Raw genomic sequence first — 135,637 nt, forward strand, 5'->3', positions numbered from 1 at the left:
TTACCCAGGGAGAGAGTCTGCCCTGGGGATGGGTATGGGAAAGGGAAAGGGAAAGGGAAAGAAGGGAAAGAAGGGAAAGAAGGGAAAGAAGGGAAAGAAGGGAAAGGGAAAGGGGAAGGGAAAGGGAAAGGGAAAGGGAAAGAAGGGAAAGAAGGGAAAGGGAAAGGGAAAGGGAAAGGGAAAGGGAAAGGGAAAGGGAAAGGGAAAGGGAAAGGTGCTGTTTGATGAAGGCAGAGGTGTGGTGCACTTCCCACCTAGTCTCTAGAGACTAGAGACCCACATGGGTCTCTAGAAACCCCTGCAATGCCTGTATTGGAAATTGGAGGTTTTCCTTCCAACCAGTGCCACGTGACTCCTCTGCTGGGCATCCAGCTGCTGCTTCTGATTTTCCCCATTGGCATTTCTTGTCTTTCGCCACTCTGGAACTGTGGGGGTGCCTTCCCTCATGGACATAAGACAGTGGGGTGCCCAAGCCCAAAGCCCTTCCACTGCCCCAGTACTCTCCCAGGCTCACACCAAGGCTGAGGGGCAGCAGCCAGCAAATCTACTGCATTAATAAAATTATAATAATAATAGTGATAAAAATAATTAGAAATCAATCAAATATACACAAATATATGAGATTGTGCCAATCGCACCCCCATTCCACCTGTTTATGACTGTACATCATCACAAACGCTGCAGAGCAGACACAAGAGAATGGCTCCATGGCTACCAGCGAGCTGAGCTCAGGAAGACACAGATTGGGGATCAGGAGCAGCCAGACCGACACTGGACATCACTCATCACCGTAAAAGGGAAAGACCCTCATGATCTCTCAGTTTTATACTGAGTGCGACATGTATGGGATGGAATCCTCTGTTGGTCCGTTCAGGGTCACCTGCCCTATTTGCCCCTTCTCACAGGTGTGGCTCCTTTTCTTCCAGCTGGAGGGTGGCCTTGGTTAAGTACAAGCATTGGCCTTTCTCCATCTCAAAGCCCTGCGTTATCACTTTGGGAGAACAGTGTCTCAAAAACATGCAGTTAGCTTTCAGAGAATGAAGTTATTTGGAGGAACTGAGTTAAGAGTCAGAAACTGATCCTACTTTGACTCAAACCAAAACGAGGACCGAGCAGCTTTGCCTGAGCTTCTGCTCTCTGCTGCCCCAAGGAGACAGTGTTCCGAGGAAGTTACTCGTGTCTCACTTGTAGGCAGTTGGCCTGAGAAGAGTGTCCTCCCTGGAAGGAAGCTCTCCACCAGGACAATACATGGCCTGAAGCCAGTAGAGAAGGAGGAAGCTGCATTGGCAATCAATCCTCCAGCAAGGTGAGAAGTGTGGAGAAGAACACGGGGGCAGAGACCCTTGGGAGAGTTAGATAACTGTGTGGAACACATTGACTGTATCACCTCTGGAGGGCTCCTTGGACATGTCCCCAGGGTGGGAATTTTTATGGTGGAGGACACGCATGCAGCAGAGTTCAAGGAGGGTCTTGCGTTGGCTTCGTGTTTGACGCCTTCTGCTTTCCAGGTCTGAATTATTCCAGCTACCACATCTCACTCTAAGGCCTCCCAAGATGCGCCCACAACAGACATAAGTAAAGGGAGAAAGGAGATGAAGTACTAGATTGGTCCTTGCAGAGATTTGTAGGTTTTCCCTGTGCCCATCATGACAGGGAAAGAAAGCCTATCTTGGAGGGGATGCATGGGTCAGAAAAACGTGCGTCTTGTGGCCGCCTTTGCCCCAAAGAATCATTCTGCAGGGAGGCAGAAGAGCCTTGGACAGCACAACACTCCTGGTTGGGGTGGTTCTGCCGAAGTTCACAGCCCCAGTGCGTGCTGGTGCCTGGTACATCTTGCCAAGGTTTTTTTAATTGGAAGAGTGCTTTGTGTGAGGGAGACAAAAATGCCTCCAGTTTACCCTTCTCTTAACAGCAACTCCTGCTGTTAAGGGCAGGAAAGGAAGGGCTGCTCTATCCCGGGCTTTTAAAATGGTTTATTATCATTTCCTGAGCAAGGCTGTGGTGGGAATATTGCTAAAAGCCCCCAAGTGTGTGCTCCAAACCCACAGCAGCGTGGAAGGTGGGAGTTTGGTGCTTTCTTTTGTATTTGCTCACAAACTTCTGGGAAACAGCGTCTTTGGGCTGACGGTGCCCAGTGAGTGTGTCTACAAGAGCTGCGCACACAACCCAGGATCTCTTTCCTATGGGCCAACGTGTTGGCCCCAAGGAGGCTCTGTGGTGCCTCCAGCTTTTCCTGCAAGCCCCACTTTTCAGAAGGTTTCCTAGGGAAAGGGGATTCTAAGCAAGGAGTATCAAAGGTGAAAAAGTGAGGACCTGTGGAGATGGAGGAGATTGAGGGTTTGCAAACACCTGCAAAGTCCTCATAGGCTATGAGACTCCCAGGGAATCAGAGTGCTGGCACTGATGATTTCCCCATCGGAATGAGCAGCTCTGCCTGGGCTCCCTCGAGGTGCCCTTGTCCTGAAGAGGTGTTTTGTGTCTCATTTGTAGGGAGGCAGCCCGAGAAGACCCTCCCTCCTTGAAAGAAGATTTCCACCAGGACATTAACTAGTCTGAAGCCAGGAGAGGAGAAGTTGGAGGCTGCATTGTCAGTCAAGTCCCCTAGAAGGTGAGGAGTGTGGAGCAGCACACCAGAGCTGGGGTGTGCTTTTGTCCCTGGGGGAGTGAAATATTTATGTTGGATACATTGACTGTTTTGGCTCTTTGGGCATGTTTCCCAGGGTTGGGTTTTTTTCACTGGAGGACAATGCAGTGGGTTTTTTTCACTCTTATTTTGGCTGCCCTGTTACAGGGCTGGAGGATCTTCTGCTTTCTCCCTTTAGGAAGAAGTGAATCCATCCCTGGGTTTTGGGTGTCACCGTACTCTACTGGGTAGGAGAAGATGGAGATTTTCCTGCAGACAATAGCTTTTCTCTCCACATCACTGGCTCCTTTTACACTGTGCCCCAGCAATAAAGTTCCTTGCAGCCACAGGCCCCCCAGGCTGACCACCAGACAGTCCTTCAAGTCTTTACCATCTAGGAGCTCTGCAGGAGATGGGCATTTCAGATGACGCAAAGCAGGCCCAGTCCTGAGTACCCCAAGCACCTCTTTCTCTGTGTAGGAGAAGGCACAGAGCGGGTGACACAGTTCTGCTGTAGAGGCAGATGCCCACCTCGCAGGCTGTGCTTGCAAAGGAGATGCAGCTGTATCTGATGGAGTCCAAACTCTGCTTGATTTGTATTTTTAGTGTGACAGTGGTGATTGTGGGGAGGTCCCTGCATGGTGGAAAGAGCAAAGTAACTCGCCAAGACTCACAGAAAACTGATCTCCCTTCTTCCAAAGGCCATCGAAGAGCAGTACAGGTACGTGATCTTGCCCTACGCCACCACTGTCTCAGAGTGAACACTGGAGAAGTACCACTCTGTGGATTTTGGATCCCAAAAGATGCCGTTCTAGGTGTTCCTGTGGAGAGCCAATGGCCTTGTCTGGATCTCTCTTTAGAAGACACTAATTACTGCCCAGTCTGTCCTAAGACCACTCTCTTCTGGCTTCTTCAGGCAGCGCAGGCTCAGTCAGAACAAAATGCTTTTCAAAACCCTATACCTTTGACTCCTTCAGATTTTCCAGAAGCTTTGGTATCTCTGAGAACCAGGATGTTAACCCATCTGCCTGTTGAGCCAAGGAATACCTTCATGCCAAACTGAAGCAGGAACTGCTTGTCTCAAATCTTGTCCCTACTATCATGACTTTTACTACATTTACTACATTATTTTTACATTATTACTAATATTAAATAACCAAATGAACAATTAATAAAAACAAAAGCTTGTCAATCTGGTTTCTAAGATGTGGTAAGTAACTGGCAGAATCATACTATAGCAAACCTGTCCACCCCCAGCATCCTCCCAGAACAAAAACACAGTGTGAAAGAAATATTTTCTTCTCTTCAGACGCAGCTTGTCTGATTGGATGAAGGCATAGAGTGCACCCTCAGCAAGTTTGCAGATGACACTAAGCTGGGAGGAAGTGTGGATCTGCTGGAGGGTAGGGAGGCTCTGCAAAGGGATCTGAACAGGCTGGACCGCTGGGCTGAGATCAATGGCATGAGGTTCAACACGGCCAAATGCCGGGTCCTGCACTTGGGGCACAACAACCCTGTGCAGCTACAGACTGGGGGAAGAGTGGCTGGAGAGCTGCACGGAGAGAAGGACCTGGGGGTGCTGGTTGACAGCCGACTGACCATGAGCCAGCAGTGTGCCCAGGGGGCCAAGAAGGCCAACGGCATCTTGGCTTGGATCAGAAATGGGGTCACCAGCAGGTCCAGGGAGGGGATTCTCCCTCTGTACTCGGCACTGGGGAGACCCCACCTCGAATACTGTGTTCAGTTCTGGGCCCCTCACCACGAGAAGGATGTTGAGGCTCTGGAGCGTGTCCAGAGAAGAGCAACGAAGCTGGTGAGGGGCTGGAGAACGTCTGACGAGGAGCGGCTGAGAGAGCTGGGGTTGTTTAGCCTGGAGAAGAGGAGGCTGAGGGGAGACCTTATTACTCTCTACAACTCCCTGAAAGGAGGTTGTGGAGAGGAGGGAGCTGGGCTCTTCTCCCAAGTGACAAGGGACAGGACAAGAGGGAATGGCCTGAAGCTCCGCCAGGGGAGGGTCAGGTTGGATATCAGAAAAAAAATTCTTCACGGAAAGAGTCATTGGGCACTGGAACAGCTGCCCAGGGAGGGGGTTGAGTCGCCTTCCCTGGAGGTGTTTAAGGGACGGGTGGATGAAGTGCTGAGGGACATGGTTTAGGGAGTGTTAGGAATGGTTGGACTCCATGATCCAGTGGGTCCTTTCCAAGCTGGTGATTCTATGATTCTATGATTATGATGCTACAGCAAAGAGCACCCAATGGCCTGAGGAAAGTAAGCAAGTCGTGGATTTTACTTAGACATCACATCCTGAAATAAAATATTTGGACACAAAACCAAATCCTTTGGCATATATTGTAAAGTGATGCATTGGTAACCCCTCGCAGATCAGCTAGCTGTTGATGCCAAAACCAGACAAACTACTCGATGTGTTATTCAAAGGGTTCATTGATGAAGACAGCAGTAGACGGCTGCTTAACAGTAACCACTTATTCTGATGCTGCCAAATAGGAAATAAGTTAACACAGGGAATACATAGTCCATGCAACATAAACTCGAGTTGAATTTCAGCTTACTTTGCCCATCAATCTGGTGCCTCCACAGCATAGAATTATTGCTAATATCCAGTGGGTCCACCCAGTTACTCCAATGCTTCCTTGACTTCTACCCATTGCATTACTGGATGCCGTACAAAGAAATATTATTGAATGGTTTAGTTATAACTGCTGGGAAATATAATTTTGGCTGAAGGAAAACAAAACAATATTTCCACAGATTTCATTACTACACATCTATCGACCTACTTTAATAAATACTCCCCAGCAAAAAGGCTTTTTCATTCAAAACCTCCCCAACTGTGTTTGCTCAAGACTGTCAACTACTACAAAATGGAAGTAACTCGCTTTGAAAATGCTTGGTTTGGCATTCATACAGAGGTTCTGCACTTCACAAACCCCCCAGCTTCCAATCCAGCCAGGTTTAGGAGCTGTGAGTTTGGGTGGGTTTTGGTTTGCTTTGCTTTGCTGGGGGTTTTGGGTTTTTTCCCAAACTCATCTCACAAAGTTGAGTCTAAAGACAGAGCAATTAATGGAAAATTGCAACTCCTTTACCCTATCATAAAACTCCAACCAGTCTAAATAAGAGATTTTTACTGCTGAGGAAGAACATCTTGGATGACTGTACAGTGTGTCCTTAGCCCCTGAAATGCTTCCAGGAGATTTAGGAAACATTCCTATGACCTCACGAATGTTTTGTCCGATGAACTATCATGAAACGGTTTTGATGGAAGAGATGTCCTAGGGAGACAACGAGCAAGAAAAGACAGGGATTCACAGGAGCAAAGCGGAAATCGAACAAGCCTTGGGATATCATTTTCTAGTTGTATTTTGCCCAGAAATTCCCAAAGGAATGTTTCCCTACCCTCCAGCAGATTCACGCTTCCTCCCAGCTTAGTGTCATCTGCAAACTTGCTGAGGGTGCACTCTATGCCTTCATCCAGGTCATTGATAAAGACATTGAACAGAGTTGGACCCAGTACCGAGCCCTGAGGAACTCCACTTGTGACTGCCCTCCAGCTGGAGTTAACTCCATTGACCACCACTCTCTGGGCCATCCAACCAGTTTTCAACCCAGGAGAGTGTGCGCCTGTCCAGGCCAGAGGCTGACAGTTTCTGAAGCAGAATGCTGTGAGAAACTGTGTCAAAGGCTTTACTGAAGTCCAAGAAGACTCCATCCACAGCCTTTCCCCCATCCAGTAGTCGAGTGGTTTTGTCATAGAAGGTGATCAGGTTAGTTTGGCAAGATCTGCCTTTTGTAAACCCATGTTGACTGGGGCTGATCACCCAGGATGGGGGGCCCTGGGGGCACCCCGCCTGGCAGTGGGGCTGAGACCTGGGGCTGCACAAATTGGCAAATTGAACGGGAATTGGAAACCAAACGAGCAGCAGTTTTTGAAACTGCAGACAGGATCGGAATAAACACAATGATAAAATTACTGGCAGCACTGCCTTTTCCCAATGTTTCTTCAGCAAATTGCAACAACCTGAAAAAAATGCCCCTGGACCCCAATACTCAACAAAAACTCCGCCTGCAAACTCCATCCCTTTGCTCCAAACTGATGTGGCCGAACAGGTCCATGCCCTCCTCTCAGACTGCGCTGAGCCCCACACAGGACCCAGAGCTGCTGTCTGTCTTGCTCAGACAGGATTGAGCACGACAGAGACTGGCACAGAAACCAGAACCTCTCCCTGGTCCAGCACGGGAACCGAGCTGCCACCGCCACCTTCCCCGCTGGTTCCAGGCTGCTTCTGGGATCCCCAGAGACAAGCAAATTACATCGAGAAAACCCTGCATGGCAGTGTCCGGAATGCACAGTGAGGCTATTTGGGGTCTGTGGTGTGATCAAGAGAATGAATTCTGGTTTATATTTAACTTTTGCATGGAAGGAAAAAAAAATCCCAGCTCACAGCCCAGCAGATAATTTTCTATTATTGCTATTTCCTCCCCCACAGAGAGACTCTTAGAGAGTCTGAGGTCTCGTTATTTTATGGTCATTTTCCATACCAGACACTATCCACGCATCCAGGCGGGATTAAGGGCTCTATGGAAAACTAAATATATAAAAAGGAAAAAGTAAGGCAGGAAAATTGGATCTCTGGAAACCAGTGAGTGCCCAGTGGCAAGTACAGAGAACAAAATATTAAAGATGCTATGATAATATTCCCCATCTTTTATGTGACTGCAAAAACCCTCAGCTTATGGAAACTGTTCAGGCTATCAAAAAAGGCCAAGAACAGCTTTGGAGTCTCAGCATGAGGCTGAGACCCACAGAGGTCTCCATGGCACCCATGGCTTTAGAAAGGCCAAGGTTAAAATATTGCTATGAACAGAACGATCCTGTTTGGCTTTACCTCCAGTCAATAAATCTGCCCGGTCAGCAATATTTGATCCAACATCACCATATGAAACTGAAACAGCAGTGCCACTCTCAGAGTTCGGTGATCGGACTGAAGAGAAAGAATTGCATTCCTTAAGATACAAAGCTTGATCAGACAGAAGAATCAAAGTAACAGCTGAAATATGAACTGAAAAGAACAAACCTATTTCTGACCTGACCTGTTATTCCAATTCCAGTTTCCCAAGTCAGGACTCAGTTTCTTAAAGAGTGTAAATAGATGTAGTGGGTAGGGGGAAAGAGCAGTAAGAAAGAAAAGTAAAAGCCATCTTGGTAACTTCCCATCACTTCCCCACAAGAGATCCAAAGGTCTCATGTCTCTGCCAGCACCGAGGATTCCTCTTTTCCCGGCTCCGTGGCCATCCTTTCCCAGCCTGCACGGTGCAGCAGCTGCATCAGTACAGCGCAACTGAACGGAGCCCCAATCCTGGGAGCTGCATCCAACAGAACCGCTTTGCCATAGCCTTGGAGTGCCAGGCAGTACTGGTGGGAATTAAAACATCCCTTATGAGTTGGTTCTGTCCCTGGACAGGTATTTTTTCCTAAGAAAAACAGAAAGCCCAGCTGATTTCAATCGCAGCTTCTGTTGCCCGGTGCCAGGGAGCACACGCTGACCACACAGCTTGGGACTGACTGCTCAGCATTAACTCTTTGGTATTCCATTAAACATAGACCAGACGGAAACAGGAACGAGGGAACTGTGAGCACATGCAGTGCTGGAAGAATAGGAATGGCAACATGTAAAGCAGTGGCCTTTTATGTAGCTCAGCACTGAAGGAACGTATAAAAGTAACCGGAGCAGCAGGAAAAAAAAAGCCTTGCAGCGTCAGACAAAGATTCTCCCAAAGCCAACAGCTCCCATGGGCATTCCCACATGGCTGCTTCCCCTCCAGGGGAAGCCGTCAGGATGAGCACTGCTCCTCCAGCTCCAGTGCCTGTGCACCATCCACGGCTCCAGCTTACCTGGGGGTGATGGTTGACAGCGACTGACCATGAGCCAGCAGTGTGCCCAGGGGGCCAAGAAGCCCAACGGCATCTTGGCTTGGATCAGAAATGGGGTCACCAGCAGGTCCAGGGAGGGGATTCTCCCTCTGTACTCGGCACTGGTGAGACCCCACCTCGAATACTGTGTTCAGTTCTGGGCCCCTCACCACGAGAAGGATGTTGAGGCTCTGGAGTGTGTCCAGAGAAGAGCAACAAAGCTGGTGAGGGGCTGGAGAACGTCTGACGAGGAGCGGCTGAGAGAGCTGGGGTTGTTTAGCCTGGAGAAGAGGAGGCTGAGGGGAGACCTTATTACTCTCTACGACTACCTGAAAGGAGGTTGTGGAGAGGAGGGAGCTGGGCTCTTCTCCCAAGTGACAGAGGACAGGACAAGAGGGAATGGCCTGAAGCTCCGCCAGGGGAGGGTTGGATATCAGAAAAAAATTCTTCACGAAAAGAGTCATCGGCACTGGAACAGCTGCCCAGGGAGGTGGTTGAGTCACCTTCCCTGGAGGTGTTTAAGGAACGGGTGGATGAAGTGCTGAGGGACATGGTTTAGGGAGTGTTAGGAATGGTTGGACTCGATGATCCAATGGGTTTTTTCCAACCTGGTGATTCTGTGATTCTGTGATTCCCACTGCTCAATGCCTGGAGGACACAGCCTGGACTTCCCCTCTTTGCCATCCAGCTCCTCTTCTAGGTCTGCATCCATTGCCACTGCCACGCTCTCAACTCCAGAACTCAATTAAGATACCGAAACAAGAAATAGCTGCTTTCTGAGTCCGGCATGAGGCTTTCTATGGAGAAAGCTCTGAAGAGCACTGGCAGGTCAGATGCTCAGAGGAGTGGGGATGCCACCGGACTGGCACGTTTAGAAGGCACAGCAACACTTGGGAAGCCTCTCCGAGCACGGGCTGGGGGCTGAGGATGGGTTTCACAGCTTAGAGCGTGAGAGAACGTGCTGAATAGTGCTGAATAGAAATTCAGCACACAAGGAACAGGGCATTTCCTTGTCACGTATATTTTATATATTCCAGCCCAGCAAAGGGGAAGAGGTGGGGTTTTTTCCCCACCTTTCCTGAGGACCATTGGAAACATTGATCTGTGTGGAGAAAGTTGTAGACTTGCATTCCTGCCCTATTCGGGCAAACAACAGCCCCAAGGCTGAATGCAAAGGAAAGGGATACGCTTTTTTTCCTTACCAGGACTAACAGCACGGATCAAGGCAAGGAAGGATGAGGTTTGCTTTTATATTTTTGTTTTAAAGAAAAGCTTTTTCAGCAACAGAAGAAAAGTAATTGCAAATTTCTTTCCCATCCCTCAGTTCACCGGTGTGTGCAGAACTCAAACACCTGAAAGGTGGAGGGAAAACCTCCATGCCTGGAGTTTTGAAGGACATTGCACATACTTAAGCTTTAGTACTGGGTTTCTATTCTATAATAAAAAGCCTAGCTATGTTTTTACTCGTAACATTTTCCAGCGTACAAAACAAAAGGAAAAATCTTGGTCCCTCACCTTTTCCTCCCTGGCTCAAGGAACCTGTGCCTCGTCCTTTACTCTTTACGTTCAGCGCCCAAACTTCTCCATTCTTCTCTACCACCCAGGTGTGAGCTTTGACCAAGGAGATCGGAGTCATCAAACGGCCTTTCTGAGCTGTTCCTAAACCTTTAAGGCATCAAACAAAGGACGGGTGAGTATTACCTTCTGCCTGAGAAGGAACCTGCGGTGACAGCACAAAATCACTGGCAGGTGCTGACAATTTTTAAGTTCACGGCAAGGGAGAAAACCTGCAGAAACAAAGAAAAGTGCTGGGATAAGAAGCACCCAGAGAACTTGGCCTCAGCTGTTTGTCCTGCGGAGAAAGCAAAGCCTTAAACCAATCCAAACATGTCTTGAAATCACTTGTTCTGAGAAACCATTCTGCAGGAGTCAGAATGCCATGGGAGTTTCTTTCCTTCATATTTTATTTAAGCAGAGATGGATGAGATCCCCCGCAAGGACTGAATCCCCAAGCAGATGTCTCATGTGCAGAGAAACTCCTCAGCCTTTTTCCCTGGAACGCTGCGCCAGGATAACCGTCTCTCACGGCTGGGACTTTGCCCCGTCTGCTCTTCTGTGTCAGAACAATTCAGCCCAGGGGTTTGTCCCTGGGGGAAGCATTCGTTCGGGGATCTGTCAGCAGTGCTGCTCTGCGGTTCTTGTTCCAGAATTGAATGAAACGCTTTTCTCCTGCTGTCCTTGCGTCAGATTCAGCTGAGTCAGCAGAAATTAAGAAACTGATGAGTAGAGTAAGGAACACGCAAACATTATTTCCAGGGGCTAAAAACTTTCAGACTGATTTCAATTACTCCAGATGAGAAAACACTTGAAAGATCAACAGGAACTTCCTTGCACTGCCCGAGTAAATGGCATCTTTGCCAAACACGCAGAGCTCTCCAGCATTTGAAATGATGGGGCTGCTTCCATTATCACCTTCTGGTGAGAGGACCATCTTGCCTTCCTTTGGGATAAGTTTTTTCTGTCTGATATGGTTTGGACTACCACCTACTTTGAGCTTTTTTTATTTCTGTGGACCTTGTTTGATTCCAATGGACTTCTTTGACTTCAATGTATTTGTTTTGGTTTTGATGGACCTTCTTTGAATTCAATTGACCTTTATTGACGCTAATGGACTTCTTTTGACTGCAGTGGATTTGTTTTAAATTCAGTGCAATTTATTTGACTTCTCTGGAATTTTCCTGACTTCAATAAATTGGGCTTTTTTCATCGGACTTTTTTTTACCTAAATGAACTTATTTTGACTTGTTTTGACTGCAGTGGTCTTCAACAGACATAAATGGCCTTATTTTGACTTCAATAGTCTTTAGGGACCTTATTTTCACTCCAAGGGACTTGTGTTGACTTCAATGCACTTCTTTTGATTTCAATACTATAGTTTTGGTTTCAATATATCTGCTTTGACTTCAGTGGACTTGTTTTGACTTCTACGGAATTCTGAGAACTCCCAAAGAGGTAAAGAACAAATATATGTGGAGGCTATCATTAATGGGGGGCAACCAGATCTTATTAGACAAAAAAGAAGCCAAAGGGTACTGAGACCCCGGGGTCTTCCTCACAAAAGGTAATCACGCTGGCCCTTGACCCAGAGAGCCATTTACTGGATTGGAAGCTTGGACCCCTTGGTAAGGGGATCCACCTGCCGTTACCAGCACGATGAACCCATTGGTCAAAAGCATGCAGAAAGCAGCCTGTCTGTAGAAGATGCACAAGTGAAGGCTGGACCCTGTTCAGGAGTCCACGATGATGATAGTGATAGACCTGGAGAGAATGACCCCCTTAGTAAGGAGACTCCCGGATTCTTTCAGACCCATAGGAATCCACCTGCAGGGTAAGATCCAAGCTTTGTCACCAAGTGAGGGTATGTCCACCACGATGGATGGACTCACACCTGGTCAACACCGTCTATCGCCAAACAAGCAGCTGTGGACTTGGGGGGAGGTGGCCAAGGAATTGATTAGTTATGGGAGTAAATATGGTCCCATTAATCACCTGATCCCCAAAACAAAATCCAGAAGTTTGAGGTGGGCCGGGATAAAAGTAGTTCCACACCCTGCTGGTCTCGCCAGACTGCTTGGAGGGAGGTGTATCCCTAACAAGAGGAATGAGTTATGGAAAAGGGGTTGGCAGAAAGGAATCCCGCATGATTTGATGGATGGGTTAGTAACAGGAAAAAATAGAGGAGCAGATATCTGAGTGGCCCAAAAAGCAACTAAAGAGAGAGATGATCTTAAGTCTCTTAGCGCATCTTCTCTGACTGGTTTATCAGAGACAGGGATCCCTCAGCATATTCCTCCAGTCAATCCTTCCCTTCACTACGCTCGGGCTGTGGAAGAAGTCCATTTGAATCCAGAGGACATTGCCGGAGCTCAACAATATTGCAGCAATGCTGGCAGTGCTTTGCAATATGAAGATCTGAGCACAGCTGTGCAGAATCTACAGAAGGCGCTGACGTTACTGATCACAAGCAGAGAATGAAGCCTTTAATCAACAAACTCATGTCTTTTGCCTGAAGAACTCTCTTTCGGATAAAGATCCCAATGCCTGACTGCTGTGACTCTGCCAGCCGTCTGAGTAGTCCTGACCATGATCGCTGTCTTATTATTATAGGATGTGTAATCTATTATCACGTTCAGTGCTTTGGTCAGCCATGGTCATCTTCCTTGATACTTGGGGGAGTTGTATCAATGCCCTACTCGACCAATCCTGGCAAAACGACTTCCTCATGTTCAGTCATCAAATTGCCAAAACCTTTAAACTTACCAATGTTTGGGTGTGTGGTGGTCCCCTGGGCTTGGACAGCTGTCCCTGTGTTGCCGTACCTATCCACCGCAAGTGGCTACTGAGTTCCTACAGCAAAGTGAGTCCCTCCACCAAGAGGGAAGAGGAACGAGGAGAGCAACCCTGGCCGCTACGTTATCCTTCCATGGGTGAATACTGCTTAAGCCAATTCCAAACCAATGGGATGCAGGTGGGACACTGTATCTGCAAATGGACCTTCCAATACAGTCCGGCGTATAGTGCTTCCGATTGCACCGACAGGATCAGAGGGTATGGGGGAGCGTGGAAAGATCAAAAAGGATGCCATATAGGCTTCGATACCTATGGGACAAGTAAAAATTAAACCAAACACTATTCCTAGTCCAGGAATGGATGGTAATAATGTCTCCCAGATTTGTCAATCAGTCGAAGGGACATGGCAATGCCGTAAGCTTATTAATGGCAAAGTTGTCATACCTACTGATTTTCCTATAGGATTCCCTAACACCTATTTTTCCCATCTGATTGGAAGGATCCAAAAGCTCTGTACCCAGAAGGACATAGGGCTCTTAAAGGTCATTATTGGATTTGTGAGCATTATGCCTATAAACAATTACCTGCCAGCTGGTCGGAGGATTGTTACATCAGGGGGGTCTGCCCTCTATTCTTTCTGCTCCCAAATAATAACAGCAACCATTTGGGCATAAAATTATATGATGACTTGAGCCGAGACAAGTGATCTATAAACACTGCCTTAACGAGCAGGAGCTCCTAAGCTTGGAGAAAAGATGAATGGATCATAGAACACTATGGTCCTGCCACCTGGAACCATAACAAATTGGTCACTGGAGCACGGGAACCAATTTATAACCTAAGCCAAACTATTTGATTGCAAGCCATCCTGGAAATAATTACTGATGAAACAGCCTGAGCCTTGGATTTATTGGCTGACCAGGCTTCTGTGAGGTTCCCGAGCTGAAGCCAGAGGAGGGTTTAGTTTGAAACCCCTGATACAAGATAAAGACACGAACAAGGTCCAAGTGCCATAAATCAAAAGACTTTCTTTACTGTGAAAAAGGCAGCAATGAGAACTGCACCTGTGCATTGCCACCCTGAATCTCCAGTCTGCATATTCCCCCCATTTCTCCTGTGTGGTTCGGATTGGCTGTGGTCCCCAATAGAATCATAGAATCACCAGGTTGGAAAGGACCCACTGGATCATCGAGTCCAACCATTCCTAACACTCCCTAAACCATGTCCCTCAGCACTTCATCAACCCATTCCTTAAACACCTCCAGGGAAGGCGACTCAACCCCCTCCCTGGGCAGCCTCTGCCAGTGCCCAATGACTCTTTCTGTGAAGAATTTTTTTTCTGATATCCAACCTGAACCTCCCCTGGCGGAGCTTCAGGCCATTCCCTCTTGTCCTGTCCCTTGTCACTTGGGAGAAGAGCCCAGCTCCCTCCTCTCCACAACCTCCTTTTAGGTAGTTGTAGAGAGCAATAAGGTCTCCCCTCAGCCTCCTCTTCTCCAGGCTAAACAACCCCAGCTCTCTCAGCCGCTCCTCGTCAGACGTTCTCCAGCCCCTCACCAGCTTTGTTGCTCTTCTCTGGACACACTCCAGAGCCTCAACATCCTTCTTGTGGTGAGGGGCCCAGAACTGAATACAGTATTCGAGGTGCGGTCTCCCCAGTGCCGAGTACAGAGGGAGAATCCCCTCCCTGGACCTGCTGGTGACCCCATTTCTGATCCAAGCCAAGATGCCGTTGGCCTTCTTGGCCCCCTGGGCACACTGCTGGCTCATGGTCAGTCGCTGTCAACCATCACCCCCAGGTCCTTCTCCTCCGTGCAGCTCTCCAGCCACTCTTCCCCCAGTCTGTAGCTGCACAGGGTTGTTGTGCCCCAAGTGCAGGACCCGGCATTTGGCCTTGTTGAACCTCATGCCATTGGCCTCGGCCCAGCGGTCCAGCCTGTTCAGATCCCTTTGCAGAGCAATCTTTGAGGCAACGCTATTTCAATTTGGATTCTCACGCATTCCACACCGTGACTCAAAGATTACTCTTTAGAGACCCCTCGTGGCTTAGAAAAAGATGTGTCGAGATGGGAAAGATTGGGTGAGAGTGATTTATATAACAACTTTCTTCAATGTTCACTGCTGGTGGTGTGGAAGAACGCACAGCACGGATTTGTTTTGTGCCATGGGGCCAAACACCAGACACGAGTGGCGCCTCAGTTCAGGCGCGTGGGATCAATTCTATGAAACAGGGAATGACACAGAGTAAGAACATTAACATCGCAAAACCGCACAACAGATAAAACAAGATTCCCTTAACGCAGGGACGACCTGGAAGCCATGAGAACGAGTCAATGCCTTTCCAGGTCTGGGTGGGAATATGAGCCAATTTCCTTATGTGTTCTTATTCCTAATTTCTTTCACAATTTTGCCATTGTCATCATTTTTTAAACAACAGTTGGGGGTGATCACATTTTCTCCATGCCAATTGGGCAAGTGTTTCTTAAAATATGTTTTGGATATCCTGTAATGCCTGATCCACAAATATATGGTCAGTGCTCCATTAAAACATTGTCACTCCTCCATATTTTAATAAATTCTGTTTGAGTCTTCCACTATAATCACTGGGGTGCTCATTACTTTTATCCAAATTAAATTGTACATGGCATTAGGATTCAGCATTGCTTGCAAAGGTACAGGGCTCATCCCTGCAGTTTGCCACAAAAAAAGAAAAAACAGCAAAAAAAAAGAAAAACAAACAAAAAAAAAAAGAAAAAACATCCCTGCAGTTTGCCACAAAAAAAAGAAAAAACAGCAAAAAAAGAAAAAACAAAAAAAGAAGAAAAAACAGCAAAAAAAAGAAAAACAAACACAAAAAAAAAAGAAAAAACATCCCTGCAGTTTGCCACAAAAAAAAGAAAAAACAGCAAAAAAAGAAAAAACAAAGAAAAAACAGCAAAAAAAAAAAGACAAAACACAAAAAAAAAAAAAAAGGAAAAAAAGTAAGGAACGAAAAGAAAGAAAAACCGGCCGAGCCATGAAGGAAAGAGAAAAAAAGAGTTCCGTTTTGAACAGAAAGGACTGGCACTGCCGCACACACAGTGCCGTCTGTTGGCTGCACTCGAGGAAGATCACAGAGCACCAGAGAGAATGAATTCACTCGATTTGCTGTGACTTTCTTCTCAAAACTTTCATATTTGATTTATTCCAAACATTCTCGAGATTAGAAACCCTTTGCAGTGGCCACTGCCTTGTGCCAAAATTAGCTGAACTTCTTGACTTAACAGAACTGCTTTGTAACCTTATCTAACGCCCCGGGTGAGGACGGCCTTTCCTTACGTACCAGGCATTTTAAACTCTGGCTCTCTGCAGCCTTCCCGTCCAAAGTTCCCGGGTAAATTCACTTGTTTCCTTGGCTCAATGGATGTTTGAGGTGGAAAGATTCGGACACATGGCCTAAAGATTTCCATATATCAGGAAGAACTTTGCTCTACTGTCAACTAAAGTTCTTCAACATATTTTAAGCCCTTGTCTGTCATTCCATCCAGATTTATTTCACTGGACTATCTTCATAGCCTTTTTCCGTGGACATAAGTCAGAACACAGCTCCCAGTCACAGAATCACAGAATCACCAGGTTGGAAAGGACCCATTGGATCATCGAGTCCAACCATTCCTAACACTCCCTAAACCATGTCCCTCAGCACTTCATCCACCCGTTCCTTAAACACCTCCAGGGAAGGCGACTCAACCCCCTCCCTGGGCAGCCTCTGCCAGTGCCCAATGACTCTTTCTGTGAAGAACTTTTTTCTGATATCCAACCTGAACCTCCCCTGGCGGAGCTTCAGGCCATTCCCTCTTGTCCTGTCCTCTGTCACTTGGGAGAAGAGCCCAGCTCCCTCCTCTCCACAACCTCCTTTCAGGGAGTTGTAGAGAGTAATAAAGGTCTCCCCTCAGCCTCCTCTTCTCCAGGCTAAACAACCCCAGCTCTCTCAGCCGCTCCTCGTCAGACGTTCTCCAGCCCCTCACCAGCTTTGTTGCTCTTCTCTGGACACGCTCCAGAGCCTCAACATCCTTCTTGTGGTGAGGGGCCCAGAACTGAACACAGTATTCGAGGTGCGGTCTCACCAGTGCCGAGTACAGAGGGAGAATCCCCTCCCTGGACCTGCTGGTGACCCCATTTCTGATCCAAGCCAAGATGCCGTTGGCCTTCTTGGCCCCCTGGGCACACTGCTGGCTCATGGTCAGTCGCTGTCAACCATCACCCCCAGGTCCTTCTCTTCCGTGCAGCTCTCCAGCCACTCTTCCCCCAGTCTGTAGCTGCACAGGGTTGTTGTGCCCCAAGTGCAGGACCCGGCATTTGGCCTTGTTAAACCTCATCCCATTGGTCTCGGCCCAGCAGTCCAGCCTGTTCAGATCCCTTTGCAGAGCCTCCCTACCCTCCAGCAGATCCACACTTCCTCCCAGCTTAGTGTCATCTGCAAACTTGCTGAGGGTGCACTCTATGCCTTCATGCAGGTCATTGATAAAGACATTGAACAGAGCTGGACCCAGTACCGAGCCCTGAGGAACTCCACTTGTGACTGGCCTCCAGCTGGAGTTAACTCCATTGACCACCACTCTCTGGGCCATCCAACCAGTTTTCAACCCAGGAGAGTGTGCGCCTGTCCAGGCCAGAGGCTGACAGTTTCTGAAGCAGAATGCTGTGAGAAACTGTGTCAAAGGCTTTCCTGAAGTCCAAGAAGACTCCATCCACAGCCTTTCCCCCATCCAGTAGTCGAGTGGTTTTGTCATAGAAGGTGATCAGGTTAGTTTGGCAAGATCTGCCTTTTGTAAACCCATGTTGACTGGGCCTGATCACCCGGTTCTCTTGCATGTGCTTCATGATAGCACTCAACATTACCTGTTCCATGACTTTCCCTGGCACCGAGGTGAGACTGACAGGCCTGGAGTTCCTTTCCCCTCTAGAACAACTGATCCACCCACACGGGCAGAGAGGGGGTCCCGTTGAGGTTCAGCAGTAGGTGCCGCTTGCTGAGTTACCGCTGGATCTGTGGGTTTGGAAGGTTTGCACTTACCAATCATTTTCAGTGGGATACTTAGCATTGCACCCCTGAGCTTCTAAAGATTTGTGTTCCGAATGTCAGTTTGGAATGCATCCTGCAGAAAAGAATCGGAACTCAAAATTAAAACATTTCTGAGAGTTTCCATTGCCCAAGTCCACCCTCACCACCCCCTGACTTTGATGCACCATCCAAGAGAGCAAAGATCCCCTGGTTTCTGTTGAAACCTTGCAATTATCTCATTCACTTTGTGCCGACTAAAATCCTCTGCCACATCCTTCCTCACTTGCTAATTCTATCTTAATTCCATTTTTCATCTCCATACCGGTCTCACATTTACAACTTCATCCCAGATATCTCCCTCCTTCCTATCCGGACCCCACTGCAGTCACCAAATGCACTTTCTCATGATCCACTCATCCCCTTCTTTTCTTGTATTTATTCTGTGCAACCCGCGCTGCAGTTCTTTCGGCCTCGGGGTTGATAAGCTTCTAACTTATCATCGAGGAACTCATTCTTACACTGTAACACGACGATTTGATTCTGCAAATCAAACATCTGTCGCTCCCTGTGGGAACGCTCTAAGGACAAGCATTCTTCGCTGATGCCGTCTCCAATGTGCCATTAACAAGCTCCACACCTACACTATCTTTCCTTTTTCGTTACGCAGCCTCTGCGTGCATTTTAACACATTTAATGGTTAAACCTTCTGTACCTGTATCTGTTCTTTCCAATATTTGCAAGGTCCTCCCACTCAAGCATGAAGGAACTATCGGAGAGGGGAGGTCTTCTTGCCCGGTAATCTCAGAAGGGGCATCTCCCACTACCCCATTTATTCACTGACTTAGATTTAAAGAAAAATAGCATTTTATTCTGTCGCGTGTCCAACTACGACAATTGTTTTACCACACTGGACTCTTAGCACTAAGTACAGTCAGCACAGAAGCCCAAACTCTCAAATACTCTGTGAAATCAAGTTTTTTTCAAGGTCCTTTAGCAAGAAAGGTAACAAATGATTAGTAGCGATCAACACCAAGTTAACGGTATCAACAAACACGTGGAATCAATTCACTCTACAGGCATTCCAACCAGTTAGAAAGTAAAAACAGAGATTATCAAAACCAGGCAGACGTTGGGCAGTTTCGTGTCTGCAGTCAGCGGTTGGGATCTTTATCTGAAAGAGAGTTCTTCAGGCAAAAGAAATGATTTTGTTGGATAAAGGCTTCATTCTCTGCCCATAATCAGTAAATTCAGGGCCTTCTGTAGAGCAGCCATTTGATCAATGAGCGAAGAGCGGTCTCTCGGGAAGGTAGAAAGTCTGGAAACCACAAAATCCCACTCCTCTTTATGGTCCTGAGAGGTCTCGAGTAAATAACAAGCAGACAATCAACTTTCACTTTAAGGGATTCTGTTTGTGGGGAGAGGTCATCCCAGGAGGGCAACAAATAGGTTTCAAACACACACGAGCAACTCGCAGCCCTTCGTCTCCTCGGAGACTTCCCATGAACAGCAGTCTGGTATACTTCTAAAAATTAATACAATTGGAGCCAACGCCCCAGGAAGAAAATGCATAAATTTTATACAGTCCCACTCCATGCACTCCTCAAGGTTCTCATTCATCCAAGAAAAAAGAATAAACGTACAGCACTTCTTTTGTGTACCGGGATCCACTTCTGACACCAGGTGTGAGGTTCCCGAGCTGAAGCGAGTGAAGGGTTTCATTTCAAATCCCTGAGACAAGATAAAGACACAAACCAGATCAGGTGCCGTAAATCAAAAGGCTTTCTTTACTGCGAAAAATGCAGCAGATGAGAAGCAGCACCAGGAACGTGAGGAACGACGATGGAAAAGTTAAGCGAGAGGTCTCAATAGGACAGCAAGGATGAGTGCACTGAGGTCAGGGTCTCAGAGACCCCACGAAGAGTCAGAGGTGGGCAAAGGGCTTCTTGGGTGCTTTTTAAAGCTTCCTTCAGTTCAACTTGTGACATCATCCACGTCTTCATCCAACTGCACCTGCTCGTTGCCATCCTGAATCTCCAGTCTACATATGCCCCCCATTTCTCCTGTGGGGTGCGGATTGGCTGTGGTCCCCAATGTTTGAGGCGATGATATTTCAGTCTTCTTCCTCACAGTTCCCCAAAAGTGAAAGGCAATTTACCAACACCACCAGTGCTTGATTATTTAGTGACCGAAGAAGAAGTCGTCTGGCAAACTTAAGAGCTCCAACGGTTGTTTAAAAATGGCAGTGCCAGTCCTTTCTTTTCAAAACGGAACTCTTTTTTTCTCTTTCCTTCATGGCTCGGCCGGCTTTTCTTTCTTTTTCTTCCTTATTTTTTTTCCTTTTTTTTTTTTGTGTTTGTTTTTCTTTTTTTTTGCTGTTTTTTCTTTTTTTGTTGTTTTTTTCTTTTTTTGCTGTTTTTTCTTTTTTTGTGGCAAACTGCAGGGATGTTTTTTCTTTTTTTTTGTGTTTGTTTTTCTTTTTTTTGCTGTTTTTTCTTTTTTTGTGGCAAACTGCAGGGATGAGCCCTGTACCTTTGCAAGCAATGCTGAATCCTAATGCCACGTACAATTTAATTTGGATCAAAGTAACAAGCACCCCAGTGATTATAGTGGAAGACTCAAACAGAATTTATTAAAATATGGAGGAGTGACAATGTTTTAATGGAGCACTGACCATATATTTGTGGATCAGGCATTACAGGATATCCAAAATATATTTTAAGAAACACTTGCCCAATTGGCGTGGAGAAAATGTAATCACCCCCAACTGTTGTTTAAAAATTGATGACAATGGCAGAATTGTGAAAGAAATTAGGAATAAGAACACATAAGGAAATTGGCTCATATTCCCACCCAGACCTGGAAAGGCATTGACTCGTTCTCATGGCTTCCAGGTCGTCCCTGGGTTAAGGGAATCTTGTTTTATCTGTTGTGCGGTTTTGCGATGTTGATGTTCTTACTCTGTGTCATTCCCCGTTTCATAGAATTGATCCCACGCGCCTGAACTAAGGCGCCACTCGTGTCTGGTGTTCGGCCCCATGGCACGAAGCAAATCCGTGCTGTGCGTTCTTCCACACCACCAGCAGTGAACATTGAAGAAAGTTGTTATATAAATCACTCTCACCCAATCTTTCCCATCTCGACACATCTTTTTCTAAGCCACGAGGGGTCTCTAAAGAGTAATCTTTGAGTCACGGGCGATGTGAGAAGCCAAATTAAACCATCATGGCCTCAAAGATTGGTGCTGTCGCCAAGCTGACACACAGGAAGGTACTGGAACCAATACCTGGAATCAGCGGATCCGCACTCAGCAGAGCGGCGGAGGAGACCATGCGATCATCACAAGCAGACTGGAGCTGGAGACACCAGGTGGCAATGCACAGGCGCTGGTGGGATTTGTAAAACGTGTGATAGGTGACGGTTTGGACTAGGGACAAGATGTAGAAGCACCCAAAATACCCACAAATGCACCTCTGCCCTCCACTGGCTCTTCTTGGGACCCCTGGCACTTCACAGGACCTCTGAGACTCCCAACTGTTGAAGGTGTTGTGGACCCATGGTGGTGACCGTTGTTGAGATCCTATCCAAACTCTTGCTTAACTTGTTGTCTTTGTTCCTTGCTTTCCTGTCACTGCCCGGTTCATCTCACCTCTCATCTACTGCCTTTTGCGATAAAGAAAGCCTTTTTGATTTACAGCACTTAACTTCTTTTGCGTCTTTATTTCATCTGGGAGATTCCAAACAAAATGCTCCTGGCTTCAAATCGGGATCTTTATAAAGGCTCTTGGTCATGTGATTGTGCATTTGTCACGTGGTGAGGGCATTGCCATGTAATGAGTGTGTGGACACACGTTGGACACATGATTGGGCAGGGGTCGCACGATTGGGTCAGGGCCATGTGATTCATAGAATCATGAAATGGTTTGAGTTGGAAGGGGCGTTAAAGATCATCTAATTCCAACTCCCCTACCATGGGCAGGGACACCTCCCACTGGATCAGGCTGCCCAAGGCCCATCCAACCTGGCCTGGAACACCTCCAGGGATGGGGCAGCCACAACTTCCCTGGGCAACCTGGGCCAGGGCCTCCCCACCCTCATTGTGAAGAAATTCCTCTTTGTGTCCAGTCTAAATCTGCCCCTCTCCAATTTAAAGCCATTCCCCTCATCCTATCATGCCATGCCTTTGTAAACAGTTCCTCCCCAGCTTTCTTGTAGCCCCTTCAGGTGCTGGAAAGTCTCTATAAAATCTGCTTGGAGCTTTCTCTTCTCCAGGCTGAACAACCCCACCTCTCAGTCTGCCTTCATATGGGAGGTGCTCCAGCCCTCAGATCATCTTTGTAGCCTCCTCTGGACCCGTTCCAACAGCTCCATCTTCTTCTTACATTGAGGATTCCAGAACTGGACACAATTCTCCAGATGAGGTCTCACAAGAGAGGAATAGAGGGACAGAATCCCCTCCCTCGCCCTGCTGGCCACGCTGCTTTGGATGCAGCCCAGGCCACGGTTGGTTTCTGGGCTGCGAGCGCACGTTGCCGGCTCATGTTGAGTTTCTCATCGACCAACACCACAAGTCCTTCTCTGCAGCGCTGCTTTCAATCCCATCATCCCCCAGCCTGTATTGAAACCATGGATTGCCCCAACCCAGGTGCAGGACCTCGTGCTTGGCCTTTTTGAACCTCACAAGGTTCTCACAGGCTGTCCAGGTCCCTCTGGATTACATCCTGTCATTCCAGTGTGACAACTACACCAATTCAGCTTGATGTCATCTGCAAACCTGCTGAAGGTGCACTTGTTCTCACTGTCAATATCATTGATGAAGATATTAAACACCACTGGTCCCAGTATGGACCTCTGAGGGACACCACTTGTCATGGTCCATCTGGACTTCGAGCCATTGACAGCTGCTCTCTGAATACAACCATCCAATGAATTTCTTATCCGCCAAACAGTTCACCCATCAAATCCATATCTCTCTAATTTAGAGAAAAGAATGTTGGGAAGGACCATGTCAAAGCCTTTACAGAAGTCTAGACAGTTCATGTCCATTGGTTTTCCCATGTCCACTGCTGCGGTTACCCCATCATAGAAAGCCACCAAGTTGCTCAGACAGGATTTGCCTCTGGTGAAGCCGTGCTGGCTGCCATTAATCACCTCCCTGTCCTCCGTGTGCTTTAGCAGAGCTTCTAGGAGGATCTGTTCCATGATTTTCCCAGGCACAGAGGTGAGGCTGACAGGTCAGTAGCTCCCAGGGTCCTTCCTATCTTTTTTCAAAATGAGCACAACATTATCCTCCTTCCGGTCACCAGGGACTTCTCCTGACTGCCAGGACTTTTCAGATATCATGGAGAGTGGCTTGGGAACTGTATCAGACAATTCCCTCAGGACTCTGGGATGCATCTCGTCATGTCCAGTAGACTCATAAATGTTCAGGTTCCTCAGGTGGTCACAAACCTAATCCTCCTCTACTGGGGGAGGGGCTTTACCCCCCGTGTCACCATCTTGCTGTCCCATGACCCAGGAGGGGTGAGGAGAGCGGTCGGCAGTGAAGACTGAGGCAAAAATGTTGTTAAGTACCTCAGCCTTCTCCTTGTCTGTTGATACGAGGTCACCATTCCCAACCATCAGTGGGGGGATGTTCTCTTTAACCTTCCTCCTTTGATTGATGTACCTGTAGAAGTCCTTCTTGTTGGTCTTCACTTCCCTTGCCAAGTTCAGCTCCAGGTGTGCCTTGGCCTTCCTGAGCTCATCCCTACACAACCGGGCAGTGTCCCTGTAAGCTTCCCAGGTTCCCTGTCCCTGCTTGCACTGCCTGAGCAGTTCCCTCTTGGTTTTGAGTTTGAACAGCAGGTCTCAACTCAGCCATGCTGGTCTCTTTTCTTCCCTGTCTGATTTCCTGTATGTGGGGACTGAGTGCTGTTGTGCCTCATGGAAAGCATTCTTAAATATTTTCCAGCTCTGTTCCGCTCCCTTGTGCCGGAGAACCATGTCCCATGGGGTTCTACCAAGTAACTCCTTGAAGAGCTGGAAGTCTGCTTTCCTGAAATTTAGTGTCCTGACTATACTCCTCACCTGTCTCATATCCCTCAGGACCTTGAACTCCACCAGAGCACTATCACTGCAGCCCAGGCTGCCTCCGATGCGAATATCACTGATGAGCTCACTTGTATGAGTGACCATCAGGCCCAGTATTGTCTCCCCTCGCATGGGGATCTCTATTAGTTGGACTAAGAAATTCTCTTCAATGCAGTCCAGGAGTCTCCTGGATTGCCTACAGCTGCTGTGCTACTTTTCCAGCATATGTCGGGGTGGTTGAAGTCCCGGAGTAGGATCAGAGCTTGTGAGCATGAAGCCTCCCGTAGCTGGAGGAAGAAGGTTTCGTTGATAGGCTCTCCTTGATCGGGTGGCCTGTAGTGTACACCAACCACACCGTTGGTTCTTCCATCTTTAATTTTGACCCACAAGCTTTCAACCTGTTCACGGCTACTCTTCAACGACACCTCTCCACATTCTATCCCTTTCCTGAGAGAAAGGGCAATGCCTTCACCCCTCCTTCTGAAGTCGTACTAAGACGTGGTTATATAAGTGCCAATTATTCAGCCATCGAAATGCAATGACATTGAAGTGATAATCGTGATGTCATGGAAGACCCAGGTGATAGCAGCGCAAATTGTGAAGACGTATCAAGACTTGGTTATATAAGGGCCAATTGTGAAGTCATCCCTTCCGAACACCCTGTAGCCATTGATAGCCACATCCCAGTCATGGCATTCATCCCACCAATTTTCCATGATGGCCACTAGATCGCATCTTTCTAACAGCACGGTAGCTTCCAGCTCCTCCTGGTTGTTACCCGAGCTTTGTACGTTTGTGTAAAGGCACTTCAGCTGAGCTGCCGATCACACCACCTTCCCAGTGGACCCTTTCTTACCTATAAGGCGTTTTGGAGAAGTATCCTTCCCTAACACCTGACCCCTGACCCCCGTCCTTCCACCGCTTGGCACAGGTTAACCTGATGTTATCCCTCTTCTTCACGTCTAGTTTAAAGCCCTATCTGTGAGCCCTGAGAGCTCCTGAGCAAAGAGCCTCCTCCCGCTCCGAGAAAGGTGGTTCCCATGTGGTATTTGGTGCCGTGTAGGTCATCCTATTAGTCAAAAACCCCGGATTCGTTGCAGTGACCCCCAGTGAGGAGCCACGCGCTGATGGAATGGGCGGAGGTGGTGCCCCAGAGGTGAGTTTTGAAACATTGTGGCACTGAGGGGAAGCGCAACAGTGGAAGGGCAACATTGTACCCAGTTTGAAACCGGGTAGAAAGGACCGTGGGAACTGCTGAGCTGTCAGCGACACCTCTGCGCCTGGAAAGGTGGTGGAACAGACCCTAAAGCACAACGCGGGACAGAGAGGTGGTTCGAGGCAGCCGGCACGGCCTCACCAGGGGAAAGTCCTGCCTGACCAACCCAGAGGCTCTCTATGATGGGGTGATCGCATCAGTGGACAAGGGAAGAGCTGTGGATGTCTTTTGTCTGGACCCGTCTCCGACACAGTCCCCCACAACACCCTGCCCTCTAAATTGGAGAGAGGTGGTGGACTGTGGTGGAGGAGGAACTGGTTGGATGGTCACATCCAGAGGGTAGTGGTTAATGACTCTCAATGTCCAAATTGAGGTTGGTGGCTAGTGGTGTCTCTCAGAGGTCCAGTACTGTTTACTGTCATCAACAACAGTGAGATCGAGTACTGCAGCGGGTTTGCAGATGACACCCCAGAGGGACAGGACAGCACCCACAGGGACCGGGACAAGCTGGAGAAGTGGATCTGTGAACCTTCTTGAACCTCATGAGGTTCAACAAGGCAAAGTGCAAGGTCCTGCATGTGGTTTGCGGCATCCTCTGGCGTCACTACATGCTGGGGGATGAAGAGATGGAGAGCAGCCCCGCCGAGAAGCAATGAGGGCACAGGGAGAAGCTCAACACGAGCTGGCAAAGTGCACCCACAGCCCAGAAACCAACCCTGTCCTGGGTTCCATCCAAAGCAAAGGGTGAGGGAGGGGATTCTGTCCCTGGGCAGAATCTGGTCAGACCCCACCTGGGGCCATGTCCAGCTCAGAGGTCCTCAGCACAGATGCTCAGCCCCAGCCGGGGCACAGCTCCAGCACAGGAGATTCCCAGCAGGCAGCAAGGGCAGCGCTGCGGTTTCACCCCATGGGTGAGGCACAGCACCCAGCCCTGCCTTTCCGGGCCCGCAGGGCACTGGAGACTACACCCTGTCAGGCACCTTGGAAGCACTGGGATTGTCTTAGAGCTGAGCCCCCCTGGACCTGGGACCACCAATCTCCCCAGCCCAAACTGGGACCACCCCAAAGAGGGAGCACACAGGGATGCTCACAGACCTGAACTCCCCCTTATCGGGACCACTAAGATTCTCCCCATTCCCAGCACAGCCCAATGCTCAGTGCCACCTGGTGCCCCTGACAAGGCACCCAAAGCTGGTGGCATCCCCCATTCCCTGCCAGAGAAAGGCACTGCAGCTCCAGCTGGGCCCGTGGATGAACTTTTCCTGATTGACAGCACTGAGGACCGCAGAGATTGGCTACACCAGGACCTGCACCCGTTCACTCTGAACCCCACTGAGGGCCCAGTGTAGACACAGTGCAAGAGGCCTCCTCTCCCCCCACCAGCCCCACACACCACCCACCCAAGCGAGGGGTAGAGAAGGGGGCTACTGTGGTTTAACTCGTTTTATTTAGACTCATAAAGGTAACTGCGGCCCAGCTGGACCATGCAAGTGGGGCCGAGACCCAGTAGAAACGCAGCAGTAAGTCAGGAGCAGGGTGGGATGGGGTGAGCTGCAGCAGGGTGCGGCACCCAGGCTACCGAAGGAATGGTCAGTTGTCGAGAGAAGGGTTTACGAGAGCTGCCCGCAGTCGGTGATGGTGATCTTCTTGCTTGTTTTGCCATCTTTGGAGCCACAGCGTTCCATGGCCTCCACCACGTTCATCCCCTCCTTGACACAGCCAAAGACAACGTGCTTGCCATCCAACCTGGAGAAGAAGCACTGGTCACGGCTGGTATCTGCCAGCCCCACAGAGGGACCTCAGCACCAAGCCTGGAATATCCCTTCCCTGGCAGCGTGTGGGTTGGAAACCCACAAGACCACCTGCCTGCACCCCCACACTCACCACTCGGTCTTAGCAGTGCAGATGAAGAACTGGGAGCCGTTTGTGTTGGGGCCAGCATTGGCCATGGACAGGATGCCAGGGCCTGTGTGCTTCAGGATGAAGTTCTCATCAGGGAACTTCTCCCCATAGATGGACTTGCCACCGGTACCATTGTGGCGCGTGAAGTCGCCACCCTGTAAAAACACGGCATTTCAGGTCACGGGAGGACACTCGTGAAGCAGGTGCTGCAGAGGCTGTGGGCAGAAGACACAACCACCTTCCCACCCCAAATCTGCCAGCACCCAACTCCAAACCCTGTACAGGCGCCAGATCTTCCCACCTCCCTGCTGCGGCAGGAGTGCCACGCACCTGGCACATGAACCCGGGAATGATTCTGTGGAAGCAGGATCCCTTGTAGCCGAATCCCTTCTCACCGGTGCTCAGGGCACGGAAGTTTTCTGCAAAGAGGAAAAAAAAAAAAAAATAACAAACAAAACCACAGTGAGCAGTTGGGTTCTGCGCAGAATGAGGGAACGCCACCAGGGTTTGGCGCAGCCGCAGCGTGGACGGTGCCGTTACCAACCTGCTGTCTTGGGGACCTTGTCTGCGAAGAGCTGCAAAGAGATGAGACGAGAGGCGTCAGCTCATTTGGGGGGAGGAGCCCCGGTTTCCACCCTCGGGGGGGGATGGGGGCCCCGGTTTCCAGCCCCAGGGAGGGGATGGGGGGCCCCGGTTTCCAGCCTCGGGGCGGGGATGGGGTCCCGGTTTCGGGATGGGGCCCCGGTTTCCACCCTCAGGGGGCTATGGGGCCCCAGTTTCCACCCTCGGGGGGGGAGTGGGGCCCCGGTTTTCACCCTCAGGGGGAGTGGGGCCCCGGTTTCCACCCCCGGGGGTGGATGGGGCCCGTTTCCCGCCGCTGCCGCCGGGAGGCGGGCAGGAATCCGGCGCTAAGCGCCGCGCCATCCCAGCGAGCCGGGCAATGTGGCACCCGCGGGGCAGCTCGGGCGCGGCTCCAGCCCCGTTGGCTCCTGCAGCGCGCGCCGAGGGATGCGGAGCGGGATGCGGTGGCCCCCCGGGGGGGGGGGGGAGGTGGGGGGAACGGGCACAAAATGGCGGCCGCACTCGCGCTCCCCCGGGGCCGCCCCCGCCGGGGCCGGGAGAGAGGGGGGGGGGGTACGGCCCCCCCCCCCCCCCACGCCCCGAGCGCGGGAAACGCGGCCACGTGGAGGCGGCGCCCCCCCCTCCCCCCGCCGCGAAACGGCGCTCCCGCGCCCCCACCTCGAAGGTAACGCGGCCCAAGGGCTCGCCGTTAGCGGCGATGTCGAAGAAAACGACGGGGTTGGCCATGGCGGGGAGGAGGAAGCGGCGGCAGCGACGGCTCCGAGCGGCGGGCGCGGCGCAGCAGAAGGAAACTGGGTACGCGCCGCGCCTTATATAGTGCGGCGGAGGGCCCGCCCCCCTGCGCGGCAGCGGCCAATGGGAGCGCGCAGCCGGGCGGAGCGGCGGGACCCGCGGCCAATCGCAGCCGCCGCTTTCGCCATGGGGGGGAGGGGGCGCCGCGGCGGGGCTGGGCGCGGCGCGCATGCGCGGTGCGGGCGGCGCGGGGGAGGGGGTGCGCGCAGCCCGGAGCCGGCGGGGGGGGCGGAAAATGGGGGGAGAGGGCTCTGCCAGCCCCGAGCAGCTGCGGGGCCCGGGATGGGGGTCAGCGGGGGACCCTAACTCCCCCCCATCCCCCCGAGCTGCTGCAGAGCCCGGAGCTGCGAGATGGGGACTCCCGGGGGGGGGTGGTCTTCCCGCCCAGGAGCCGCCGCAGCGCCCACGGGTGCGGGATCGGGGGGTGAGATGGGGAGGGGATGCGGGGGAGCCCTTCCGTCCCCCCGTAGAGCCCCGGGGTGGGGGTGCAGAACGGGGTGGGGTCCCGCTCACCCCCCAGGAGCCGCCGCGGAGTCCGGGGTGCGGGATTGGGGGCGCCGAATAGGGATGCGGGAACCCCCCATCCCCCCCGGCCTGGACCGCCACACAGTGCGGGATGCGGACAGGCAAGATGGGGAGGGTGTGGGATGGAGGTTCCACGGCTCAGTCCTTCCTGAGCCCCCGCAGAGCCCGGGGTGCAGAACGGGATGCGAGGTGGGCACAGGATTGGGGTGCGGGGTGTGTGGGGGGGGGCCCTTCCTGCCCAGGAGCCACCGCAGAGCCCGCGGTGCGGGATGGGGACGTGCCTGGAGCTACCGCAGACCCCAGGGCTGCGGGATGGGAGGGAGGGAAGTGGAATGGGGGGGTGCACAGGGAAGGCCTTCCCACCTGGAAGCCTCCACCGAGCCTGGGGTGCGGGAGAGGTGTGCATTGGAGGTGCCCCAGAGCCCGGGGTGCAGGTGGCCTTCCCACCCCCGGGAGCCACCCAAGGCTGCGGGATGGGGATGCGAAATACGGGGTGTGGGATACGGGAGAATAGGGCTGCAAAGCAGCCCCGGCCCAGAGCCCCATTGGCAGACGCGGAGCCCGAGGACGATGCTTTAATAGCGGGGATGTGGGAGCAGGGGCTGGTACAGCGGGGGGGCAAGCGCACATTTACAGCCGGGCCCGATAAATAGGGGGTTCTGGGGGCAGCAGCGTGCGGGGAAAGCCTGTCTGTCCGTCTGTCCCACAACATCCCCCTGGGGAGCCCTGGGCAGGGGTCCAGATGCCCCGCCGCGGGCCAGGGCAGCTCAGTTGCTCTCGAAGAGGGAGAGGAGGTCATCGTTGCTGCTGCTGGGGAGGTCGGGGGGGCCCAGGTAGGAGAGCAGCTCGTCAGGGTTCGTCAACTCGGGCAGGAGCTGAGGGGCAGCAGGTGAACAACAGCCCCCCAGGCCCCCTGCACCCCTGTGGGGTCTGATATGGGTCCCCCAGCTCCGCACTGGGATCCCCAAATCCCCACACCCGTGGGTCCTGCACTGACACCACCCCCCCAGCTCTGCACTGGGACTCCCCCCAGATCCTCCACACCTGTGGGGTCCCATACCAGCCTCCCCATCTCCGCAGCAGGACCCCCAGCTCCCCTGCAACCCCTGGGGTCCTGCACTGGAACACCCCCAGCCTCCTGCACCCTGACACCAGCCCCCCCCCAGCACTGCACTGGGACCCCCAGCTCCACCCCACCCTGACCCCTGGAATCCTGCGCCAACACCAGGACCCCCAAACTCTCTGCACCCACTGAGTCCCACACCGACACCAGCCCCTCCGCTCTGCACCAGGAACCCCAGCCCCCACACACGTGGGGTCCTGCACCAGCCCCCATAGCTCCAGACTAGGACCCCCACCCACCCCCTACCCTGCACCCACAGGGTCCAACATGAACATCAGCCCCCCAGCTCCACACGTGGACCCCCAAACACCCCCCCCCCATGCACCCACAGGGTCCAACATGAACACCAACCCCCCAGCTCCACACGCGGACCCCCAAACACCCCCCCCATGCACCCACAGGGTCCAACATGAACACCAGCCCCCCAGCTCCACACCCGGACCCCCAAACACCCCCCCCATGCACCCACAGGGTCCAACATGAACACCAACCCCCCAGCTCCACACGCGGACCCCCAAACACCCCCCCCATGCACCCATGGCATCCCACACTGGCCCTGGGACCCCAACCATCGCCCCCCCGTACTCACATCCAGGGTTGGCTCAGACCCCTCGCCTGATACGGCGGGGAAGGCGAGATCAGTGGGGTGTGCAGAGCCGGGGGGTCCCAGTGGGTGCCGTGCCGGTGTGCTCCGGTGCGGCAGCGGCTGTGCCGAGTGTGACAGCTCCATCCGCCCCAGAAGGGGCAGCTGGGGGGACAGCGTGCTGTGAGCACCCTCCCCGCCACCTCCCCCCAGCACAGTCCCCTGCCCGCAGCCCAGCTGACCTGTGCAGGGAGAGGGGGTGCAGGGGGCTTCTCGGGAGGCAGGAGCCCCCCAGGGATGTCAGGCTGGTAGGAGATGGGGGGGGCTCCTGGTGCAAAGTCGCTCAGTGTCGGCGTGCCAGGGACACCGGGAGCTGGGAATGGCTCTGGGAAACCCCCAGATCCTGGAAAGCTGGAACCTGCTGGAAGAAAGGAGGCGATTGGTGGGGGTAGGGCAGGGTCTCAAGAACCCCATGGTCCCGGGATCCGGTGGGACCTCCATACCAGGGGTACCGTAGTCGGGGGCAGCAGCTGTGGGCAGCGGGGCGAAGGGCACAGAGCTGGGCCCCAGGGCTGCGATCATCTCCATGATGTTGGGCAGCACCATGTGTGCAGGGCTGAGCGTCCGGCACCGCTTCAGCACTGGCCCCTCCGGCTCCTCCTTGACATGGATGTCAGGTTTGACTGGGACGGGTTTCCAGCTGCAGGACGGGTCGATGGTGATCTCCTCGTGCTCCGAGCTGGGGGTGGCAGGAGGGCAAAGAGGAATTTAGGCTGCATGTCCACCCCAGGAACAGACAGATGGACAGATGGAGCAGGGACGCTTACTTCTGGATGTAGATCAGGATGCCCAGCATGTACTGGTCCACCTCCAGCCCCTCCAGCAGGGCGGTCTTACTGCAGGCAGGGAAAGGCAGGATCAGGGCAGGGACCACCCCTCCAGGCAGGGAAACACCTGCAAAAAGGGACACCCCCCACCCCAGTGCCCCCAGGCAGAGAACCCAGGGTTCAGCCCTCCTGGACCCCACTCACTTGCAGACAGGACACCGCCACGTCCCCCTCTCACAGTTGAGCTGCAGGTAGGACTCCAGGTCGAAGCACTGCAAGGGAGAGCAGCGGCTGAGCCAGCAGCATTCGGAGTGGGGGAAAACCCCACAGCCCCCCGCCCCCACTCCTACCTGTATGTGCCGGCAGTCGTGGCCCCTGGCTGGGAGCTGAATCCTCCGGAAAGTGATGGGGCACTTGAGGGACACCTTGATGGCCGTCTGCTCCACGCCATCCTCACCATTGGGCCCCGGCGTCCCAGGGATAGTCCCGCTGCTGAAGTTGCGCTTGACTGGGGCAGTGGGTAGGGGGCAACAAGGGTCAGGACTGGGATGCGGGTGACACCATGGTGGCATCTGGGCTTGATGCCTCGTCACCTCTGCTACACGGCATCCCTCAGACCTCTGGGGGGGTGGTTCTCCCCCGCTGCAGCCCCCAGACCGGGGTGTTCTGAGTCCCCCCCACTGCAGTCCCCAGATCAGGGTGTCCTGAGTCCCCCCATCTGCAGCCCCCAGACCGGGGTGTTCTGAGTCCCCCCCGCTGCAGCCCCCAGACCAGGGTGTCCCGAGTCCCCCCACTGCATCCCCCAGACCGAGGTGTCCTGAGTCCCCCCCGCTGCAGCCCCCAGACCGGGGTGTCCTGAGTCCCCCCATCTGCAGCCCCCAGACCGAGGTGTCCTGAGTCCCCCCATCTGCAGCCCCCAGACCGGGGTGTCCTGAGTCCCCCCATCTGCAGCCCCCAGACCAGGGTGTCCCGAGTCCCCCCACTGCATCCCCCAGACCGAGGTGTCCTGAGTCCCCCCACTGCAGCCCCCAGACGAGGGTGTTCTGAGTCCCCCCCACTGCAGCCCCCAGACCGAGGTGTCCTGAGTCCCCCCCGCTGCAGCCCCCAGACCGGGGTGTCCTGAGTCCCCCCGGGGATGCTGTCCCAGCTCACTTTTGGTGATGCAGTGCTCGGCGGGCAGCAGGCGCTTCTTGATGAGCCCCTGCAGCACGGAGCGCACTGAGGGCCTGTGCACCAGCTGCAGGACGAAGAGGTGGGACTGCGGAGAGAAGAGGGGGCTGAGCTGTGGCCCCAGCTGCTGTGTCCCCCCACCACCGTGCCAGGACCCCTCCCTGGGCAACTCACGCAGCAGCAGGCGGTGACGGTGATCTGGATGGTGTTCCTGCCGGGCTGGCAGACGTGCTTCAGGTAAAGCGGCTTGTGCGAGGTCTTGTTGTCGCCACGCTCAATGGTGAGCGGTGTGGCGTTCACGCTGACCTGGACGGAGGCCGGCCAGTTGGTGTTCATCTGCCGGTCCTCATGGTGGTAGCACTTGAACTGCAGCTCTAGATCAGGCCTGGCAAGGCGGGCAGAGGTATGGGCCACCATGAGGCATCGCGCAAGGGCAGGCTGTGTCACCAACCCCCACGCACACAGCACCACGACAGCCACACCAGTACCACTACAGCCACAGCACCGCAACAGCCATGCCGGTACCACCACACTTGTGTCCGCCCTGCTGCAACCATGGGACTGAGGTGTCTATGGGCCCCTGCTGCAGCCCCCAAACCGTGGCATTCTGTGTCCCCCACTGTGGTACCCGTGACAGCCACGCCAGTGCCACCACAAGCATGGCACCATGACAGCCACGCCAGTGCCACCATGCACAAAGCAACACGACAGCCACGCTGGTGCCACCACGCACACAGCGCTGTGACAGCCACACCGGTGCCATCACGCACACGGCACGGTGACAGCCACACCGGTGCCACCACACACACGGCACGGTGACAGCCACACCGGTGCCACCACACACACGGCACGGTGACAGCCACACCGGTGCCTCCACGCATACAGCACGGTGACAGCCACACCAGTGCCACCACACACACGGCATGGCAACAGCCACACCGGTGCCACCACACACACGGCACGGTGACAGCCACACCGGTGCCACCACACACACGGCACCGTGACAGCCACACCGGTGCCTCCACGCATACAGCACGGTGACAGCCACACCAGTGCCACCACACACACGGCATGGCAACAGCCACACCGGTGCCACCACACACACGGCACGGTGACAGCCACACCGGTGCCACCACACACACGGCACGGTGACAGCCACACCGGTGCCACCACACACACGGCACCGTGACAGCCACACCGGTGCCTCCACACACACGGCATGGTGACAGCCACGCTGGGCACCGCTGCTCCACACAGGAACACACGGTGCTGAACCACGCCGTGAACACACACCCCAGGACAGCACCGCGGGGCGCCCCACGGCCGCGCCATCACCCCCACCTCATCATGAGGGTCTTGTAGACGGAGTCGCGCAGCTGGAAGACGTGGTTGCTGACGGCCAGGTTGTGCTGCAGGCGGAAGGGCTCCAGCACCACGCCGTCCCGCACCGGGAAGGTCAGCCGCAGCTCCTCCCCGCCGGCCGGCCCTGCGCGACCCGTCAGCACCGCCCGCCCCGCCCCGCCCCCCGCGAGAGCCACGCCCCCTCGCCCCAGAGGCCACGCCCCGTCGCCCAGAGGCCACGCCCCCGTCAGGGATGGCCCCGGCCCACTTCATGAGCGCGCGCTCGCTGGCCACGCCCCGAAAATAAAACCCCGCCCCTTACTCACAGCCCCGCCCCTTTCCGCTAGAGCCCCGCCTGGACTTTAAGACGGTGGAGGGAAGAGGGAAAGGAGGGGGAAGGAAGGAGGGGGGGGAAGGAAGGAGGGGGGGGAAGGAAGGAGGGGGGGGAAGGAAGGAGGGGGGGGAAGGAAGGAGGGGGGGGAAGGAAGGAGGGGGGGGAAGGAAGGAGGGGGGGGGAAGGAAGGAGGGGGGGGAAGGGAGGAGGGGGGGGAAGGAAGGAGGGGGGGGAAGGAAGGAGGGGGGGGAAGGAAGGAGGGGGGGGAAGGAAGGAGGGGGGGGAAGGAAGGAGGGGGGGGAAGGAAGGAGGGGGGGGAAGGAAGGAGGGGGGGGAAGGAAGGAGGGGGGGGGAAGGAAGGAGGGGGGGGGAAGGAAGGAGGGGGGAAGGAAGGGGGGGGGAAGGAAGGAGGGGGGGAAGGAAGGAGGGGGGGGAAGGAAGGAAGGGGGGGGGAAGGAAGGAGGGGGGGGGAAGGAAGGAGGGGGGGGAAGGAAGGAGGGGGGGAAGGAAGGAGGGGGGGAAGGAAGGAGGGGGGAAGGAAGGAGGGGGGGAAGGAAGGAGGGGGGGAAGGAAGGAGGGGGGGAAGGAAGGAGGGGGGGAAGGAAGGAGGGGGGGAAGGAAGGAGGGGGGGAAGGACGGAGGGGGGGAAGGAGGGAGGGGGGGGAAGGAAGGAGGGGGGGAAGGAAGGAGGGGGGAAGGAAGGAGGGGGGGAAGGAAGGAGGGGGGGAAGGAAGGAGGGGGGGAAGGAAGGAGGGGGGGAAGGAAGGGGGGGGAAGGAAGGGGGGGGAAGGAAGGGGGGGGGAAGGAAGGGGGGGGGAAGGAAGGGGGGGGAAGGAAGGGGGGGGAAGGAAGGGGGGGGAAGGAAGGGGGGGGAAGGAAGGGGGGAAGGAAGGGGGGGGAAGGAAGGGGGGGGAAGGAAGGGGGGGGAAGGAAGGGGGGGGAAGGAAGGGGGGGAAGGAAGGGGGGGGAAGGAAGGGGGGGGAAGGAAGGGGGGGAAGGAAGGGGGGGAAGGAAGGGGGGGGAAGGAAGGGGGGGGAAGGAAGGGGGGGGAAGGAAGGGGGGGGAAGGAAGGGGGGGGAAGGAAGGGGGGGGAAGGAAGGGGGGGGAAGGAAGGGGGGGGAAGGAAGGGGGGGGAAGGAAGGGGGGGAAGGAAGGGGGGGGAAGGAAGGGGGGGGAAGGAAGGGGGGGGAAGGAAGGAGGGGGAAACGGGGGGGAAGGAAGGAGGGGGAAACGGGTGGGGGAAGGAGGGGGAAACGGGGGGGGAAGGAAGGAGGGGGAAATGGGTGGGGAAAGGAGGGCAGGAGCAGGAAAACATGGGGGGGAAAGGAAAGGGGGGGGAAAGGAAGGGGGGGAAAGGAAGGGGGGGGGAACGGAAAGGGGGGGAAACGGAAAGGGGGGGGGAAAGGAAAGGGGGGGGGGACAGGAACGGGGGGGGGACAGGACAGGGGGGGGGACGGCAAGGGGGGGGCACGGACAGGGGGGGGGCACGGAAAGGGAGGAGGTCTCTGCCATGCGCCCCACTGGGGGCTCCTACCCGAGGGGGACGAGTGCAGAGCGGCGACACTGTGCTTCACATCCTGCAGGAAGGGCGCCTTCCCGTCCTGGCCCGGGGAGGCGTACGGGGCGATGGCGCTGCCCGGCGTCATGGGGGGCGTGGGGTTCCCGGGCAGCGGGGAGCTGGGGTACCCCGGCAGCGAGCGGCCCGGCTGTGGAGGCACCGTGCACCCTCAGCACACGGCCAGGCCGGCATCGCCCACCCTGCACCCAGCGCTGGACTCACCCTGGTGACGCCCGCTTGGCCGTAGGCGCCGAAGCCCGTGCTCTGCCCACTGAACTGGTCAGCTGGCTGCGGGAGGAGGGGGAGCACTGGGGTGGCACTGGGGGACAGCAGAGCCCCCCCCGTGCCCGCTGTGCCACCCCTGGTACCTTGTAATAGGGTGTGGTGCTGCCGGAAGCGGAGAGGAGCTGCCCCATGCCCTGCTGCAGCCGGTGCCCAGGGTAAGAGGGGGACGGGGATGGAGTGGAGGGCTGGGGGGTGCTGGGAGCATACTGGGCGCCAGCCGCAGCATATGGCCCACCTGGCAGGTACTGCTGAGCCAGGTATCCCTGCGGGGCACAGGGTCAGTGCCGCGGACGATAGCAGCGCTCCGCGACCCAGCCGGCACAGATGCTCACCTCGCTGGAGAATGCCCGCTTGAGGCCGTGGCGCGGCAGCTGCTGGGTTGGGGGGGGAGCGGCGTAGGCGTGCAGGGGTGCCCGCTGCCCTCCGTACAGGGGGCTGGCACTGGGCGCCCGCGTGGGGCTCATGGTCACGGGCGAGATGCCAGACGGCCCCAGGACGCCCGCCATGCCAGCTGGGCTCAGGGCGGAGGGGCCGCGGGGCACGGCGTGGGGCAGGAACTGGCTGGCGAAGGGCTGCCCCGTGCCCATCTGTAGCAGAGAGAGAGAGGGGGTCACGGGGGGAGAAACTGGGGGATCTCGACAGTGCAAGAAGAGGTGGTCACAGGGCAGTCATGGCAGGGAGATCACAGAGGGGAGTGACGGGGAGAGAGAGACAGGGGGATCACAGCGGGGAGAGAGAGAGACAGGGGTTCACAGCGGGGAGAGAGAGAGACAGGGGGATCACAGTAGGGAGAGAGAGACGGGGATCACAGCAGGGAGAGAGAGAGACAGGGGGATCACAGCGGGGAGAGACAGGGGGATCACGGTGGGCAGGGGTGGCTGCCAGCCCCCCAGCTCTGCCACGGCCAGGCTCTTACCGCCCCATACTGGCTTAGCTCCTGGCTCTGCTTCTCCTGCAGCGCTGCCACAGTCGCGGTCGCCGTGGCCGTGGCTGTGGCAGCGGCGGCAGCCACGGCGGCAGCAGCGGCAGCCTGGGTGAAGTCGGCAGGGCCACGGCCAGCGTGTGACGGGAGCCCCATGGCGCCGGGGCCGCTGCTGTAGCTGAGGGACAGAGAAGTGGGGCAGGGGTGTGCGGTGACCCCGTGGCACGGTGCAGCCTGGATGAGGGGCGAGGGGCAGCCTCACCTGGCAGCAAAGCCCGGCGCCCCACCATAGGTGCTGCGGCCGTAGGCGCCCGGCTGTGTATACGCCTTCCCAGGTGCCCCCTCAGCGAAGGGCTGCGGCGGCAGGAACGCAGGCGAGCTCACGCCCGAGCCAGCGCCTGCCATGCTGGGCAGCAGCGGTGCGCTGGAGCTGCTCCCCCCGGGGCCCATGGGGCTGCCGAACACCTGGGGTGACACGGAGGGGGTGAGCAGGGGGTGCTGGGGCAATGGCGGCAGTGCTGGGGGCACCGGGGCAATGGGGGCAGTGCAGGGGACAATGGGGGCAGTGCTGGGGGCAATGGGGCAGTAGGGGCAGTGCTGGGGGCAATGGGGGCAGTGCGGGGGGGGCAATGGGGCAATGGGGGCAGTGCGGGGGGGCAATGGGGGCAGTGCTGGGGGCAATGGGGCAGTAGGGGCAGTGCTGGGGGCAATGGGGCAATGGGGGCAGTGCTGGGGGCAATGGGGCAGTGGGGGCAGTGCTGAGGGCACCGGGGCAATGGGGGCAGTGCTGGGGGCAATGGGGCAGTGGGGGCAGTGCTGGGGGTAATGGGGCAATGGGGGCAGTGCTGGGGACAATGGGGCAATGGGAGCAGTGCTGGGAGCAATGGAGGCAGTGCTGGGGGCAATGGGGGCAGTGCTGGGGGCAATGGGGGCAGTGCTGGGGGCACTGGGGCAGGTGGGGGTACCCGGGGAGGTTGGCAGCATTGGGTGATGTGGGGATTGCCCTGGGGGGCACTGGCCAAGGTGGAGGCACTGGTGAGAAGGGGGCAGCGCTGGGCAAGGCAGGGCCGCGGGCTGAGGAGAGGGCAGCGCTGGGGGGCAGTGGGCAATGGGGGGGCACTGGGCCCGGGGGGGGCCCGTACCTGGCTCTGGGAGGAGCTGCCGACGCCCCACACCGTGGTCACGACGGAGAGCGCCCCGGGGGTGGCGCCCGGCTGCCAGGGCGCGGCCTCGTACCCGAACGCATCCCTGGAACGAGACAGCGTGACGGGCGCGGGCGGGGGCGGCGGGGCCGGGGCGGGGGGCGGGCGCTCACCCGGGCGGCGGCGGCGGCGGCGCGGGCTTCAGCGGGTGCGCGGAGGCCATGGGCGGCGGGGGCTGCTCCGGGGCTGCGGGCGCGGCGGCGACGCTGAGCGGGCGGCGGGGACGAGCCGGGGTCGCTCCGGTTCCCCCGGTGTCACCGCCATCCCCTGCTCCCCCCTCCCCTCCGGTGCCGCCCCCCCTCTCCCCCGCGCCCATCCCGGTGTCACCGCCCCCTCCTCCCCGGTGCCTCCCCCATGCCCCCCCCCCCCCTACCGGTGCCCGCTCTCCGCGGCCCAAGATGGCCCTGGCTGCGCGGGGCGCGCGCGGCCCCGGCTGCGGGGGGGGGGGGGGGGGGGGCGGTGCACGGGGGGCGGGGCCAAGCGCCGCCTCGCACAATGGGGCCGCGCGCACCGCCCCCCCCGTCCTTCGCCGCCAGGCGCGGCCAGCCGAGCGCCGAGTGGCAGAGCGGGGCTGGGGGGGCAAGGAGAGCGCGGGGTCACGTGGGCGGCAGCAAGGAGAGGCGGGGCGAGGGCGGGGCCGCCCCAGGACGGCGCCAAACCCGTACAGCCCCCCCCCGGCATAGCCCCCCCGGCATAGCGACACCCCCGGCACAGGCTCCCCCCAGCATAGCCCCCCCTTCCCCCGTCGAACTCCCCCCCGGCATAGAGACCCCCGCCCCGACACAGCGCCCCCCCCAGCACAGCCCCTCCCGGCATAGCCACTGCCCCGGCACAGGCTCCCCCCAGCATAGCCCCCCCCCCCCCCCCCGCCTCGTCAAATTCTCCCCCGGCACAGCCCCCCCGGCATACCACACCCCCCCCCCCCCCCCCGGCACAGGCTCCCCCCAGCACAGCCCCCCCCGGCATAGGCCCCCCGGCACAACCCCCCCGGCACAGCCCCCCACCCCCCTGGCACAGCCCCCCCGGCATAGCCACTTCTCCGACATAGCCCCCCCGGTATAGCCCCCCCGCACCTCAAAGTACCGTCATCGTGCACCCCCCCATCACCGTGTCCCCCCCCCCACGCGATCCCCTCCAGCATCGCACCCCACGCCCCCCATCACCGTCGTCCCCCCCCCCATCCTCTCTCCCCGGCAGTGGCTCACGTGGAGCCCCCGGCGCGGGGGGGGCCGGTTCCATCCCCCCATCCAGCCGAACACCCCCGGTGCCGGGGCTCTCGTGTCCCTCCCGGTGCAGCCCCCGCCCCCGTTTCACTGTGTGGCGGCAGCAGGACAAGGACTCGGGCACAGCGTGGGGGGCACAAGGTCTGTAGTTATGGGGGGCAGCGAGCGGGGACGGGCAGACAGACAGACAGACAGATGGGTGGACGGACGGGGCGGCACGCGCTGGCGCTCAGGCCAAGTCCTTGAAGGCGTCCAGGTTGAAGGCCGTGTCCAGCAGCCGCTGCAGCTCCGTCAGGTGGGTCTTCTTGTTGCCTGTGGCAGGTGCAGCCGCCGGCTCCCGCCCCGCGTACCTGCGGGGGAGACGCTGCGGGTGAGGAAGGTCCTGTGCCCCCCCAAACCCACCCCCCAGGACGCCCCGCGTCCCTACCAGACGGGCTTGGCACGGTTGATGGTGGTGCGCAGGCGGGGTTTGACGTAGTCGTAGTAGCCCTGGTTCTTGTGCTCCTCCTGGCACCACACAAGCTCGGCCGCTGGGTACTTCTGGGCTTCCCGCTGGAGGAGGTCGAAGGGGAACGGGGAGAGCTGGAGGGGAAACGGAGCAGAGTCACAGGGACCACAGCACATACAGGCATGGAATCATGGAATACATTGGGTTGGAAGGGACCTCAAAGTCCAATCAGTTCCAACCCATCTGCAGGGACACCTCCCACTGGATCAGGGGCTCCAAGACCGATGGGGCAACCTGGTCTTGAACGCCTCCAGGGATGGGGCAGCCACCGCTGCTCTGGGCAGCCTGGGCCAGGGCCTCTCCACTCTCACAAGAGAACATTAAGATCTCATCTCAATCTCCCCTCTTTCAGATCAAAACCATTCCCTCTCATCCTGTCCCTGCACTATCTGATCAAGAGACCCTCCCCAGCTTTCCTGCAGCCCCTTTCCATACTGGAAGCTGCTCTGAGGTCTCCCCAGAGCCTTCTCTTCTCCGGGCTGAACAATCCCAACTCTCAGTCTATCCTTGTACAGGAGGCGCTCCACCCGTTGGGTCATCTCCGTGGCCTCCTCTGGACTAACTCCAACAGCTCCATGTCCTTCCTGTGCTCAGGACTCCAGAACTGGATGCAGGGCCCCAGGTAGGGTCTCATCAGAGCGAAGCAGAGGGGCAGAATCCCCTCCCTCACCTGCTGGCCCCACGGCTTTGGATGCAGCCCAGGACACAGGTCATTTCTGGGCTGTGAGTGCACTTTGTCAGCTTCTCATCCCCCAGCACCCCAAGTCCTTCTCCTCAGGGCTGCTCACCATCCATTCTCGTCCCAGCCTGGATTTGTGCTTAGGATGGCCCTGACCCAGGAGCAGGACCTTGCCCTTGGCCTTGTTGATCTTCATGAGGTTCTCACAGCCCCACCTCTCCAGCCTGTCCAGTCCCTTCGGATCCCTCCCTTCCGTCCAGCACCCCCAGCTCTCAGACACTGCTCACCTGTTCCACCCTGGTGATGGCCACATCCGCCTCCATCTGCCGAGCCTTGCGCTCGCGGGTCAGGTCATAGTAGACTTTCCCGGTGCAGAACAGCACCCGCTTCACCCGGTCGGGGTTCTGGGCTGCGGGGCCGTCATCAGGGATGACGCGGAGGAAGTGGGTGCCTGCCAAGAGAGAGGATGGCACTGTTACCGCAAAGCCCAGGGCACTGGACTGGCAGCCACCATCACCTGCATCCCATGCCTGACCCCGCCCTGGACCCCATCCTTGGCAGGAAAGCTGGGGAGGAAGGGTCGGACCAGCTGGTACTGCTCCCAGTACAAACCACTGGCTCCCAATACAAACCATCATGGCTCTATGGCATTCAAGTCTGCCTAACTCCAGCTGTGCTGCTTCAATGGCAAGTGGCTGCCAATGGAGGAAGCGCCATGGCAAAGCCTGGAAAGCCAGGGGGGCACTAATGAGAGGCAGCTCTAATTAGTTAGGTTATATGGCCAAACTTGGGGCACGCATGCTGCCTCAGCAGTGGGAGGCGTGTGAGGAGGGAAGAAAGCAGTGTGTGTGCCACGCCAGCACAGAGCGCCCTGCACGGGCTGCCTGTGATCATGAAATGGTTTGGGTTGGAAGGGACCTTAAAGCCCATCCAGATCCAAACCCCTGCCATGGGCAGGGACAACCCCCTACTGGGTCCGGGTGCACACAGCGATGCCCCAGTGCCCGTGGTGTTGGCTGCTCCCATCAGCTGTCCGGCACAGGGAGGCACTGCCAAGCTGTGGACTTTGCCCACGCAGCCGGCTCCTGCCCTTCACCCTTCCTCCCGCAGCAGCACGGGGTGGAACCGACGCTGCACGGCCCGTACCTGGAAGCATGTCATCAAAGCTGGAGCGGGCTTCGGGGTGGCGCAGCAAAGACTTTGGAGTGAAGATTATCAGCTGGAGGCGGGGAGAAGAGGCAGAGCGAGGGGGTCAGCCTCACTAAACCCCTGCCCTGGCTGTCCCATCCTGCCCTCCCCCTGCCTGAGGGCAGGAGCAGCCTCCAGAGTTTTGCTCCTCGCTCCACTGCCGTGCTCTGCCAGATTGGGCACCGGTTTCTGCCAGCACCAACTTTCCCAGCCTGGGCTTCCCCCGGGGCAGAGGCTGAGGTGGTGCTGGGGACCTGCCCACTCTGTGGCCAGAGCTGAAGGCAAGCGGCTGGCCCTGGGAATTTCCTGATGCCCGGCGCTGCCATCTGCAACATGGGAACGCAGGAAGCGGCTGCAGCCACCCCAGCCTGCATGAGCCAGGTGGCAGCGCGCCACGTGCCGAGCCAACCCGTGGCACCAAGAAGTCCTTGGCCTGGGAAGAGGCCAACCACCCGTGTTTGCTGCTGTGGTGCAAGAGCCAGCCCACCCCGTATCCCATCCCCATGCTCTGCCAGGACATGGCACAGCCCCGTCCTGCACCGAGACGGCTCCAGAGCCGCCGGCACTGACCGGTTTGCGGAAGGGCAGGAGGATCTGGCGCCGGAGGACGTGGAAGAAGTTGGCTGGAGTGGAGCAGTTGACAACGATCCAGTTGCACTCGTAGAGCTGGCGCACGTCAAAGTCATCCAGTTTCTGCCTCGGTGAGCACAGTGGAGGAGGTTTCAAGAAACATAATGTGCCTCGTGGCCTCGTGGCTCCAGCAGCAGGGAAAGAGTGGCACCCAACCCTTCCTCCTCCCTCCAGAGGGCATGGAGACCCACAGGGACCCGACAAGTCTGCAGCCAGCGGCTCCGTCCCTCCTCCAACCTCGCACTGTGCAGCAGCCCCTTCTCCCAGTCCCCACGGGTGTCCCACACCTCCCACTACCAGCTCCACACCAGCACCCCAAGCGCAGAGCTGCGTGGAGCCCATCCCTCCCCATTTGAAGGCAGCAGTCAGATCCAGGACACAGGAAGGCCAGGCTGAGCTCAGCACGACTGCCACTCACAGGGAAGACGTCAGGATCGTCGTTGCACATCTGCAGGAATCGCTCCGGGCGGGCAGAGGAGTGCTCGGGACCCTGCAGGGACCGAGCAGGCAGAACATGGGCGGGGCTGGCACACAGAGGTGATGCAGGGCACGGCCACGCTGTGGGCAGTGCTGCCTGCTGCCTGCAGCTCTGCCGCTGGCCCAGGACAGGCATCGGACACCCCTGGGCGCTGGTGAGCCAGGAGATTCCTTACCATTCCCTCCATGCCGTGGGGAAGCAGCAGGACAATGCCATTCTGTCTGACCCACTTGGCCTGCCCAGGACAGATGAACTGGTCAATGATGCACTGAGCGGTGTTGTGGAAGTCCCCGAACTGGGCTTCCCAAAGCACCAGGGCATTGGGGCTGGCCATGGCGAAGCCCAGCTCAAATCCTGAGGGATGAGAGAAATGAGACAGCGTTACCCTCCCAGAGCAGCCTGCCTGGCCCCAGGCAGAGGGCGCAGACCCCCTCACTCACCCAGGACGCCGTACTCCGACAGTGAGCTGTTGCAGACGGTGTAAGGAGCCTGGTTCGGCCAGAGGTGGTTCATGGGGATACAGGTCCTCTTGTCCACGTTCTGATCATGCAGAACATGGTGGCGATGGCTGGAAGAGTGGAAAGTGTTACTCCATCATCACCCTTTGGATCCCTTCTGGAAAGGCAAATCGCCTTCATGGCCACCAAAAGCACAGCTTCACCTGAATGTCCCCCTCTCAACATCCTGGCCACTCAGGCGGATGTGGATGCCCTCTTTGAGCAGGGAGCCAAACGCCATGTACTCTGCCAGAGCCCAGTCCACCGTCCGGTTCTTCACCATCTCCCCACGGGTTTTCAGAATCCGGCTCAAACCTGCCAGGATGGAGGGAGGGAGCTCCAGTGACACCATGTTTGTCCCACAGCCTGTCCACAGGCTGACAGACTGCAGATGCCCAGAGGCAGAGGAATGGATCCACTTCTGCCAGAGGGACAAGCCAGGAGTAAGGAATCGGGACTGCAGGGAAGGAGCAGCTCTGAAGAAGTGCTGTGCTTCAGCTCACTTCCCCTCAGTTCACTTCCCTCAATCACAGCTCCCTCATGAACTGATTCTCAGACTCACTGGATGGTTTGGGTTAGAAGTGACCTTCATGGGTCACCCAGTGCACGGGCAGGGACACCTCCCACTGGCTCAGGGGCTCCAAGCCCCATCCAACCTGGCCTTGAACACCTCCAGGGTTGGGGCACTCACAGCTTCTCTGGGCAACCTGGGCCAGGGCCTTCCTAACCTCCTGTCCAATCTAACCCTGACCTCTTCCAGTGTAACTCTTGCCTTGTGTCCTGTAACAGACCCTGGTAAAAACTCTCTGTGCCTTTCTTACCAGACCCCTTATTGTGCCGAGAAGCTGCAGCAGGGTCCGCCTGGAGCCTGCTCTTCTCCAGGCTGAACACCCCCAGCTCTCTCAGGCCTTTCACACAGCAGAGCTGCTCCAGCCCTCAGATCATCTCCGTGGCCGCCTCTGGCCCCGCTACAACAGCTCCACGTCCTTCCTGTGCTGAGGACCCCAGAGCTGGACACAGGACGCCAGGCAGGGTCTCAGGAGAAGGGAGCAGAGGGGCAGAATCCCCTCCCTCGCCCTGCTGGCCACACAGATCAAAACACTCTCTAACACATCCCTTCCTTCCAGGCCATGTTCTAGCCTTATCCTCCCCGGATCAAACACCCAGTCTGGTGTAGCTTCTGCAGATTCCTACCTCCGTGGATAGTGAAATCCTCCACCGGCACCGAGCTGGCCACTTGCCCGATGTGTGTCAAGTCCTCTTCGTTCAGGCCGGTGGAAGGGCAGGTCATGCTGCGGGGCTGACCATCCAGGGTGAAGAAACCTGCAGGAGGAGGGGCAGTCATAGAATGTCCTGAGTTGGAAGGGACCCACAAGGAACATGGAGTCTAGCACAGGACAACCCCAGCATTCACACTGTGGGGCTGAGCGTGTTGGCCAAATGCTTCTGGAATACTGTCAGGCTTGGGGCATGACTGCTTCCCTGGGAGCTGTTCCAGTGCTCCACAATCCTCTGTGTGAAGAGCCTTTTCCTAACGTCCAACCTAACCCTCCCTGGCACAGCTCCGAGTGAAGAGCTCAGGTTATGGACACTCTCAAGCAAGGGCAGGGATGCCAGGAGTGGGGAGCACCACCCCACAAGGGTGATTTTACTAGACATGAGCTGTCACAGCTCTCAAGAAGCCAGGCTCTTTGCTGAGGTTCTCCAAAACATTGCAAGCAATTTACCTGGCCAGGGTGAGTCCAGCCAGTGCTTGATGTGCAAGATCTTTTCATCCTTGGACCTCGCATGGGCCTCCTCGCAGATCTTGTCATACTTGGCAATTTCCTCCTGAAAGGCAGAATCAGGAGGCGGAAAAACATTAATGAGGTGTCTCCAAATAAGGGTGTCAGGCTGTCTGCTACTAAATCATATCCCTAAACATTTCATCCGCCCATCTTTTAAACCCCTCCAGGAATGGCGACTCCCGTGGGTCCCAGCTGTGCCGCAGTGGCCCAGCTCTGCATGGCCTGTGCCGCACTGATCACGGGGCAATCCTTGAACTCAGTGTTCCTGCACTGTTTGGAGCTGGCACAACCCAAGGACGAGCCTTGGCTCCTAACCCCACTGCTGCCAGGGCTGCAGCGCTTGCCCAGCCCTCACACAGCTCTGCCACCTTCAGGTGACACGCACAAGGAGAAACGTGTCCCGTCACATCGTTCACACCTAGGTCTGAACCAAACAAGTGGATTTCCCTGGATATGGAGCCTGTAGTTTTCTTCCCAGACCCCACGGGACAGTACCTCGTACTCCGGCTGATTTACCACCCCCTGGGAAATCAGCAGCTCTGCATATTTCTGCAGCACCGGCTTCTGTTTCCGGATCTGTTTGTACATCAGAGGTTGCGTGAACATGGGTTCGTCCATCTCGTTGTGACCGTTGCGCCTGTAACAAACCTGCCAGGAAAGGAAAACGCCTTTGAAAGCAGCTGCTTGCAACTCACGGCTCTCAAAGCAGTTGGAGGCACCTGGGGCTCTGTGCTAGGTAAGGTCCAGAACAGCCCAGAAGGGGCCTGAGTGCGTCCTCCCAAGACCCAGAGGCGAGAGCAGGCTCCGTACAGAGACAGTGCTGCCCCTCCAAGTGCTATTACAGCCTCGTTGCCTCACTTTATAGCACCTCCTCCCTCCTGTCACACCAAAAGAGTCAGACAAACCCTGAAGAGAACCTTGGCTTTCAGAAAATACACCCCAAGAGGCAGTGGTGAGCATCCACAGCAGAGCCACAGCTTTAGGATAAAGGCTTAGGCCATGTTTCTTACCAAATCCACCACCACGTCCTTATGGAAGGTGCTTCGCCACTCTGCTGCTACATTGCACACGTAAACAACGGCCTCTGGGTCATCCGCGTTGACGTGGAAAATGGGTGCATTCACCACACGAGCAACATCGGTCGGGTATGGGGAGGAGCGGGCCATCCGGGGGTCTGTGGTGAAGCCGATCTGTAGCGAGTGAGAGGAAACAGGAAAGGTGGAAAGGATTTGGAACAGGGCTCTCCAAGGCAGCTGTGTTTCACTGGCTCAGGAAAGCACCAGATGAGCACACACTCCGCTTTTGAGGGCAGCTCATCTTCCCCATGACTATGCTGCTCAGTCGGAGCCCAACCTGCCCCTCTCGTAGCCCTGGGCATCACAGCCCATCCTGGGCCCTGCACCTGGGCCAGCATCCCGGCACACCTGCAGAGATGGGCTGGTCCCAGTGAAACAGCTCTGGCTGACATAAAGTCAAAACAGAGCTGCCCTGCGTGATCTCGCACACCCAGCATTAGGTTGTGCCACCTCTGCACCACGTTGGACTCAAAAGCTGTCACTGTTGAGCAGCTGGGCACAAAGTACCCCCAGCTGATCCCAGGATTACGGCTCCTGCTGGGAACATTGGCTGAGAAACAGTTCCTGCACGCTCCCAGCTCCCACGCAGAGCTGCACGGGCAGAGGGTGCTCTGCGAGGGACCCCAAGGGCACAGGGGCACCTGCGCCTCACCTGGTTGTTCACGACGACATGGACGGTTCCGTGAGTGGTGTAGGAGGGCAGGTCGCTCAGGTGGAACGTCTCATACACGATGCCCTGCCCAGCGAAAGCGGCATCTCCGTGCAGGAGGATGGACATCACCTGGGAGACAGGAAGCCACCGGGGTCAGCAGGGGATGGCACGCTGGGGCAGCCACCAAGAAAGGGCTCAGGTGTCATCCCCACGAGCCTTCGGTGTCCCAAAAAGGACACAGAGCAGCTCATCAATGCATCTAATGCTGGCTCAGGGGATTGGAGTGGAGACGCTTCCAGAAGGCCATGGCCACCAGCTCCCCCTCAAGCAAGAGCAGCGCACTCGGGCACCTCAATCAGGGAGCGGGATAAGGCTGGGGGTAAGTCCCATGCCCAAACACACACATCTCAAAGCGAAGCCTTTTTCTAACTAGGGAAAGATGAACAAAAACACCCCTTTCCCTCAAACTTTCACCTTGGGAAACAGGGCAGAAGCCCGCCCAAGAGCTCACGCCACCTGCAATGCTGCTATTCTGCCGTCAGTTGGGGACGGCTGAGGATGCTGCCTGTCAGACGAGGACAGAGTTTGTCTATTTATATCCTGCCCCTGCAGTTTAAGAGGAGCATTTTGAATCTCACCCTTTCACTTGGTGTTGGAGACAGGTCTGTGAGTCAGACTGCAAATAAACCCCCCCTGCAGCCCACTCGCCACCTGCTCACCCACTGGGTGCACAAAGTCCTCTCTTGCCGCTGGTCCAGCCTTCCGAGCCCCAGGAGTGGTCATCCCTGGCCACCCTGAGATCCTTCAGCTTGCAGCTCCTACTGCTGAGCCCCCCATGCTGTGATGCTCAGGTTGGCTTTCTGGAGCACCCCCCACCCCCCATTTCCCTGCTTTCCAGCCAGGGTTTTTTCCCTGCAGCCTAGTTGAGCCACTCATTCAGAGATGGAAGACACGGCAATGGGAGCCCAGGGTGAGCCCCTTGCCCAAAAGGGGCTGTCTTTATCCCCAAAGACAGCAAGGAAGGATGGGGGAGCAAAGCCAGGTAACAGCAGGGTGATGGCAGAGGAGCAGCACAGCCAACAAAAAGCAGCCAGGCTTCTTTGCTCTCCCATCAGCCGCCTGCATCCAAACATCATCCAGCCTGGGCCACTTCAGAGCAAAGCATCACAGCAACACTCACCTTCTTCCCCTCGGTGTCCCCAGAGTAAAATTGCTCCGCTTTAGTTTTGCCTTGAACAACAGGATCAGCTGCCTCCAAGTGAGAAGGATTTGCCACCAGGGAAAGGGTGATGTTCCTGTCGGTGACACGGTTAATCCGCCGGTGGTACATCCCCAGGTGGTACTTCACATCGCCAGAGCCCTGACAAAGGGTAGAGAGGTATCAATGCCAGGAATATCAGCAGCTTTTGGGGCATAGAAGGAGACCCAAGGCAGGGCAACGCTGACCCTCGGGGCTGGAAGAAGAGGGCATTTTTGGGAGGCACTGGCAGAAAGCAGCAGGCACTCACTGCAGGATGTGACCTGGCATGGCGCAAAGCAAAAGCACCCTGGTCCAGGTGCCTAACCACCAACACCCTCAGGCGTGCACCAGACCCGTCCAGGTACAGGGGAAGAAGCAAGTGTGGTGGGCTTGGGGGAGACACTGGAAAACAGAGCTGGGATAACACTCACCCACACCCTGCCTGGACTGCACCTCAGTGCCTCAGGCTGCTGCTTTTGCACCTCAAAACCCCACCTGAAGGGCATGGTGGGACAACACCAGTCCAGCCCAGTTTTCTGAAAGCCAAACCATCTTAGGATGCTGAAAGCTTTGAAGCGTGAGTGGATCGCAGTGACAGAGCCTGTGGCAGAAGCGGTTTGAGCCATGGGGCTTTGGAGCTGTGTTAGGGTCCCATCTGGGAACCAGGGGCTGCTGCGAGGGTACGAAGCAACCTCTGCTCCTGGCCACCTTCCACTCACCTTCTCATTCACCCCAAGGCTGCATGATGGCCACCAGCAGCTGCTGATCGCCCAGCCTATGCTGGAGATGCCGGCAGCGGCCAGGGAAGGCAAGGACAAGCCGGCACTGGCACTGACACGAAGGCTGCAGTCACACCAGCGTGCGTGCAATCTTGAAATCCTTGCGATGCCAATACCAGCACATGACCCCACAAGCAGTGGCACAATCTAGATCACACTGCATGGCTACAGCCTTTGGGGATGGTGTGAGGACAGGCGACAGCAACCTGCTACTTGGAGGACACTCACCTCATCAGCAGCCTCCAGCTTGGAGTCGAACTGGCAGAAGATCTGCTCCAGCTCTTTTCTGATCACGTTGGCAAGAACATTCAGACGTCCCCTGCAAAAGCCAGACTGTTGCTGGCAACCAGCAGCGCTAGACCGTCACCGAGTGCAAAGAGTGACCTGCCATCCCTGCATCACACAGAGGCAGGGAGACCACCCCACGCCTCCTGCAATGGGCAGAGGGTCCCCGGGGGAGAGAGGTCCCGGGAAGGAAAGTGCAGACCCCTCAGCACAGGACTGACTGCCCACTGCCGCATCCCAACAGCTATCCCAGAGCAGGAGGCTAGACCCTGCTTTGGGAGGGGCTCTTGATCAGGGAGTGCAGGGACAGGACGAGGGGGAACAGTTTTCATCTGAAAGAGGGGAGACTGAGATGAGATCTTAGGAAGAAAAGTTTCCCTGTGAGGGCGGGGAGGCCCTGGCCCAGGTTGCCCAGAGCAGTGGTGGCTGCCCCATCCCTGGAGGTGTTCCAGGCCAGGTTGGATGGGGCTTGGAGCGTCCAAGTGGGAGGCGTCCCTGCCCATGGAAGGGGGGTGGAACTCAATGGGTTTTGAGGTCCCTTCCAACCCGAACCATTCTAGGATTCCAGCTCTGCTGCTCCAGCCAACATCCATCTCCAGACAAACTTACAAACGAGCTGAAGCAGAAGACACCACAATGAGCAGCGAGCAGCCAAGGTCTGAGCTCTCCAGCTGAGGTTCACCACCAGCCAAGACTAGTTACGCAAAGGCAGAAACCAGTGTGCCCTCCAGTCCCAAAGCCTGGCAGCATCCCCACCTCCACGCCCCAAGCACTGCGTGGGAAGGGGCAGCGTTACCTGTGGGGCATTCCCATGATAACATAATCCACTCCCTTCTCACTCGACTTGTCGATAATGGTCTTTAAGGCGGGGATCAACACTTCACAGCCCTCCAGACCAAAACGCTTCTCTGAAGACCATTTCCGATGGAGGAACTCCTCAAATCTGGAAGGGAAAGAGAGAGAGGGATTGGTGCCAGAGCTATAGCCAAGGTCATAGAATCATAGAATCACCAGGTTGGAAAGGACCCACTGGATCATCGAGTCCAACCATTCCTAACACTCCCTAAACCATGTCCCTAAGCACTTCATCCACCCGTTCCTTAAACACCTCCAGGGAAGGCGACTCGACCACCTCCCTGGGCAGCCTGTTCCAGCGCCCGATGACTCTTTCCGTGAAGAATTTTTTTCTGATATCCAGCCTGAACCTCCCCTGACGGAGCTTCAAGCCATTCCCCCTTGTCCTGTCCTCTGTCACCTGGGAGAAGAGCCCAGCTCCCTCCCCTCCACAACCTCCTTTCAGGTAGTTGTAGAGAGTAATAAGGTCTCCCCTCAGCCTCCTCTTCTCCAGGCTAAACAGAAACTAAAGGATGGGGACCGCACCGAGGGAGCCATAGCATGAAGCGGTGCTTAAGCAGGTGTCATGCAGCAGCTCGAGAGGTCAGCCCGGACTGTGCTGCACCTCAATCTGATTTTCAGACCTTTTCTTTCAGAATCATCCATTGGTTTGGGCTCTTTGCCAGCACCAGGGCCTGCCAGCTCCCTGGTGTCACCCTGCTGATTAAGCCGACCATGACAGAAGACGTCAAGATGTGACTCAAGCAGTGACTACGTTGCTTTGGTTGGGACCAACCCACCCTGGACAGCAAGGGCAGCTCAGGAGAAGGTGAAAACCCCCTAGAGTACCTGGTGGAGCGGACGAGCCTGGCCAGCAGCGTGCGTTTCTCTTCGTTGGTGAACTGCATGATACCCGGGGTCTCAAACTTCTGCCGAATCCACTGGCACTGCTCCAGGTCATTGATGAACATGAACTCCACACCAATGTGCTGGCAGTACGCCATCTGCCCCGGCAGGAGAAGAAGGGCTGTGAGACAACAGCCAAGGCTTCAGCACCTCCTCACCCCCGCAAAAGACAGGCACGAGCAGCATCCAGGGCCAGGACTCTCTCAGTCCTCTCTTCAACACAAAACCCTCCTGTGGCGGCAGACACGAAACGTCCTGCACACGGGCAAGTGCGATGGAACCCAGGGGGACCCATGAGCAGCACCTGGCAGACAGCACCATGCCAGCCCCATTTTGGGAGCCTGCTTTGAGCTGTGTTCCCAGGAAAGCAGGGCATGACTTGGGATGCTGCAGAGAAGCTCAGACCCTGCACATGGCCCAGCACCAATGTTTCGTTCCCTTTCCTCCAGGGGCCCAGGATCAGACCCTCGAGCCCTCACATCCACCCCAGAAGTGATAATCCCTCTCAGTGGCATCAGCTGTGACCAGGTCCACCCTGCTTTGTACAGCGGGGAGAGACTCACGGAATCATAGAAAACCAAGTCAGAAGGGACTTCAAGGATCATCTGGTCCAACCCTCCTTGGCAAAAATACGGTCTAGACAAGATGGCCCAGCATCCTGTCAAATGAATCTTAAGTGTCCAATGTTGGGAAAACTATTGCAGGGAAGATTACGTTAAAGTAACATCGCCCAAGAGCATTTTCAGTTGGAAATGAAGTCATGATGTTAGTAATCAATGTCCACTGCAAACACTTACTATCATCAGGAAAACCTTTAGCACAGCTGGGCTCAGTCCTAAATGAAAATAACACCACTACAGGGGCAGTTCAGGGCGCCTTTTGGGGCACAAAGTGGAATCTGCAACCCAGGAATACACTTGAGTTTCACACAACAGTTAACAGACTATAACTTTGGGCGCTGGTGGCATTAGAGCTGATAGGAAATTCATCAGAAAGTCCTTTTTTGTATTGAAAAAATGTCAATGTCTTGGTAGTTAAAATTGTTGGGAATCATACAATGGTTTGGGTCAGAATTAGCAAAACAACCTCCCTCCCCGAAATCAGGAGCCTGTTCTTGCAGCTTATCTAAGATGCCAACGCAGCTTTGCTTCTCCCAAGGTCACCCTGTCTCGGCAGAGAACATCTGAGCAAGCCTGCAGCTTCGCGGGAGGTGGCTGCGCTCCCAGACCAGGGTATGAAACTTGGCAGGCAAGGAGAACCAGCTGCAAGAGCTGGAAGACTTGGCTCCAGTCTGGAGTTGCTCCAGCACCAAGACCCCACCATGCAGGGCAGCAGCGGTCCAGCAGCGCAGGGAGTGGGGCATCACCACCCTCCAGCCTGCTGCTGTGCCCTCCCAGCATTATTTGCTGCTTTAAACTGGAAAATGTAGCAGGAAAGGGTTCCAAAAATGCAAAATTTAGCGGCTTGGCTCCTTACTCCACCTTGGGAAGACCAAATGCGTCACTCCAGAGCAGCTGAAGGTGATCAGAGATGACCAGGGAGCTGCTACAAGTGGAGCAAGTGCTGAGAAGTGGCTCCCAACCTGAAAAGCTTCAAAGCCACAGTGTGGCCAGGACTGGGCAGCACTCAGCATCTTCCAGGAGCCCTTCCCCTGCCCACAGCCCCCGCTGCCCCTCACCTCCAGCCGACGGATGATTTCCCGGAGCGGAAGAGCTGATTCATTTCCACCGATGAAAGTGGTTGTAGGCAAGTGGAAGACCTTGTCGAGGTCGGATTCATCCAGCCCGTAAAAGCCTGCAGGATTTTTCACGGGTGGGACAAGCGAAAGCAAGAGAGAGAAGAAAGGAAGTGGGATGGGGTGGGGGGAGACAACACCGCCACAAAGGGTCCGGCAGAGGCAGGGAGGGACAAAAAAAAAGCAGCATAAAACCCAAAATAAGCATGAAGGAGGTTTGTGTGGATAAAAATCAAGCCATAATTAAACAAAAAGACAATAAGCACAGAACAACAAAGTTATGATGAAAGGTAATGCAGGAAATGAAATACAAACCAATTTATACATGTGTGGAATTTGGTAATTAACACCCAGGGTGAGAGGAGGGGAGTTTGGAGCCCCAGGAACACAAAATGCACCACAAATTAGAACAGAGGGGAGAGAAAAGAAATGGAGGAATTGAGGAATCACGGAGCACAATGAAGGTGTTGCCACAGGGTGGGAATTAAACAGGAGCCGAGGCGGAGGAGGAAGTGGTTAAAACAGACAAACCCCAACGAAGGAAAGAAAGAGGAGCGAGAGAGAAACCCGATCAGGGCACTGCACTGGACTCTCCTGAATAGCTAAGCCCGGGAGCGGGGCAGCAGCCAGGCCCTCAGCAGGTTTGCTGCCTGGATCCCCCCCTTACCCCAATTAACAGCCTTTTAATTAAGAGTTTAGCTTAGCTCTGCTCAGCAAACCCCCTCCTTTTGGATGCTGGCACCTCATGGTTGCACAAGGCACTGCAGGGACTGGGTGCACCTGGAGAAGGTGCTGAGCACAGCTTGGATCTAAACACCAGGTTTTGGAAGTGTGGACGAGCCCCAGCACTGGTGGCTGCTGCCCTGGTGTCAGCAGAGCCCTGCCAGCGCCCGCAGCTGCCCCATACAGCTCAGCGCCATCAGAGGGGCTGCAGCACACACGGAACCTCATGGCTGTTTTTAGGGAAACTGAGACTCGGAGGAGGCGCAACAGTGGCTCTTGACCACGGCAGCAAGGCAGAAGCAAAGCTGGGACGAGGTTGGGAGTCCCAAAATTCTTTGGAAGCAAGAGTGCGGCTGAGCCCAGACCTCAAACACCTCCCCTGGGGCCTTGTTCATTCTTCCTATACTCCCAGCAGAGCCAGGCTCAAAAGGGTTTCCTGACCCATAGCAGGAGCCACGGGGGCAGAAGAGTCACCACCGCTTCCCCCAGCTCCCCAAAACCAGCCCAGTGCCCAAGTCAGGGCGTCTTTTAGGGAGGTGATGGGAGCTGCCCAGGGCTACAAAGATGATCCGAGGGCTGGAGCACCTCGAGGACAGGCTGAGAGAATCGGGGTTGTTCAGCCTGGAGAAGGCTCCAGGGAGACCTTAGAGCAGCTTCCAGTACCTGAAGAGTACCTAGGAAAGTTGGGGAGGTACTTCTCACAAAGGCATGGAGTGATAGGACAAGGGGGAATGGCTTTAAATTGGAGAGGGGAAGATTTAGACTGGACATAAGGAAGAAATTCTTCACAATGAGGGTGGGGAGCCGCTTGCCCAGGTTGCCCGGAGCAGTGGTGGCTGCCCCTTCCTTCGAGGTGTTCAGTGCCAGGTTGGATGGGGCCTTGAGCAACCTGATCCAGTGGAGGTGTCCCTGCACACGGCAGGGGTGGAACTGAATGATCTTTAAGGTCCCTTCTGACTCAAACCACTCTATGATTCTATGCTACCCCTTAAGCACTGCCAGGCAGGATAACCTGCTTTCCTCCAGGCAAAGGGAGGCAAAAACTGGCCCCTCTACAACCATCTTTCCTTGAGCTTCATCTGAACAGCCTGCCCCTTGCTCCCTTGTCGGGAATGAGGATGGGTTGGAGGCAGGGCTGGCACAGCTCATCCCTGCACAGCCACAAGGACGGCACTGGCTGGAGGCTGGGAGCACCCACAGCCAGCGTAGAGCAAAGCTTTCCCTGGCTGCCACTGCACTTCACCCCTTCCTCTGCCCTCACCACCCTCTGGGGTGCTCCCAGTCCTGGGGGAAGGAATTAAGCCAGGCCCTGGGAGCTCAGCGTGGAGTGGGGCCTGGGAGCACCCCGACAGCCGAGGGTTTGGCCCCAGGTCATCAATTCTCCTCTGCGGTTCTCATCCCACCAGGAGTCCTGGAAGGAGGTAGTGGATATGCTGCTGGCTGGAGGTTTCAGGGAAGCCTCAATCATTTGCTGCAGCTTCCACCTCCAGGGCGCAGGGCTGTGGCTCGCTCTGCCGCTCTGCCATGCTGGGTGAAGGCTCCAGCTCACTTCAGGGGTATCGGATTTTCCAAGGAGCTGTCTGGGCTCTGAGCATCTCTGCTTCTGCTTTGCTGCAGCCTGGCCAGAGTTTTTGACAGCACTGAGTATTTACAGGCAGCAATTCCATCAGATCAGGTGGAAGGCTAGAGATGGGCTGCCAAAGTCTCATGGAGGCAAAACCAGCTGGAGAAGACAGCTTGGATTTATTGGGACACTCAAATTGGGGAGACTGAAGCCTCATAATATGAATGGTCACACCAAAACATGTACTCTAGCAGCCAGGCATGCAAAGACACAGCACAAAAAGGACCAGCGAGGTTCTAAATTGGGGATCTCTACCGGGAAATCGTCACTCACCAAGCGCCTACATAAGGATTTTTACTGAGATAAAGGAAAAATCAACATTACATAACTCTGGAGCGGTGTGAGGCAGGAGGGGATCACTCTGCTGGCTCGGTTCCCACCCAGAATAACCTATTCAAAGAGAGTCCTGCACTCCAGAGGGTTAAAGGCTCATTGATTGCGTACCTCCTACTGTTAACACTCTCAGCCGCTCCTTGAACACTGCGAGGTCTGGGGCGGGCAGGGAAAGGGTGGAAAGGGAGAAGATAGAGAGACGCAGGCAAAGTTAGTAAAAACCCTGGAACCAGGACACCGAGTCGTGGACAGCACAAGGCAAAAAATACAGTTTAAAATACAGTCAAAAACATCAGAAGAAAAGAGTTGGGATGGAGGATGACTACGCACTAGGCAGAAAAGAAATCTCGGTGGGAAGGCTGGTGAGAGGAGGGAGGAGCAGGGAGGGGAATGGGACAGGGGGGCATCAGACACTGGGGAGCAGTTGAGCTGCATGGTTTGAGACGCCCTCTCGCATCCACAGATCAGGCAGGAGTGGGAGGCTGCCTGGCAGAACGCCTGCAGCCGCTACGGTCAAAAGGCGCCTTCCCAGCACGCTGCGTCAAGGGGAACGTTATCTGCTGTGGAGCAGGGAGCGTTATCTGCTGCAGGGCCAGGAGCATTATCCACTGCCGAGCCGGGAGCTGCCTTCCCTCAACGTCAGCTCCCAGAGAGTTTTGCTCCACTCATCTCTACTGGGAGATGCCAGGGTTCCCCCAAGGAGGCACGGCTGTTGCCCGCACACCGGCAGGAGCAGGATCGGGGTATTCACACACAGGCCTGTAATGAGGAATCTGAGCAGTAAGGCAGGCACGCACAGCACCATCATCTCCAAGGAGCACAGGACACAGGCAATGCGTGTCACCATAGCTGCATGGCTGCGTTAGCTGCTTCGAGCACTTCAGACTCCCTAGGATTACAGTAAAGGCTTTGGAAATGCTTCTCCCTGGGGTCAGCAGGCAACAATCATGGGTTCAGGTGAGGTGTTTGGGTGGCAAGGTCTGAAACCAGGGCAAGGGGAGGAGGCAGCGCTCCCAGCCCGTCTCCCCACAGGGCTCGCCTGGCTCTTCCCAAGCTGGAGGGATTCCTATCAGCTCCCCTGGGCAAGAGGCAGGAGCAGCTGCCTTCCACGGAGAATCAGACAGACAGACAGACAAATGGATGCTCAAGACACACACTGACTCCATGCACCACCTGGATCTCTGCCTGCCAAGACATTATTTCCTTGGACAAGGCCACACCAAGTCCCTGCAGTCGCCTTGTCCTTGTTTTACCCCACTTACCACGTCAGATCAGCCGCAGCGGAAGATGAGAAGGAGATGACTTTGTTTTTTAAAACTCAAAGACAAGAGGAAAAGGAATTTGCTGTCTCTGCCTCCCATCTCCCTCAGCCCAAGCACTCTGGGCAAGATTCTCCTTCACATTTTCTCCAAAATCCAGAGCAGACACAAACCAGTTGCTAAACAAAAGGCAACGGATAAGAAAGATCCCTTTCCAAGATTAACCACGCAGCTCCTCTGAGTCACGGCCCTGCCCAGCCATGGTTGAAGCCGTTGGCAGGGGAGCTGGCACACCAAGAGCCAACCTTTAAGGATTTCACTGCTCAGAAAGATGAGACAAGATAATTTCCAAGTTTGAAAACCACTCCTATTATTAACTGCTCTCTCAAGTGTTCAGAAACTCTTTACAAAGCAAAAAAAAAAAAGCCAGCAGGATCTTGTTAGAGCTTGGCTTTCTCTGCCCAAGCAGACAACAGCCAAGGCCCAGAGCTCTCCCCACGCTCTGCACCAGCACTGCGCTATGGGCAAGCCACGCTCCCCAAGTTGTGTTTAAGATCATCCTGGAGGTTTTCCAGGATAAGGACACTAAGGGAATATCTATTCAGTCACAGATGATGCCCACAACAAGATAACAAAGCCTTCTTTGATCAGACATAACCGTTCGAGTCTAGGGTCCTACCCAAGGACATAGCCCCAGCATGTGCGCCAGCAGCTGATACGAGCACTGCTTGTTCCCCAGACTCAGTATTCCTTACAAATTCATGAGTTGCTGGGAATTAAATCAACACCAAGAACCACAAGGGCAGAAGTCGCAGTATGAAAGCTAGAAAGAAACAGAAATTAAACTTAATGCCTGACTCAGACATAGGAATTGCGGGCTGAGATCCTCTTCCAGCCTATGGACTTGTTGTGCCCAAATGCTCTCCAACGTGGTGAGCCGGGCTGCTGGGCTCCTCACCGCCACCCTGGGGAGCAGGGAAAGCAGAGCTTACGCTGCTTTTCCCAGATTCCCGTACAGCTGTGAGGATGCCGTTAGCATAGCTCTGGAGCAGGGGTTCCAAGGGAACTTAGGGCTCCTCGGCTCTTCCACCTCCCAAGCATGGATGCTGCCAGAGCACAACTTCCTCCAGCAGAACCACACCAAGTCAGGAGAAAAGCTCTCTGAACCAACCTTCCCCACTGGAGCTGCCCCACGAGTTCAATGTCCAAGGGGAAACCAGTAAGAAGCAGTGTCCCTCAAGGGTCCAGCCTGGGAATGATATGGTTTCACGCCTTCATCGATGGCATAGACAGCAGGATGGAGAGCACCCTCGGACAGGCTGCAGGTGACACGCAGCTGAGTGGTGTGGTTGATGAACCATCAGGAAGGGACAGATCCAGAGAGACCTGAACAGGCTGGAGACGTGGGCCTGTATGAACCTCATGAAGTCCAACAAGGCAAGGGTTGGGACAACGCCCAGTCCCAGGACAGACTGAAGGATGCAGCCCTGTGGAGAAGGACTTGCGGATGTGTCAAATTGGAAGTGAGCCATCACTGTGCACTCACAGCACAGAAAGCCAAGAGTTCCCTGGCTGCCTCCAGAGCAGTGGGACAAGCACGGTGAGGGAGGAGATTCTGCCCCTCGGCTCTACTCCTAGTGAGACCCCACCTGGAGTCTTGCATCCAGTTCTGGAGTTCTCAGCACATGAAGGATGAGGAGCTGTTGGAGTGGGGTCAGAGGAGGCCACGGAGATGATCCGAGGGCTGGAACAGCTCTGCAGAACCTGCTGTGGCCTCTCCAGGCAGACCCTGCTGCAGCCTCTCAGTACAAAAAGGGGGCTGGTAAGAAAGGCACATAGAGTTTTTATCAGGGTCTGTGACAGGACACAGGACAAGAGTTTTACACTGGAAAAGGGCAGGGTTAGACTGGACAGGAGGCTATGGAGGCACTGGAATGGGCTGCCTCGAGAAGTTATGTCTGCCCCAATCCTGGAGGTGTTCAAGGCCAGGTTGGTTGGGGCTTCGAGCACCTTGATCCAGTGGGAGGTGTCCCTGCCCATGGCAGGGGAAGGAACTGGATGGGCTTTAAGGTCCCTTCCAGCCCAGCCCACTCTAAGTCCATAACTTGGCGAGCACCATGGTAACTCTGCTCCCCACACCAAATCCCTGTTCTCCTGAAGGAGATCATCACTGCCACCACTGGCTCTGGATTTCCTGCAGACCCTGCTCTCCTCTTGGCAGGGAACCACGTCCACCAGGCACAAGGCTTCAGAGCTCTCCTCTGCTGCTCTGCTTCAGGACCATAGCACCCATGGCAGAGGCCAAGATCCCCGCGCTAGAAAAGGCTTCTGTCACCTCTTCCTCTACCCAGCCACTGGGAGGGGCTTCAAAGTCACCTAAAACTGTCTCTCTTATCCCCTCACAATGCCACCTACGTCCATCCTCTCCTGTGCCTGGGTTCAAGGTCATCACCTCCCCACCTCTTCCCACCAAAAACTCCCAAGCACAGGGCTTGCTCCATCCCAGAGCCAGCCGGCTCCTGAGGCACAGCCAGAGCTTGGTCCTCCAGACAAGCACATCAGAAGTCCAGATGTTGGTATGATGCAGCTTTCCCATCATGCAGCGAGCTGGGACAACCAAAACCTAATCCTTCCCTATCGCTCCCAGCACATGGAATCCTGTAGAAGGTCCAGCAGGTCCAGGGCCGGTGTCCCTGCGCTGGCAGCTGAACAAGGAATTGAGATCATTGACATGCACCGCACGCTCGGATCGGCTGTTCTGTTGTGCGAGGTTAGTAATCATCACTGTTCTGCTCTACGTTAGAAGCATGCTGAGCGCTCCTAGTGCCGGGGAATGACCCTCGGAAAGCACCAGCGAGGTGAAAGAGCTCAGCGCCGCAACCTCGCTCTGGCCAGAAGAACGGCAGCAAACTACAGAGATCAGATCTAAGGCACATCGCGAGGCGCTGAGCTGAAGCACTTTCAGATTAGGATTTCCAGTCCTTAGCACCACACACGCTCTGTGCAACACTCATGCAGCTCTCGCTCCAAGGCATCGATTTCCACCTCGCTACTCGGATGGGAATGCATCCCAAAGCTTCCTTGTTATGATCACTGACAGGGACTCATAGCTCAGTCTTGGAAAAAGGGGGCAATTCAGGGATTTATGGATGCTGCAGCAAGCTGGGAGCAACGGAAGGCAGGACATCGCCACAGAGGCGCACCAAGAGGCGCTTCCCAGTCCTGTGGAGAAACAGCCATGCCATTTCCCGCAGCTCCCAGGGCCCCCAGAAGCAGCAAGAGGAGCTGAGGGACCAGACCTTCAGCTCTCCCCAGCACAAATCCTCTCTGCTTTGCATTTCCAGAAGATGCAATTGCTTCCACCCCTGGATGAGTAAGTTCAAGGACGTAATTAATTGGAGGAGAAACATGAGCCGAGCAAGAGGGTTTTGGCTCCAAACCCAGTGGCCGTGACAGCCAGAGGGGGGCAGAGCTGCTCCAAGGCGGCTACAAATTCAAAGTGATCATTACTGAGGAAACTTAAGACTTTTCCCCCTTCCTGGTGAAGCATCTACCTACGAAGCTGTGAAAGAGGAGCTCAAGCGATGCAGCACTGACTGCTCTCAAAGCCCTCACCCAGTTTGTCTGTGGATGTGATAAGATCGGCTGGAAGGGAGGAGTCCAGATCTGCATCCAAGATGCCCAGTGGGTCGAGTTGTGCTACATGGTGCCCTCGAATCTATGAAATGGGCCGGGAATAGAAAGGAGAACCAACAGGGAGAGGGGAAAGGGAGAAAAACAAAAGAGGGGAGGGGTAAAAAAGTTAAATTACATTAGAATTAATTTGCAGAGTAATTCTCACCGACGTTTGGAGAAACAGTTACTGGTGCATCATCAAAATTTACACAACTAATGCCGAGAGGATCGAGCTTTGCAATGTGGTGACCCCTGACCTGGAAGCAACAACACAGATTAGTCATTAAGACACATTAATTGCAGAGACATGCCTTAAAAACAATCCAACCAAGCCATGCACGGGTTCCCTCTTCAGGTTTTCTGCAGAGCCACCTCAGCTTCGGGCTGCCTGAAGAAGCTGGGCTTGCTTCCAGTGACAGCACCTAAGTGTGGGTGCCACCAGCTCTGCACTGCCTGGCTTTGTGGGGCAGCAGCGGGAAGGCCATCTCCTTCCACAATTGACCTCAGTGGGTCTCCCACTGCTTGCCTGGTGTAAAACCCGAGTTCCTCCTCTCCACGGATGCAGTAACTCCACACCTGTGGTTTCCTGCTAAGCATTACAGCAAATGAAGAGGCAATTTTGCAGATTTTGGCAGATCCAGGTCCTCTTCTGCCAACATAGCAGAGAAAACAAGCACTGCCACCAGCAGCAGGAGCTCCAGAAATATTCATGCTTCTGTGCTGTCACAGGTCAGCAGCTCACAGTGTCCTTGTGGAGAGGAGCTATGGGAGGACTCAGAGCACTCTTCTGGGCAGAAAATACCAAAGAGCTTTGGCACCAAGAGTGTCATGCCAGCTCCCAGTGGCCAGGCCAGGAGTCATCTGGGTTTGGATCTGCATTGGGAGCAACAAGGAATAACAAGAGGCAATGAGGAGGTTTCCTTCTCACCTTCACAGGAGGTGTATACAGATAGACCCCACCATATCTCACTGGGCAAACTCAACCAATCGCAGCAGCCAGCACTCTCCAGCTGGCATGGCACAAGAAAGACAACAACGTGTCTGAGCACCGGTGGCCACAAATAAATTCCTTCTGTGCCAGCTTCGTCTGGGAAATATTTGCTTGTCCATCTTGCAACAAAGGACAGGGGCCATCCCAGCAGGACACAAGCAGCCCACGCTGCTTTCCAGGCCAGGATGTTCCCACCAGGACCAGAAGACCACTTGGTCCAGCAAACACCTTTGAGCTGGGGATGCCCAGTGGCTTTGAGGTCAGGTCCACAGTTGGCAGGTATGCAGCAAATCCTCAAATCCATGAGCAAGGTCTTCTTCCCCTCAGGAGCCATGCTGCTTGTTAGTCTCCACGTACATGCAAAGCCAGGCAGATTTCTTCCCCACTCCAAAACAAGACCACAGCAGATTTTCATAGCTTCACAGAAATGGTTTGGGTTGGAAGGGACCTTAAAGCCCATCCAGTTCCACCTCCCTGCCATGGGCAAGCACACCTCCCAAAGGATCAAGATGCTCCAAGCCCCATCCAACCTGGCCTTGAACACTTCCAGGGATGGGGCAGCCACCACTTCTCTGGGCAACCTGGGCCAGGGCCTCCCCACCCTCACAAGGAAACATTTATTCCTAAAACCTCATCTCAATCACCTCTCTTGCAGCATCAAACCATCCCCCTCATCCTATCCCTGCACTCCACGATCAAGAGCCCCTCCCGAGCTCTAGGCTGCTTTCTCAGCAGCTCCTGCTCTCAAAGTTTCCCACTCAGCAACGTGGGGAGTAGGGCAGGAAACACCACTGCCACATTATGGGTGCAAAGACAGAATTCCCGGCCACTAAATCTGACACCAGTTACAAAAACCACTCGTGTACGAACGGGCCACCAAACCTTCTGTGCAAACCAGACACACTGATCTACCTTATTTACCAGAAAGGCGTTCATGTTAAAATATCCCAAGGGATTTTAGGACAGGATTTGTGGTTTTACCAGCCAAAGAGCCTGAAATCGGCCATCGACATTAAGGCAAAATGCTAAGAGAGTACTGAGTATCCAGAGGAGGGCACAGAGCTGGGGAAGGGTTTGGAGGGTAAGCTGCGTGAAGAACAGCTGAAGTCATTGGGTTTGTTCAGCCTAGAGGAGACTGAGGGAAGACCTCATGGCACTGCAGCTTTCTCTCATAGGAAGGAGGAGGAGCAGGCACTGAGCTCTTCTGTCTGGTGAACAATGATAAGACTCAAGGGCATGGCAGGAAAATGTGCCACAGGAGGGTTAGGTTAGACATTAGGAAAAGGTTCTTCCCCCAGAGGGTAGTGGAGCACTGGAACAGCTGCCCAGGGAAGCAGTCACGGATACCAGCCTGACAACATCCAAGAAGCATTTGTCAAATGCCCTCAGACACGCTGTGTGAATGTTGGGGTTGTCCTGTGCAGGGACAGGAGCTGGATTTGATCCTTGTGGGTCTCTTCCAACTCAGAATATTCTCTGACGCTTCCCTTGTGCTCTCTGCAGAGCAAGGTGACAACGTGCCCAAGTGCTGGTGGCCACAAGGAAATCTCTTCTGCACCAACTTTCTCTGGGAACTGTTTGCTTGTCCATCTTGCAACAAAGGGCAAGGGCTAGCCCACTCTTTAGCATCCTACGATGAGCCTACAGCATCGATGCATAAAGGAAGAGTAACTGACATCATCGGCCTGGACTTGTGCAAAACATCCAACACTTGTCCCGCACTACATTCTTGTCTCTAAATTGGAAAGAGATGGATTTGATGGATGGACCACTAGGTGGATAAGGGACGGTCACCCTCCAATAGTTCTGGTCAGCAGCTCTATGTCCAAGTGGAAACTGGTGATGACTGGCATTCCACAGGGGTTGGTATTGGTTGTTGCAGGCATGGACAATGGGATTGAGGGCACTCTCAGCAAGTTTCTCAACACCACCAAGCTGTGTGGTGCAGTCGATACGCTGGAGGGAAGGGATGGATCCAGAGGGACTGGACAGGTTGGAGAGGTGGGGCTGTGAGAACCTCATGGAGCTCAACAAAGCCAAGGACAAGGTCCTGCTCCTGGGTCAGGGCAATCCCAAGCACAAATCCAGACAGGGCAGAGAATGGATTGGGAGCAGCCCTGAGGAGGAGAACTTGGGGTGCTGGGGAATGAAAAACTCAACATGAGCCAGCAAACTTTCATGGGCTCACAGCCCAGAAAGCCAGTTGTGTCCTGGGCTGCATTAGAAGCGTGGACAGCAGGGCCATGGAGGGGATTCTGCCCCTCTGCTTTGCTCTGGTGAGACCCCACCTGGAGCCCTGTGTCCAGTTCTGGAGTCCTCAGCACAAGAAGAACATGGATCTGTTGGAGCAAGTCCAGAGGCGGCCACGGAGAGGATCCAAGTGCTGGAGCCCCTCTTGTACAAGGACAGACTGAGAGAGCTAGGATTGTTCAGCCTGGAGAAGAGAAGGGTCTAGGGAGACCTTAGAGCAGCTTCCAGTATGGAAAGGGCCTCCAGGAAAGCTTGGGAGGGTCTCTTGATCAGGGAGTGCAGGGACAGGATGAGGGAGAATGGCTTTCAGCTGCAAGAGGGTAGACAGAGATGAGATCTCAGGAAGAAATGTTTCCCTGTGAGGGTGGGGAGGTTGCCCATGGCAGGGGGTGGAACTTGACGGGCTTTGAGGTCTCTTCCAGCCCAAACCATTCTGTAAATCTGTGGTTTAAAAAGAACTGATAACATGGAGATGCAACCACCGCTACAAAGAAGAAGCCATCACTGACATCACAGTAAAGTAGAGTCACTGCTCAACTATAATTACTGGGACAATCCAGCTGATCCAGTTAAGAAGTTAATTGCCTGGTGTTTTATGTAGGTTGCTCACCAAAAGCAGGACTCCCTCCTGCCTTCCTGCTCTTCTGTCCCTCCATACCCTGTGCTGAACCCCTCAACCGGACACCTCACTGTGGCTACAGCCTGGCTGTAGGGAGGTGGATTTCTCGAGGCGGACAGCTTAGAAACACCCAACCAAAAGCAATCACCTCTCAGCGCTACTGTTCATAGCCTGAGGAGGTGACGGGAATACAGAAGATGTTACAGGTTTTGTGTTCAAATTGCTGACTTGGAGCTGCTGCCTCTAATCCCATCAGTCACCGCTTGTTTGAACCTCGCATCACCCGCTTGTTCCATCATCGAGAGCTGCAGCGTTTGGAAATGGCTCATCAGGATCCACGTGAGCTGGAGAGCTGACGGGGCGGTCACTTCCCATGAAACCAGCCACAGGAGAAGAGGGAGGTCCCATAAATGCGTCTCAGCTTCGCCTCCTCACAGAAAAGCAGGGCAGTGCCCCAGCACTTACGTCAGCATCATGGCTGCAGAGGTAGGCAGAGGCACTTTCTCCAAGCAGAGCAGGGCTGAGGTTGGGCAGATCTTTGGACTCACCCAGTTATGCATTTCTTGCCTTATCCCGTGGCCTTGTACATTGGATTTTCCCCGTACCCGAGCAGGAACATGATTCTTTGCAGGGAGAGGCGAGGAGACCATGGTCACACCTTCACAGCCACCGGGTTTGTGAACTTCTCACTGCAGCCCCGATTAGAGCCCCCAAACTTGACAAACCAGAAGGTGAAAGGATGACACAGATGTAGAAATGTATTTACGTGTTCCCTGGAGTTCAAACTGGCTGGCCAGCCCCTGGCTGGAGGAGGCTCTCTTTCCACTTGAAACTTGTTTGATTTTGGCAGCATCACTCCAAGCTGCAGCGCAGCAGCACCACCATCCTCCTCCAGGTCACAAATCGCAAGGAAATGTTTCCTGAACTTTCGTTTTCAGATCTCAGAAGTTTCCTTGGCAACATGGGGGAAGCAGGATGGGTGTCCTACCCCACTGCTGAGCGTGGCAGTAGCATAATTTTAGAAGCCAGCCACCCTGATCACCCCCTTCCTGCTACCGTAATTGCTCTGTTTGGGTGACAACAGCTTTAATCTTCCCATTGTCCAGCAAAGCATCACCTGAGCTTCTGCCCCAACAGATCATGAGCTCCTGTCAAAAAACAGGCAGCCCAGCATGTGTGCCTCATGCTCTCCACACGTGTATCAACCACGCCAACCCCAGCCACCGCAGCTGCCACATGCCCCTCACGCGCTTTTCCTCAGCATAGAGCCCTTACCTGATATGCCCTGATAAGAGATTGCACTGCAAGATGGTCCTCCACCAGTTTATCCACGTTGGGCTGTGCTTGGACCAGGAACTGGGCTTGCGACAGCGTGGAGAGGCTGGTGCTCAGCGGAGGGGGGCTTTGGTAAGCGGTGCCTGGAGCAGCTCCAGCATTGGCGTTGCGAAAGAAGATGTCCCATGACTAGGGAAAGGGAAAAAAAAAGAGGTGACGGGGTCATTACCCAAACCCTTCCTAACTGCTCTACAGCCACTGCAGGGAATGAAATCCCTCAGGAGTGGAGCTGCCTCTCTACTGCCCCGCAGCCCCGTACAGCCGCTGCCAAAGGCCCCATACAGGAAAGCACTAAAGCTCTCCCATTATTCCAATTATTTCATTATCCGACTTGCCATCCATCTGATTGTTTCTTGTGGCACGAGGCTGTCCTCAGAGGCTCCCACCCTTGACAGCAGCGCTCAGGACAGGACACAGGTGACAACCCTAACCCAAGTGCAAAACCACTGCTTGGAGCAAGGAGCCTCAGCCAAGTCTTCAGGCTTTTGTCATGGAATAAATGGAATGGTTTGGGCCCGAAGGGACCTTAAAACTCATCCAGTTCCACCCTCTGCCATGGGCAGGGACACCTCCCACTGGATCAGGGGCTCCAAGACCCATCCAACCTGGCCTGGAACACCTCCAGGGATGGGGCAGCCACCACTGCTCTGGGCAACCTGGGCCAGGGCCTTCCCACAGGAAACATTTCTTCCTAAAATCTCACCTCAATCTCACCTCTTTCAGCTCAAAATTGCTCCCCCTCATCCTATACCTGCACTCCCTGATCAAGAGCCCCTCCCCAGCTTTCCTGTAGCCCCTTTCCATACAGGAAGACAGCTCTAAGGTCTTTTTTCCTTCTCACTGGGACACAACACTGCCCTCTAAATGCCTACGATATTTTATGAAAAGCATTTTTTCCCTGTAATCCCACACACCTCTTCTTCTTCTCTGCGGCCCGGATGCCTTGAGTCTCAAGTCCTGGTGGAAGTCATGTTCTCCAGCCCTCAACCACTGAGAGTTTTTTTCTTTTTCTGGCCCCTCTCCCATTTTTCCTCATGGTTTCACTGATGCTGACACCCACACTGGGTAGATCCTCCTGTGCTAGCTCTCCCACGCCCTTCACAAGGTAGATTCTACTCCTGCTCCTGTCCGCTCTGCAACAGGCAGTTCAAGGTGTTAAGAAAACAAAGCAAAATCCCCTAAAAAGCCCTTGATGGACTTGGTGTGACCTTGCGGTGCTTATCCAGCACGGCCTGCTGCACCCAGGAGCACCTCAGGCCAAACTCCAGTTAATCTGGTTACGTGGAGAGGCATCAAGGCACCTGGGAGAGCCCGGCAGAGCAAAGTCCGAGCCACATCCTCCCATCATGCTCCCACCTTGCCCACTTCCCACACTAAACAACGCAAAGGACGAGGGCAAGGCAGGGCGGCACCGTGTGCCTGCACCTACCCGAGACGCCAGCAAACAAAGCCCACTGGATTCACACACTGCTCTCAGCCCCAAAAGTCTCTTCAACAGCTGGGGGCAAGAGTCCAGTGCCTGCTGAGAGCCCGCCAACCCAACCTTGGCGGTGCAAGGATGGGCACAGCGCTGCCCAACCAGCCGCAGCACATTCAAACCAGGTCACCAATGCCACCAGCACGGCTCCAGCAGTGGTTTGGGGCAGAAGCAGCAGCTGGCTGGAAAGCTGCCTGGCAGGGAAGGACCTTGCTGGTTGAAAGCCGACTATCCAGCAAGTGGCCCAGGTGGCCAAGAAGGTCAAGAGCATCTTGGCATATATCAGGAATGCTGTGGCCAGCCAGGACCAGGGAAGTGATTCTGCCCTTGTAGTCGACACTGGTGAGGCTGCACCTCAAATTCTAGTTTCAGTTTTGGGCCTCTCACTACAAGGATGATATTAAAAGGGGCTGGATCGTATCCGGAGAAGGGAACGGAGCTGGGGAAGGGGCTGGAGAAAAAGGATTATGAGGAGTGACTGAGGGAACTGGGTTTGTTTAGCCTGGAGAAGAGGAGGCTGAGGGGAGACCTCATCACTGTCCACAAATGTCTGGAAGGAGGTTGTAGAGAGGTGGGTGTTGGTGTCTTCGCCCAAGTGACAGGTGATAGGACAAGAGGAAATGGCCTCAAGTTGTGCCAGTGCAGTTTCAGATTGGACATCAGGAAAAAATTCTTCACTGAAAAGGTTCTCAGGCACTGGAACGGGGACCCAGGGAGGTGCTGGAGTCACCATCTCTGAAGAGGTTTAAAAGACAGGCAGATATGATATAGTAGCGGACAGGTACAGTTGGACTTGATGATCTCAAAGGTCTTTTCCAATGTAGGGATTCTATGATGCTATGATCTTGCGTCCTGGAAGCAGGGTGGAGGGGACCAAAAACCTGACCTTTGCCAGAGGAGCACCAGCTTTCCCCTTCCCAGGAGCTCCTCTGGCCGCAGAGCCCAGCACGTGCTCCAGGACGCTATTTCCAGCCTGGATTTACCCAGACACCCCATCGCATCACTGCACAGGGTGATTAAATTTAGAACCAGGTCACGTTGGAGGAACATAAAACCTAAAACAATTTGGCACCGTAACTGATAAACAATGGCTCCTAAAGGGAAAAACCAACCAAAACAAACCCAGAAGCCAAACACTGGCCTGTTCTGATTGCTGCTGGCTAAAGGAAATCACAGCAGGAATAGGGGCAGAGCTACTGTTTGTATGATCCTTGCTCCTGGTGAGAGCAGCTCAAGCCCCTTCCCTGCCCCAAAAGCCATTACCTCCTGCAAACAGGAGAGAAAAGCACCCCGGGATGGGCTCCATGGCCTTGGGATGGGAAAGGGATCTGCCCAGCTGCCTGTCTTTGCCCCCTCCAAGCAAGGGGCCAGCAGTGGGGCCAGAGAGCAGGGAGGCAGAGGTGCCGCCTTAGCAACCTCCTCCCTCTGCCATCCAACAGCAGCAGCCTCTCGAAGGTGCAATTTGCTTCTGTTCTGAAAGGAAAAGTTCATTTCAAGCTCTTGGAACAAGGTGCAACATCAGCTGCAGCAGCTTGGTGCTTTCACTGAATGCTTTATTGCCCAACACAATTCCAGGGTATTCCCGGCTCCCTGGCCGCAGGCTCTGACAAGCACTATAAAAACAGCTTCCAAGCTGCTGGTGCGGTTTCGAATTCCAGGGTATTCAAGAGCCATCCCGGGGAGGGGTTCCGTGACCCACAGAGGCACCCCTGGAGCTCACAGATCCCCCAGGAGCAGGTGCACAGCTGCAGCAGCGTTACCCCCTCAGCGTGGGAAGGACTTTGCCTGCAGCTGCCACTGGGCAAAGGTAATGGCAGAAAGACAGCTCAGCAAGTTATTCCCCTCCACCCCTCTCCATGCCCATGGCAGCCCTGCAAGTGCTTCTCCGGCTCCTTTACTCCATATATTGGGCATAAAATATATATGTGCGTGTATACATAGAGAGAGAGGGTCTAACAGAGCTCGAGGTCACCTCGCTTTTCCCAAGAGGGCTCCTGTACGAGGGCAGGCTGAGAGAGCCGGGGTGGTTCAGCCTGGAGAAGAAAAGACTGAGGGGAGACCTCAGAGCAGCCTCCAGTACGGAAAGGGGCTACAGGAAAGTCGGGGAAGGGCTCTTGATCAGGGAGTGCTGGGACAGGATGAGGGGGGAACAGTTTTGAGCTGAAAGAGGGGAGATTGAGGTGAGATCTGAGGAAAGAATGTTTCCCTGTGAGGGTGGGAAGGCCCTGGCCCACATTGCCAAGAGCAGTGGTGGCTGCCCCATCCCTAGAAGTGTTCAAAGCCAGGATGGATAGGGCTTGGAGCCCCTGAGCCATTGAGAAGTGTATCTGCCCATGGCAGGGGGTTAGAACTCAATGGGTTTTAAGGTCCCTTCCAACCCAAACCATTGCATGATTCCATTATTCTAAGGCCAGGCTTGTCACAGAGGTTTGACCACAGGTGTCACCAACTGCAGTCAGAGGTCCCCAGTCGCTGTGCCAAGCATCCCCAGCAGCCAGCGCCGCACTCAAGCTCGCAAAGAGCCGCTTGGTCCCGCAGGGCAGGAGAGAGGTGCCCTTGCTCCCTTTGGAAGCAGTGCCAGAGGCAAGCAGCACCAATCCTGGCAGCAACCTCCACGCCCTCGACTCCCCTTTGCCCTTAGTTGCTCATCAGACTCAGGAACCAGCCTTCAGCATCAGAAAAAGGCCTAAAAAGATTTTTTTTTAAATCTTCCCTGCTCCAAACACACACTCTGGTATTTTCTGCAGTTCAAGCCACTCGTGTCCACATGGAGGAAGTGAATTCACTTTGCTCAGCCAGGATGTTCATGCTGGCTGCAGTACTCATAGCTTTTGGGCAACATCATAGATTCATGGAATAACTGAGGTTGGAAAAGACCTCTCAGCTCATCCAGTCCAATCATCAATATGACCCCACTGCGCCCACTAAACCTTGTCCCCAAGTGCCATGTCTGCATGTTTTTTGAACACTGCAGGGATGGAGACTCCACCACTGCCCCGGGCAGCCTCTGCCAGGGCTTCGCCACTCTGCCAATAAAGACATTTTTCCCAATATCCACTCTAAACCTCCCCTGGCCACTTCCTCTCGTCCCATCTCCTTGCTACCTGGGAGAAGAGCCCAGCACCCACCTCACCACAACCTCCTTTCCAGGAGATGTGGAGAGTGATGAGGTCTCCCCTCAGCCTCCTCTTCTCCAGGCTAAACAACCCCAGGTCCCTCAGCCGCTCCCAGAACCCCTGCACTCCAGACCCTTCCCCAGCTCCATTCCCTTCTCCGGATGCGCTCCAGCCCCTCAAGGTCTTTCTTGGAGTGAGGGGCCAGAACAGAACCCAGGGTTTGAGGTGTGGCCTCACCAGCGCTGAGTGTGGGGATACGATCCCTTCCCTGCTCCTGCTGCCACCCCATGCTGATCCAAGCCAGGTGCTGCTCTCCTTCTTAGGAGCATGGGCCACTGCTGGCTCATGTTCAGCTGCAGCCACCCAACATCCCAGGTCCTTTTCCTCCAGGCAGCCTTCCAGCCACTCTTCCCCAGGCCTGGAGCATTGCATGGGGTTGTTGTGACCCAAGTGCAGCACCTGGTACTTGGCCTGGTTGAACCTCGCACAACTGGCCTCAGTCACGGATCCGGCCTGTCTGGGTCTCTCTGCAGAGCCTTCCTGTGCTCCAGCACATCCACACTTCCACACAGCTTAGTGTCTTCTCCAAACTGACTGAGGGAGCACTCAATCCCCTCATCCAGATCATGAATAAAGATATTAAGCAAGACTGGCCCCAACACTGATCCCTGGGGACACCACTTGTGACCAGCCACCAACTGGATTTAACTCTATTCACTACAACCCTGGGCTCGGCCATATAAACCCCAGCTCCTCCTTGGCGTAAGGTCTTGCTCTCCCCGGTGGAATGCAGCGTGGTGGGGCATGGCCAGCCTCTGCTCCATGCAGGGAACAGATAAACCCAGCCAGGCCTATCTGACAGCCTGGCTTTTGAGGGACTCCACCCTCAGGTCTCACAAGGAGAGACCACTACATCTCAGAGACAGGAGTGACATGCTCCATGGTTGCTCCAGCATCACACCAGGGGCATGCAGGCCTGCAGGGACAACTCACAAGCTACGACCACCCTGATCCCACCGCAGCATCTCTGTGTCCAATGGGGACACGGTGAGCCATCAACAAACGTGCAGAGGAGAGAGAGGCAAAGCTAAGAGCTGGCAAGGGATCTTGGTAACGGTGTCACTGGAACAAGGTTGGATCCACCCAGGGTAGACGAGTCAGGCCTGATGGTCAAGCACGTCAGGAAGCAAAAGCAAAGTCCATGCAAAACCTCAGGTATCAGCCCCACCAGAAGTTTTGGGACCTGAAGTTGGATCTCAGAGGACCACAGAGTGGTTTGGGTTGGAAGAGACCTTCAGAGATCATCCAGTCCAACCCCCTGGTCCAAACCCTCTCTGTCAAGAAGGAGCCAGCTTGGTTTTGTTGAACAAGCTATCCGTAGTACTTGCTTTTTACATCACCAGCATGAGTTTCCTGTCTAGGCAACAACAAGACCTCGCTTCATCTTCACACTGCTTTTCCTCCTGCTACAAAGCATTCCCAGCCACACAGGAAGCAAAATTTTGCATCAAACCCTGCACTGCTCTCCAAACACCCAAGTAATCAAATGGACATCGATTTCCAGGGGTGACTCACACCCACGTGCAGTTCTTAACCATGAATATCAGACCAGGACCTGGAAAGGGATGGCAGCCCCACCCTTGTAGGTGCTCAAACCTCAACTGCATGAGGCCCCAAGTGATCTGGTCTGGCCACAAAACTGGGTGCCACCCTCAGGCCGGGCATGCAGGGCAGGGACTCCAGAGGCTCCCTCCAACCTATATTCTCCACCAATTCCTTCAGCTGAGCTTGCATGAGGATGCCCATGCAGCATTGCAGGCCATGCCCGCCTACAGATGAGCTGAGGAAGCTACAGAGGCAGCACTGGAGAGGAGACAAGACCAGAAGAGACCCAGAGGTCCAGCTGCAGGGCCCAACATCCTTCCCAGCCAGCGGTCCAGCTGCAGGGCCCAACATCCTTCCCAGCCAGCTGCCCGACAGTTGTGATGTTTACCGTTATATCGGCTCACAGCAACACCCAGGACTATGCAGGGTCTGTGGGCTGAGAAGCTGGTGTCCAGCTGGGAAGATGCTTTGCCAGAGACGCAACTGTGCCCGTCACTGGGACAGAGTGACAGAACCCTCAGTCATTTCTAAACTAGACTCCAGCATTTGGATTCGCAGCTTTTAATTTAATACCCCCCTCTGAAGGACTGGGCTACACCGCGGGCGTTTGCTTGGGTGGCTTTCAAGTCACTGTCTGACAAACCCAAACCAACACACTTTGTGCTTTCTGAGCCCATATTGCTCAGCTCAGCCACCCATTTGCCTTGAGAGAATAATAAAGTCAAGACTGTTTGTGAAAATCCAGCTTTGATCCTGCTTTAAGGCCTTCATAGCACCCTGCAGGCCATGCGCTGTGGATATGTGGGATTTGTGCCATCGGAAACACTGACGCAAGTAAGGTGCGAGATTCCTTACCCACCCTCACTGAACTATTGCGTCCTGGGTCACAGGCTGCTCATGTGCTGGTGAGTAAAGAAAATCCCTGCTCTGTACGAAACTGTCTTAAAAATACCCTGGCTGATGCTGAGACTTGGTCACTACAGGAACATTTTTGCTGGAGACGGGGAAAAACATAGTCGACCTGCCTAGCAGAACCCTCACCGGCCAGATTCTACATCTAAAGACCTGGAGAAGCCTCAGGAATTCAGATGAGGACAGATGCCGGCGCATGTTGCCCGCACCTGGGTTGGTTTCCCAGTTTTAAGCTTGCAAGCAGCAGGTGGGAACTCCTTGGTCACCAGACCCAGTCCCCTCCCCAGGTGGCAGAGCAGAGCCCTGGCTTTATGCACACAAGTCAAAAGCCAAGCTCAGCACTGGCCTTATGACCCCAACCAGGAACAGCCCCGTGCCTCTGGAGCAGCGAGAAAACTGGTGAGGATGCAGAGAACACCCTTCCCTGTCTCTCCCACCATCCTCCACTCTGGAATAAACCCTCCAGATGAGCTGTCGGAGCTGGAAGAAACAAAGCAATGGAAGCTTGTTAAAGGCGGATTCCCACGAGAAGGCATTCCCTTGTATCCACTTGTAATCCAGGATGCTGCCTGTGTCCCACAGGGGTTGAACAGAGAAGCTCCTCTTGGCTCCGGCTCACGGACGTGCTGATGTTCCTCTTGGGCAAAGCAAGGCAGAAGGACCATGTGCAACCATCGGGACCCCTTCAGCTGAATCCAGTCCTCCTCAGGATGCGCGCACTTACCTGAACCCACCACTGGGGCACACAGAGAGAGATGGGAAGGCGAGATCCTGGCGAGGTTGCCCCTTACCTTATGTACACTTTTGGGATTTTCCAGCCATGCATAATACATTTCCTCCACGTAGTTGGAACTAGTCCCGCTCAGAAAGGGCTCGGCAGCCACTGGCGCACTGTAGCACCGGATCTGTTGGAACGTCCTGGGTGCTGCCGGCCTGTGCTGGGAAATTGTCTTTACAGTCTGTGAGGCCGTCAATGGCCGCAGCTTTGCTGCACAAGTCCTTAAGTTAAGCATGTTTGTCCTGGTGCCTCACGCCAAGTTCCTGGAGGGAGAGAAAGGAAAAGTGGGTTAGGAATTCTTGCAGAGATCCCCTCTGCTCTGCCTGTATCAGCCCCAACCACAGAGACTGAGTTTCAGATCACTTCTTTACTCGGATTAATCTGTCCACCCTGTTTGATGGCCGAGTCTCCAACAGGTGGAAAACCCAGTTTGGGCTCCCAGGGCTCAGCCCAGCCTGTTCGGCCTGCCCTGTCCTCACCGGCACGGCAGCAATATCAGCCTCAACACAGCGGATTTCTCCAACAGGGCACCCACTACCAGCCTTAAGCGCAGCATCACAGCCCCCTGCACCTTCTTACATGGGCACACGCGCAGATAACGAGGCTCGCTCGGTGGTGAAACACTGCCTGGATTCACCGGTTCCCTAGGCCCTCTCATTTAGTTCCCAGCCAACATCCGCTCCTTTTCCAAGAACAAATCCGTAACATTTCTCTTCTGATTCTTCTTCACAGAACCTTCTTTTTGTTTTAAACAGGAAGCCCCTCTCTAGGACACCCGGGTTCCAGCAGGAGCTGGATATGTTGGCTCTTGAACCTCCCCTCTGCAGCAGCACAGCCGGGCACACGGTTAAAGCAAAGCACTAAAGCACAGCAGGTGCCACACAAAACTCATTCCCAGCTGGGTTTTAACACCCAGCACCACATTTCCCTTCACGCTGAGCTGGTTGAGCACCAGGGATGGTTCCTCAGGCCTGCACAAGCCACAAGATGACACATCTTACACTAACCCCGCAGGGAAGCTTTTTCCAATGCTCTCCCAGGTCAAAAGCCTTGACTTCAGTTCTTGCTGCGTTACCCCGCAACCACTCTGCATGGCCAAGGTTTTCTCCTTGCTGGTTGATGTCATGTGTATCAGGACAGAACTGGGCAGAAGCTTTCTGCAAGGGAAGACCTTTGCACAGCAGCCAGGATGTGGGCACCAGGCCAGACCACTTAGAATTATGGAATCATGGAATGGTTTGGGTTGGAAGAGACCTCAAAGCCCATCCAATTCTAACCCCTTGCCATGGGTAGGGACACCTCCCACTAGATCAAGTGTTCAAAGCCTCTTACAACCTGGCCTTGAACACCTCCAGGGATGGGGCAGCCACAAATGCTTTGGGCAATCTGGGCCAGGGCCTCCCAATCCTTCACAGGGAAACATTTCTTCCTGGGATCTCATCTCAATCTCCCCTTTCAGCTGAAAACCATTCCCCTCATCCTATCCCTGATCAAACTCCTCCCCAGCTTTCCTGGAGGCTCTTTCCATACTGGAAGCGGCTCTAAGGTCTCCCTAGACCCTTCTCTTCTCCAGGCTGAACAACCCCAGCTCTCTCAGTCTGTCCTTGTACAAGAGGGGCTCCAGCACTTGGATCCTCTCCGTGGCCACCTTTGGACTTGCTCCAACAGATCCATGTCCTTCTTGTGCTGAGGACTCCAGAACTGGACACAGGGCTGCAGGTGGAGTCTCACCAGAGCAAAGCAGAGGGGCAGAATCCCCTCCATGGCCCTGCCTGGTCCTGCTGCTCTGGATGCAGCCCAGGACATGGTTGGTTTCTGGGCTGTGAGCGCACTTTGCCAGCTCATGTTCAGCTTCTCATCTACCAACACCCAAAGTCCTCCTCCTCAGGGCTGCTCCCAATCCATTCTCCACCCAGTCTGGATTTGTACTTTGGATTGCCCTGACCCAGATGCAGGACCTTGGCCTTGGCTGTGTTCAACTCCATGAGGTTTGCACTGGCCACTTCTCCAGCCTGTCCAGATCACTCCATCGCTTCTCCCTGGAAGCTCAGACCCAAGAAAGCTGACACAGCTGAAGGAGGTTGTTCTCTCCTTCACAGAGAAGCCAGAAACCAACCAAAAGCTGGCATGGGACCTCTTGATGGTTCCCCAGCAACGTCCATCTGGCAGCTCCTGGCAGGGCACGGCCCCGCACAGACCAGGAGACCTGGGGTTACCCACATCCAACCAACTGCTGCAGCCCAAGGTGCAAGATCATCTTTGGAGAAGCACTTGCACTCGGAGTCAGCTGTTCTTGGAGCTGCCCTTTCCACTCAGCTCCTCCTGCACAAGGCAGGACAGAGCCTGGAGGTGACCCAGCTGGCCAGGTTCCACATCTCTGACCAGTTTAACCAGCAGAGCCCAATGTCACAGGGGCTGTGACGCATTCACCAGGTTAAAACAAAGTTTTGAGTGGATAGAGAATTAAATACACCTGCATGACCAGCGTTTTGTGAGCCAGGCGTCCAGACTGGCCTGGCTGAATCCAGTTCTGACCGCTCTGCACATTTCCTGCCCCAAAACACATGATTTTGGCCCAAGGAACCCAAGAAAGCTCCGGGATTGCACTAATATGGCCAAGGTGTTTTACAGGCTCCCTCAGGGAAGAAGGGAAAACTCCTTGTACCCTTCACCATGCTCGCTTGCTCCTGCCCATGGTCACACCAGGACCAGGATGGGCAAGAGATGGCAGGAGGGGCAGGACAGCAAGCACAGAAGCACTGGATGTTTTCCCAGCTTACGTGCCTTAGATTTAAGCAGCAAAACACCTGCGGATATTTTAGAGAGCCAAGCGAATTGCGTGCCTGAACAGGCACACACAGCAGGGAAACAGCCTAGGATGGAAGCATTAGCAGTGTCTCCAGTTTTGGTGCTGCCACTGGGCAGCGTCTCGGTCACCTCTCTGGAAAACAGAGAGGGTAATACTAGGGCTTGACCCAAAACGAGGAGAATCAGGCAGTCTTTGTGGGTCTCTTGCTGAAAGGGGTGGCTTCCCAAAGGCACAGGAGTCTGTGCCGCAGCCCAAGCAAGCTCGGAGCTGGGATGTTTCCAAAGTAGCACAGGACAGCCGGGAGAAAGGGCAGAGGAGATGGAGCCAAGATCCCTGGGGTCACACGCGGACAAGGGTCATGCGCGAAGTCAGAGCTGAGGAGGCGCCGGGGAGCAGAAGCTCAGGCAAATCTCACCCCAAACCCCACCGCGGGGCCACGTGCGGGAACATTCGCCACAGCCGGGGGGGGAGGGAGGGAACAACAGCGCTGAGACCCCGGCGGGCGCGATGCTGACCGCTGCCCCGGGGTAAAACCAGAACGAACTGGGCACTAAAAAGAGCAGCACGGCCATGGGCTCTGGGCCCAGAGGCTCCAGCACCGGGCGCCTCCAGGCGGCGGATACAGGGGGTCCCGAGCGGTCCCTGGAGACGGAGGGGCAGGGGAAGCCGCGGGGGGGTCCCATGCGGCCCTCGGCGTGCAGGGTCGCAGAGGAGAGAACCCCCGGCCCCTGCGCACCCTCCGGCGGGACCCCCGCCCTGCGCACGCGCGCACCGCCCCCGCCCCGCGTCCACCACCCAGCGCCCGCCGCGGCCCCGGGCCCCGCTCCCATTGGCCGCGCTGCGCTGCCCCTCCGGCGCCGGCCCCGCCCCCAGGCGCCCGGGCGGTGGCGCCAAGGACACCGGGCAGCGGCCGCGCCCCTCACCCCCGCCGCCGGCCACGGGCCCCGAGCCCCCCGCCCGCCGGGTGCTGCTCCCGCCCGGCCCCACCGCCTGCAGCTCCTACCGGCACGTCCGCCCGTCCCGAACGCGGCCCCGACTCTGACAGCGCGCGGCACCGCCCGCCCCGCCCCGCGCGACGTCACCAGCCGGGCACGCCCCGGACACGCCCTGGCGCATGCGCGGTGGCTTCCGCGCCCTGGGCGGGAATGGGGGCAGGGCCAATGGGTGGGCGTGGCCTGTGTTGGGGCGGGGTCAGGCGGAGGGTGGGCACGGGGCGATGGGGCGGGGCCGCCGCCGGCGGCGGCGGCGGCGGCGCCTCAAGGGTCGCTGCCAAGTGCCTGTGCCCCGCGTGAGGATCCCCCGTGGTTTGGGGGTCGACCCCCATGTCCTGGGCTCCCCACGGCCTGGATGCACTCACACACACGGCCTGGGGCCACCACAAGAGCCTGGCCCTCCCCCCCCACTCTGGTAACCCTCAGGACCTCACTTCCAGCCTGGCCCCCCCTACATAGCCTTTGGACCGTCCCCCGCCAGCCTGGGCATCCTCTAGAGCTTGGAGACTCCCCCATGGTTGGCTCCTCGCAGCATGGGGATGCTGCAAAAACCCTGGAGGCACCTCACACACACACAGCTTGCGGACACCATGGCCTGGAGACCACCCATGTGGCCTGGGGGCCCACCTTGGTCTGGGCATCAACCCCCACAGCCTGGAGAACACCCCTACAACTCGGGGGTTGGCACCCCCTTCCACAGCCTCGACATCCTCACATCCCACAGCCTGGACATTAGCATGGCCTGGAGACCACCCCACCACAAACTAGTCACCCCACCACCACCTGGGGGTATCACCACAGTCTGGGCATCCCCTTCCCCATGGCCTGGGGACACCCCCACCATGGCCTGGGCATCTCCCCCCACTACACACTAGGGACACAACAAGAGCCTGGGCATTGACCCCACAGCCTCCTTAAACCACCATGGCCTGAGCACCCCTCCAACACCTTGAGACCCCCCCAACAGCCTGGGCACCCCCCACAGCCTGTGACCCCCCCCAACAGGCTGGGTGCCCACCCCAGTGTGGGTGCCAGCCCGCGGGCCTGTCCCAGGGTGCAGGCAGGGGCGGGCAGGCAGCGGGTGTGGGGAGTTTCGGAGTTGCTGGCAATTTCCTGCAGGTGAGTCATGGCCACTGCCGGCGCTTTTGGGAAGTGAAACGGGCACCAGGAAAGCACCCCAACAGCCGCGGACACGCACATCCCGGGCCAGCAGTGTGGCGCAACTGCCTGCAGTCACAGAGCAGGAGGGTGGCAAGGAGGGACCCAAAGCACCTTGTTCTCAAAGCATCACATCCCCAAGCCACTGTATCCTCAAGGGCACCACGTCCCCAAATCACCACCTCCCAAAAGCAGCGTGCCCCCAAAACACTGAACATCAAAAAGGGCCAGGTCACCAAAGCACTGTGCCCCCAAGCGCATGGCACCCCCAAGGGCACCGTGTCCCCAAACCACCACATTCCCAAAGGCACTAAGTCCCCAAAGCACCATGTCCCCAAGTGCTGTATCCCCAAAAGCATCGCGTCTCCAAGGGCTGTGTCCCCAAAGCACTGCATCCCCAAGGGCACCACATCCCCAAAGCACTGCATCCCCAAGGCTACCACATCCCCAAAGCACTGTATCCCCAAAGTGCCACATCCCCAAGGGCACCATGTCCCCAAATCACCATGTCCCCAAGGGCTGTGTCCCCAAAGCACTGCGTCCCCAAGATCATCATGTCCCCAAAGCACCGCATCTCCTGAGGCTCCGCATCCCCAAGAGCCATGTGCCCAGGGCACCCCGGCTGGGCACAAGGGGCCAACGGGACAGCGAGGTCCTGCGCCCTCTGATACCGCGGTGATGGGGACATGGTGGGGACAGCAGGGCCTGGCCAGCAACGGGACCGCAGCCCTGGGCAGCACAGGAGGAAGCCATGGGGAAATGGCGGAGTGGCAGTGCTTGCGTCAGCGGCCTCTTCCGGGGCAGCTGCGGTCTCAGCGCGGGGGAAGATGGGCATCATCACGGCCATCACAGCCCCACAGGGCTGAGGCAGCCCTTGCTGAGGCAATGTGGCCACCAAGGATGGCACATGGGCATTGGCCCCACACGCAGCCCCAAGCCATCGCCCCTGCTCTGCCCCACACATGGACCGCAGATATCGCCCCACTCTGCCCCACACATGGATCCCAGATATCACCCCTGCTCTGCCCCACATATGGACCCCATATATCGCCCCTGCTCTGTCTCACACATGGATCCTAGACATCGTCCCTGCTCTGCCCTACACCCTGACCCCAGGCATCACTCCTGCTCTGCCCCACACTCCAACCCCAGGCATTGCTCCTGCTCTGCCCCACATCCCGACCCCAGACACTACCCCTGCTCTGCCCCACACCCTGACCCCAGACATCGCCCCTGCTCCCTGCCCCACGCCTTCAGCCTCACAGCGCCAACCCCACAGCCTTCCTGGTATTGCCAGAGGAACTGGGCAAAGCCGGGTGTTGCGAAAGGTGGAAATCCCGCTCTGACGGCGCTTCCTTTCAGCAACTCTTGAAAACCCACCGCTCCAGCGCTGGGTTCAGATCGTGCCCAGGCAGCGTTGCAGGCAGGACAGGCCGCTGCAGGCAGCCAAACGCCGCCACTCTCAACAGATACCAGCGTGTTTTCACAGTCAGTGGAGATGGCATTCGTCCCCGATTTGGACACGCTGGAGAGCAGCAGGTAAGTGTGGACGTGCTGGGTGGGACGTTGAGGACAAGATGCCACCCTAGTGCCACAGTGGCCCTGGTTTCACCATTTCTCTTTTTCCTTTCAGCCTGAGTGAGGAGACATTTTATGGCCCTGACTGCCTTTGTCTGCAGAAGGTAATGCTGGGGCAGTGGTGTGAGTGATCTTTGGACCTCGATGATGGGGAAGCTGAGCTCTCACCCTACATCTCTTTCCCTTCCCAGAACCCCTGTCTGGACTTGGACATGACGTTGCCTGGAGTGGACATCCAGGTGACAGTGACCAAGGGACATCCCACCAGGACCTTTCGCCAGGCTGCCACCCTCATGGTGGCTGTGACCAAGCTCCTAAAGCAGCCGGCACCCAAGGACTTTGCCGACAGTGACCTTGGGTGCTTTCTGGATCATCTTTTCGGTATAGGGGTGATGTTGGGGGCATTGTCCTGTCCAGGGGATGCTCTTGGGGGACACTTTTGGACCCCAGTGCATCAGTGTCCCTGACTGTCTCCCTCCCCGCAGAGCCCGTCCCCTTCCAAAGGGTCGAGAGCAGCCACGCTGGGGCACCCATCTACCGCTACACTCGCTCCCAGTCCTTTGACATCCTCGACATTAACCAGAAGTGCTTCGTGCTTGAGTCACCCACCCAACTGGTGGCCCTACACCTCCAGGGACCCTCTGCTGGGCGGAAAGGTGAGGGGACACAGTCCATTCCCAAGGTCCCTGCTCCAGCCTTGGCACCACCTGGGAGCCACCCCACAGCCCCGGGACCACCCTCTAACTCACCCCTTCTCACTGCAGTGAAGCTCAACATTGCCCTGTACCGTCCACGGTCATCACAGGGTGACTCAGGCAATGGGCGGGTGCCAGTGGCATTGGGCATCAAAGGCTACCAGCTCTACATGTCGTGCATGATGGGTGGCACCGAGCCTGTGCTGCAGCTGGAGGTGAGTAGAGGGTCCTGCTGGCTCCATCTCCTGGGGAGCTGGGGGCTCCTTCCCATTCTGAACCCCACCTCATAGCCCCCTCCCCGTTTGTAGGAAGCCGACATCAGGAAGGACATAGAGAGTGCGGAGCTGATCCGCTTCATCTTCTACCGTCTGGACAGCCCAGCCGAGGGGACCACACGCTTCGAGTCGGCCGCCTTCCCAGGGTGGTTCATCTGTACCTCCCAGCAGCCACGCCAGCCCATCGGCATCACCAACCAGCCTGACCAGGTCAACATCGCTACCTACAAGCTGAGCAGGCGCTGAGGGACCCCAGCCGAGCCCAACCCAACCCAACCCAACCCAACCAGCAGTTGCTGGTTTCCAGTCTGTATGTACCGAGTACAAACCCCCCCCGAGTCCCCCGTCCCCTGTCTATTTCAGGTGAAATAGCAGCTCTGGGCCCTGTGGGCCTGCATCACCCTGAATTTTACTTATTTATTGGGTCCACCCCGTGCTTTTGTACTTATTTATTGTGTCCGCCGCTTGCTTTTAACTTATCTACATTTTGTTGGAAAAATTGTGGTTTTGTTATCGGGAATGGGGGAATTTGGTGATGGAGGTGGAAATAAAAAATTTCCCAGGATGGCGTGGCTCAGCTCATTGTTCTCAAATAGCACAGGGTGGGTTATGGATGGGACAATCCCACTGTTTCAGCTGCGTTTGGGGCTCTCCAGGCCTGGATGCAAAGCCCAGAGGGTGAGGGGGAACCCCAGGGGCCAGGAAGCACCAAGACCCAGGGGGCAGCTGGAGGGGGGAGTGCCTCAAGCCTGGGGGATGCTGCAGCCCCCAGAGCTGCCACATCCACCCCAGCTGCCGCCACCCCCTGAGGCACAGCCTGGTGGGCCCTGGCATCCCACAGTGTGCTGTGGCATGGCATGGTGGGACATGGTGTGGCATGGTGTGATGTGACGTCGTTCAACAATGCCAGGTGCTGACCCCTGCACTTGGGACACAACAAACCCGTACAGTGCTCCAAGCTTTGGGAAGAGTGGCTGGAAAGCTGCCCAGTAGAGAAGGACCTGGTGGTGTTGGTCAACAGAGGCTGAACATGAGCCAGCAGTGTGTCCAGGTGGCCAAGAAAGCCAGTAGCATCTTGGCTTGGATCATCTTGGCTTGTATCAGAAGTGGTGTGGCCAGCAGGACCAGGGAAGTGATTGTACTCTGCACTGGTGAGGCCGCACCTCGAATCCTGGGTTCAGTTTTGGGCCCCTCACTATAAGAAAGATATTGAGAGTCTGGAACGCATCCAGAGAAGAGCGACAAAACTGGCGAAGGAGCTGGAGAACAAGGACTACAAGGAGTGACTGAGGGACCTGGGGTATTTAGCACAGAGGAGGTTGAGGGGAGACCTCATTTCTCTCTACAAATGTCTGAAAGGAGGTTGTAGAGGGGTGGGTGTTGCTGTCTTCTCTCAAGTGATTGATAGGACAAGAGGGAATGGCCTTAAGCTGCATCAGGGCAAGTTCAGATTGAACATTAGGAAAAATTTTGTCACAGAAAGGGTTCTCAGGCACAGGAAAGGCTGCCAGGGAGGTGGTGGAGTCTCTATCCCTGGAGGGGTTTAAAAGGTGGATAGGACCTCATGAGGTTCAACAAGGCCAAGTGTAAGGTCCTACACATGGATTGGGGCAATTCCCGATTTCAGTACACGATGGGAGGTGATGTGATTGAGAGCTGCCCTGCAGAGGGCTTGGGGTGCTGGTTGATGAGAAGCTCAACAGGAGCCGGCAACGTACGCTTGCAGCCCAGAAACCCACCATGTCCTGGGCTGCATCAAACGAAGCACGGCAAGCAGGGTGAGAGAGAGGATTCTGCCCCTCTATTCCTCTCTTGTGAGACCTCATCTGGAGGATTGTCCCCAGTTCTGGAATCCTCAATGTAAGGATATGGAGCCGTTGGAACGGGTCCAGAGGAGGCTACAAAGCTGATCCGAGGGCTGGAGCACCTCCCATATGAGGACAGGCTCAGAGTTGGGGTTGTTCATCCTGGAGAAGGCTCAGAGGAGATCATGTAACAACCTGAAGGGGGCTACAGGAAAGTTGGGGAGGGACTGTTCACAAAGACTTATGGTGACAGGATGAGGGGAATGGGTATAAACTGGAGAGGGGCAGATTTAGACTGGACATTAGGAAGAATTTCTTCACCATGGGAGTGGTGAGGCACTGGCCCAGGTTGCCCAGGGAGGTTGTGTCTGCCCCATCCCTGGAGGTGTTCCAGGCCGGGTTGGATGGGCCTTGGGCAGCCTGATCCAGTGGGATGTCCCTGCCCATGGCAGGAGGGGTTGAAATGAGATGATCTTTGAGGTCCCTTCCAACCCAAACCGGTCTATGACTCTATGAGTACAGTACACGACCCCTCCGAGCTCACCCCTCCCGCCACGGATTCTGCGCCCCTCTGCGTGTGACGTCACGCGTGTTGCCGCGCGCCCCGCCCCCTCGGGCCAGTCACGGCTCGCCCCGCCCCCCCGGCGGCCCATTGGCCCGTTCGAAGCGGGCGGCGGTTGGGGCGGAGAGAGCGGCGGCAGCGGCGACATGGAGCGGGCGGGGGCGAGCGGTGAGGGAGTGGGGCGCCGTGGGGCAGGGACGCGGAGGGGGGCTGGGGAGAGACAGGGGGTGAGGCGGAGGGGCGCTATGGGGCAGGGACGCTGTGGGGCGGTGGTGTTGGTGGTGGGGCTGTGGGGGCACAGTGGGGCGGGGACAGGGACAGGGGTGGGAGGCTGTGGGGCAGGGGTATGGGGTGAGGGATATGGGGTGAGGGGTGCTGTGAAGCAGGGGTGGGGGGGTTGTGGGGCTGCTGTGGGGCAGGGACGCTGTAGGGCAGTGGTGTTGGTGGTGGGGCTGTGGGGGCACAGTGGGGCGGGGACAGGGGTGGGGGGTTGTGGGGCTGCTGTGGGGCAGGGGTATGAGGTGAGGGATGCTGTGAGGCAGGGGCAGGAGTGGGGGGGCTGTGGGGCTGCTGTAGGGCAGGGGTATGGGGTGAGGAATGCTGTGAGGCAGGAGCAGGGGTGGGGGGTTGTGGGGCTGCTGTGGGGCAGGTGTATGGGGTGAGGGATATGGGGTGAGGGGTACTGTGAGGCTGCTGTGGGGCAGGGGTATGGGGTGAGGGGTGCTGTGAGGCAGGGGCAGGGGTGGGGGGTTGTGGGGCTGCTGTGGGGCAGAGGTATGGGGTGAGGGATATGGGGTGAGGGGTGCTGTGAGGCAGGGGCAGGGGGTTGTGGGGCTGCTGTGGGGCAGAGGTATGGGGTGAGGGATATGGGGTGAGGGGTGCTGTGAGGCTGCTGTGGGGCAGGGGTATGGGGTGAGGGATGCTGTGAGGCAGGGTTATGGGGTGAGGGGTGCTGTGAGGCAGGGGCGGGGGGGGCTGTGGGGCTGCTGTGGGGCAGAGGTATGGGGTGAGGGGTGCTGTGAGGCAGGGGCAGGGGTGGGGGGCTGTGAGGCTGCTGTGCGGCAGGTGTATGGGGTGAGGGATATGGGGTGAGGCGTGCTGTGAGGCTGCTGTGGGGCAGGGGTATGGGGTGAGGGATGCTGTGAGGCAGGGTTATGGGGTGAGGGGTGCTGTGAGGCAGGGGCAGGAGTGGGGGGGCTGTGGGGCTGCTGTAGGGCAGGGGTATGGGGTGAGGAATGCTGTGAGGCAGGAGCAGAGGTGGGGGGTTGTGGGGCTGCTGTGGGGCAGGTGTATGGGGTGAGGGATATGGGGTGAGGGGTACTGTGAGGCTGCTGTGGGGCAGGGGTATGGGGTGAGGGGTGCTGTGAGGCAGGGGCAGGGGTGGGGGGTTGTGGGGCTGCTGTGGGGCAGAGGTATGGGGTGAGGGATATGGGGTGAGGGGTGCTGTGAGGCAGGGGCAGGGGTGGGGCGTTGTGGGGCTGCTGTGAGGCAGGGTTATGGGGTGAGGGGTGCTGTGAGGCAGGGGCGGGGGGGGCTGTGGGGCTGCTGTGGGGCAGAGGTATGGGGTGAGGGGTGCTGTGAGGCAGGGGCAGGGGTTGGGGGGGTTGTGGGGCTGCTGTGGGGCAGGGGTATGGGGTGAGGGATGCTGTGAGGCAGGGGTGGGGCTGCTGTGGGGCAGGGGTATGGCGTGAGGGATGCTGTGAGGCAGGGGTGGGGGCTGTGGGGCAGGGGTATGGGGTGAGGGGTGCTGTGGGGCAGGGGTGTGGGGTGAGGAATATGGGCTGAGGGATATGGGCTGAGGGGTGCTGTGGGGCAGGGGCAGGGGTGGGGGGGCTGTGGGGCTGCTGTGGGGCAGGGGTATGGGGTGAGGAATGCTGTGAGGTAGGTGGGGGGGCTGTGGGGATGCAGTGGGGCAGGGGTGGGGGATCTGTGGGGACACTGGGGCAATCTCGAGCACCTGTGAAATGGGGGCAGCAGGAGATTCAAGGCCGGGCCGGTGGCTGCTGGGGCACAGGGGGAGCACAGGGTGGTTTGGGGGGTGAGAGGTGCGTTGAGGCGCTCTAGGGAGTCTTGGGGGGGACTGGGGGCACCGGGGGGACAGGGGGGTGGGGTGGTGCCAAGCCAGGCTGTCCCTGCCAGGAGAGACTCCAGCACTGCAGCTCAACCAGGGGGGTCAGAGGGGCCCGTGCTGCCCCACAGGGACACCCCTCGCTCTTCCCACCTGTTCCTGTCCCCCCAAACAGGGCTCAGGCTTGTGGGACACGTGGCTTAAGCAGGGTCGCTCACAGCATCTCTGCTTCCCTTCTGCAAGTCACCTGAGCCCCACGAGCCAAGGTTTTGAGCAGCATCAGACCCTGAGCATCAGAGAGCTCTGGACTTTATGTGCCTGTGAGCCCCATGGTGATATCCCGTGCGTGGAAACGCTCCAGGAATTTCTGGGAGCAGCAGTGCCAGGCTTGGGCAGGGATCAAGGCCCCCTGCATGGTGGTGCAGTGGATGTGAAATAAATACCTTCTCATCGGTGCTCCAAACACTGAGGTCATGGTGTGTGCACTGCATTTTCCTACCATCTCTTTGCAGATGAGCGGAGAAAACAGCTCCAGGACTACCTGGCAGCCAAGGAAAAGCTGAAACACCTCAATACCAAGTAAGTCGGGAGGATGTTGGATTTAGACTGGATGATCCCACAGCTAATTGTGTGAGGTTCAGCCAGGCCAAGTGCCAGGTCCTGCCTTGGGTCACAACAACCCCACACTCTGGGAAGACTGGCTGGAAAGCTGCCTGGAGGAAAACGACCTGGAGGTGTTGGTCAACAGCAGCTGAACGTGAGCCAGCAGAAGCCCAGGAGGCCAAGAAAGCCAACAGCGTCTGGCTTTGATCAGCCATGGAGTGGCCAGCAGGAGCAGGGAAGGGATTGTCCCCCTATACCTGGTAATGGTGAGGCCACACCTCAAACCCTGGGTTCAGTTCTGGGTCCTCCAAGAAGGACTTTGAGGGGCTGAAGCGTATCTGGAGAAGGGAACGGAGCTGGGAAAGGATCTGGAGCGCAGGGTTTCTGGGAGCAGCTGAAGAACCTGGGGCTGTTTAGCCTGGAGAAGAGGAGGCTGAGGGGAGACCTCATTGCGCTCTGCAGCTCTGAGAAAGGAGATTGTGGTGAGGTGGGTGCTGGGCTCTGCTCCCAAGTAACAAGGGATGAGACAAGAGGAAATGGCCTTAAGTTGTGCCAGGGGAGGTTTAGAGTGGATGTTGGGAAAAACTCCTTTACTGAAAGGGTTCTCAGGCACTGGCAGAGGCTGTGCAGGGAGTGGTGGATTCACCATCCCTGGACAGATTTAAAATGTGGGTGGACGAGGTGCTCAGAGATGTGGTTTAGTAGTGGACAGGTATGGTTGGACTCTATGATCTCAAAAGTCTTTCTTGCTCCTGGAAAGGAGATTGTGGTGAGGTTGTGCTGCACTCTTCTCCCAGGCAACAAGGGATGAGAGAAGAGGAAATGGCCTCAAGTTGTGCCAGTGGAGGTTTAGAGTGGATATTAGGAAAAATGCCTTTACAGGCAGAGTGGTGAAGCTCTGGCAGAGGCTGCTCAGGGCAGTGGTGGAGTTTCCACCCCTGGGGTGTTCAAAAAGTGCTTGGGGAAATGGTTTATTCGGCATGGTGGGGCTGTGCTGATGGTTGGACTGGATGAGCCAAGAGGTCTTTTCCAATTTTTATGAATCTGTGACCTGTAATATCTCTTCCAACCCCAATCAGTCCATGATTCTCTGAGGTAACGCTGACTTTTCCCAGCAGCTGCCCTCTCTCCACAGCCTCTTGCTTAGCTGCAGAGCTATCTCCTGCCAGTACCTGCTGTCAAGGCAGCGACCTTGGGCAACTCTCCCTGCAGCTGCCTGGCAGCAGCAGGAGCAAAAAGATGGTTTGGGTGATGGCATTTCTTGCTGGGCGATATCTCTTCTGGGTATTTTCTGTATCTCTGTGACATTTTCTCATCTTGGGTCTGTCAGAACAGGCCTGTTTGCTAACAACGCTGCTTCATGACTGGGTCTTTAAGACAGGGTCACAGAATGACAGAATGTCCTGAGTTGGAAGGGACACAAGGATCATTGAGTCCAACTCCTGTCCCTGCACAGGACCACCCCAATATTCACTCCATGGGTCTGAGGGTGTTGCTAAATGCTTCTGGTCTGTTGTCAGGCTTGGGGCTGTGACTGCTCCCCTGGGGAGCTGCTCCAGTGCTCCACCACCCTCTGGGGGAAGAACCTTTTCCCAACCTAACCCTGCTTGGCATCTTCTTGCCATTCCCTCAGGTCCTGTAATTGGTCAACAGAGAGGAGCAGGTGCTCATCTCTTCTCTTCTTCCACGTGGGAGGAAGCTGCAGAGGGCGATCAGGTCTCCCCTCAGCCTCCTCCAGGCTGAACAGAGACATACAGTTTCCCCTCCAAAACCTTCATCAGCTCCATGTCCTCCTCTGGATGCTCTCCAGTAGCTTCAGATCCTTTTTACCCAGTGGTGCCCTAAACTGTCCCCAGTGCTCAAGGTGAGGCATCCCCAGAGCAGAGCAGGACAGTCCCCTCCTTTGCCTGGCTGGCAATGCTGTGCTGGATGCACCCAGGACACAGCTGGCTGCCAGGGCACTGTTGGCTTGTGGTCAACTTGTCATCGCCCAGAACTCCAGATCCCTTTCGCAGGACTGCTCTCCAGCCTCTCACTCTCCAGCCTGTCTATCCACCCAGGGCTGCTGTGTCCCAGGTGCAAAACTCAGCACTTGCCCTTGTTAAACTCCTTGTGGCTGGCGATTGCCCAGCTCTCGTGTTTGTCCGCACCCTCTGCAAGGCCTCTCTTTCCTCAAGAGTGTCAGCAGCTGCCCCTGGTTTCATGTCATCTACAAACTTAGTTATTAAACCTTCAAGTCTTGCATCCATGTCATTTATGAAGATGTTAAAGAGCCCTGGCCCTGGTGTTTTCTGAACTTCTGTGACATTTTCTCATCTTGGGGCTGGTGGGACATGCCCTTTGCCCACAGCTCAGCTTCATAACTGGGTCTTTAAAAGGGATGTTTCAGGTCTCACCACTGCTGCTTCTTCCAGTGGCCTTCTGGGACAAGTTAACATTAGGAAGGGGCCTTTTCAGTGCATTTAAAAGGAAATAGGTACAGCTACCTGTGAAATGAGTTGGCTGACTCTGGGCATTCTGCCGCTGGGGCGGGCTGCGTGTGGATGCAGTGCTGTGAGCGCAGTGGCCGCTTGCAGGCTGTCTCTGCAAAGCTTTTAATTGAAACTGCTGCTGTGCTTTGCAAACCTGAACAGCTGAAAGACTCCTCATTGCAATGAGTATTTCTCATGGTGTTTGTAGTGCAATGGAAGCCATAAAACTTCTCCGTAGGGAGAAGATAAAGGGAAGCAGTCTCAGAGAGCAGAAAGAACAAACCAGTCTCTGTTGCCACGCTCTGGAAAACACCACTAATATAACAGAAAGAGGAGAGAAGATTAATGATCTTTTTATGGCACTCATATGGAATAGAGGACAATGCCCTGACTCTCCAGGCTCATTCATTACAGGAAAATATCTGCACAGGCATTAATCTTCCCTGGCAGCTGAGCTGCTGGCTCTGGAGCAGAGGGCTGGGAGAACCCTGCAGCTGGTTGCTGTCAGAGGGCTTCAATTCCAGGAGGAGTACAGGATGGGGAGCCGAGAGCCAGGGCTGTTGCCCTGCTGTCCTGCGTTACTGCCAGTGCCAGGGCAGCTGAGGGGCTGGAGAATCAGCTGCCGCAGCACTGCAGCTCACCCCGGCAGAGCAAAGCCTAGCCAGCAGGCTCTACGGCGCTGCCAGGACCTGTGGCCGGTGTGGAGGCACCTCGGCTGCCTGTGGTATACAGGGCAGGTCAGGACACCAGCCAGGGGCAGCAGCACCGGGAGTCCTCCAAACCCATCGCAGTCTCCTGCCTACCAGCCCCCTGCCCGCAGGAACCGTTTCGGTTACTCATCAGCAGGAGCCACAGGCTTTGTGACAACTTTAGATGTCAATGTTTTGTGTTGCTTTTCTGTGGCCACATGAAAGAAAAACAATGAATATTACATTGTACTTCCTTGACAGCAGTTTGATTTTGTTGTAAACTCCTGTGACTGCAACAACCAGTGGCGCTTTAGATATTTAACCTTTTCTGCAGCAGCCGTTCATTAACCTGGTGTCTTGTTTGTTTTCTTACAGACCCTTTCTAAAGGACCAGACAAATCACTTAAATCCAGCCTTAGAACCCATTTCTGAACTGGGGAATGTAAGTAGAAGTCTTTTGAGTCTGGCTTTATGTTTCATGCTTGAAGGCAGAGCAGAGCACACAAATTGAGACAGCGAACTCCAGGTGTGCCATCACAGATTGCTAAGTAGGCAGCAATAAGTCAACTAATCATTTTCTAGAGGAACTTAGTGTGGGAGGCTCCTCTGCCCATGCACTGGTAGGTGTTGTGTCATTCTGTTGACAATGGCTTTGTCACCACGAGCCTTCACACGAAGATCCACAGGGCTGGGGTGGGCGCAAGCTGCTGGGCTTTGACCCGGCTGAGCTCTCCTCAGGGCTGAGGTTTGCTCTGTTTCTTCAGGCTGACGGGATCAAGAAGGATGTCAGAAACACAGTGAAAGGCACTCAAAGGGGTGGCAAGCTCACTGCCAAGTCCACACAGCACCGAGAGCCCTCCAAACCCATCCACGCTGGCCACACTCCTCAGCACGACCGTTCAAATATGTCTCAGAGGGCAGTGGTGCGTCCAGAGCAGCCGAGGAAGACTGCAAAGCTTCCTGTGGGGCTTGTGCCAAGCATGAGCCACTCTACGCAACTCAGAGGGAGACCCTCAACTTCAGTCTCTGGTCACCTGGATCCAGAAAAGAACAAGAAGCCTGTACTGAAGGTTGTCACTGCTGCAGCACCTCAGACTGGAAGTGACAACTCCGCTCTGGGGACATCTTGCTCCCTCAATGAGGGCCTGCAGGACAGGCTGGTCTGCAACAAAGAAAACGTCCGTGCACAAACCTCTACACACCCTGTGCTGAACAGAGTTTTTCAGTCTGATAAAAACAGTTTTGGGAGCCGGAAAGTCTCGGCTCACAGGCAAAGCTCAGCCATCACGTCAAGAACCATCATGGGCTTGAAGGATGGAATTGGCAGCCGCCAGGCTAAGGAGCAGCCAATCCAAGATAAATTCAGGAAAACACTGCCAGGCTCACAGAGCGTGTCTCAAAAACCAAGTGTCAAAACTCAGCACTCCAGCAGGCCCCTGCAAATGAAAAGTTCTTCCACAAAGCCTCCGCCCTCCATCCAGCACCAGAGGACCACAAACCCAAAATCCAGCCTGAAGCCAGATAGCGCTGTGCAATGGCAAAGGCCCATAGTGAGCGGGAAGGCAGATCGGAAGGACACAAAGGTGGTGCCTCTCGGATGCACAGCAGCGTCCCAAGCAACAGCCCCTCAAAACCAGCCTCGCAGCACATATGGCTTCAAAACTCAAACAACTGGGAGCGATTTTAGGAATACGAGAGACAGGCTTAAACCAGAGCTGCTGAAAGCAAGTGGAGTACAGGCTAGGCGGGTTCCCAAGACCCCAACTGCTGCAGATCGTAAGTAAGTAACAGCTTTGGCCAACTCTGTGCTGGCCTCCAGGGGACAGCAGAGTTTAAAGTGTTTAACTGGGTGAACCAGCACCCTCATGGGGAAAACAGGGTCCAGAAACTTACCAGCAAATGCTTGCTTGGAGCTTGACACCCCACAAAAAAAAAGAGGGTGGGGATGAGATTTGGTGGTACCCTGGGTTCTTCTTGCACAAAATCAGCGTGTGGCTGCTTTCCTGTTTTGTCTTCAGGCATACTTAAACATGTTCTTTTCTTTCCCAACCTAGAGCGTGGATGCCTTTTATTTAGGACAGAAGCACTGAAGCAGCTGAAGTTGACTAGAGGGAGATCCCAAGGGAAAGCAGTGGCCTGGCCAGTGCTGGTGGTCTGCTGGGGTTGTAACAGCGATTCCTTGGTCCTTTGACAGGAAACAGCTGGAGGAGTGGTTGGCATCCAAAGGGAAAGCCTACAAGCGGCCGCCTATGGTACTGCTTCAGAAAACAGCAGTGAAGCCACCCTGTAGAAATGCGAAGGAGAAAGAGAAGCAAGAGAAACCAGAGGAGCTCTTCCTAGAGAAGATTGACAACCTCCTGACTGAGTGCCTGAAGCTTGTTGAGGAGGTGGGAATGGGAAAGGAGATGATTGAATGGGTTCCTCTTCTGGAGCATCCCAGGAGATGAGGGCCATGTTGCCTCAGCTGCACAGAGGGGTGTGGAGCAAGCGTTCCTGCTCACTGGCTGCTGTTGCCAGAGAGGTGACATCATGCGTCGGGAAAGTATAAGTCCTTGAGGAATTAGGAATAGGTCAGAGGCAGTCAGTGAGATGTACTGATGGGGAAAATGGAGCTATAGCAGGTCAGGGAGCTGGTGTCATTGGTGTCATTGCCCGCATCCTGGCACTTGGCAGTGCAGTCTGCAGCTGGAATTCCTGCAGCAGCAGCCCAGGCTGGCTGGGCCAAATTGAGGGGTGTCCCTGGTGGACCTCAGGTGCTGGGAAGCATCACCTCTGGGAATGCTAACCACTAGCCCTGCTCTAGGGTTTAGTGGCTCTGTGAGTGTTCCTTGACATCCTTCTGAACTACGAGGCTCATTTTACTAATGGGAAAATGGAGGCAGAAAAGCTGTTATCTGTCCACGATTATGTTAGGGATTTGCAAAACCGGGCTCTTCTGAGAATCCTTTTCCTAGGGGGTGGTTACGTGCAGACAGCTCCCCCGTGTTCACCTCTGGCCCTTGTCATTGACGCCTTTCTCTGGGACCTTGTCCTTCTTGCAGGGTGCCCAGGCAGAGGAGCTCTCTGCACTGCTGTCCCACGTGCCCCTGGCAGAGAAATTTGCCAAGTTCTGGATCTGCAAAGCAAAACTGCTCGCCCGGAATGGCCCTTTTGATGTGACGGGGTTGTACAAAGCTGCTGTCTGCGCTGGGGCTGTGGTGAGTGAGGTGTGCTCTTCCGTACCACCCTGTGTTCCCTGCCTCTGTGCCAGCTGGTTTCCTTGAGATCCAGGGATTGGACTTTGGGATGATTTTAGCAGTGGGATCATGGAATGGTTTGGGTTGGAAGGGACCTCAAAGCCCACCCAGTTCTACCCTTCTGTGATGGACAGGGACACCCCCACTGGATCAGGTTGCTCCAAGCCCCATCCAGCCTGGCTTTGAACACCTCCAGGGATGGGGCAGACACCACTGCTCTGGGCAACCAGAGTCACAGGTGAAACAGCCATTTAGAGTCGCTGGTTCCAATCTGTCCCATCAAAACATTTTGGCTTTAATCAGCCAAGTAGGCAGTGCTCAGCAGGAATGAATAGGGCCAGAGAGAGGATGGAGAGGACACACGGACCCTGTGCCACATTGGAGCTGTAGCTGGAAGCGATGTGGGGCAGCTCTGTGCTTGTCTGGGCAGTGTAACTGCTGCATTCAGTAGGATTTACCTGTGCAGGATGAATGCCAGCCCAGCTGTGCCGGGTACTGCCAGGTCTGACTTGCAGAAGGGAAATTTCACAGCCTTTTCCTGGGTGTTACAATGCAGTAAAAACCTTTTCTCCTCTTCACCTGTGACTCTGGGTCTCTGTTCGCAAGTCAGGCCTGCGTTGACCTGTGTTCTACATTCCTTGCAGCCACTCCAGGAGCTCAGAGAGGTTGTCCTTGATATTTTGAAGGCTGGAGACCAAACATCCGAAGGTAACCTGTGCATGTAGGGGCTGGCTGGCAGGCTGGGGTTCCCTGCTGCTGCAGGTAGGGAAGCAGTGTGGTTTGCAGTCCGTCCCAGCACCCCGTGTCCCTGTTGATTTAGACAGAGACCGAGTGTTGTGGAAGTCTGGAATCCTGATCTCAAAAGTGGGTCAAGACTCCTCTGCCAGGTCTGGGCACAGTCCCAGGCCATCGTGCCTCTGCAGCAAGGTGCCTTTGCCTGTGTTCAAAGTGCTGCGGTGTTGGAATCCCTCCCCGGCTGCTGCTCTCTGCAACCATGCTGTCCTTTCCCTCTCCTGCCAGGGGAAAAGGCTGAGGAGCCCATTCCTCAGAAGCCTGCAACGCCTTGCCCGAGTGAGGGGCAGCATGAGGCAGCGACTCCCCGCCAGACCGGGACTTCCCTGACCAGCCTGCCTGTCTCCATCAAGTTAAAAGTTACGTCTGCATCCAGGTAAGGCTGAGCTGCTCCTGGCAGCAGCACCTTCTGTGCCAGCACTCCCTGGTAGATTTACTTAAAGGCTGTTGTTCTCTCTGCAGAGGAAAGGAGTTGCTAGAAGGCCGGGAGCTGAAATTCCTGACACCTGTGCGGCGCTCGCTGCGGATAGAGCAGGTTGGAAGCCACTACCCAGAGATGCTGAAGGACCATGACCCTGTGGTTTCATCCCTCAGTGAAATCCTGGATGCTGAAGAGGAGACTCAGTTCTTCTTCCGGAAAAACAAGGCTTTGCCAGAGGTGGAGGAGCTGGAGGGGTTGAGTTCGTATCCCCCAGATTGCTGCTGAGGGGTCCTGGTGGGGTACAGGCTGCTCGCTCTCCTGTACCGCTTTGCACATGCTCGGCTGACTTATCTTGCTGTCTCTCATATGTAAATACGTGAGAGTGGCAGAAAACAAACCTATTTCATATGTAAAAGCATTATTTTAAATTAAATAAACAATTGTTGTAGAGATGCAGTGTGGCCTGATGAGCAGTGTTGGAGACGCTCAGGAGGGGCTGGAGCCCTGGGCTGTGTCCCCTGCAACAGCTCCTCTGCTGTGACGCATGTCCCTGTTTTCCTGCTGTAGGATGATGTGAGTCACACTCTGCGGTGTTCCAGGCGCCTTCCAGTGTTTTGGAACTAATGTCCAGAGGGATTTGCTCCAGAGCCGCGTTGCATCCTACCTGGACAGCAACCGGATGTTCTGTGCCAAGCGGAACACACAGACCCCACATCTTGAGCCACGTGCAGCAGCACCAACTCTGCCAAACTGGGGAGAGGGTGGAGGGGCTGGGGTACCATGGGACCACCGCAGCTTCCATACGGGCCCCAAGGAGGCCAAGGGCAGCAAATGCAAGGGGAGAGAGGCCCTTAGGATGCAGTGGTCTGAGCTCTCAGAGCCCTGAGTCTGGCTGAGAATCATAGAATCACCAGGTTGGAAAGGACCCACCAGATCATCGAGTCCAACCATTCCTAACATTCTCTTAAACCATGTCCCTCAGCACTTCATCCACCCGTTCCTTAAACACCTCGAGGGAAGGCAACTCAACCCCCTCCCTGGGCAGCCTCTGCCAGTGCCCCATGACTCTTTCTGTGAAGAATTTTTTTCTGATATCAAACTTGAACCTCCCCTGGCGGAGCTTCAGGCCATTCCCCCTTGTCCTGTCCCTTGTCACTTGGGAGAAGAGCCCAGCTCCCTCCTCTCCACAACCTCCTTTCAGGCAGTTGTAGAGAGCAATGAGGTCTCCCCTCAGCCTCCTCTTCTCCAGGCTAAACAACCCCAGCTCTCTCAGCCGCTCCTCGTCAGACGTTCTCCAGCCCCTCACCAGCTTTGTTGCTCTTCTCTGGACACATTCCAGAGCCTCAACATCCTTCTCGTGGTGAGGGGCCCAGAACTGAACACAGTATTCGAGGTGTGGTCTCACCAGTGCCGAGTACAGAGGGAGAATCCCCTCCCTGGACCTGCTGGTGACCCCATTTCTGATCCAAGCCAAGATGCCGTTGGCCTCCTTGGCCCCCTGGGCACACTGCTGGCTCATGGTCAGTTGCTGTCAACCAGCACCCCCAGGTCCTTCTCCTCCGTGCAGCTCTCCAGCCACTCTTCCCCCAGTCTGTAGCTGCACAGGGTTGTTGTGCCCCAAGTGCAGGACCCGGCATTTGGCCTTGTTGAACCTCATGCCATTGGCCTCAGCCCAGCGGTCCAGAAGGGCACAGAGAAGCCCTGTTTAGGCACTCGGGGTCCTCCCAGCAGCCTCCTCTCAGACCCAGAGTGAGCAGCAGCACAAGGCAGCTGGTGTGGGGCTGTTTGCTATGGAGTGGTGAGGTTTCCCTGCTGTCAGGGGAGTCAAGCAGCGCAGGGGGCTGTGGGAGCCCCAGCATCACCTTCCAATCCCCAGCAAGCAGCGCTCCTGTCCTCATTCCCACCCTTCTGCCTCTCTGGACACAGCCACCACCGGCGCTGGCTCAGCATCTTTATTGAGAAGCCTCAGTGCTGGAAGAAGGCTCAGAGCAGCATCTGGAAGTCCTGGTGTGGGCCTGGCCCCCTCCTCTGGGGTGCAGAACAGTGGGGGGGGGGCAGCTGGGTGCTGCCACGCTCTGGTCAGGGGCATTCATTTGTCCCAGCTGCCAGCTGAGGATTTGGGAACTGCCCTTTGCCTCCACCTCCCAGGCTTGGCCGGGTGGGGGGGGAAACAGTTTGCCAATTTTATGTCTCTGTGATGCCAGGAGTTTATCTTTTATAAATAGAAAAGGGTAGGAAACAGAAGAGAGTGATAGTAGGAAAAGGGGTTCCCAAGGAGCAGCAGAGACCCCTGAGCAACACCCGCTTCCCCCAGTGCCAGCGCTGGGACCCCCACCCAGGGCACGGTGGGTTTTGTTGGTGCGAGGTGGGTTCCGGTGATAGCCGGGTGGCCCTGGGCTGGCACCGAGCTGGTTGAGGGCCACAGTGAAGGTGGGGACACGGGGCAGCTCGGGGGGGGCTCCCTTGCTGCAGCACTGGGGAGGGGGTGAGGCGGCGCACAGGTTCGGGCCACCAAACGCCCATTCAGCCGCCAGCAGGGCTGGGGGGGGTTCAGGCTTCTCCGTCATCCTCCTCTTCACCGCTGGAGTCCTGTGGGAATCCAGGGGTGCTCAGTGGGCACAGGACACCCCGGCATCAGGGTGCCGGCACTGGGACCCCTGCAGCCACCAGGTGCTCCTGCCCCTCTGTCCCCTGCACCCACCTGCTGGCCAGGGTGGCTGTGCTGGGCCAGCCAGGGCGCCAGCGCTGTGCCGGCCTCCCCGGTGTGACTGTGCTCCACCGTCGACTCATGTGCCATCTGCGGTGGGGAGAGCCTGGCAGAGTGTGGCTGGCACGGCGCAGCCAAGGGGCTGGGTGCCCCACCCAGGCAGAGAGGGAAACTGAGGCACAGTGGATAAGCGGGAAGGGCTGGGGGCTGCCTACCAGGACAGGGGATGCCCGGAAGAGGTAGCTGAAGGGGTAGTAGAGGAAGTTGATGAAGGAGGCAGCGTAGAGGTCCGCATAGCGCATCAGCTGGCTGGCGAAGAGTGTCTGGCGTGAGCCACAGCGGAAGAGGCTGCCCATTTTCCCGTAGCACATGTCCATCTCGTGCGTGACTTTCTGTGGGCGCAGTGTGACAGTCAGGGCACTCAACGCCTCCGGGGTGCCTCCACAGGCGAGGGGCTGAGCTGGGGCGCTGCTCAGGCATCACCTGGATCTGACGCTTGATGGAGCTGATGTCCGGGCGCTCGCTGCTGCCGCTGTCCAAGTGCCTGGAGTGGGAGAGAACCAGCTGGGAGCTCGCTGGGAGGGCTCCTCGTGGGTGTCTCCTGCTCAGTGTCCCCGTGCCCACTCACTGGTACAGCTCTGCCAGGAAGAGGTCCAGGCTCCGCAGCTCCTCAAAGAGCTCTGCAAGGCAATGGGGTTGGATGAGCGCAGGCGACATTCTCCCACTACCTTCATGACGTATGGGACATCGGCCATGTCCCATGGGGTTGGTTTTGCCATCCATGAGGGTTAGGAGGCCCTGGATCACTCCCTGAGCTGGGCCTGGCCACATCCCTGCCCAGGCAGGGTCCGTGTCCCTGGCCGGGTGCCGCTTACCACTCTTCTCCGTCCAGACCTGCAGCTCCCGAGCCAGCTCAGGCACCACCAGGAACGTGCGCCAGCCCTGACGCTTCTTCGACTTGAGGATGTCCCCGAAGATGTGGTCCCCCATGTAGAGGATGTCTTTGCCCTTCACGCCCAGCAGGTCACACACGATGTCCGAGGAGCCTGTGACAGCCGGACGTCAGGGCCACGGTGCGGGCACGTCCCCCGTGCTGCCCGCGGAACCCGGCCAGGCGCTCACCCACCGCCAGAGTAGACGGCACAGTGCTGGAGGGGGCCGGTGTACGTCCCGATGCGCAGTTTCCCTGTGTCCTTTGGGACAAGAGATCATAGAACCATAGAATCACAGAATGGTTTGAGTTGGAAGGGACCTCAGAGCCCACCCAGTTCCACCCCTGCCATGGGCAGGGACACCTCCCACTGGATCAGTGGGCTCAAAACCCCATCCAACACCCCTGGGTCCGCGCGTGGTGGTGGTGGGGGTGCCGTTAGCTGTGCCTGCTTGGTGCCCACCCAACTGCAAACCCACCCCGTGGTGCCCTCGGCCCCTGCCGTGGCGCTGGCCCCACCGTGTTGACTTGGCGCAGGACGGTGCCCTCGGCAAAGAAGAGCGGCTTGCGTGTGTCCACCACGATGAGGTCGAAATAGGATCTCCATGGGCGCTGCAGGGTCCCGGGCTGCCGGGTGCCGGTTTTGGGGGGGTCAGCGAGGGGCTATGATGGCATCTGCACATCCCCCCGGACCCCCACAGGGACAGACTCACCGTATCCCCATCACTGAAGTCGAACAGGTAGGACATGATGGCCTGCAAGGACACCCGGAATGGCCACCACCGACGCCTGGAGAGCAGAACCCCCTCAGCCCCCCTCAGACACAGTCCCCTCTACTCACGTCGGTGTAGTTGTAGTCACTGTTGGTGGCCAGAAAGACTTTGCCCACCTCCCTCATGCGGCTCAGCAGCAGCGGCACGCGGGGCTGGCAAGGAGCGCGTCAGCGTGGGGGCCGGGGGAGCCACGGGGACCCATCCGAGGGGTCCAGGGGCGTCCATAGACACTCACATCCTTCACCACGTATTTCTCCAGGTTCTCCAGGGTCTTCTCCTTCAGGCAGCCCTGCGGAGGGGACAGCGGGGGGGGGGGCTGGCTCAGTCCTGGGAGCGGCAGCGGAACCTCCCGCCCCCCTCAGATCCCTCCCAGCCCCCCCGTCAGCCCCACACCGAGAGGTGGACTTGGTCCATCGCCTCGCGCACGTCCTGGAACATGCTGCGGAAGGACATGAAGAGGTTGCCGTGCTTGTAGCCAGTGTCACAGCTGCGAAAGCGGGGAAAGTTGGGGGGGTGAAGGGGATGCTGTGCCAAGGAGACACAACGACCCCCGACCCACCAGCTGAGCGCCCCCATCTCCCCCCTTACTTCACGTATCTGGAGCAGTTGGTGAAGAAGTCCACGAGGCAGGCGTAGAGGTGGGCCTCTGCGGGGAGGGGGCTGTGAGGGGGCCGCGGGCGCAGGCAGGGAGCGCGCGGAGATGGGGCGCTTCTTACCCGTGAGGTTGAAGAGGGTGTTGAGGATGTGGAAGCGCTTCGTGTCATCCCTCTGGATGAATTTGTTGGGGTAATAGTGGAGGATTTCGGCCCTGGGGAGGGAGTATGGAGCACCGTTCCCAGTGTCCGGATACCTCCTGGCCCAGTGCCATTCCCGGTAGCTGGCTGTCCCCCGGCCCAGCGCCATTCCTGGTGCCATTCCCAGTCCTCAGGCTGACCCCCAGTCCACTGCCATTCCCAGTGTTTTCTGGCCTGCTGCCATTCCCAATGCCAATCCAGTGCCATTCCCAATGCCATTCCCAGTGCCATTCCCGCTGCCATTCCCACTGCCAGTCTAGTGCCATTCCCAGTGCCATTCCCAGTTCCATTCCCAGTTCCATTCCCAGTGCCAATCCAGTGCCATTCCCAGTGCCAATCCCATTGCCATTCCCAATGCCATTCCCAGTGCCATTCCCGCTGCCATTCCCACTGCCAGTCTAGTGCCATTCCCAGTGCCATTCCCAGTTCCATTCCCATTGCCATTCCCGCTGCCATTCCCACTGCCAGTCTAGTGCCATTCCCAGTTCCATTCCCAGTGCCATTCCCAGTACCAATCCAGTGCCATTCCCAGTGCCATTCCCAGTGCCAATCCAGTGCCAATCCAGTGCCATTCCCATTGCCATTCCCAGTGCCAATCCGGTGCCATTCCCATTGCCATTCCCGGTGCCAATCCAATGCCATTCCCAGTGCCAATCCAGTGCCATTCCTGTTGCCATTCCCAATGCCATTCCCAGTGCCAATCCAGTGCCAATCCAGTGCCATTCCCAGTGCCATTCCCATTCCCAGTGCCACTCCCCGGGGTGGGGGTCCTGCACTCACCCCTTGAGGAAGCGGAAGCCGTGGGCGCACACCAGCAGGTTCCCGTGGGAGTCCACCTTCAGCAGGTTCCCGTAGAGGGCATCGAACACCAACCCCCTGCGCCGCGCCCCCGTCAGCGGGCTGGGGGGCCCCAACACCCCCACCCCGTGCCCCCCCAAAACTCACCGCGTGGGGAAGGTGGGGTCATACTTATAGGCAAGAATCTCGGGGGGGTACCCGATGGAGACGAGGTGCTCCAGCAGGAGGGCGAATGCCAGCTCCTCGTAGTCGGGGGACTTGTACACTGCGGGGGACAGGGGCGGCGTGGGCAGGGGACCCCCAAGAGCCCCCCCTTCCTCCTTCTTAGCCCCAAAACGCACTGGCCAAGGTGTAGTCCATGTCGAAGCCAAAGCATTTGATCTTTTCCAGCGCCAGGCTCCGGTTGACGAAGATTCTGCAGGGGATGGGGGTTGCGGGATGGGGGGGGATCAAGGCTGGGGGTGGCACAGAGGGGGACACGGGGACCAGAACCCCTGTCCCCAAATCCATCCCTGCCCCGAGGAGGGGGAGCTGCCCACCCGCCTTGGTCCCAGGACACCACAGGGAGTTATTGGAGCAGAAAAATCCGCTTTTGAGCTGGAAATGGAGCTGAGCGGGGGGGGGGGGGGCAGCAGGGAGGGGAACCCCCTTTTTGGTCCTGGGTGTTTAAATGCCTCCCCCCCTTTTTCCCTCCTGCAGCCCCCCAGGAATCCTCCCTGTACCCACAGCCTCCTCCCAAGTGACCCCTTAGATCTGCCCCCCCCCAGACCCGTCCCCCCGGAGCCTTCCCCCCAACTCTTTCCCTTCCAAGCGCCACCTCCAGATCTGTCCCCCCAAAACCCTTTCTGCCTAACTGACCCCCCTGACCCTTTCTCCCCAGATCCCGCTCCCCCGGACTCTTTCCCTCTTTCCCCCCGAAGTCACCCCCAGACCTGTCCCCCCAAGACCCTTTCTGTCTAATTGACCCCCCCCGACGCTCCCCCCAATGACCCCCCCCCCACCCATCTCCCCTGACCCTTCCCCCCGGACTCTTTCCCTCTTTTCCCCCAAGTGACACCCCCCCCCCCCCCCCCCCAGCTCCCCCCCGGCCCCACCGGTGTTGGCAGTCCCTCCGCAGGGCCTGCGGGTCGCCCTGTCCCGGCTCCCGTCCCCGCTGCCCCTCGCTGCCCATCCCCGTCGCCTCGGGCCTCCGCCCCCCCCCCCACACCCCCGCGCCGCTTTAACGGGGCCGGTGGCACCGCCCCCCCCCCCCCCCCCCTTCCCGGGCCGGCCCCCAGCAGGGCGGCCCCCCACCATGGGGCAGTGACCCCCTTATCCCACCATGGGGCAGAGACCCCCCCCATCCCGCTATGGGGCAGTGACCCCCCATCCCGCCATGGGGCAGAGACCCCCCCAGGAGCAGTGGCCCTCCCCATGTACCCCCCAATGGGGCTGTGCCCCCCCCCCCGGCCATGTCCCCACACTGTCCCCCCTAAACAGCCCAGGGACCCTCCCGTGCCCCCCTCCAAATGGGACAGTGTCCCCACACCTCCCCTTTCCACCCCACAAAGGGACAGTGCCCCCCATTCACCTCTCAAAGGGGACACCGATGCTCCAGTGCCTCCCCTGGGCGCAGCGCCCCCTCCATATTCCCCCCCTGGGGCAATGTCCCCCCTCCACGCACCCCAAAATGAGGCAGTGCCCCCCCCGAGTGCCCAAAGCGGGACGGTGACCCTCCCGTGTCCCCCCAAAACGGGGCAGTATCCCCCCCATCCCCCAAATAGGGCGGTGACCCCCCTGTGTCCCCCCAAAACGGGGCAGTGTCCCCCCCCCCCCGGCACCCCACAGTGGGGCAGTGTCCCCTCCGCACAATAGCGCCGGTGATGCTCCCGTGCACTCCCCCCCCGAACGGGCCGGTGCCCCCGGGGCCCCCCCGGGCCGGGGAATCATTAACCGGGGTCAAGGCCCGGTCCCGGGGCGCAGGACGGACCCGCGGGCATCTCAACCCCGACCCGCACCCCCGATCCCTCCCTCTGCCCCCCATCCCGCTGCCATTCCCAGTGTCCGGTGGTCCCTGGCCTGGTACCGCTCCTGCTGCCATTCCCAGTGTTCAGGCTGTTTCCTGACCCGCTGCCATTCCCACTGTGTGGCTGTCATCCAGCTCAGTGCCATCCCTGCTGCCATTCCCAGTGTCTGTCTGTCCCCCATCCCATTCCCATTCCCAGTGTCCATCTGTCCTCCATCCACTCCCATTCCCAGTGTCCAGTTGCCCCCCATCCCACTGCCATTCCCAGTGTTCAGCCATTCCCTGGCCTGGTACCATTCCTGCTGCTCTTCCCACTGTTCAGGCTGCCCACAGCTATTCCCTGCATCTGGGTTGCCTCCAGGACCAATTCCATTCCCAGTCCTGGCTGTTCCCTAGCTCACTCCCATTCCCACTGTGTGGCTGTCATCCAGCTCAGGGCCATTCCCAGCGTCCGGCTGCCCATCCCACTACCATTCCCAGTGTCCGTCTGTCCCCCATCCCACTCCCATTCCCAGTGTCCGGCTGCCCCCCATCCCACTCCCATTCCCAGCGTTTGTCCATTCCCTTGCCTGGTACCATTCCCGCTGCCATTCCCAGTGTCCAGGCTGTTCCCTAGCTTGCTCCCATTCCCAGTGTGTGGCTGTCAGCCAGCTCAGAGCCGTTCCCAGTGTCCAGCTGCCCCCCATCCCACCACCATTCCCAGCGTCCGGGCTGCCCCCATCCCGCTGCCATTCCCAGTGTCCATCTGTCCCCATCCCGCTGCCATTCCCAGTGTCCAGCTGCCATTCCCAGTGTCCGTCTGTCCCCATCCCGCTGCCATTCCCAGTGTCCAGCTGCCATTCCCAGTGTCCGTCTGTCCCCATCCCGCTGCCATTCCCAGTGTCCGTCTGTCCCCCATCCCGCTGCCATTCCCAGCATCCAGCTGCCATTCCCAGCATCTGTCTGTCCCCCATCCCGCTGCCATTCCCAGTGTCCGTCTGTCCCCATCCCGCTGCCATTCCCAGTGTCCGGCTGCCCCTGCGCGCTCCCATTGCCGCTGCAATCTCCCCCTGCTCTTGCGCCAGCCCCTGCGCTGACGTGGGTGCCCGTGCCCGGCCATGACCCTCGGGAGCATCGGAGCATCCAGCCTGGATTGGGGCAACTGAGCAGCGGGAGAAGCTCCAGCAGAGAGCTGGGGGGGAAGGGGGGGGGGGCACAGGGCCAGGGCTGCCCCCGGGCTGCAGCACCCCGATAACGCCCCACACCCGCCCCGTGACTCAGGACGAACACGTGGGGCCCCTTATCAGGTGCCCCAGCCGGGGGGGGGGGGGGGGGGGGGTTGCAGGGGCGGAGCCGCAACAGGGCAGGAGCTGATGGGGGAAACAGCCGCCCCCAAAACACCAGGACCACCTCGTCCCCTCCCCAGGGGCATCCAGCACACCCCCCATCCCATCCCCACGGGGCTCCCCCAGCCCTGGGATCACCCCCCCATCTCCCCAACAACACCGATGTACAAAGGAATCCTTTATTATCTGAGGTAGCAGCGGTGAGGGGGGCACGGGGGGGCCCCACAGGGACCCCCATGCGGGGCGGGGGCAGCAGCTGGTGCGCACACCACTACAGCGATGGAGGCAAAGCCGAAGGCAGCGCAGCCTGTGGTGGGCAAGGACACCCCCGACCCCCTCTCGAGGGTCAGGGATCAGACCCCATCCTTACTGGAGGAGGAATCGCTGCCGGGGGGGCTTAATTAAGTCATCAAAAATAAGAGAGTGGGCTCTGGTCACTGCTAACCTAAAGCTACTGCGCAGCAGAAGGGGTCACCCCTCGGCGTCACCCCCCAGGCACTCAGCACTGGGACATGGAAACAAAAACACCCCGGAGAGTTCATCGATGACATGAGGAGCGTGGGGGAACCCCAAGGTGACGGCAGCCCCTCCTGCGGTGGGATGAGCCCCTTGGCTCCCAGAGGGAAGGGGGGCAGCAGGGAAGCAGGAGCGATGCCAGCCCCTCACACCTTCAGGATGGCAAACTTGAAGAGAGCCATGATGGCAGCGCTGATGACACCCGAGATGGGGACGGTGACAAACCAGGCCATGAAGATGTTGCGGAAGAGGCGCCAGTCCACCGCCTTCCTGGAACGCAGCCAGCCCACCGAGACCACGGAGCCCACCTGCCCGGGGAGCAGGAGCATGGCTCAGCCTTACACGGGGATGGGGCATCCTACTCCCTCTCCAAACCCCTGCCCTTCCCAGGGAAAGCCTCATCCATGGGGCTCAAGGTCTTGCTCCAGGCCGTGAAGACCCAGGAGACGCAGACAGGCAGAGCGCAGGCGAGGAGCTGCTCTCCCAGGGTGAGGGGGAGCGGGCACAGCACCGCTGTTTCCATGGTTCCCGTGTCCGCTTGGCAGAACCCCCAGATCCATCAAAGGAGTTTTGTTCTCTGTCACCTCCCCTCAAGTGTCCCCTCATCCAAGGATGCCTCCAGCCCTGGGCAGCTGCTGCCACCCACATTGAGATGCCAAGGGCAGCCCCGTGTGGGACCTCCCGCACAGCTCCGCTGGGTCACCACGCAGATCTGGGGGAAGCTGAGTGGGCACCGAGCTGACCCATCCCCTCCTGCCACCCCCACCTACCTTGCAGTGGGTTGTGCTGATGGGGAGGCCAACGTTGGAGGCGATCACCACGGTCAGGGCAGACGCCAGCTCGATGCTGAAGCCACTGAGAGACAGAATCATGGAATGGTTCAGGTCAGAACAGAACTCAAAGCCCATCCAGTCCCACCCCACTGCCATGGGCAGGGACACCCCCCACTGGATCAGGGGCTCCAAGCCCCATCCAACCTGGCCTGGAACACCTCCAGGGATGGCACAGCCACCACTGCTCTGGGCAACCTGGGCCAGGGCCTCCCCATCCTCACAGCAAAACATTTCTTCCTAAGATATCATCTCAATCACCTCTCTTGCAGCTGAAAACCGGTCCTCCTCATCCTATCCCTGCATTCCCTGATCAAGAGCCTCTCCCCAGCTTTCCTGGAGCCCTTTTCAGTACTGGAAGCTGCTCTGAGGTCTCCCTGAAGCCTACTCTTCTCCAGGCTGAACAACGCCAACTCTCTCAGCTTGTGCTTGTATGGGAGGTGCTGCAGCCCTTGGATCATCTCTGTGGCCTCCTTTGGACTCACTCCAACAGCCCCATGTCCTTCCAGGGCTGAGGGCTCCAGACAGTGCACAGGAACGCAGGCACTGGCTCCCCTGCAGCACCCAGGACCTCAGGCTGGCGTAATCCCAAACCAGACCTGGGGCTGTGCTCCTCTCTTGGCTCTCCAGACCCCCAGCCTGACCCCATGCAGACCCCAGCTCCGCCCACCCACGCGATTAAACCTCCAAAGAGAGCACGGAGGGTGCCTCCAGGAGTGGGACACCTTACCTCGATGGTGTGATGGGAGTCAGGTCCTTCCCCATCGTCTGGATGACTCTCCTTCCCCAGACCCACAGGCCGATGCAAATCCCTGCACCTCCGTAGAGCAGCAGCCAGATGGGAGTTGCCACTTTGGTAGCCACATCACCTGTCTGATAGACCAGGTAGAGGGCAACCAGTGGGCCGATGGCATTGCTGGAAGAGAAAGGAGAGTTGGACTAGAGGGCCAGAAACTTTGGGCAAGGTGGGCACAGCCCTGGCGAACAACCTCACCGCTTCTGCCAACTCAACTGACCTGACATCATTGCCACCATGCGCAAAGGAGCCGAAGCAAGCTGTGAGGATCTGCAGGAACTGGAAGAGCAGGGACACCTCGGGTTTGTCCTGGTCCTGCCATTCTTCTAGAGAGCCTGTGCTGCCCTTGCGGTCGCTGATACCCATCTCCACCTGGGCCGTGTTCAGATCCACATCGGCAGCAGGGTGGGCGTCTGCTACTGCATTGCAGTAGCTGGTGTAGCTGTCCATGCGGACCCTCTTCTTGGCGTCCGCTACGGGCCAGGTCAGCTTCTCCACCTCATCGCCGTCCCTGGCACGCAGGGAGTCCAGCGGCATGCCGCAGATGGCCATGGTGTAGGAGGTGTAGCTGTTGTTGCGCCGCAGGGGCTTGTCTCCCGAGTCCCCCATGCAGTCCCCCACCTTGGCCAGGTGCAGTTTATGCAGCAGCTCCTTGTAGAGCCCAGAGTCCTTGTGCACGGTGTGGTACTGGTACTGCCCGCTGGTGCTCAGCTGGTGGCCCACGGCCTGGTTGAACTGGACGAGGTTGCCATTGGGCAGCCGCACAGCTCCTGCCAAGAGACGGCAGGGGTTGAGCACCCAGCGGTGCCTGGGCTGGGGAGAACCACCCCTGACACCCCCACATCACCCACCACCACTCACCGCTGTCAATGCTGGTCTCCTTCAGGTCAAGGCTAGGGAGCCTCTCCTGCTCTGGGGCTTCCTCCAGGTCCCCCACGTTGAAGGAGACCATCCTCTCCTCCGCTGCTGCCCGCTGGGGCGCAGCCAGCCTCACGTCAGCAACGGGGCTCTTGGCATCGCCCAGGGCCACCTTGGGCTCCTCGTGGTCCTCCTTGGGGCCGACGTTCTTCTCCATCAAGGGGCTTTCAGAAGGACTGGATTTGATCTCTCCTGTGAATGGAGGCAGCTGCCATCAAACCCCTTCCCACCACCACACCCAAGGCCTGGAAGGAGCCCACAGCCCTCACCATTCAGATTTATGGCAGCTAAATAAAAATCTACAGCTTGCCCCCATCCTGAACTCTGGAAATTGCTGGGCAGTGGCACCTTGTCCTGGGCACAACAGCCAAACCATCATAAGCCAGCTCATCTCCTATTTTTAGAGCCCCCCACCCACACGGGGTGTGGTGAACACCATTATGGGGCTGTTATGGCTGTTGTTCCTACGACAGAGGCTCTTCTTTGAGGCATGTTTGTCCCATCCCCGGTGGTTGTGCGATGTTCCAGATCTGCTTCAGGGGTGGCTGTGACCCCTCTAAAGCTGAGGCAAAGGTGCCCAGAAGAGCCCAGCTCCTCTGCCAGCCCAGCAGCTCCAGTCTGCCAGAAGGACTCACAAGCTTGGGCTCCTCTCCAGCTCCCACTGGTGGGTGACAAACCCAAACAGGAGCCTGTCTCCACCTTCCAAGGGCAGCCTGGTTTCCTGTCTCACTGGAAGAGCCAAGTCAGTGGCACCAAGCCCTGGAAACTGAGGTTGTTACTCCCCCTCTACCGGGAAAAGCATGTTTTTGACAGGTGAAAACATGAGGTCAGCTCCTTCAGACACCAAAACCCACCTCTGTGTCACAAACACAACGGTTTCCTGGCCAGTTTCCTCACTGTGAGGGCCAAGCTGTGGCATCCAGCCCCTCACCCTGGCATCCAAGCCTTGCAGAGCTCACCCCGGCTCTGCACCAGCATCTCCTCCTGGTGATGCTCTCGGGCAGGCAGGGTAGCTGGCCTGGCAGGCAGGAGTTAAGCCAAAGCTTGAACAGCTGGAAGAATGTCAAGGGCAGCCATAAAGCTGTTAGTCACACCCCAATTACACCAGTCTGACAAGGACACTGGTTATCCCCTCATCTCCAGTTCCTTAAGCACTCCAGACTGCATACAGAATTGATATGCAACACCACACACGGCTCCAGGAGAGCTGCCGGGACTTTTCAGGAGGCAGAGCCCAGGGCTGCTCTTTTGGATGCCTTTCAATAGAGAAGGTTTTTTCTTTGTGCTACAGGGAAGGATTTCATCAGCTTACAGCGTGTTAAACTTGTGATCTGCATCTGCCAGGCCAGAGAACGATCAGCAGGTATGCAGGGGATTAAAGGTTACACCAGTTAACAGGCAGGTTGCCTCCTGCCTTCCCTTCTTGGCTATAAAACAGCAAAACCAGGCTATAGAATATCGTCTGCTGCCCTACACGGTTCACAGAGAGCCCGCCCTGCTGAGAAATCAGCCGCCAGACTCTGCTCAGTGGCACAAGAGCCGCTTCCAGGGGCGCTGCAGGCTCCCAGGGAGCAGCGTTCGATGCTGCTGCAGGTCGGGAGCACCCAGGGTCCCACCTGCTGGGCTGGGCCCCAGTGACTCAGGGGTTGCAGAGCAGCTTAAGTGATAACCGAAGCTGCGAAGCTGCGGATCCCTGCTAATAACAGCCCTGTGGCTAATGAGATCCCCTGCTGGGAAAAGGAGGTGGTTAGTGCAAGCGCGCCCTTCCCTGAAGGATTGCAAAGAAAGAGGCATTACTTACGTTCGATTTTCTTCTTCATTCTCGGACACACAAAGAACCAGACGACAAGAGCACAGACAACAGCACTCCCCGCCGAAATTAGCAGGATACCCCACAGAGGAAGTTTGTCAAAGCCCAGCACTAGGAAATAAAACAACGCATCTTTGAAATCCTCCAGGCAAAAGCCTCCTCCACACATGACTTTGCTCTGCGTGCCACGGGAACTCCATCACCTGCAGCATCCCTGAGCCAATCTGCCTCCCAGGGAGGAACACTGTCAGGAAGCCATCGCCAACTGCACCAAAACCGAGAGCGTCACCCCCACAAAAATCCACCTTGCCCATTACAAACTCCCCCATCAAAAGCAGCTCTTTCCCAGGTGGAGACACTGTGCCCTCCTGCAGGCAAACCCAAGCAGGGAGCGGTGTCTGCCCTGCGCAGGTACAGGAGACTCCTTATTTGCTGCAATGTCAAAGGGAAAAAACCACCTGGCACAGTTGCTGCAGCGACAGCTTTGCATCTTGGGGCAGGGAGAGGGCATCGAGGCCCTGGGAGGGTCCCAGACAGCCCCACATCTACATGAACTCCTGCAGCTGCTGAGGAAGAGGGTTCCCCTGCACCACAAATCCTTAGGAGCTTCAGCTCAAGCTCCCAGGCAGCTGAGGTGCTACATGACCCAGTTACAGTACTCCCACATGCAGTGTGACTTTTAGCAGAGGTTTTGTGTTATCCAGCCGGCTGCAGGCCCCACTCTGGGTATCAGGTGCCTCGGACCATTCTGCACCTGTGTTTGCCGCTGCAGGCAACACCTTCCAGCTCCTAAAGCACCGACATCTCAGCTTCTTCACACACACTGTTTGCTTATGTCAAACCTGGCTCACTGATGGCTATAAACCCTGCACACAAGCAAGCCAACGCTCACTCAGCCCACCTGAGGGCTCAGGATAAACAAGAATCCACCTTGCTGGGAAGGGATCAAGCGATCTGGGAGCAGCAATACCGCTGCTCTGCAACCCTTGTGCCCCCAGCAGCCCCCCAGCTCCTGCCTGCTCCCCTCAGCTGCAAAGCCAAGGGAAGGGGAAGAGGATGGCCTTCCAAACAGTTTTCCAGACACTGTTTTCCAGAGAAAATCCTGTGGAGCCAGTACTGACTGGCCTCACCGCACTGCCAGCAACTCCTCCACAACAGGAAACCCATGCTCTGACAGCAAACAGCTCACTCCGAGTCACTCTGGCAGATGGAGGTGGCAAAGCCACCCTCCCCTGGCCCTGCCCATGACCTGTCCCACTCCACAACAGCCAAACAAGCACTAAAATTGGGCTTTCAAACTACAGGACAAATTCCTCCGCTTGGAACAGGTGCCAGCTCCACTTGCCAAGGATCATCAGTCTGTTCTCCAGGACAAAGGGAATCAGAAGGCACAGCCTCCATCCCTGCTCCCAGCCTCGCTACCCAGCCTGAGAAGTCTCTGCAGCAGCAGCTGGGCACCCAAGTTTTAGCACAGGGAAGAGAAGGGAAGAGGAAGCCATGGGATCTGCCTGTGCCTGGAAGTCTAAGGAGTAAGCTCTGGAGGGGTTTAGTTTGAGCAGGTCTCTGGGTAGGCAACTACCTAGCCCAGCACTCGGCACACGCTGGCCTGCAGCCTTCCATGACCGGCACAGGCCAGCCGCCTTCTAGGAGATTGCAGCCCTGTAAAGCAAAAAAGGGGTAAATCGGGCATTTAATGGAGGTTTGGTCAAGAATTTAAACATTCAGGTTCAAGTGTTCTGACAGGCACTTACGAGGGGCACCGGTGTACATGATGGAGAAGAGGTTGATCCCCACAGTGCAGGCATAGAAGACTGGCAAAGCTCGCAAGCCGTTGGGAACAGGATCTGCCTGCAAAACAAGGATCAGAGCTGTAGGAAGCCAGACCTCGAGGACTGCACAGCAGCCACATAGCGGCAAAGCAGCAACCCCTTCCCCGAGTGGGTTTGTGCCCTCAGCTGCTGACAGAAAGTTCAACCTCACGTTCCTGCAGGCTCTGCCAAAAGCCAGAGCTCCAGACAGCCTGAGGGAACAGCTCGCGGGGTGCCTGAAGAGCTGCCCATCGCAACCCTTGTGGGGGCTGGGGCCAGCAGAGGAGGTGTCAGAACACTGTGGGCCCCACATAGCTGCTCAGGGAGCCAGGGCAGGATCAGCAGAGTGTCCCAGAGCTCCCAAAGCTGGAGCATCTCATTTGTGCCTGCAGCGAGGGGCTGCCTGGCTCCTGCAGCCCTTCCTGAGGCTCCCAGACGGCTGAGCTCCGCAACCTCTAGCTGCACCCAGGGTTTCTTCCCACTGCCCACGCACTTTGAGACAAAAACATTTGTCAGGTAAAGCTTTCACCTCCTTCCAGCTGACTTGGAAATAAAAAAGCCCATGGCTCACAAAGCAGCTTATTTGACCCCAGCTCTGCCCAGAGAGGCCCTTGCCGAGCAGCGGGAGCAGTTAATCTCCACTGCTGCCCAGCAATTGGGGTTCAGCGTCAGCACAAACACACCCAGAGCTACCAAATGCTAAGCAAAACGGAGCAACTGGACCATTCAGTGCCAGGACAGAGCACGACGGGGCTGGCCCAGCTTTGGATGCTGGTTACGCAAGGTTACTCGGATAGCAGGGACACTGAGTTGTTTTAAAGGGCTGCCAGGTAGAAACCAGCTGTGATAAGATCTCAAGATTTCTTGAACCAGAAACAGTTAGAGCAGAGACCTAAAATAATTTACGTTAACCTCAAATATGCAGAGGAAAATGCTGGAGTTTCTCTGTGCTGGATCCCCTGCTCGAAGCTGGCAGCTCCCTGCGTGCCAAGGGCATCATCATCACCTCAAAGATGAAGTCAAAAGCTGTGATCTTTTATCTCAAGCACTGTTGGGTGCCCAATCTCTCTTCCTGGGCTGTCAGACATCCCCAACAGAGGGAAGGTGTCCCTGAAGCCAGCCTGGACACCCCTGGGTTTGCCTGAGGCCCCAGACAGGAGGAAAAGGCAGTGCAACAGAGACAATTCCAGCCCTCCTGGCTTAAAAACAAAGCTGTCACTTCCATCAGCAACAGGACATAAGGCCCAGCCTTGCCCCAGGAGCTAGGAAAAGCCAGCAAAGAAGTTCTGATCTCATCCATTCTGGGCCACTTCCCTACTTGGACACTGCAGCCGTTCCTGCTGAGGCCAGGCAGGACACTCCTGGCCCACATGGTTTAGAGATGGGGAAGCAAAGTCTCCTCGCTTCCCAGGCTCTGCTTTGAGGAGAGGCTACAAGTCAGGCTTCCCTTCACCTCCTCCCTAAAGCGCAAACCCAAAGGTCAGCACAAGGATGGATGCGCCTGGAGAAGCTGTGGTGCACATCAGCCAACCAACTGGTCGCAAGGGCAGATGAGGAAGCCCCCAGTAACAGAAAATGGGGTGAACAGCCCTTACCTTACAGAGGATGAACCTCCGGACGAGAAAGAACAGGACAGCAGACATAATGCCGGAAAGGAGGGGTGAGATGAACCAGGACAGCACTAGGAGAAAAGAGGCACCATCAGCGTCCCACCGCTCGAATGGGAAGCCCAGGGGCCACACAGACACCAAGGGTGCTCACATGAGCTTGACTCACCGATCTTGAGCAGCTCGGACCATTTGACACCTTCTTGCCCTTTGGCCACCAGAGAAAAGCCAATGGTTGCCCCAACGATGCAGTGGGTACCGGAGATGGGGAGCTTCAGGAACGAAGCCACCAGCTGCCACACAGCAGATCCTGGGGGAGGAGGAGAAGCCTGGTGAGAAAGCCCCCCCTCCTGCGCCGTGGGGCGCTGCCCCCCATGTCGCCCCCCCATTCCTCACCGAACATGGCGCTGATGGACCCTGCCATGAGCAGCGACTGCTTGCAGTTGTACATCTCCACGTCAATTAGCCCTTTGCGGATGGTCTCGCTGACCTTGGCTCCAAGCAGCGCGGAGCCCACGGTCTCGAAGATGCTGGCGAGGATGCAGGCCTGCCGCAGGGTCACCACGCCCGAGCCCACCGCCGTGCCGAACGAGTTGGCCACGTCGTTGGCGCCCACCGAGAAGGCCAGGATGAAGGCGATGAGGAAGCCCAGCACCACCATCCAGAGGAAGGGCGCCATGGGCGCGGGGGGCAGCGTGGGCGGCGGCTCCATGGGAATAAGTTAGGGATGCAATTAAATAGGGGGGAAGTCGCTATAGAGCGAGGAGGGGTCCCGCCGTCCTAGAGCCTCGCCGGGCGCGGGGAGCGCGAGCCGGGGGCTGCGCCATAGCCTGCGCCGCTCTTCATCCTGCGGGAGAGACCGGGTTAGCGGGGACCGGCACTTCCCGCGCCCCCAAACGGCCGCGCCCGCCCCGCCCCGCCGCTCACGGACCCGCCTCACCGTGCGGCTCGGCTCGGCTCGGCTCGGCTCCGCTCCGATTCGGCTCAGGCTCCGATTCGGCTCAGGCTCCGATTCGGCTCAGGCTCCGATTCGGCTCAGGCTACACTCCACCCCCACCACACCGACTGGCGCCGCCGCCCGCCCGCGCCGCCTTTTATGCACCGCCTCCGCACCACGTGATCCTTGCCACGCCCCCTACAGCCCGCCATTGGCTGACGCCCCTCCAGTGGCGGCCAATCTCGCGCTCCCATTGGCCAGCGCCGAGCGCAGCGCGCGGGCTCCGTCCCCCTTCCGGCCTCTGCGGCCCCGCGCGGGCAGCGCGCGCCGGGGCGGTGCGGGCAGCGGGGAGTCAGCCCGGCTCGGCTCCGCTCGGCTGGGTTGGGATTAGCCCGGCTCAGTTTAGCTTGGCTGGGCCCAGCCCGGCTCGGCTCCGCTCGGCTGCGTTGGGATTAGCCCGGCTCAGTTTAGCTTGGCTGGGCCCAGACCGGCTCCGCTCGGCTGGGTTGGGATTAGCCTGGCTCAGTTTAGCTTGGCTGGGCCCAGACCGGCACGGCTCCGCTCGGCTGGGTTGGGATTAGCCCGGCTCAGTTTAGCTTGGCTGGGTCCAGCCCGGCTCGGCTTCGCTTGGCTCAGCTCGGCTGGGCACAACTCAGTGCTCAGCCTAGCCTGGCGCTGTTCGACTGAGCTTGGCTAAGCCCAGCCTGGCTCAACTCGACTCGATTTGGCTTAGCTGGGCACGGCTCGGCTGGACTTGGCTGGGCTCGGTTGGGCCCGGCTCAGCCTGCTGCGCCCAGCCCGTCTTGTCTTGGCCTATCTGGCATTGGGTCGGCTGTGCCCAGCCCAGCTTCGCTCAGCTGGGTTTGGCTCAGCTCAACCAGGCTTGGCTCGGTTCAGCCTGGTTTGGCTGGGCAAAGCTCAGCTCAGTTCAACCAGGTTTGGCTGGACTGGGCTGGGCTTGGCTCAGCTGGGAATGGCACAGCCCATTGTGCTTGGCTTGGCTCGGCCTGGCTTGAGCCATCTAGCATTGGCTCAGCTGTGCCCAGCCCAGCTTGGCTCAGCAGGATGCAGCGCTGCTCAGCCTGACCGCTGGGCTGGCGTTCTCCCAGCTTGGCTCAGCTGGGTTCAGCTCAGCTCAACCGGGCTTGGCTCAGTTCGGCTTGCCTTGGCTGGGCACAGCTCAGCCTGGCTCAGTTTGATGAGGCTTGGCTGGACTAGGCTGGGTTCAGCTCAGCTGCATACAGCTCAGCCCACTGCTCTCGGTTTGGCCCATCTGGCATTGGCTGGGCTGTGCCTAGCCCAGCTTGGCTCAACTTGACTGGGCTGAGATTTGCCTGGCTGCAGTCAGCTGGGTTTGGCTTGGCTTGGCCCGGCTCAGCTGGGTGCAGCTGGGCTCAGCCTGGCTGGGCTGGGCTGGCCTTGACTTGGTTTGGCTTAGCTGGGTTTGGCTCAGCTTGGCTTGGCCCAGTTCAGTTGGGCCCGGCCTGGCCTGGCTCAGCTGGGTGCAGCTGGGCTCAGCCTGGTTGGGCTTGGCTTGGCTCAGCCTGGCTGGGCTGGGCTTGGCTTGGCTCAGCTGGGCTCGGCTCAGCTCAGCACAGGGGTGACCTGGCTTCAGCACAGTCTGCTTTGTGTCCACGTGGGTCTGGCCCAGCTCCGGGCTCACCCCAGCGTGGCCCTGATGCAGCTTTGGACCAGGCACTGGTACTGTCCCTGGTTGGGGACCCACAGCACCGTGATGGCTCCATGGTGACCTTGGGGCTGCTCTGGGCTCAGCACCAGCACCGCGCACCAGCTTTGTGCCGGCACCGGGCAGCACGGACGACTCTGGGCACCTGCAGCCCCAGTGCAGCCCAGGGTCCCCCAGCAAAGGCCCCAAACTGGTTCCCAGTGGGAGCAGCCATGGCACCAGCACCTGCAGCTGTGGGGATCCCGCAGGCTCCCCGTGGGTTCGTGGGTGCTCCCGGTGCCGGCACCCACGCTCCGAGGACAAGCGTGCACGCGCCCCGGGCACAGCACCTGCGGGGAAAATGGGGATCCAGGAGATTGGGCACCAGGACCCATTCCCGCTGTGACTGTTGCTTGGCAGGAACCACGGCCCAGTGGGCAGAGCCGTGGTGTCCCAGCACAGGGCAGCAGGTCAGGCAGCACGGGAAGCCAGAGTGCATGGCCAGGATGTTGCACTGGGCACGGGTCAGCGGCTCAGTGCGGCCAGGGCTGCGCTGTCGCAGGCCATCGCGCTGTGGGGCTGATGGTGACGTGGGCCCGACGATGGCACCAGCTCGGGGGAAGCGTCTGGGGTGCTCCGGCCCTGCTGCCTCACTGCCCCCGCGTCACCGGCCAGAGTCCATCCCATGTCCCCACAGGCCCCGTGTCCCCACCACGTGCAGAGCTGGGCGAGCAGCCCAGGGCAGGCCTGGGGTGAGGTGGGTCAGGGCTGGGGTCCCCTGGCCCCTCTCAGCCCCCCAGGGCAGGAGCAGGTGTGACCCTGCACCCTCACCCATCTCTGTCACCCCTGGGTGGCCCCATCTGCCCCAGCCGGGCCAGACTGTGGGGGTGCCGGGCCACTCTTATTCAGTATCTTCATTAAGATGTTGCAGGTGACGCTAAGCTGGGTGGGTGACACTAAGCTAAGTGTGGATCTGCTGGAGGGTAGGAAGGCTCCACAGACGGACCTGGCCAGGCTGGATCCGTGGCTGAGGCCAAATGTATGAGATTCAGCCAGGCCAAGTGCCAGGTGACACACTTGGGTCACAACAACCCCATGCGACGCTCCGGGCTTGGGGAAGAGTGGCTGGAAAACTGCCTGGAGGAAAAGGACCTGGTGGTGCTGGGCAACAGGAGCTGAATGTGAGCCAGCAGGGGCCCAGGTGGCCAAAAAGGCCAACAGCACCTGGCTTGGATCAACATGGGGTGGCAGCAGGAGCAGGGAAAGCATTGTCCTCCTGCACTCAGTGCTGGCGAGGGTTCAGTCCTGGGCCTCTCACTCCAAGAAATACCTTGAGGGGCTGGAGCATGTCCGGAGAAGGGAACAGAGCTGGGGAAGGGGCTGGAGCACAGGGTTCTGGGAGTGGTTGAGGGACCTGAGGCTGTTTAGACTGGAGAAGAGGAGGCTGAGGGGAGACCTCATCATGCTCTGCAGCTCCCGGAAAGGAGATTGTGGTGAGGTGGGTGCTGGGCTGTGCTCCCAGGTAACAAGGGATGGGACAAGAGGAAATGGCCTCAAGTTGTGCCAGAGGAGGTTTAGAGTGGATATTGGGGAAAAAATTTTCACTGAAATGGTTCTCAGGCACCAGCAAAGGCTGCCCAGGGAGTGGTGGAGTCCCCATCCCCAGAGGGATTTAAAAAGTGGGTGGATGAGGTGCTCAGCGATGTGGTTTAGTAGTGGACAGGGATGGTTGGACTCCATGATCTCTTTTCCAACAAATGGTTCTGTGGTTACTGACCTGGCCAATGGGGCAGAGGCACCCTCAGCAGTTCCACAGACGATACAAAATGAGGAGGTTGGCTGGCACATCAGGTGTTTGTGCTGCTATCCCAGCTGACCTCAACAGGCTGGACAACTGGGCTAAGAACCTCATGATGTTCAACAAGAGGACATGCACAGCTCTGCAAATATGTGATGGGAGGGAATGAAGAAAAGAGAGCCATATTCTTCTGGGTTGGGTTCTTCCCACAAACAGGACAAGAGGAAACAGGCATAAATTAAAAACCCAGGCAATTCCACCTGACCAGAAGAGGACCACTCTTTTGGGTGGTCAAACACTGGAACAGGTTGCCCAGATATTGTGGAGTCTCCATCCATGGTGATATTTAAAACCTCTTCCTACTGCTTCTTTGCTCCAGTGACCGACCTTTGATGGGTTTCATTCTCTCCACAGTGCTCCTGCTCCAGCACGAGACCTCCACGAGCTGCAGTCCCTTCAGAGGTGCCACCTCCTGCAGAGAACCTTCTTCCAGCAGTGTGCCCTCCTGCAGATCTCTTCTGCTTCCTCCTCACTCCTCTCTTCATGCTCCTCATCATGCATGCCCTAAGGTCTTTTCCTTTGTGCCTCCTTTTTGTGCCTCAGGTCTTTCGCTCACATCTCCTGCTGCTGCTCCAGACAGCTGCTGCTCTTCCTCCTGCGGTATCAAGCAGAGGTGCCACACGTTCTGGCAGATTGAAATTGTGGTGCAAACCATCACCAAGCTGTGACTCCCAGCTTGGCTCATGGTTGCCCTCAAATGGAGAGCCATGTAATGGCCCTGCCCAGCTCCGTGGAGGAGGAGACAAGTGCTGCGCCCTCTCCAGCCTTCTACCAACGAGGCTGTTGGCTTATTCAGAAGAGAGCAAGCTTGGTGGAGGACCTGCCTGGACACCAGAAGATGCAGGGTTTAGAAGCAGGGAAAGGACTTTCCCAGCTCCCAAGGTGACTGTGGAGGTGCCACAGCTGCCAGACACACCTGTAGGATCTGGGGCTGTATCGGCAGAGAGGCTGGTGGTCGAGTCTGGGAACAGCATCACGAGGGCAGGGCATGGCATGGCATCACTGTCAAGATGGTCTCCAAACCCCAGGACTTTCATTGCTGGTGTCACCCGTGGAAATGCTGCTGTTTCTGGGGAAACAAGAAAGCTCATTTATGGATCCCCATCTGTAGCTGTGCCTGTTATTTTCTCTGCAGCTGTATCTGAGTGGATGGGTCAAGGGCTGTGGGACAGTCGTGTCCTGGGACTGGGTGCTGCAGTGGGAGATATGGGATTCCCATCAGAAGGGCAGGAGCCCTATGCTGAGCGCGGAGATCAAGCAGCCAGGGCTGGATGAGCCACCAGTGCTCCGCTGTGCCCTTTGTCCTGTCGAGTGGCTGCATGGGGACATGGGCGAGCTGTGAACAGGGGGTACTGTGCAAACAGAGCAAACGGGATCAGCAGCACCGGGACAGCAAAGCGAAGCAAAGCAGGGCAGTCCCTGCAGGTCTCACCAGTGCTGGGGACGGAACATTGGCCCCACAGCAGCTCAGCTCTCACATCTCCCCTCCCTGAGCTCTGGGACCACAGGTTGAAGGCATGAGGGCAGAGGGAGCTGCTAGGAAACACCCTGGGAGCTGCTCTAGCTGTACCCACTTCACCTCCAAACCCCCAGGCTCCATCCTCCCCCCAAGAAAACAAGCAAGTCTGTAAATCGCACACTCACCACCTTTCCAAGGCTGTAGTGTCTCTGCTGGGGGCTGAGCCTTCTCCCCAGATCCTCTTGGACACAGGCCATTCCCACCTCCAGCAGGCTCCACGGAGAGGACCTACACGAGTCCTGGCGCAGGGGTGCCTCAAATGCCCATAGGATGGCACTGAAAAAGGGAATAGGGTTCCTGGTGCTGCTGAGCCGAGCTGCTTGTCATTGGTGCTCCCAGCCCCACTGCTGGCTTCACCTTGGAGGTCCCTGAAGGTGCCCCAATGGCCAACAGTGTCACTGGGCACTCCAGTACTCACAGATGTGCCCTGGACACCCAAGAGTCACCAGCACCCTCTGGACCCCCTTCCCCCAGCACCTCACTGGTCACCACCCCTGCGACCCGGCTCCCAGGCGACTCCGCAGCCCTCTCCTTGCTCAGGTCTCCTCCAGTGTCCTCTGGCCCATGGAACACCCTGCCAGACCCCACCATTCCCCAGACCCACCTGAGAATTTTCCCCCAGCTCTCCCAGAACCCTCTGCTTTCCCTCTGCTCTCATAGCTCCTACTTGCTTCAGAAACAGCCTGCCTCTGGCCTGGACAAGCGCATGCTCTCCTGGGTTGAAAACTGGTTGGATGGCCCAGAGAGTGGTGGTCAATGGAGTTAACTCCAGCTGGAGGCCAGTTACAAGTGGGGTTCCTCATGGCTCACTACTGGGTCCAGCCCTGTTCAATGTCTTTATCAACGACCTGGATGAAGGCATTGAGTGCACCCTCAGCAAGTTTGCGGATGACACTAAGCTGGGTGGAAGTGTGAATCTGCTGGAGGGTAGGGAGGCTCTGCAAAGGGATCTGAACAGGCTGGGCTGAGGCCAATGGCATGAGGTTTAACAAGGCCAAATGCCGGGTCCTGCACTTGGGGCACAACAACCCTATGCAGTGCTACAGACTGGGGGAAGAGTCGCTGGAGAGCTGCACGGAAGAGAAGGACCTGGGGGTGATGGTTGACAGCCAACATGAACATGAGCCAGCAGTGTGCCCAGGGGGCCAAGGAGGCCAATGGCATCTTGGCTTGGATCAGAAATGGGGTCACCAGCAGGTCCAGGGAGGGGATTCTCCCTCTGTACTCGGCACTGGTGAGACCGCACCTTGAATACTGTGTTCAGTTCTGGGCCCCTCACCACGAGAAGGATGTTGAGGCTCTGGAGCGTGTCCAGAGAAGAGCAACGAAGCTGGTGAGGACAAGTCTGACGAGGAGCGGCTGAGAGAGCTGGGGTTGTTTAGCCTGGAGAAGAGGAGGCTGAGGGGAGACCTTATTACTCTCTACAACTACCTGAAAGGAGGTTGTGGAGAGGAGGGAGCTGGGCTCTTCTCCCAAGTGACAGAGGACAGGACAAGGGGGAATGGCCTGAAGCTCCGCCAGGGGAGGTTCAAGTTTGATATCAGAAAAAAATTCTTCACAGAAAGAGTCATCGGGTACTGGAACAGCTGCCCAGGGAGGTGGTTGAGTTGCCTTCCCTGGAGGTGTTTAAGGAATGGGTGGATGAAATGCTGAGGGACATGGTTTAAGAGAATGTTAGGAATGGTTGGACTCAATGATCCAGTGGGTCCTTTCCAACCTGGTGATTCTGTGATTCTATGATACCTTGACCTTACTCTTCAGGCAAGCTCACATCCACTCCAGCCCCAGGCACATTGGATCTCTCAGTGCCCACTTGGGCTTACGTGGCAAGGCTTTGGTGGCAGTGGAGGAGATGCCAGAGAAGATGCCAACAACATCTTGTGTGTCAGGTGGAGCCAGTTCCAGGTGGCTCCAAGACACCCCCACCATTGGCCAAAGCTGAGCCCAGCAGGGATGATGACAGCGCCTCTGGGACAGCAGATTTAAGAAGGAATAAAACCTGCTGCACAAGAGCATCTGAGAAAAAGAAGGGAGAAAATGTGAGAGAGACAACTTTGCAGCCCCCAAGGTCAGGGAAGGAGGGGGAGGAGACACTCCAGGCCCCGCACAGAGGTTCCCCAGCCCTTGTGAGGCCAGCTGAGCCCCTGCAGCCCAGGGAGGTCTATGGTGGGGCAGAAATCAGGAGTGAAGTTGAGCCTGCGAAGAAGGAAGGAGTGGGCGAAAGGTGGTTTTAGATCAGTTCTTATTTCTTCCTCTTCTACCTCATCATTAATTGGCAATGAACTAAACAAACTTCCTAAGTGTTTTGTCCATGACAGCGATTGCTGAGTGATCTCCTGTCCTCACCTTGATCCAAGAGCCTCCCCGTCATGTTTTCTCCCCTGTCCTGCTGAGAATAGGTGGTGACCCAGTGGCTGGGTGGGCACCTGCTGCCCAGCCAAGGGCAACGCACCACATCACCCTGCTTGCTCATATCTTTTCCCCTCCCTGAGCGCACTCCTCTCTGCAAGGCCTTGAACCCCCCTCCATTCACCTCATGTCCCCAGCCCTCCCCTTCCTGCACCTCTGGGGCATGTCGCTCCCCCTCCACAGCTCCTCCAGCTTCCCTGAGCACTCACAGCTCCCTCTGTTCCCTGCAGAGCCTGTTCCCCCTCTTCTCACTGCCCCTCACATTCATGCTGACCTACATTTCTCCTTTCTCCATGCTCATATCCCCTCCATCCTCCAGCCTGTGCCTTCCTTCCCCTCTTGGGATGCTCCAAGTCCCTTCCTTCCCTCCACGGGCGCTGCCCCCTGCTCCGCTGCCCCTGCCTGACCCCAGATCCTCTCTGCTTGCCCCAGGTCCCACTCCAATGGCTCAGGTGGCCTCCCTTCTCCTCCTGCTCACTCCCAGCTCCTCTGCTCTCCTCACTGCCCTCCGGGTGCCCCCCCCCGCAGCCCTTGGGGTCACCCAGCACTCGCTGATTCCCCCCACGTGTCCCACATGTCCCTGTCGGGGTGCTCCATCCCCTCCCCGGGCTGCAGGGAAGGGCAGAGGTGCTATTGCCTCACCGGGGCTGCTGAACCCCTCCTGCCACTGCTGCCCTGTGCTCAGCGCTCGCCGGTACCGCTGGGACCAGCTGGGACCTGCAACGAAGGTCCTTGGGACCAGAGCCTGGAGTGCTTAGGGATATGATTTAGCACTCGACAGGTACAACTGGGTTGATGATCTCAAAGTTTTTTTCCAACCAAACAATTCTATGATTTCCTGATGCTCTCAGACCACAACCTCCTCTGCAAGGCCCAGGGGCTGCCTGCAAGGTGTCCTGCCCAGGTCCTGGACGAGGAACCATGGACTCTCAGAACACGGTGTCTGCATGTGGCTGCTCGGCCAGGACAAGGACGTGCTCTCTGGGCTGGAAGGGCAGAGCAAGACTGCATGGTCCTCCTTCACCTTTGCGGAGGTGCTTGATGTTGTTTCCAGCCTTACCAGGACCTCTCTGACTTAGGGTGATGAGGTGCTACCATGGCAGGGACAAATCTCCTCTTGCCTTGGCCAAGAGGCAGCCCCTGCCCTGCCCTGCCCCAGAGCCAGGAGCTCCCTCACAGCCCGGGTCCCTTGGGCACAGACAAAGCCAACAGGACTGGGCTCTTCACAGGGCAGGAACAGAGAGGGTGAAGCAGAGGTGTCCACACCAGCAATGCCACCTGTGGAAGAATGGCTCATGATTTAATAGCAGTGAACAATCCAGGGTTTGCTGTCTGTAGCTAGGCCTGACCTTGAGATAAGATAAAAGGGAGTAGAATACAAGAATGTGGAATCCAGCGCGGGAAAGTCCCGAAGAGTTGTGATGAGAACTTTGTATCTGCCCCTTTTGCGTGCTCAAGAGCGTCTGGCCAGTTGCATGACAGCATAAGGCGCGTGAACAGCGGGACATAACCAATTAGGATTTGTTTTGTTAGCACGTGCACTATTGGGATAAGTCTATAAGAAGTGTAAGGTGCATGAATAAAGGAGAACAATCATACTCATATTGAGACTCCATCGCTACTCCAGGTCCGCCTCCCACTCTGACATCTGGTAGCAGAGGATGGTTACAGGACACCTTTGACTCCTCTGAGACTGCGGTAAGCAGCTAGAGGAGGGGAGTGGGAAACTGCGGCTAAGGGAAGCGCTGCCTGTGCATAGTCAAGGCAGACGCTGGTGTGAGGTCGCTCCTCGCCCCTTAGGGATAATTATGGAAACAGAAGCTGCAGCAACGCTACTTGTGGCAATCCTCTCTAAGAGAGGGCATGAACTGCCCGCAAAACTGCTGATAAAACTTCTACATTTAGGTAGAAAATGGGGACACTTTACCGATCCACACACGATGTTTTTTGTTACGGAGTGGCGAGATTATGGAGAAACGTTGTGGCAAAAGACTATATCAAGAACAGACAACGATGAAAAGGAAGTTAAAGCTGTTCGAGGGGACTGCACGATCACGAAAAGGGGCAAAGAGCCTTTTGGGGGCTGTGGGGAAACTTGGCGAACTGTCCTTAATACTTTACAAGCGCTGAAGGCGGAGTCAAAAGTCGCCGCTGCCGCTGTGCGCGCCACAGCCCCCCCCAATCCCCCGGCTGAACCTCATCGCACCACGAGTCGTACGAGTGCTTTCTTTGGGGTGAGCCAGAATTACCCAATGAAAGGAATGACTGGGAAAGTTTGTACCGGCGTCTGCGAGCTCTTAAATCCGACTGTAAAAAGGGGAAATGCGTCTGAGGACATAAACGGCCCCGTTGCGCCGGAGGCACCCGATGTTCACCCATCAGAGGGCGGAAGTGCAATGACACAGGAACCGGAAGTGCCCACAGTAGCGGCTGCGCTGATCAAGTGCGGGGCGGCCCGAGCTGTCGGGCTGGCGAGGAATCAGAGGAGGAAGAAGGTGCCACGAAAATGCTGTACCAACCAAGAACTGCTACCTGTTAAACAATTGCAGATGACACTAAGCTGGGAGGAAGTGTGGATCTGCTGGAGGGTAGGGAGGCTCTGCAAAGGGATCTGAACAGGCTGGACCGCTGGGCCGAGGCCAATGGCATGAGGTTCAACAAGGCCAAATGCCGGGTCCTGCACTTGGGGCACAACAACCCTGTGCAGCTACAGACTGGGGGAAGAGTGGCTGGAGAGCTGCACGGAGGAGAAGGACCTGGGGGTGATGGTTGACAGCGACTGACCATGAGCCAGCAGTGTGCCCAGGGGGCCAAGAAGGCCAACCGCATCTTGGCTTGGATCAGAAATGGGGTCACCAGCAGGTCCAGGGAGGGGATTCTCCCTCTGTACTCGGCACTGGTGAGACCGCACCTCGAATACTGTGTTCAGTTCTGGGCCCCTCACCACGAGAAGGATGTTGAGGCTCTGGAGCGTGTCCAGAGAAGAGCAACGAAGCTGGTGAGGGGCTGGAGAACAAGTCTTATGAGGAGCGGCTGAGAGAGCTGGGGTTGTTTAGCCTGGAGAAGAGGAGGCTGAGGGGAGACCTTATTACTCTCTACGACTACCTAAAAGGAGGTTGTGGAGAGGAGGGAGCTGGGCTCTTCTCCCAAGTGACAAGGGACAGGACAAGAGGGAATGGCCTGAAGCTCCGCCAGGGGAGGTTCAGGTTGGATATCAGAAAAAAAATACTTCACAGAAAGAGTCATTGGGCACTGGCAGAGGCTGCCCAGGGAGGGGGTTGAGTCGCCTTCCCTGGAGGTGTTTAAGGAACGGGTGGATGAAGTGCTGAGGGACATGGTTTAGGGAGTGTTAGGAATGGTTGGACTCGATGATCCAGTGGGTCCTTTCCAACCTGGTGATTCTGTGAATTGATACAAACATTATCTTATAATATATGTGCATATTGTAAGTGTTGTATGTGTTCGGTACCGTGTATAGTTTAAATATTCATACCATCGTGCTATTCTTATTGACTGGTCGTAAACAATATTGTATGGGTATATTAAGCCAGCTCTCAAAAGAGTGGTTCTGTGTGTGTATGCGTGTGTGTGTTTAAAGCGCTTTAAACAGTTGTAAGATTTGCAAATTGGGTTTTGGTTATAGGAGCTTGAGCCTCTGTTTGTTTCGATTAATCTTAAAAATGCAACTCTGAGACCTTTCAATCTCAAACGTCCACTAAGCCAGCAAACAGGTAGATTTACCTGGGACCTTTGAAGTGAAAGGCTGCAGAGGACACAATTTCAAACTGAAAAAAAAAAATACAAAAAGAACGTAGACAATAGAAAAAGAAAATGGAAAAAAAAACCAGCCCTATAGCTGTGTGTGAGTTTCCCCCCCACCCTATTCCCCTCACAGCCCTGTGGCTGTGTGTGAGGTTTCCCACCCCCCCATTCCTCCCCGCCCTTACTCCTGATATGTGAAGGTTTTTTGTTTTGTTTCAGCTTGGCAGTCCTTATCTTTCTCTAGGGGAGTAACAATTTATGAAGAACACTCTGCATTCCAGTGTCCGTTATAAGAACCGTTTGATGAACTGGCACTGCAGACACTGAGGGATATGCTGAGAGATAAAGGACTTGTTGTTGCACCTGAAAAAGTACAAAGGTCGGCTCTGTGGAAGTATTTGGGCTGGCGCATTTCTGATGCCCAAATCCCACCACAGAAAATCGAACTGACGACCAGTTTACGTGCTGTTAAAGATGTTCAAACGTTGTTAGGGAATATTCAATGGGTCCACCGTTGTGTGGACATTTCCAACTCTGATATTGCTCCCTTGACTGTGTTGTTGCACAATGCTGACACAGCCTCCAAAACTGAGCTTACCGCAGATCAAAGGACTCTTTTACAAAAAATCAGTTGTCGCTTACAAAATATCTTGGTCATCTTGGAAGATCCTGAATTTACCGATATCGCTTTTGGTTTGTAGCAATAGTGAATCCCCGTATGCAGTCATCTGTCAATGGCAAAACAAAAGAGGGGAATCTGGGAAGGACGGAGACCTGAATGACCCTGCCATTGCCAGTAGTAAGAGAACTGATAAAGCTGAATCATTCTGGGTATTGGAATGGGTGTTTCTGGGTGTGCAGCCAAAAACGAGCATTCAAACCAGACCCGAAGCTGTGGCAGAGTTAGTACGAAAAGGCAGATCTCGAATTATTGAGATCAGTGGTCAAGAACCTGCAGACACTAGCATTCCAGTTAATGCTGTAGACCTAGAGTGGTGGTTACGAAATGTAATACCACTATTCAGGAAGCCCTATTAGGATTTGAAGGACAAATACATTTGCAGCAGCCGCAAGGGAAAAAAGTGGCAGATATTGTCACGAAATCAGTGGCTGGAGAGAACGAAAGTCAGTATGCAACCACTGGTGGATGGCCTTACTGTATATACTGAGGCCGGAAAACGACTGCATGGTGCTGTTTGTGTATGGCACGAATGTGCTGAATGGCACAAGCATATTTTGGAGGGACAGCCCCAAGATTCTTTACAGACCTTAGAATTAACTGCTGTTGGTTGGGCCCTGTTGAATTGGCTAACCACCCCTCTTAATGTTGTAACGCACTCGTATGTAGCAGGAGTAGTCCCAAGATTAGAGGATGCTCTTCTAAGACAACTAACCCAAGATTAGGAGCATTGTTTGTGCAATTACGCTCCACGCTTCAACCACGCACAGAGCCTTGTTGTGTTATTCATGTGCGAAGTCATCAACTTGACGTAGGACTAGGAAGGGGTAATCAGGTAGCAGATAGCTTCGTTAGTCCAGCTCAGCATATGCCCCCTATGGATAAATTTTGTCTAGCAAGACAGAGTCACAACCAATTTCACCAGAATGCCAAAGGATTAAAACGACAGTATGGCTTAACAGAGAATGAAGCCCGTAGTATTGTACAAGCCTGTCCAAGATGTGGAAATCACGGTCCAGGAATAGGGATCGGAGTTAACCCTAAAGGACTAAAGTCCTCAGAGCTTTGGCAAAGGGATGTCACTCACATTGGGGAATTTGGAAGACTAAAATATGTTCACGTGACAATCGATACCTTTTCAAAATTTGTATGGGCAACCGCATTACCTGGTGAGAAAGCACAACATGTGTGTAAACACCTGTGTGTAAAAACATGTGTGTTGTCCTGCTTTGCTGTAATGGGGGTGCCTGAGACCATAAAAACAGATAATGGGCCTGCCTATACTAGTCAAAAGACGAGGGTCTTTTTGTCCAAGTGGGGAGTACAACATATCACAGGAATCCCGCACTCTCCCACTGGGCAGGCTTTAGTGGAGCGAACTCATCAAGTGTTGAAAGATTATTTACAAAGACAAAAAGACACTGAAATGGACGTGCAAATGAGATTGAATAAGGTTTTGTTCACATTAAACTATTTGTGTTTAATGAGTGATAGAGAAGAGCCACCGGTGATAATACATCATCAAAGTATAAGGTTGAATGAAAAGACAATTATCGCCAGCTTTCGAGTATTATATAGAGATCCAGTAACAGGAATATGGAAAGGACGTGTTGCTGTAATATTTAATGGTCGAGGATATATGTGTGTTTCCACAGAAGGTGGTCCTAGGTGGATACCAGCAAAAAGCATTCGACCCTATCTACAGACATCATCAGAATGTGATCAACGGCCTACACAAGAAGATCCTGCACAGGAATGAATGAAGAAAGCTGTAATTGTGGGAATTGTGATCCCTGGGTGTTGCATAATTGCGGTGACCGTGATAATAATCAGTGGCCCTGTAATACGGACTATTAAGGATCAAAATTGGAAGAAAGTAAAAGAAAACTGTAGGCATTCTTGTAAATGGAAACGGTATCAAAAATGAGGCAGTTTTGGCTGTGTTTAGTATGTTTAAAACTAGTCATTGCAGTCAACCACCTAGCATTGTTTGATCTGCGACAAAATGTATGGGTTACTCTTGTACAAGTCTTGAACATTACTAGTTTTGTGCCAGTTTGGCGACCCCAAGCTTACCATTTGTGACTTGTCTTATAGGAGTTCCCATAAAAAAAAAATAAAAAAATTATTATTTTTTTTTAACTTTAATCAAACAATGCAAGAGTTGAAGTCACAGTTTAACATCACTAGTAACCTCCCCTTTCGATGGGAAAACAAGAGCGAAGCATTCGATAAATATGATAATTGGGATAACAAACTTCCAATTGGATCCGAACCACAAGAACTTCAACTTGTGGATTCACTGAATGCTACGTATTGTTTTGTTTTTTTTTTTTTGTTTTGTTTTTATAGGTTTAGCATCGTGGTCTGAGGTATAGAAGGAAACAAGACCAGCGGACCAAGCAGCACCAACAATAATTAATCCCATGGGGAACAGCAGTGATTGGGAGCGGAAACGGTGCAACATTACAATACGAAATAAAAACTCCGCTCCTGGCACTGCATTACCAAGACGATTACCACCGGGATACCTTTCGATCTGTGGTAATCGAGCGTGGGCAGGCATGCCCTCTAACCCGAAGGGTGGACCACGTACCCTTGGTCAGCCCAGTTTGGGCGTTCCATATCATCATCCAAATCAAACTCATCCCACAAGGTGGAAAAGAGACCTGAATTATGGAATTCTTGGGAAAGATTTTTGCATTTCTTTTGCTATCAAGAGTCGCAGCCATAAAAGCGCATAAAAACTTAGAAGAATTATTTTGTTGGGTAGTGAAGCAAGCCAACATGACAAGTCGAATTTTGTCTGAACTGGCTGCAGCAATAAAGTTTTCTTCTTTTTTTTTTGTTATTGGCGCATGGTCATGGCTGTGATGATTTTGACCTAGGTCTCTCCTTTTTTTCTTTTCTTTGATTTGAATGGATTATCCAACTGGTTAGGATTGACTGGTTGGCTTAGGAGCGTATTAAAAATGGGATTAATGTTGTTGATAGTTATACTTGTAGAAATAGTTCTTTTCAGTTGTGTAAGGTTATGTCTAAGACAAATGCTATCACGAATAACAAATGAACCCTGGCTTGTTCAAAACAAAAAGGGGGAATTGTGGAAGAATGGCTCATGATTTAATAGCAGTGAACAATCCAGGGTTTGCTGTCTGTAGCTAGGCCTGACCTTGAGATAAGATAAAAGGGAGTAGAATACAAGAATGTGGAATCCAGCACGGGAAAGTCCTGAAGAGTTGTGATGAGAACTTTGTATCTGCCCCTTTTGCGTGCTCAAGAGCGTCTGGCCAGTTGCGTGACAGCATAAGGCGCGTGAACAGCGGGACATAACCAATTAGGATTTGTTTTGTTAGTGCGTGCACTATTGGGATAAGTCTATAAGAAGTGTAAGGTGCATGAATAAAGGAGAACAATCATACTCATATTGAGACTCCATCGTTACTCCGGGTCCGCCTCCCACTCCAACAGCCACCAAAGAGCCCAGGAGCCCTCTAGTGATGGCACAGCCACTGTCACAGCAGTCAAGAGAATTATAGAACGGTTTCAGTTTGAAGGGACCTCAAAGCCCATCCAGTTCCACCCACTGGATGATGCAGACACTGGATCCGGGGCTCCAAGGCCCATCCAACCTGGCCTTGAACACCTCCAGGGACAGGGCAGCCACGACTTCTCTGGCCAACCAGAAATGCACCAACGTGCATTTCCAGTGGTCTTGCTGGAACAGGTTGCCTGGAGAGATTGTGGAGTCTCTATCCTTGGAGGTCTTCAAAATTATTGGGCAACTGGCTCTAGGTGGCCCTGCTTGAGCAGGGGTATCGGACCCAATGAACTCCAGAGGTCCATTCCAACCTCAACTAGTCCATGCCTCTGTAATTCCATATGCAACTGGACAGGAAGAAGGTGGGTGATTTATGCAGGTGTAGTGACACTGGCTGGAAGACCACTCTGGATTTCTTTATTGTATTTCCCCTCTTTCTGGTCTTGCAGCTGCCCCGGGGAGAAGGAGGCCCTGCAGACACAGATGTTTGGGCTGCCAGCTACCAAGGACAAGAGGTGGGCACGTAGAGTCCAGCACCTGGGGAGGAACAGCCCCTGCACCAGGACAGGTTGGGGATGACCTGGAAAGCAGCTATCAGTACTGCCCATTCCAAGGCAGAGTCGCCCGTCCCGGCTGTTCCGAGGCCGGTGTTATCGGTGCCGGCTGTTCCAAGGTGAGGGTCACCAATATTAGCAGTCCCCAAGCTGTGATTAACAGTAACAGCCTCTCCAAGGTGCCGTTAGCAGTACCGGCCGTTTCGAGGCGGCGGTTACCGTCACGCGTCATTCCGAGGCGGCAGTTACCTGTCCCGGCCGTTCCGAAGCAGACGCTGCCGGTGCCGGTGCAAGTAGCGGGCGCTGCCGAGGCACAGCCGCCGGTTCCGGCCGGAGCTCCCGGTCCCCGGGCCCGTTCCGGGGCGATGGGGGGGCTGATCAGCCGTGTGCTGTGGGGCACAAGGCGAGGGAGGAAGCGGGAGCGCAGCGAGAGAGACGACAGCGACAGCGACGACGGCAGAGGGCAGCACAGCCGGTGCGGGCAGGGAAGGGGCGGTATGGGGAGCGGCGCCGGGGCAGAAGGGGCGCTGCAGGGTCGGGTGGGCGCAGGGGAGCGGAGAGAAGGGGCGAGGGGGCGCTGCGGGGCCGGGGAAGCGGTGCGGTGGGAGGAGGGGCGTGCGGGGCCGGCAGCGGAGGAGCGGTGGAGGGGCGCTGGGTGTGGGGAGAAGGGGAGTGCGGGGCCGGGGGACGATGCGGGGAGAAGGGGCGAGAAGCGGGGGGAGAAGGGGCGAGAAGCGGGGGGGGGAAGCGGCGAGAAGCGGGGGGGGGAAGCGGCGAGAAGCGGGGGGGGGAAGCGGCGAGAAGCGGGGGGGGGGAAGCGGCGAGAAGCGGGGGGGGAAGGGGCGAGAAGCGGGGGGGGGAAGCGGCGAGAAGCGGGGGGGGGAAGCGGCGAGAAGCGGGGGGAGAAGGGGCGAGAAGCGGGGGGAGAAGGGGCGAGAAGCGGGGGGGGGAAGGGGCGAGAAGCGGGGGGGGAAGGGGCGAGAAGCGGGGGGGGAAGGGGCGAGAAGCGGGGGGGGAAGGGGCGAGAAGCGGGGGGGGAAGGAGCGGAGCGGTTTGCGGCAACGACCGCGCCGTGCGGGGCGAGAAGAGGGAGACGCGGGGGAGCGGGGTCGGACCGCGCGGGGAGAAGAGGCGAGGAGGGAGGAAAGAGTGAGGAAGTGCAGAGAAGGCTGGGAAAGGGGCGGTGCGGGCAGCGGGAGGCGGGGAGAAGAGGCGGGGAGCGGAGAAGGGGGGGGGGAGCGGGGAAGGGGCGGGGAGAGGGGAGAAGGGGCGAGGAGAGGGGAGAAGGGGCGAGGAGGGGAGAAGGGGCGAGAAGGGGAGAAGGGGCGAGAAGGGGAGAAGAGGCGAGAAGGGGAGAAGGGGCGAGGAAAGGGGAGAAGGGGCGAGAAGGGGAGAAGAGGCGAGGAGAGGGTAGAAGAGGCGAGGAGAGGGGAGAAGGGGCGAGGAGAGGGGAGAAGGGGCGAGGAGGGGAGAAGGGGCGAGGAGAGAGGAGAAGAGGCGAGGAGAGGGGAGAAGGGGCGAGGAGGGGAGAAGGGGCGAGGAGAGGGGAGAAGGGGCGAGGAGGGGAGAAGGGGCGAGGAGAGGGGAGAAGGGGCGAGGAGGGGGAAAGGGGCGACGAGGGGGAAAGGGGCGACGAGGGGGAAAGGGGCGACGAGGGGAGAAGAGAGGAGGGGAGAAGGGGCGAGGAGAGGGGAGAAGGGGCGAGGAGAGGGGAGAAGGGGCGAGGAGGGGAGAAGGGGCGAGGAGAGGGGAGAAGAGGAGAGGGGAGAAGGGGCGAGGAGAGGGGAGAAGGGGAGAAGAGGCGAGAAGGGGAGAAGAGGCGAGGAGAGGGGAGAAGGGGCGAGGAGAGGGGAGAAGGGGCGAGGAGGGGAGAAGGGGCGAGGAGGGGGAAAGGGGCGAGGAGCGGGAAAGGGGCGTTGCGGGGAGAAGAGGCGAGGAGAGGGGAGAAGAGGCGGGAGGTGGGGAAGGGTCGGTGCGGTCAAGGAGGCGGTGCGGGGAGCGGGAGGCGCGGGGGAGCGGGGTCAGGCGTTGCGGGGAGAAAAGGCGAGGAGCGGGGAGGGGGCGAGGAGAGGGGAGAAGGGCGAGGAGAGGGGAGAAGGGGAGAAGAGGCGGGGAGCGGGGAGGGGGCGGGGGGGAAGGGGCGGGATCGGGGTAGAAGGGGAGGGGCCGTTGTAAAGGGGCGGTGCGGGGAGCGGGAGGCGGTGAGAAGGGGCGGTGAGAAGGGAAGGGGCGGGGAAGGGGCGGTGAGAGGGGAAGGGGCGGGGAAGGGGCGGTGAGAGGGGAAGGGGCGGGGAAGGGGCGGTGAGAGGGAGGCGCGCGAGGGAGGCGCGCGGGAGGCGCGAGGGAGGCGCGCGGGAGGCGCGAAGCTTTGAGGAGCGGGGTGGGGAGCGGGGGGGGACGCGGGGTAGTGCGGGGTGAGGAGCGGCCGTGGGAGGCGGGTGAGGGGGTCTGTGCGGTGGGGAGGAGGGGAGCTGAGGGGAGGGAGGAGGGGGAGAGCGGGGAGGAAGGATGAGAGGGGAGAGGAGGGGGATGAGGGGTGAGGGGGTAGGAGGGGGTAAGGGGGGAGGAGGGGGTGAGGAGTGAGGAGGGGGGGAGGAGGGAGGAGGGGTGAGGGGGGGTGAGAGTGGAGGAGGGGGATGAGGGGTGAGGGGGGTGAGAGGGTAGGAGGGGGGAGGGGAGTAAGGGGGGGAGGGGGTAGGAGGGGGGAGGGGGCGGGGTAGTGCGGGGCGAGGAGCGGCCGTGGGATGCGGGGGCGGGGGGGGGTCGTGCAGTGTGGGGGAAGGGGGGGGGCTGTGCGGGTAGGGGGGGTGAGACAGAGATGCGGGGCTTGGGGGGGGTCGTGCAGGGCGAGGGGTGGTGCGGGGGGAAGGGGCGGTGCGGGCGAGGAGCAGGGAATGAGGGGAATGGGAGGAAGGAGCTGGGGGGGGGACACACACCAGAGCCCACATGAACAGGAGCCGCGGTGGAAGGGTCTGGGGGGGCGGGGGGGGGAGGTTGTTGGGGCTGTTGTTCCTCAGCAGCAGCAAACGAGGTGTGTGTGGAGGGGTGGTATGGGGAGAACCCTCTGCCCGGCGCTTGGTCCAGAGGGTGGGTTCCAAACCAGAGAGGAGTGAAGGAGTGATCCCTGTCTGCCTGTTTGTGTAGGAAAAGGTTTAAAAGTACCTCCGAGTACATTTATGAGATGCTGTTTCTGGGTGGCAATGGCAGTGACATCAAAATCCGTGCCCTGGGAAAAGAGTGGAACCTGCACAAGGTGTATCTGTGCCAGGTGAGCAGCTGCCGTCGCGCTTGCCAGAGAAATTGCGGTTTTAATAAAAGGTTGTCCAGTAAATCACAGAATCACAGAGTGGTTTGGGTTGGAAGGGACCTCAAAGCCCATCCAGTCCCACCCCACTGCCATGGGCAGGGACACCTCCCACTGGATCAGGGGCTCCAAGCCCCATCCAGCCTGGCCTGGAACCCCTCCAGGGATGGGGCAGCCACCACCGCTTTGGGCAACCTGGGCCAGGGCCTCCCCACCCTCACAGGGAAACATTTCTTCCTCAGATGTCATCTCAATCTCCCCTTTTGCAGCCAAAAATTGCTCCCCCTTGTCCTGTCCCTGCACTCCCTGGTCAAGAACCTCTCCTCAGCTTTCCTGGAGTCCCTTTCCATACTGGAAGCTGCTCTAAGGTCTCCCCAGAGCCTTCTCTTCTCCAGGCTGAATAACCCCAGCTCTCCCAGTCTGCCCTCCTACTTGAGATTTTTCCTTATTTCTCTTTTTTGTCTTACATTTCTGATGCAGTTAAACATCGTGTTTTCAATAGTAATGTTAGGAAGCATAGCTGTAACTTTGTGTTTGAAAAGCCCTCACTTCTGTCTTTTGCCATTTAAATTCTTAATCTATTGATCTTAACCTTGGCACATCCTTTGCAAACAGTCCTTTGGTGTCCTGAGAACGCGTTCTTGTTTGCTAAGCAAATGGCTGAGTCTCTAGTCTTGTTAATATTATTGCAGAGCCCAGAAAGCATTTCCAGAGTGAATTGGTAAAGCACATAGTGACCCAGGGCACTTTCACTGTCCGATGGAACTCGAGTGTAGGAACCTTTGGTCTCTGTATTTTTTACGCAGCCTTTGTCTTTGAATGAAGGCTCTCTTGCTGTTTTATTGCACAGAAGCTCTGAAAAGGAATGAATCTTAGTGCTCATCTGCAAAAAAATGGTGCTGTTTCCACAGGTGTTTTATTTTGGGCTTGTGAGAGGGTGAAGTTCTCTGTGTTACTTTCTGTGTTTTGGGAGCAAAGAGGTGCTGCTATCTTGAGTCATGTGACAGGAGCAGGGAGAAGCCACACCTTTGTCTTGAAATATCTGATTCCATTATGCTGTTGGTTGTAAAGTGGGAGCCTGAGCCTGGAAGAATCCATTTGAAGCAAGAAGAGTAAAAGGTCATCCAGTTCCATCCCCTGCCCAAGGACACCTCCCACTGGATCAGGGGCTCCAAGCCCCATCCAACCTGGCCTTGAACCCCTCCAGGGATGGGGCAGTCACAACTTCCCTGGGCAACATGTTCCAGTGTCTCACCACTCTCACGGTGAAGAAATTCTTCCTAATGTCCAGTCTAAATCTGCCCCTCTCCAGTTTATACCCGTTCCCCGTCATCCTGTCACCACAAGCCTTTATGAATAGTCCCTCTTCAGTTTTCTTGTAGCCCCTTCATGTACTGGAAGGTCGCTATAAGATCTCCTCGGAGCCTTCTCTTCTCGAGGCTGAACAACCCCAACTCTCTCAGCCTGTCTCTCTCAGCCTCTCCTCATACGGGAGCTGCTCCAGCCCTCAGATCATCTTTGTAGCCTGGGAACTGTCATTGCTCTCCTGTAGGAAAGAGCATTTTATTTTGCGGGTGTTGGAACCTGTTAAAGATCACAACAAGAGGGCAGGGAGGTCATTTGGCTGTAGCCAAGGACTGACCCACGGCCGCCTCTGGCTAGGGCTAAGGGTAGGTTGGAGCAGGTGGGTGCGGCTGCATTTCTCCTCCGCCCCATTGACCCTCTGCAGGGAACGGAGGATGGCAGCGGGCTAGGTGCTCAGACCGAGGGTGCACAGCATCCTAGGGGGGCTGGTGCCGCTTCAGCCCTGGCTGTGCCTGGCGATGGTGTTTTTAGTCATCGTCGTTGCGATTCTGTTGTTGGAATCATAGAATCATGGAATGGTTTAGGTTGGAAGGGACCTCAAAGCCCATCCAGTTCTACCCCCTGCCATGGGCAGGGACACCTCCAGCTGGATCAGGGGCTCCAAGCCCTATCTAACCTGGCCTGGAGCACTTCCAGGGATGGGGCAGCCACCACTGCTCTGGGCAACCTGGGCCAGTGGCTCACTAACCTCATTGTGAAGAATTTCTTCCTAATGTTTAGTCTAAATCTTCTCCCTTCCAATTTAAAGCCATTTTCTCTCCTTCTGTTACTCTATGCCCTTGTAAAAAGTCCCTCCCCAGCTTTCCTGGAGCCCCTTTCAGTCCTGGAAGCTGCTCTAGAGTCTCCTCAGAGCCTTCTCCTCTCTGCCTGAGTAACTCCAACTCTCTCAGCCAGTCCTCATAGCAGAGGTGCTCCAGCCCTCTGATCATCTTTGTAGCCTCCTCTGGACCCATTCCGACAGTTCCATCTCCTTCTTACATTGGGGGTTCCAGAACTGGACACAGGGCTCCAGGTGGGGTCTCACAAGAGAGGAGCAGAGGGGCAGAATCCCCTCCCTTGACCTGTTCGACTTGTTGCTACGTCTCGAGTTGGTGAAGCTTGTCCTGAAACTTAGTGTGGGTTGGTGACTAAAACTGAGTATTAAATCACTTTTTGAACAGAATTTGAAAGTTGGGAATTGGTTTTGGCGAGGCCTGATTGTACCAGTGATGGTCTTGTGAGGTGGAATTTTGTGGCGGAGTTACCGATCATGTCCGTCAGATTTGTATCTCAATTCATGCTCTGTCATTGGAACTCTGTTGCTATAGGTAAAATGCTTCTGTAGGTTAAAAATAACACTCCATGAAATGAGGACTTCTCTGCCTTGTTGAACAGACTGTCTCAGTCGGAATGTTGGTGTCCCTCGTCTCTCCAGTGACTGTGTGTAGTTGGTAAATGACAGGAAGGTGCTGCTCTCTCTGTTCATGGCAGATGCGAGAAGGCGAGGATTGCCTTTTTATGATGCTGTTTACTAAAATGGCAAATACTTATGAAAATGAGGAGTTACAAAGCCAAGGAGCCTCACAGGGACTGGTGAGAGGAATAAGATCCTGTTTCTGAGTAGTGTGTTGTGTGTCATCACAGAGAGGGGATCTGCTGAAGGTGTAGGAATGGCTATGTAATGGAATTGAAGTTGGATTTGATGTTGTTTGCTGCCCCGAGTTGCAGTGCTGTGTTAAGAGTCAGGGAATGTAGGGCTGTACAATTAGACTATGCAATTAGACTTAACTGTTTTGATCTCTCGGGTAACCTTCAGTAAGCGATGGCATCTCACAAGCGGCACGTCTGCTGCTGGGAAGGAACAGCAGGAATCCCGGGTAGCACCATGTATTTCACTTCATTTGGATGGAACCCTACCAGATCCTAATTTCATATGCCTTACACATTCTAACAAAAGATGTATTTACATAAGGGGTGTATGTGTGCGTGTCCTTACTGTGAGACCACAGCCTTGTACATCAATTTGTGTATCTTGCATGCTGCCTGGCTTGGGTTTTTTTTTTTTGATCCAGACTGGTATTCCCTCCTGCCTGCAGGATTTGTTGTCACCAGTAACACTAAAGACTTAATTCCTGGATGAAATATATCCCCGTTGGTGGTGTGGTTTGTAGGAAAAGAGCTTCTGTGGCTTTTCTGGCCCTTGAAAGCTCTTTCTTTACTCTGATCACACACATGGAGCCCAAATTTTCTATACACGTTTTTAATTTCGGAAATAGAGCAACTGTAATTCACCCTTTCTCAAGTGTGTCAGAATGTTTTAGCTTGTGAAATGTTCCCTTAATACATTTTGTTCTGCTTAAAGGTAAATATGAACAATTTTTCCTGCCATGTGCTGCTTTTGACAGTTTTAATTTGAATGAAATATCTTAATTGAGTTCTTTTTCTCTCCTCTTCTCTCATATAGTCAGGGTACTTTTCCAGTATGTTCAGTGGACATTGGAGAGAATTCAGCATGGACACCATTGAGTTGGAAATTTCTGACGAAAACATTGATGCAGAAGGTAAGTGGGAACCTTTTCTTTTAACATAAACTCTGAAGGTAGAGTTTAAGTTGAACCTGACAAAAAGTAACTTGGAAAAAGTACGTATATAAGAATAATTTACAAAGTAGTAAATAAGAACCTTGAGAGATTGAGTTCTGTGCTTAGAGTTCTCTTCCTC

General features: G+C 56.3%; 7 protein-coding genes across 17 annotated transcripts; 2 read left to right on the plus strand and 5 right to left on the minus strand.

The window, feature by feature from the left end:
• Window positions 1–26,659: 26,659 nt before the first annotated feature.
• On the minus strand, window positions 26,660–28,530 carry LOC104057928 (peptidyl-prolyl cis-trans isomerase A). The gene is made up of 5 exons (XM_054088924.1): window positions 28,373–28,530; window positions 27,678–27,708; window positions 27,464–27,552; window positions 27,116–27,288; window positions 26,660–26,977 (listed from the first exon to the last, which is right to left on the minus strand). Exons 1-5 carry the CDS (start codon window positions 28,439–28,441, stop codon window positions 26,842–26,844), a joined length of 498 nt encoding a protein of 165 aa, XP_053944899.1. The 5' UTR covers window positions 28,442–28,530; the 3' UTR covers window positions 26,660–26,841.
• Window positions 28,531–29,343: 813 nt separating this feature from the next.
• Window positions 29,344–38,812, minus strand: ZMIZ2 (zinc finger MIZ-type containing 2). 3 transcript variants are annotated; one of them, XM_054049745.1, is made up of 19 exons: window positions 38,751–38,812; window positions 38,491–38,563; window positions 38,318–38,423; window positions 37,438–37,640; window positions 37,170–37,353; window positions 36,586–36,840; window positions 36,337–36,516; window positions 36,191–36,256; window positions 35,945–36,116; window positions 34,077–34,221; window positions 32,910–33,120; window positions 32,718–32,823; window positions 31,916–32,073; window positions 31,770–31,837; window positions 31,566–31,634; window positions 31,242–31,477; window positions 30,981–31,159; window positions 30,745–30,903; window positions 29,344–29,907 (listed from the first exon to the last, which is right to left on the minus strand). In XM_054049745.1, exons 2-19 carry the CDS (start codon window positions 38,538–38,540, stop codon window positions 29,800–29,802), a joined length of 2,655 nt encoding a protein of 884 aa, XP_053905720.1. In that variant the 5' UTR covers window positions 38,541–38,563; window positions 38,751–38,812; the 3' UTR covers window positions 29,344–29,799. The 3 variants fall into 3 exon arrangements, with proteins under 3 accessions (XP_053905720.1, XP_053905721.1, XP_053905723.1); XM_054049746.1 differs by lacking the exon at window positions 38,751–38,812 and having other exon boundaries at window positions 29,352–29,907; window positions 30,981–31,156; window positions 38,491–38,639; XM_054049748.1 differs by lacking the exons at window positions 37,438–37,640; window positions 38,318–38,423; window positions 38,491–38,563; window positions 38,751–38,812 and having other exon boundaries at window positions 29,360–29,907; window positions 37,170–37,424.
• An 893-nt stretch (window positions 38,813–39,705) lies between these two features.
• OGDH (oxoglutarate dehydrogenase) lies at window positions 39,706–77,513 on the minus strand. Of its 4 annotated transcripts, none has more exons than XM_054088809.1 (24): window positions 77,384–77,513; window positions 73,585–73,834; window positions 65,624–65,812; window positions 60,429–60,531; window positions 55,666–55,710; window positions 52,818–52,933; window positions 51,083–51,237; window positions 50,196–50,342; window positions 49,343–49,433; window positions 48,276–48,455; window positions 47,096–47,224; window positions 46,378–46,557; window positions 45,863–46,015; window positions 45,308–45,410; window positions 44,775–44,903; window positions 43,745–43,895; window positions 43,524–43,651; window positions 43,259–43,437; window positions 43,024–43,095; window positions 42,546–42,668; window positions 41,934–42,006; window positions 41,075–41,238; window positions 40,028–40,182; window positions 39,706–39,950 (listed from the first exon to the last, which is right to left on the minus strand). In XM_054088809.1, the coding sequence occupies exons 2-24, from the start codon at window positions 73,804–73,806 to the stop codon at window positions 39,830–39,832; spliced, it is 3,108 nt and encodes a 1,035-aa protein (XP_053944784.1). In that variant the 5' UTR covers window positions 73,807–73,834; window positions 77,384–77,513; the 3' UTR covers window positions 39,706–39,829. The 4 variants fall into 4 exon arrangements, with proteins under 4 accessions (XP_053944784.1, XP_053944785.1, XP_053944787.1 ...); XM_054088810.1 differs by lacking the exon at window positions 60,429–60,531 and adding an exon at window positions 60,655–60,745; XM_054088812.1 differs by lacking the exons at window positions 55,666–55,710; window positions 60,429–60,531 and adding an exon at window positions 60,655–60,745.
• A 2,430-nt stretch (window positions 77,514–79,943) lies between these two features.
• On the plus strand, window positions 79,944–81,598 carry LOC104057926 (interleukin-1 receptor antagonist protein-like). 2 transcript variants are annotated; one of them, XM_054088972.1, is made up of 6 exons: window positions 79,944–80,069; window positions 80,164–80,212; window positions 80,300–80,489; window positions 80,594–80,764; window positions 80,873–81,018; window positions 81,112–81,598. In XM_054088972.1, the coding sequence occupies exons 1-6, from the start codon at window positions 80,029–80,031 to the stop codon at window positions 81,322–81,324; spliced, it is 810 nt and encodes a 269-aa protein (XP_053944947.1). In that variant the 5' UTR covers window positions 79,944–80,028; the 3' UTR covers window positions 81,325–81,598. The 2 variants fall into 2 exon arrangements, with proteins under 2 accessions (XP_053944947.1, XP_053944946.1); XM_054088971.1 differs by having other exon boundaries at window positions 80,594–81,018.
• A 1,947-nt stretch (window positions 81,599–83,545) lies between these two features.
• CKAP2L (cytoskeleton associated protein 2 like) lies at window positions 83,546–94,802 on the plus strand. 2 transcript variants are annotated; one of them, XM_054049632.1, is made up of 9 exons: window positions 83,546–83,613; window positions 86,026–86,092; window positions 89,652–89,718; window positions 90,041–91,056; window positions 91,471–91,663; window positions 92,318–92,482; window positions 93,157–93,220; window positions 93,533–93,680; window positions 93,767–94,802. In XM_054049632.1, exons 1-9 carry the CDS (start codon window positions 83,592–83,594, stop codon window positions 94,008–94,010), a joined length of 1,986 nt encoding a protein of 661 aa, XP_053905607.1. In that variant the 5' UTR covers window positions 83,546–83,591; the 3' UTR covers window positions 94,011–94,802. The 2 variants fall into 2 exon arrangements, with proteins under 2 accessions (XP_053905607.1, XP_053905609.1); XM_054049634.1 differs by having other exon boundaries at window positions 92,318–92,473; window positions 93,767–94,797.
• Window positions 94,803–95,743: 941 nt separating this feature from the next.
• LOC104057924 (cytosolic purine 5'-nucleotidase) lies at window positions 95,744–100,908 on the minus strand. Of its 2 annotated transcripts, none has more exons than XM_054049636.1 (18): window positions 100,823–100,908; window positions 100,070–100,143; window positions 99,876–99,993; window positions 99,711–99,806; window positions 98,853–98,944; window positions 98,725–98,782; window positions 98,530–98,575; window positions 98,372–98,425; window positions 98,205–98,288; window positions 98,077–98,118; window positions 97,883–97,990; window positions 97,559–97,625; window positions 97,308–97,478; window positions 97,061–97,112; window positions 96,916–96,976; window positions 96,648–96,824; window positions 96,427–96,522; window positions 95,744–96,314 (listed from the first exon to the last, which is right to left on the minus strand). In XM_054049636.1, the coding sequence occupies exons 1-18, from the start codon at window positions 100,897–100,899 to the stop codon at window positions 96,276–96,278; spliced, it is 1,512 nt and encodes a 503-aa protein (XP_053905611.1). In that variant the 5' UTR covers window positions 100,900–100,908; the 3' UTR covers window positions 95,744–96,275. The 2 variants fall into 2 exon arrangements, with proteins under 2 accessions (XP_053905611.1, XP_053905610.1); XM_054049635.1 differs by having other exon boundaries at window positions 98,530–98,623.
• Window positions 100,909–103,223: 2,315 nt separating this feature from the next.
• On the minus strand, window positions 103,224–112,315 carry SLC20A1 (solute carrier family 20 member 1). Of its 3 annotated transcripts, none has more exons than XM_054049637.1 (11): window positions 112,284–112,315; window positions 111,740–112,190; window positions 111,513–111,653; window positions 111,332–111,417; window positions 109,680–109,776; window positions 107,920–108,039; window positions 106,062–106,310; window positions 105,421–105,970; window positions 105,135–105,320; window positions 104,345–104,429; window positions 103,224–103,882 (listed from the first exon to the last, which is right to left on the minus strand). In XM_054049637.1, exons 2-11 carry the CDS (start codon window positions 112,053–112,055, stop codon window positions 103,721–103,723), a joined length of 1,992 nt encoding a protein of 663 aa, XP_053905612.1. In that variant the 5' UTR covers window positions 112,056–112,190; window positions 112,284–112,315; the 3' UTR covers window positions 103,224–103,720. The 3 variants fall into 3 exon arrangements, with proteins under 3 accessions (XP_053905612.1, XP_053905613.1, XP_053905614.1); XM_054049638.1 differs by having other exon boundaries at window positions 112,275–112,315; XM_054049639.1 differs by lacking the exons at window positions 107,920–108,039; window positions 112,284–112,315.
• Between the last annotated feature and the right edge of the window lie 23,322 nt (window positions 112,316–135,637).

The sequence above is a fragment of the Cuculus canorus genome, chromosome 26 (assembly GCF_017976375.1).
Source record: "Cuculus canorus isolate bCucCan1 chromosome 26, bCucCan1.pri, whole genome shotgun sequence".
Classification (NCBI taxonomy): domain Eukaryota; kingdom Metazoa; phylum Chordata; class Aves; order Cuculiformes; family Cuculidae; genus Cuculus; species Cuculus canorus.

Excerpts from the sequence above, each read along its gene's own strand:
- LOC104057924 (XM_054049635.1), bottom strand. The coding sequence starts at position 100,899 with ATGGGCAGCGAGGGGCAGCGGGGACGGGAGCCGGGACAGGGCGACCCG. Across the intron at positions 98,945-99,710 it reads GGCTTCCGCTTCCTCAAGGG|GGCCGAAATCCTCCACTATT; the intron begins GTGAGTGCAGGA and ends CTCCCTCCCCAG. Across the intron at positions 98,624-98,724 it reads AACTGCTCCAGATACGTGAA|CTGTGACACTGGCTACAAGC; the intron begins GTAAGGGGGGAG and ends CCGCTTTCGCAG.
- CKAP2L (XM_054049632.1), top strand. The coding sequence starts at position 83,592 with ATGGAGCGGGCGGGGGCGAGCG. Across the intron at positions 91,664-92,317 it reads GCCTGAAGCTTGTTGAGGAG|GGTGCCCAGGCAGAGGAGCT; the intron begins GTGGGAATGGGA and ends TCCTTCTTGCAG. Across the intron at positions 92,483-93,156 it reads CTGGGGCTGTGGTGAGTGAG|CCACTCCAGGAGCTCAGAGA; the intron begins GTGTGCTCTTCC and ends CATTCCTTGCAG.
- ZMIZ2 (XM_054049745.1), bottom strand. The coding sequence starts at position 38,540 with ATGGCCTCCGCGCACCCGCTGAAGCCCGCGCCGCCGCCGCCGCCGCCC. Across the intron at positions 31,635-31,769 it reads TGGCGGTGTCCTGTCTGCAA|TAAGACCGCCCTGCTGGAGG; the intron begins GTGAGTGGGGTC and ends CCCTGCCTGCAG. Across the intron at positions 29,908-30,744 it reads GGTCTGAGCCAACCCTGGAT|CTCCTGCCCGAGTTGACGAA; the intron begins GTGAGTACGGGG and ends GCTGCCCCTCAG.
- SLC20A1 (XM_054049637.1), bottom strand. The coding sequence starts at position 112,055 with ATGGAGCCGCCGCCCACGCTGCCCCCCGCGCCCATGGCGCCCTTCCTC. Across the intron at positions 109,777-111,331 it reads GGAGGTTCATCCTCTGTAAG|GCAGATCCTGTTCCCAACGG; the intron begins GTAAGGGCTGTT and ends CTTGTTTTGCAG. Across the intron at positions 105,321-105,420 it reads CATGGTGGCAATGATGTCAG|CAATGCCATCGGCCCACTGG; the intron begins GTCAGTTGAGTT and ends TTTCTCTTCCAG.
- OGDH (XM_054088809.1), bottom strand. The coding sequence starts at position 73,806 with ATGCTTAACTTAAGGACTTGTGCAGCAAAGCTGCGGCCATTGACGGCC. Across the intron at positions 65,813-73,584 it reads ATCCCAAAAGTGTACATAAG|TCATGGGACATCTTCTTTCG; the intron begins GTAAGGGGCAAC and ends CCCTTTCCCTAG. Across the intron at positions 44,904-45,307 it reads GCTGGACTCACCCTGGCCAG|GTTTCTTCACCCTGGATGGT; the intron begins GTAAATTGCTTG and ends CTCCTCCTGCAG.
- LOC104057928 (XM_054088924.1), bottom strand. The coding sequence starts at position 28,441 with ATGGCCAACCCCGTCGTTTTCTTCGACATCGCCGCTAACGGCGAGCCC. Across the intron at positions 27,289-27,463 it reads TTCCCGGGTTCATGTGCCAG|GGTGGCGACTTCACGCGCCA; the intron begins GTGCGTGGCACT and ends GTGTTTTTACAG. Across the intron at positions 26,978-27,115 it reads TGCACTGCTAAGACCGAGTG|GTTGGATGGCAAGCACGTTG; the intron begins GTGAGTGTGGGG and ends CTTCTTCTCCAG.
- LOC104057926 (XM_054088971.1), top strand. The coding sequence starts at position 80,029 with ATGGCATTCGTCCCCGATTTGGACACGCTGGAGAGCAGCAG. Across the intron at positions 80,213-80,299 it reads ACTGCCTTTGTCTGCAGAAG|AACCCCTGTCTGGACTTGGA; the intron begins GTAATGCTGGGG and ends TTCCCTTCCCAG. Across the intron at positions 80,490-80,593 it reads CTTTCTGGATCATCTTTTCG|AGCCCGTCCCCTTCCAAAGG; the intron begins GTATAGGGGTGA and ends CCCTCCCCGCAG.